Below are 104,948 nucleotides of genomic sequence, written 5' to 3' on the forward strand. Positions count from 1 at the left end.
AATTCTGCTGGGCTGAAAACTCAGGGTTTCTAAGACTTAGTCTCAGGTTGAGGGGCTTATTTGGCAAACATCAGTCTTTGCTCTTGAGGCTGTAAACTGATCGGATGAGGGCGGGCTAGGCACATCACTGGACAGGAATCTCCTTTACTCAGTGTCATTTGCAAACCTTCACAGCAACAAAGAGTCAGGTGTTTGATAAAACGAAGTTTAGGCATTTCCTGTCTCCCTTTCTCTATAGGAGAATCCCCGCTCCAGGTCTTCTCAGATTCTCAGCTGTGAGGGAGGGGGTTTCAGGGTGGATGTGGGGACATCCATTTCATTTAGTCTCAGCTTTTGTCTTATTTTCCCTAGTCTGCATAGTCACTAGATCGAGGACCTGACTGTTCAGAATGCGACCCTCAGACCACCAATTTCAGCCCACCTAGGACTTGCCAGGAACGCAAAATCTCAGACACCAGCAACAAAAGTTGTCCTTTGGGATTTTCCTCTTTTGTTTTGTCTTCCTTTTCTTTCCTAGCAGCTGTACACTTCCATGCACCGTTTCTGTTTTCTGTGCACAATCCTTTTCGTTTTTTAAACCACCCCACAGTTTTAGGAGCGCCTGCACTTAAATCTTGCCATTTAAGTTAGAAAAAAAATATAACAAGGTGACATCGACTTGGGTTCTTTGGGCATTTGCCAGGGGCTTTCGGCGGTTACAAAGTATTAAATCCACCAGGAAGAACGAAGTCGGGTCGTGCTCCGCCACTTTCTTCTAAACTCCGCATCAATCCTGCCCGCTTCCTCTCCGTCAGCCAAGCTCCTCCGGTTCAATCCCCATAGGCCACCAAGTCACCAGAAAGATACGGAGCAATGGATCCAGACATAGCTGAGGATCCCTGGGGCATCCAGTCAGTTTTTTAAGGCGCATGCGCTGGATGGCGAGCGCTCGCATGCGCACTGGGGAGGCGTCTGAGCGCGCGCGCGCCGGATGCGTGGGGCCGCTTGGAGGCGGCGCGCGCATGCGCACTGGGGCACACCTAGGCGCGCGCCGGGAGCGCGGGGTGGCTCGGAGGCGGCGCGCGCCGTGGACGTGTTCGGTGGTGCGGAGGCGGCGAGGCTCCGCGAAGGGAAGGAGCGCCGGGGTGGGCGCTGAGGCGGGGGCTGAACCCGGAAGTGGGTAGGCGCTGGCGCGAGCGCGCCCTGGAGTGGAGCCGAGCGGCTGGGAGCCAGTGGGGGAGCCCGGGGTTCCCGGTAAAATGGATCCGTGGGGCGTCTGCCTAGGGAAACCGGGTGGGAAGGGCAGTGGATATCTCGTCGGCAAGCGTCTTCTCCGCCTGGCCAGGGCCTGGGGAGGCTGTTTTGCCTCCTTTAGTCGTCGCTCGGGTTGACCCCACTCCTAGTCAGTGCCCTTTGGGGGCCGCTTTTGGCCCGGGTTTGGGGAGAGGGACGTGCGCCGCCTCCGCAGAGCTGCGCTTTGCCGGCGCTGTTGAGCAGGTTCGCGGGGAGACCCGGATTCTGCGGCCGCCACGGCCTTATTGTCACTGCCCCAGCGCGCCTAAGCTCTGACTGCAGACCCCGCAGTCTGCACGGTCCGCTGTCCTGCAGGCATCCCTCCCTCCGTCCCGGCCCAGTTATTTCCAGCTTGTTTGTGCATCAGGCCCGGAAGGTGCGCTCTGGCTTCCTTGAAAATTATTCTTTTGTTGGTGGTCTTTTCTAACCTAGCTGCCCTTGTTCTCCGCCCTGAAATCTTAGCCAACGATGAAGGTAAGCTGTGACTTTGGTAGAATTTAGTTATGATGTAGAAAAGATCAGTTGACAAGTAAGCGCCTTTGGTTATTTAACATTGCTTGGCTATCGAGTTATTTTCCGTGGTTCTTTTGCAGACCATGAAACCGTCGGGCACGCCCCTCCAGAAGCTGTTGTCCGAGACAATCTAGTTTCCTCTATGTATCCCTTACGACACTTAGGAAGTTTCTTGTTCTGAAATTGCTGTACTGCAATGAAGAAGAGGAGAAAGGTTACTTCAAATCTTGACGAGAAGATCCATCTAGGCTATCATAAAGAGTCTTCAGAGGGAAATGCCGCTGTGGAGTGTGACCAAGTGACCTACACTCGTTCTACGGAAAGACCTGAAGCTCTTCACTGTTATCAGCAGCTTCCTCCTTCTCCAGATCAGAGAAAGCTTTTGAGTTCTTTGCAATATAATAAAAATTTGCTGAAGTATTTGAATGATGATAGGCAGAAGCAACCATCCTTCTGCGACTTGCTTATCATAGTAGAAGGAAAAGAGTTTAGTGCACATAAAGTAGTCGTTGCTGTTGGCAGTAGTTATTTTCATGCGTGTTTGAGCAAAAATCCAAGCACGGATGTTGTCACTCTGGATCACGTAACACATTCAGTGTTTCAACATTTGCTGGAGTTTCTTTACACATCAGAGTTTTTCGTGTACAAATATGAAATACCTCTTGTTTTAGAGGCTGCAAAATTTTTAGACATTATAGATGCGGTAAAGCTGCTAAATAACGAGAATGTTGCCACTTTTCAGTCAGAGCTGACTGAAAAGTCAACGCCAGAAGAGACACTAAGCGAGTTAACTGGAAGACTATCAAATAATCATCAGTGCAAATTCTGTAGTAGACATTTTTGTTATAAAAAGTCCTTAGAGAATCATTTGGCTAAAACTCATAGGTCCCTTTTATTAGGGAAAAAACATGGGTTAAAAATGCTGGAGAGAAGTTTTTCTGCAAGAAGATCAAAAAGGAATAGGAAGTGTCCTGTCAAGTTCGATGACACCAGTGATGATGAACAAGAAAGTGGTGATGGATCAGACAATTTGAATCAAGAAAGTTTTGATAAGGAAAAGTCAGATAGAAATGATTCTGAGGATCCTGGAAGTGAGTATAATGCTGAGGAAGATGAGATAGAGGAGGAAATGTCAGATGAATACTCCGACACTGAAGAGCAGAGCGACAAAGACAATGATGCTGAAGAGGAACCTGAGGCTGGAGACTCTGTAGAAAACCTTCACGAAGGCTTAGCTCCAGTCATCATTCAGAACAGTAACAAAAAAATACTGCAGTGTCCCAAGTGTGATAAAACATTTGACCGGATAGGTAAGAAAAGAAAAGAAAGCTTGTTTTCTGTCTCCAGTCAATTTTCATGAATATTTTAAATGTGATAATTTAAAACTAAACTTGAAAGTTACTTTTAAAAAGAGTGCTTAAGTAGGGGGGATAACTTGATTGTTAATACATAGTTTATCCTATTATTTTAAATTTGTCATGATGCAGAAATTCGGTATTTATATTATCATTAATAAGATGTTCTTCATCATGTCCTAACACGTAATAGATTATGAGTCCTGTACTTGGTATAAAAGACTCCAGAATATCAGTAATTATATATAGCTTTGATTTATATGTCAGTATAATTTCAGAGATAAGCACGAACTTCTGAGTCATGAAAATTTAATTAGATTATATTAGATTCAATTTGATAATCTGTATTCTACATTCCTTTATGCATGGTAATATGTGAGTTTTAAATGCATTCACCTTTCCAGTACCCAGCACTTTTTGGAATTAGGATGTTTTAGATTAGACTAATGAATAATAAATGACCTTTTCTTTTTTTAGAAAAAAGTATGTGGGAAATGTGGTCTGTAATTTGACGTTTTATGTCAGTGAATATTTGGAGATATCTAATGTTTGCTAGTGAAATAATTTTGGGAAATGCCTTTTGTGAAGTATTCTAAATATACTTTTAAATTGCAGTAGTTAAGCTATTTAAATGTAAACTGAAGTTATGAAACTAAACTGTATTCTGCACATATAATGATAAAAAGAGATAAGTGCAATGTGATCTTGTAAAATTATTTATACAGTTTAACATATTCCCATATGTCTTGTACTTTTGTGTTACTTTTGTTGTTGGTATATGTGAAAATTAATTTTATAAGGATTGGTAATTAGTTGTCAAAATACCCCAAGATATGCACTACACTGTGGCATTTTAGTGGCTACTACTTTATGTTTTTTATAATACCTTTTTTTTTTCAATTGTGACTTTTACAAAAGTTCTTACAATATATCATAGTTGAATTCACCTTTATCATTCTCCTTTATTCCTCTCCCCGCATTCCTGGAATAGTTTCAACAGGACTCATTTTTCTATTTGTATACAAGAGTATATAATATTCCCCCATATTCACCCTCCTACACCCTCTTCTCACTGACACCAACCCCACAGACAAGACTAGCTTTGCCTTCATTTTCTCCGTTTTTGTTAAAAAAAAGACATTTTTGTTCTATACAAGGTATTTCATTGTGACATTTCCATGTATATATGTATTACAACCCGAACTGGTTCACCACCTCTATTTTTCTCCTTTCTACCTTAGTCCCCTTCTTATGGTGATTTCGACAGGTTTAAAAATTCCGTATTTATGCTTGTGTGGGAAGTACATCAACCATATTCACCTTCTTAGCTTTCTTCTTTTACCCTTCCCCCTGTAGCGTGACCTGTTTTTCATAATATTGCTTGTATTTGTATTGGGTCTATATTCCACATATGAGAGGAAACGTGTGGCCTTTGGCTTTCAGAACCTGGCTAACTTCACTTAAGATGTATTTCTCTAAATCAAAATACTTTTTTACAGCCCATATTATTAATATTTTTACTGTGAAGCTTTGTGCAAAGATGAGTAAAATACTTCTTGAGTAACTCAGCTTTTGCGTATAGCAAACTTGTTGAAGTCAGGCTAGATAAATGTTGTAGAGCTATCAATAAATATTGTGATTGTAATGTAGAGAGGAGAATTGCTTCCTTGTGTTGAGATACCCGAAGACATTTAATCTTTCCAGTATATCTTAGACTTTGTACTCTTAGCACATGCTTCCTGTATTCTGCTTTTATTGATCTAATTTAACTTGGAAACGAATGAGCAGCGGTCAGTTCACAATATGAATCTGGGTCCAAAAGATAGCTTTCAAGCTGTCCTGTTTAACACCAGGCCTGTGAGATACTTTATGAGAAAAGGATTCTGGGTTCTAGTCAGATTGGGAAAACTATAGTTTATAATACAAAAGATACAGTAACTTTACCAAATTCTCTAATCAAAAAAGCCTAGCAAACCATTTTTACTTAACCTAGCAAATCATTTTTTCACAAGACACTTTGGGAGTACTTCTTTTAATATCCCAGGAAACTAGAGTTTTATGCACGCAAATTGGGAAAGCACTGCTCAAGATTAAGTTGCTAGTGTACTGCAAGGAAGACTGCTAAATGCCTCTTACCAAGTTCAGTCCATATAGTTATTGGAATCATTAGGTCACATTGTAGGGTTATTTCTGACCTACCTTATACTCATTATACTGTTTTGCCTCTTGCTTACCCACCTTAGGACTTTTTACTTTTCACTAGATCTTTCTGTCTCCATTACATTAGCATATCTATCTGTCTGTCTATCATCTGCCTATCTCCTATTCATCTGTATCTTATATGAAACTGGTTAAAAAGCAGGAGCTATTGTAATGTTAGACTGCCCAGGTTTTTTGAACGCACATCTTGAGTGAGTTTCTTAAACTGCACTTTTGTTTCTTCATAAATAAAGGGAGATGATGCTAATATGATGCTAATAATACCTTACTGTGAAGGGTTATGATGAGGCTGAACTGGGATAGTTCTAAGGAATCACTTAAAATATTGCACAGAATTTAGGTGTTCAAAGAATGGTTATTGTTATTATTCTCTGTCCTAAAGAATCTTAGAGCTTAACCAGTACATGCAAGATACAATCCTATTACAATAAAAATAATCTTATCAGAATAAATACAGAGAACTAAGGGAATAAGGAGAGGTTTTACAGAGCAGGTAGTATTTGAGACTTTAAAGAATAGGGAAAAATGTGTAACTACCAGGGAGCATAGTGAAAATGACAGATGAGGACTGGCAAATAAGTGGCTTGTATACTGTGCAAAGGAGATTAGAATTTATCTGACCGAAACTCAAGAAAATGATAGTATACAGGAGTTACAGATCATTGTTGCTTCTGTGTGGAGAAGGGAACTGGAAAAAGCCGTGAGAAAGAAAGCCAGGGAGATGAGAAGGAAGCTTGAAGCAAAGCACAGTGTTGTGGGAACTAGAGAGAAGAGTGCATTGAATGAAAAGCAGAACGTTAGGCTGAGTGTATACTGGTGGTAGGTAGGATGAGTTCATATATAGAAGACTTCATGTCCTGCATCATCATCTCTAAAACAGTTCAATGGCTACCTTCCAGTTTTCCTTCTCATATCCCAACTCATTCTTTCATAGGATTTAAAAATGTCTGCTCAGAGTTTTAGTTGTTATTTTATCAGTCTCATTAAATTGGGACCCTGAAGGGTATGCATTTTACTCTTGGTTGGTATCCCTTGTGATATCCCAGATTGTTTTAAATAATACATTTCAGTAAGTACTCTTTTACTTGAACTGAGTTGAATGCTTGGTGTCTGGTTTTACATTGATTGGGTTTGGAAGAAGCCAGTTTTTCTTTCTTGTCAGCTCCTAATTTGACTGCCTTGGAGTGGGATTATGAGTTGGAGTAAACCCTGAGACCCCGGTGCTAGAACCACAATATGTAATCTGGTAATTTGATTCCATTCTTTTATCATGTCTGAAGTATTTAACAGTGGCTGGGAGTGAGGCGCCTGATCCTGTCATCTTTCTTGGGCTACCATCTGTCCTTTTGTCAGCCGATTCTCATGTAAATAAGAGTCCTTTGACCTTTCCCCTTATACCAAAAACTTACTAGGGAGATGACAGATGGATGAGAGTAAAAATTTCGACACTTTTGTTTTCTTTGGGTTGAAATCACAATCTTCTAGAGGTAACAAAATGCCTTGTTCCCACCTCTCTTTTTTAAGTGTGATTTACTAGTGCATCCTGACAGATTCCACTTGGTTTTTCGAGGAGTTATAATAATGGCATAGTTCTCTACTTTAAGGCTAAATATTTTAGGTTTATATTCTTTAGAGTCCACTATATGAATAGGTTGAAGGTATAGTTTAACATTTAGCAAAATCAGATACATGATGAACTAATTTAGTAATATTTCTCCTAGCAGAAACTTCAGATTTGGTCATGTGAAACTGACTTTAGTTTATGACTCCTGATTTGAAACACAGATCATGTTGAATTCAGTTCAGAAAAACACGGTGAATGACTGATAAATTTGAAATGAACATACTGATATTTATGTAATTATTAAGTCCTCTACCACTGAAGAAACAGATGTAGATGTTACTGTTCCTACTGAGGAGCACCCCTAGTTGAACAGACTTTTCCCAGGACCCTTCAAACTTTAAGTGTTTCAACTCCACCCCCCCCCCCCCTTCTGTCCATCCTCTGGAGTTCTGCCTGGCTCTTCTGAATCTAGCATTCCCTCCAGCTTGCCTCTCCACTATCCTCCTTCCAAAATTCAAGCGCATGAGAAAATAGGCCATAAATTTTGAATTAGTAACTTAAGAAAAGTTTTTAACTTCTGAGATTCTTAATGTCATACTGACTTATTTAAATTTATATATTTTCATTGGTCTTGTTTGCTGAATTTATTTTGTCCATTTTGGTTTAAATTTCTATTTTCTTTTTTGCTAACATCTTTTTAACTGCTGGTCTATAGCACAATCGAAGTTTAATATTCAAAGTGGTTTTGATATTTAATTTAACTGACATTCAGTGATTTTAATATTCAGCTACATGTAACTTAATTTGTATTTATAAACAACTTCTTGATGTTAAATACAAGAAAAATGCTACTAATTATTAAGATAACATCTTTACAGCAAGGGTATTTTCATAGAAGATTAAAAAAAATTGGTACAAAATTTTTCTTGTGCCTTAAGATTACTGTTCTTATACCTTAAGTTACTGTTTTTGTTTAGTTGGGAATGAAAATGAGATTTAAACATTTGGAGGTTAATAAATCTTTTAATCTATGCTAAACATACACAGTTAATCCTTAGTTCATAATGGTCGTATTCCCAAAGTCACTTTGATAGTTTAAAAATTAGTCTGTATTCTCTTGATTTGCTTTTTTTTCACCATGAGTTTATAACTTAAAAAGTGAGTTAAGAAAATGAAATGTGAAAACATTCATAATTGAGGAAAACTGTTTTAAGAATCCCATATAGTGACCTGTGGTCTGTCTTTTCCCAATATTAGGTGTGCTGTGTGGGCACAGTGGTGGTAATGGTGGTGGGTGTTGATGTGCATGTCGATGAATGAAGGGTGTGCTAGCAGTGGTGATGAGAGAAGCAGAGTCCTTTCAGTGTCTAGAAAGCTGAAACTCCAGTTCTCCCTGTAATAATGCATGTTCATAAATGTGTCCAGATTGTTGTTTGAGTTGTACCCACGGGTCCACACGAACTGGTAATCTGTATGAAGTTCATTTACTTCTCGCAACCCCATAAAGTGTTACTAGCTCAGGAACAGTGAGATTAAATTATTAGCTTAATTAAGATCACATAGCTAATTTAGGAGGTGCTCAAGCATTGACTATGTTCCCTGACTACATGTATATAAAAAATACACAGACCCTCACCTACATTGTCAATTTGTAATGGATTTTTATCATACTTTTGTTTTTCTTTGCCTTTGATTGACATCTTTCCCCCACCTTAAGGAAGATACCTTGATTTCCTTTCCTCAGTGTACTTAAGGTGTAGAAAATATAGTAATATTATTTGCTTATTAAATTCATTCATTTTCAAGTTCATCTAATTGGCGAATCTGTTTTACTTGTGAAGAAGACAAGTCCTCATTTGTCCTTAGTGGCCTTAGAATATTTTGAGTTTCTTGTAATTTTCATAATATATAAGGGATTTATTTTTTAAGTGTGTGAGCGAAATGTTAAACTTTCATATTAGATTTAGCCTGAAGAAAATTTTATTGATAAATGTGTTTTGCAGAACAAAGCAAAACTAAGCTTTTAATCGAAAATTATTCTTCATATTGACAGGTTTTTCTTATTTTTATTGCCTTTTGCTTAAAAGTGCTCTTTATAGAAATTTTTACCCTACTCCAGTAGATAGGCACATTGACAGTACATAGATTATATAATGTTGATAACAGATATCAACTGATAGCTAATGATGTGTGAGACATTGTTGTAAGTGCTATATGTGTATGAATTTCCTTATTCTTACAGCAGTTCTATAAAGTAACTATGTTCATCCAGTTTTTTAGGCAAGAAAGATTTGTGGCATAGAGGGGCTCCTTGTCCAGTGTAATAGCCTGCTGTGACCTGGTGGATGGATTCAGGGCCTGTGTTTACCCATGATGCTGATCTGCTTCTGGAATGTAGAAATTTATACTCTAAATAATGATGTAAAAGAATTTTATTTCAGAATAGGAATGTAGATACGAAATTAAACTAAAATTATCCTTTTATTTCAATTTTTTCACTGTTACCTTTTGCTTTTTAAAAAGTCTATTATAATTTCTTGATTATTTCTTTTGGGAAAGCCTAAAATACCTGTTCTGAATATATAGAGAATTTAGATATATGTTCAGATTATAATGAAAACCTCAGGCTATCTATGTCTCTGGATGTCCATCATACCTGTTTTATCTTTTTCCACTTGCTCTGATCCTGCTCATATTGGCTTGCCAGTCAAACAGGTTATTTTCTTATTTTCTAATTTCTTATAAGTTGGGGAGGTCTTATATGTGTAGGTTATATAGTAAAGTATAAATATACGTTTTGTTTAGTAATTTAGACTTGTGGTCTTCTTTTCAGATTACCTTTTGTGAGAAAGGAAATGAAAATACCATATATTATAAAATATGTATTCATATTATTTTACTTTATGGTATTTCTAAAAGCTCTATCATACTTTATGGTATTTCTAAAACCTCTGTCAATGCTGAAAATTCAATATATGATATACATAGTAAAAGTAAACTTTGAAAATAGTAAATGTGAAATGACTGATAAACATTTTGCTAATGATTAGTTTTAAACTAAAAAAAATACATTTTAAAGTTTTGAGTTGAGAGAATTTGCCAACAGTTTTTAGAAATGCTTCCAAAGCTCATGATCTCATTATTTTTATTTATTTATTTTTTTTGCAGTACTGGGATTTGAACTCATGGACTACACCTTGAGCCACTCCACCATCTGTTTTTTTTTGTGATGGGTTTTTTTGAGATCAGGTCTTGTGAACTATTTGCCTTCATTGGTTTCAAACCATGATCCTCCTGATCTCTCCCTTCTGAGTAGCTAGGATTATAGGCGTGAGCCACGGGCATCCGGCTGCATAATTTTTTTGTTGTTGTTGGTTCCGGGTTTGAACTCAGTGTCTTGCACTTAATAGAAAGTAAGACCTTATTTTGTAGATAGGGTCTTGTGTTTTTGCCCAGCAATCTCAGATGGTGATGCTCCTACTTTTACCTCCTGTGTAACTGGGATGATAGGCACACACTACCCTGCCATGCTTCTTGGTTGAGATTAGGTCTTGTTAACTTTTTGCTGAGTCTGGCCTCAAATCTAGACCTCCAGGTCTCCATTTCTTGAATGACTGAGATTACAAGTGTGCACCTCTGTGTTTGGCCCCAAACCTCACGATTTTTCAAATGTGTAGCATGAATAATTATTTTTAAATGACCTAAGTTGGGGGAAGGTATACATTTAGCTGCAAGCTCAAAGTGGTAAGTTTATGAGGTTATTATAAGTTAGAAATTTAGGTAAATGTTTTTCTAGTTCTCTGTGAATTTGATATGTACATTAAGTTTGCTAAATCATGAGATTTTATTCCACTGTCAAATTTCACTAACAATGTCATGAGTGTACAGAATTTAATTTTACTTTCTTTTTGTAGGGAAATATGAAAGTCACACCCGTGTGCACACAGGTGAGAAGCCCTTTGAGTGTGATATTTGTCACCAGCGTTATTCGACAAAGTCCAACCTAACTGTTCACAGAAAGAAGCACAGTAATGACAGCGAGTTTCATAAGAAGGAGCACAAGTGCCCTTACTGTAATAAACTGCACGCAAGCAAGAAGACATTAGCCAAGCATGTTAAGAGGCAAGTGCTGTCTTGCTTCCATAGTGAAATTTAATGTGCCTTCTAGTATGAATATGCAGTAATCTACAAATGTCTACAGAGTGCTTATTTATGATTCATTTGTTACCTTTTTTTTGGGGGGGGCAGTAGAGGTGGTTGAAATCAGGGCCTTGTGCTTGCTAGGCAGGCCCTGTACCACTTCAGCCACTCACTAGCCATTTTTGTGCTGGTTATTTTTGAGACAGAGTCTTGCCTTATGCAGGTCATGCAGAACCTCAGCCCTCCTGTTTGCTGACATTGAAACAATGTAGTCTATAAAAGCATGTGATGTGGCTTTTTAACTATCCTGTTTTCTGTATTGGGTTTTAGCAAGTGTGTTTTCAGAGATACATGGTTTTAGATGTCTAGGGAGTATTTTTCATACTCAACTTTATGTTTAATGTGTAGAAGTTTGTGAGAGAAAGAATACTTAATACAGTGTAGTCTGTTAACTAAACTTATAAAATTTTCTGAAACATGGACTAAAAGAAAAGTCAAGTGAATTATCTTACAGATTGCCTGTTACTGGCTAGGTTTCTGAATATATTTAAAATATGATTAGAATTAAACTATTTCTACATAAGCTTAGGTATATATATAAGTTTATTAAAATGTTGATGATACTTACATTCTTAGCACCTGTTCCATTCTCTTTACAAAAACAGTCTGATCCTTTTTTTTTTTTTTCTGAGGAAGAATCTCACTATGTAGCCCAGGCTGGTCTTGAACACAAGTCCTCCTGGCTGGACCTCCTCATTTGGGGTAATGCTGGGATTCTAAGTGTGTACCTGATTCTTATAATCACTGCTGACAGATTCAAATGCAATATTGACTTACTTAGTATAATATTTGTCTCTTCTCTGATAGATTTCATCCTGAAAATGCACAAGAATTGATTTCTATCAAGAAGACTAAGAGTGAAAGTTGGAAATGTGACGTAAGAGTTTTTAATTTGTATTAGAAAGAAAGTAATAAAACTTAGCTTGTCTCGCTTTTAGATTCTTTAAAGTTATTCTACAATTTTTTGTAAATTTAATCTGGTATGGTTAGTTTATAGATGATGGAAAGAGAAGTAGAAACCCTAGTTTTTATTTTTACTGAAATCAGTATTTCATGTATCTACAGTTGTGTGTATGGTCTTTGACATTACTGTTACAGAATATAAATTGTTAGAGTTTCCCCTCTATTTCAGTTAGTTGTTGGTACAAAATAAATCACTTCAACACTTAAGTGTTGTTGTTCTTAACTATTTTATTAGATCTCACCTTTTTTGTGTGTCAGGAATCCTAGTTTGAGGCAGGGCTTTGCTGGCTCATTCTTCTATTCCACATGGTGTTGGTTGAAGTCACTAGTTGTTTTTAGCTGGTGGATAGTTTGGTCTCATTTGGGGTCAGTGGCTGGCCACTTGTTGCCTGATGACTTAAGATCTCAGCAAGGATAGGCTGTTGACCAGGAGCCTCTATTCTTCTCCTTTTCATGAGGCTACTTGACCTTCCTTCTAATCTTGAAGCTGGGTCAAATAACTCAGAACAAGTAGGGCAAACGTAAGGGGAAGAGAATTCAACTTTATTGTTCAGTTGAGGAGTAGCAAAGAATTTGTGAGCATCCTTATTCTGTCACACCCCTAAAGTATTTTATTCAGTATTGAGATGAATATTGTTTGATATTTAGTATTTTTTAACATTTTTATCTTATTTAAGGATTAGTTATATATGTCAAAATTCCAACAGTTCTCTGATTTCAGCTTCTAGAAACTAATGTTAATTATTATTTGAATCTACAATAAGCTAATGTCTTCCCCTTACTAAATTTCATCATAAAATAATTATGTTGATAATTATATCTACTTTGTAAGATTATGGTGAAAACTAAGTAGAATAATCTGTGAATTGTGCCTGGTATATAAAATATATGTTGTTTAAATAGCCTCTCCCCCACTCTTCATAATTCTGACACATGTCACACTTCTTTAGAAGTTGGGTTTCTTCTTTCTGACCACTTCAAATGATAAATTTTGAATGGTTTTTCTGTGATTTCTTATTCATATTCCTAATCAAATATGCCAATAACAACAAAGGCCTTTTATTCCTGATACAGAATTGGTTTATGATATATATTTCATGGAGTAAGAAATTGCTACCTAGACTTAAGCTAGTAAGATTATTCTGTAAACTAATAGGCACATAAGGAGCTGAAATCAGCTATCTTTGATGCTAATTTTACAGTAATTCCTGAATGTAATTCTTCCAAGGTGTTTTGGTTTGGGTTTTTTTTTTTTTTTTTTTTTTTTAATTCTTCTCAAAATAGAGTTTGATAATAATTGGGTCACTTTTCTGATGGCCGAGTTTCTCTTTACTTGAATGTATGTGTTTTCTTTTCCTTTTTAAGTTTGTATTTTAATTCAGGTTCTCTTAAATTTTACATACATTTTCATTTAGATTTGTAAGAAATCTTTTACTCGAAGACCACACTTGGAGGAACATATGATTCTTCATTCTCAAGATAAGCCTTTTAAGTGCACCTATTGTGAAGAACATTTCAAATCACGGTTTGCACGGTTAAAGCATCAGGAAAAGTTCCATCTGGGTGAGTAGGTTACATTTTCTTAAGGCAGTAATAGCCTTTGCCTGTTATCACATCACACTGGAGGAGCAGGCCACTGCTGCACTGTGTTCATTCTTTTCAGAGTCATTATTTTTTAAAGTTCTTTTAGGTCAACAGCAAAACTGAAAGGATACCAACCTTTCCTGCTGTACCCCATGCCTTCACAACCCCACCACACAGTACATTTGTTAAAACTGAAGAACTTCCAAGCTTTGGTGATTAGGGATAAAATTGCTATAAATATCTGTGTGCAAGTTTTTTGTGAGCATGTTTTCAGCTCCTTTGGGTAATTATCCCAACCTAAAGGCTATGTTGGATGGTTGAATATACCTTGTTTGTAAGAAACTGCCGTATTGTCTTCCAAAGTGACAGTATCATTTTGCATTCCCACCAGCAGTGAATGAGCATTACTGTTATTTCACATCCTTGCCTACATTTAGTGTTGTGAGTGTTCTGAAGTTTGACCATTGTAACAGTTTATAGTGGTATCTCATTGTTTTTTTAATTTGGACTTCCCTGCTTACGAGTGATGTGGAACATCTTTTCATGTGTTTATTTGCTATCTGTGTATCTTCTTTTCTGTGGTGTCTGTTACATCTCCAGCTAGGTTTTTAGTTGAGCTTTTTTTGTTGGTGGTGATGAGTTTTGAGAGTTCTTTGTATATTTTGATAATAATACTTTTCAGATACTTCTTTTAAAACATTTCTTCCCAGTCTGTGGCCTTTCTTTTCATGATCTTGACAATGTATGTCACAGAAGAAAATTTTCATTTTAATCCAGCTTGTTACCTCTTTCTTTCATGGATTGTGCCTTTGATGTCATATCTAAAAGGTCATTGCCAAACTCAAAGTCATCTAGATTTTTGACATTATTTTGTAGGAATCTTAAAGTTTCACTTTTTTATATTTAGGGCTGTGGGCCATTTTGCATTCCTTTTTGCACAGGTGTAAGGTCTGTCTCTATATTTTATTTTGGAAGATGGTGGTCCAGTTGTCCTAGTACCATTTTTTGAAAAGAGTGTCTTTTCTCTGTTGTGCAACCTAGGTTCCTTTTCAGATTGGTTGACTGTTCACATGAGTCTGTTTGTTGTGCTCTTTGTTCTCGTTCGTTGATATACTTGTTGGTTCTTCTGCCAGTACCATACTGAATTGATTATTTTAGCTCTATAGTAAATTTTGATGTTGGGTAGTGTCAGTTTTCTAACTTTGTTCATTAACTTCAGAATTGTGTTGGCTATTCTGGATTTTGTGCCTCTCTGTATAAACAGTAGAATCAGTTTATTGTACTCCAAAATAATTTGCTGGATTTTAGTTAGAAGTGAGTTAAATCTGTAGATCAAGCTGGGAAAAACTGGAGTTTTGACAATATTGAGTCTTCCTATCTATGAACATGGAATATCCATTTATTCGTCCTTGATTTCTTTCATCAGAGTTTCGTAGTTTTCCTCTTATGTGTATGTATTCTGTTAAATTTTTATGTAAGTATTTTATTTGGGGGATCATTGAACCACTTGTGGTGAACCTTGAGTATTGAATTAGGCAAAGGAAGTCTTTCAGATTTTGAGGGGTACTATATGTGCTGTAGTTCATGGAGATCAGTAAATATGGCATTATTTGTTTTGGTGGCAGATCTGTCAGGGGGCATAAACAATTCCTGATTGATTGTTGGTTTGTCAGTACTTGAAATAAAACACTTGATTTTGTAAAAATCTCATTTTCTAAGGAATGAAATGAACTTCGTATATTAGGAAGAAAATACATTTGAAGCAAGGCTTGGTGGTGCACAACTGTATTCCCAGCACTTGAGAGACTGAGGCAAGTTTAAGGCCAGACTGGGCTACAAAACAACTTCAGTAGCAGTACAGGGCTGGGGATGTAGAGTGTTTGCCGAGCCTGCACAAGCCCTCAGTACCAAAAAACAACTTGAGTAGCAATAGATTTACAGTAAATAAAAACAAGCTGAGTATACAGCTTTACGGATGGCATTAAGAATAATACAGAGTTGTAGACTTATAGGACTTACTTGACTTTGAGTCACTGGGTCTTGAAGGATCTAAACTCCTCATATTATGGATGGACTTATGATAGCAAAAGCATTTTAGGGAAAGGCACATTATGAACTAGTAATGTGATATGACTGACAAAAGTCAATGTAGATTGATTTTATAAGTGTATATATTTCAGAATTAGAGAAGTAGTCATCTAATTGGTTTTGAATTGATCTGGAAAAGTGAAATCATTTCTGTGCACCACATTTAAGATGAATATTATCAGATATAGAGGTGGGTAATTTTGGTGATACTGGATTCTAAAATCATGTCATGAAAAACTTTTGAAGGACCCGAAATGCTTTGTATGGGGAAGGGAGAGTATGTCTGTCTTCAGATACTTTCAAGACTATTGTGCAGAGAGACATACTTAATCTTTGTGATTGTGATCTATAAGGCTAGTATGTGCTAGAAGGTAATTTATCTTTATATCTTCCCTTTCTGAATTACTTTTACTCAGTTGTTCTTTCATAGTATTGTATCTCATTAATTCTAAGAAGCTGTTACACAAAACCATCATTTATAGTTACTAAAACTGTAGTCAGAGATATGTTCCTATAGTGTGCTTCATTGATAAAAATTTTTTTAGACTTCAGTTCCAGGAAAAAAACCAGTTTTTATGGGAGATTTGGTAGGTTTCTTTTCATTTTTAATTGAAAATTGTAGTTAATATTTTTTGTAAAAGCATCCTAACAAAATGTGGAAATTTTGGTAACTAACATACTTGATTTTATCTCCTTTTCCTACTCCTGACTTTATTTTATTGTTTTTTGGCAGCCCTGGGATTTGAACTGGGGGCCTTGTACTTGCTAGGCAAGTGTTTTACCACTTGAGCCTCAACTTTTATAAATTCATCATTTAGTATATAAGTAAACATTGTAAGTACATTGGGTAGAAACTGTAAGATCCCAGTTTAATTCACTGTCAGTCTTTCTGTTGTTGAAGAGGACTTTTCCTGAAAGTGGTTGAACCAGAATATGTTTTATGACTCATCAAAAGATTGATTTTCTATCTTACTTCATATGAGTAGGGAAAGAGTTCCAGAAGGGTTAGGCAGTAAGGTTTAGCTAATTTTGCTGACTGAAGTTCACTGAGGAAAATACCTAAGAGAAATACATTAAACATATAAAGCAGTAATACTTATTAAACATCTGCTAACTATATGATCAATTGTGTCTTAGGATCTGAACATACGTTCCTGCCAAATTAAATTGCATGCAGTGTGTATTTAAGCAAGTAAATAAATTGTCACATTATGATCCCTTGCTCACACAAGTGTTTAACAAATGATTATTTAATTCATGTAATTTTTAATAGGAGTTGATATTTACTGGGAGAAAAATCTTTATTATGTGTGGTGTGTTGTAGAAGTGAAGTGCAATACTCCATGGCCAGACCTCTTTCCTCTGTCACAATTGGTCACCTACTGTGTGATCTGAGCAGCCTCACAGACTATTGGGGTCCTCATTTGTGAAACAGGCTTAGCATCTACTTCATAAATACTGTGAAGATTAAATGAGTAATGTATAATAAGTGCCAACTGTAGAGCCAGGCTTAATTTGTGTTCTCTTTCTCAGAGTATGTTATCATTTGTTTTTACAAGTATTATTTTCAAGACCCTTTAGAAGTATGTCTGTTGAAATAAAACAGTGACTTTGCATTTTCACTCATCATTATTCAAGGAAAAATAAATAGAATAAAAATAAGCCAAATAGACTATTGCTTTGAGTATTCTCTGTCTTTGTTTCTCTTTCTACGTCTTTCTCTGTGTGTGTATGTACAATATTGTATTTGCTTTATTTCTTAAATAGTGACAATAAAGAGTGTTTGATGATACATTAGGCTTTTGCTTCCCAAGTCTATGCTTCTGTCTTCTTGAGTCACTGTATACCTTAGAGAAATGGTTCACAAAATTTGGTGTGTATGAAGGTCACCTGGAGAGCTTGTTGCTCACCCCTAAGTTGTGAGATGACACTGGTGCAGATAAGCCAGATTGTATACTTTGAGAACTGCTGCATTAGATTACCCAAAGCCATACACATGCTACCTATGTTAGGATTCTCTGTTGAGTCAAAGGGAAAGAGAGTCAAGAATTGCAGTCCAAACAGATGCAGAGGAAGACTTTCTAATGTATCTTGGTTGTAAGATCTTGCAATTCTATTCTATCTAGAGAGTTAGCATGAAGATTTGCTTTAGTGTAAATGTCAAGCTTAGCTTCATAAATAAAAAGTTCAGAGAGGTATGGCTGCATACAAAACTGTGATTCGGTATAGGAAGAAACAAAACAGTTTTTTCTTTGTAGAACCCTGATAAGTAACTGAACATGAAGAGACTGTTTCCTCTCTCCACTCTGCTGGAGCCTTCAGGTAAGCATGCAGTTTAATACTTCATAAGAATTTCTATTACTAGGTGTTTAGTTCTTCATCTAGCAAACAGTCCTCATAATGTGCTCATCTTGACTCTTTCCTTTTAATTATACAAATACTGACTTTCTTTTCCCCAACTTTGTGGAGCAGTTTTTTTAGTGGGAGGGAGGTGAAGGATTTTTCATGGCACTTAACACAACATACGAATTAAGCATCAATAAATCTTGTTGAATGAATTAATAAATGAGCGAAAGATTTGGATCTCATGGAAAATGAAATAATTGGAGATTTTAAATGAGAAAATACTAAAAATACCTAATATGTTACAGATTTTGAGGTCATCCCTCATATCTAATGTATAAAACATGTTGAAATTTCCCCCAAATTGTTTTGATTACTTAGCAATTTTGCTTGTAAATAGCTTTCTGAATTCCAGTAAACAAATTGTATATTCTTTCTATTGTGCTGTTGTGATGAATTCATCTTTGGTTTCTTCTTTCAAATTCTGAGACATCGTCTTCCAAATACTCAGCTTTCCTAAGGTGTATCTGTAGTTCTTTTCACACATCCTTATTTTTCTTTAGCTTGACAGTCAGTAGAACTTATTCTCTGCAGTTGTTTATTTGGTGAAATCATGATGCAATTCAGAATCCATATAAGGCCAATATTACTATGAGAAGTTTGGGTTTAGTTTTGTAAGACTAAACAGAAATGTGCATCAATATTTTCAGTTTACCCAATGGTAATGTTTGCTAGATGAAGAACTAGACACCTACTAATAGAACTTCTTATGAAATATTAAACTTCATGCTTAGCTGAAGGCTCCAGCAGAGTGGAGAGAGAAAGGAAACAGTCAGTCACTTCATGTTCAGTTACTTATCAGGGTTCTACAAAGAAAAAACTTGTTTCTTCCTATACTGAATCACAGTTTTATATGCAGCCATACTTCTCTGAACTTACTGTAAGCAGCAATATAAACCACTCTTTTTATTTCTTAAAGTTTTTCATTGTCTCTTTTTCACCAAATTTAGTATGTAGTATTTTTTAGTTTGTTTCAGTCTAATATGAAACTAGGAATTGGCCATTTCAATTTATTAAAACTTCAGTTTATTCAGGATATATTATGACTTTAGATGCCAAGCCCTGTAGTGTCTCTAGGGACATTGTCACCTGCTTTCTAGTAATAAACAATCAAGATGAGAAGAGAAGACTATAAACAAATCATTGCAGAATATTACAGATTTTGCTTATTACACTGAGAGTGGTAGGCATAACTTTATAGTACACCTGTGACATTTCTGTAAACTTAGCTTAGTATTTGTCTTTAAACTTCAGGTGCAAGCTACTCTTTTTTTTTCCTTTTTCAGGTCCTTTTCCATGTGATATATGTGGTCGTCAGTTCAATGACACTGGAAATTTGAAACGCCATATAGAATGTACTCATGGTGGAAAGAGAAAATGGACTTGTTTTATTTGTGGGAAATCAGTAAGAGAAAGGTAAAGAATATTTGTATACCCAGAAAAATTTTAATTCTTTGAATGTAGAAGTAATTATATGAGTATGGCTTATAAGGGATAGAGTAACTTAAGACACAAAATACCTGAATTATGCTCTTTAGTAAAGAAAAAGAAGTTATATAAAATATCATAGAAACAATAAATTCAGGATTTATAGGTTTATATGATTGGTGTAACATATAATTTTACCCATTTTTGAAATCCCATTAACAATACATTGGAGGTTTTCTGTTTGGTTTTTAAAGACCATAAGCTACAAAGACAGAGAATAGAAAAGTGTCAAGACCACACAGATTTGAAAGCTATACAACATATGAGTCAGTGGTTTAGCAGATCTAAGAAAGACAAATCCCAGAGTGATCTTAGAGAAACACAAGACTCTAGTTCATATCAAGATACTGAAATTGACCTGTCAGTTCTTCCCTGAACTCTGGGGAAGGAGTGGTGAAGGAGTGGAGGAAAAAAAACAGTACAGTGTAGAAGTTAAATCTTTGGAATCCCTTCTACCACCCATCGTGTCATTGCTGTGGGCACATGTTCCTCCCAACAGAGGATTGGTGGACTAAGTTTGCTGTATTGTTAGGTGATCAGACACATGTAAAATGCTGAATGCCCTGAGCCCTGATCCCTGCCATTATTTTAACTTTAGATTAAAGCAGCAGATGAAAAAGGTTATTCCTGAAGCAGCCTCTGGGAAATATATTTCTAGTAAGTGGTGTACATCCATATCACTTATACATCACTCACAGTGAAACCCAGAGCCAATAAACCTACCCATATTCTTTGACCTTCCTGTCGACTTTTTTATAGCCCAACACACTTAATCATGAGCTGATAGTTAACATGGAAGATAGACTGCATGCTAACAAATGGGAAAAAGAGAACTTTAAGGAAGCGGGTGTGTGTAGTGGCACATGTTTGGAATCCCAGCTCTCCACCGGTGGAGGCAGGAGAATTGAACTTTGAGAGGCCAGACTGGGCTACATAGTGATATCTTGCCTCAAAAAACCACTAAGAAAAATCTTTAAAGAAACTTTATGACAGAAGAAAATAGAATTTTTTTAAAGAAGTGAATTACTAATTTTTTCCCATTTGAGGACACAGAATCCATTAAATTAGAGTAGGATGTGGAATGGAAAGGTAACTCTAGTAATTAAAGTCAGAGCTCCCAGAAATTCAGAGTATGATGGCCAAAGTATAGATCTCAATGCAGGAGTTGAAAGCAGAAAGTTGAGCAGGAAGATACAAAGTTATAAAGACCAGAGCATTACAGGACCAGACAAATCTAGCATCTGAATAATAGGACCTAGGTAAGAAAGAAGGGAGAGAATAGAGAGGGGGAGAATCTCCATTAAAATAATTCAAGAACAGAAGGACATGATTTGCCAGCTAGAAATGACCTATTGAATGCTTAGGTAAGTAGATGAAAATGAGCGAACACCAAGATAAATTTCTTTGATAACTTCAGGACACTAGGGACAAGAAACTTCTACCTGCTTGTAGAGAGGGTAAAAAAGTCTCAACAATACTAAAGGGAGGATGAAGGCAAAGACAAGGGCTATAGGAAGCAGGAGTTCTGACATAGGATGGGTGGGGTCATTCACAGGAAGATACCAAAATGTCAGGTGAACAACAGATAAGTAGTCCATGCTCCTAGTAGTGTGACCTTGACTGTCAAGATCCCTGGGTAGCATGTTTCGTCTCAGTTTGGAACAGACTCTACAGAAGGCCTGCCTTCTCTGTGCTCTTGAGGTTCTTCTGTGTGCTAGTGAGATTCTTCCTCTTAGGTTCTTCTGCTTCAATTAAAATGATGTTTCTCATTTCTTTTCACAGAAACCTTATTTTGGGGCTACTCATCAGAATTAGAGATAGGTCACTGTAAGTTAAGAAACAGAGTTTATAGAGCTGCCTACTCACTTTGACCATATTTCTGCCAGATTTACAGTACCTGTTTTACCTAGTTCTGTCACATGGTCCAGCTCTGGTGAACTCGGGTTTCCGGTATTTATTCATGGCTTCACCCACTGGCATGCTCTTGCTAATTTGAAGGGAAACTGCAAATGGTCTGGAGACCCTATTCCCATTATCTTCTGGGCTCTTTAGAATTTTATAGCAGCAATGTTGTTAGGTTTACACTTGTAGCTCAGCTTTTCCAAAGCATATACTACATTGTTTAGTGATATGTAAGTGTGGGTGTATAGAGAAACAAAAAGGTTATTTCTGAGGAAGAAGAAAGGTAAGACTAGGGAGAAGTAAGTAGAGCCATTTTAAGGTATGATAATATTCTAATTCTTAACCTGAACATACATTTAATACCATCTGAGTTCAAACCCCATTACTGCCAAAAAAAACGACTGAATGTAAAAAGTGCATAATAAATTTTGTATACTTTTAAAGCTGAGCATGGTAGTGTATACATGCAATCCCAGTACTCAGGAGGCTGAAGTAGGAGGATGGAGAGTTCAAGGCCAGCCTGTGCTGCTGACCTTCTCTTAAAGAAGTGCTCATAAGTATATAAAAATTTCATAACCTAAAAAAATTAGAAATCCCATTTTCTTAAAATAACTGATGGATTTGATAGAGAAATAAGAAAATCAGTGCACTATATTTTATTTATTTATGTTTTTTGCAGTACTGGGGTTTGAACTCGGGACCTCACACTTATGTAGCACTCTATCACTTGAGCCACTCTGCCAACCCCTGTTTTGTGTTGGGTAGTTTTAAGATGCCTGTTTTTTTTTTTTTTTTTGCCCAGGCTGACCTTGAACTGCCATCCTCTGGATCTCTGCCTCCTGAGTAGCTAGGATTATACTGACACCTAGCTAGTACACTATATTTTATATTAAATCATGTTTACAGATGAAAAATTATTCATTACTATGTGAATTATAAATTTATTTTCCCCTTGTAAATCTTCCTGTAAAAACAAAAAACAATCAAGTAAAAATAGCAACAGAAAAAGACAGCCCTTCTGTCTTCTTACTGTACTTATTCCATATTTAGGAGTCTAGCGATATTTTTAGAGGTGTTTTCCACAAAGCTTGGTAAGTATCAGACTGTCACTTGTCAGGAGTTGATGGGTCATGGAGGAGAGCATCATCTGCTGGCAGAACTCTGCCTTCATTTCCTACTCTGCCTTTTCAATTCCTACATGTCAGGAGGCATGGGTGTGGCTCCAGTGGTAGATGCCTGCCTTGCAAGCAGGAGACTGAGTTCAAGCCTCAGTACTGCTGTACTCACAAGATAATGGCATTGAAATGAAAACCAAATTCTAGTGACAACAAGTGCTTGCAAAGTTCTGTCTCATTTGCCTTTCACTTCTTTTTGCCCTTAAATAACTTTGTCCATCTTTTTCAGCACTTTGAATAGGTGGGAAAGCTTTACATATTAGAAATATAAAGATAACTAGTAACATACTTGCAGCAGTAATAGTTACAGAGTAGCCCACTCAGGGTCAGTGGGACTGGAAGATTTGGGAATAACAGTAATTTGTCTCCTTTATATAGATTCACTTTTCATCACCACCTGAAAGTTAGAAATACCTATAAGACTTTCATTGCCATAAGACATTTCTTAACCAGTATTGAGCACATATTTGGAAGGAAATACTGAAAAACTGGATTCCTTAAATATTATTAAACCCTTTTCACCAAAATCCACATCTGTTTCACCTAATGCAGTAATGCTTTATCTAAGTTTGTTTGTGCTACATAATTTGAGTTAGGTGTGGTGGTACCCACCTGTAATCCAGCAGTCAGGAGACTGAGGTAGAAAGATCTTGAGGCCAGAGTGGGCTACATAGTGAGTTCCAGACCAGCCTGAGCAACGTAGATGTGTGGGGAAAAAAGCCATATAATTAAATCTCTAAGCAGACCAATGGCAAAGGAGGCCAAAGTTTAAAAAAAAATTTTAAAGGAGAGAGACAAAATAAGCCTTTGTATACTGGTGAGAATAGTCCAATAAAGAGCATATATTTGGTGGGAGAAAGGGAAGAATTGATACAGCATCCGTTAGCGTGAATACCTTTCTAGTAAGTTTTTTGGAAATCCATGATTAGTATGTACATTGATATTAAGAGAACTTTAAATATATGTAATTTATTAACACAGAACTACTTTAAAAGAACATTTGAGAATCCACAGTGGAGAGAAGCCTCATCTCTGTAGTATTTGTGGTCAAAGTTTCCGTCATGGGAGCTCATACAGGTAAGTAATGCTGTTGTCCCTGTGTTCAGTGACACCTCCGTTTTAGTTCTGTTTTCTTTTAATTGATTAGTTGTGTGTGTGTGTGGTTCTGAGGACTGAACCCACAGTGTCTTGCATGGTAGGCCAGCACTATACCACTTGCACCATGCCCATTTTGTTTTTGTAGTCTTGCTGTTCTTGCCCTGGCTGCCTCCCAGTTGGGGGCCTAAGCCACCCTTCCCAGCTTGCTTTAGTTGTTCATTAAATTAAAACGTCTCAGCCCTTATGATTTGTAAAGTTGTATAGAAACTTGACCGAACAGATTTTTTTCCTTATAGTATGCAATATTATGTTCATTCTGTGCATAAAATATTATTAAATATTAACTCATAGACAAGTTTATTGAAGCTTTTAGTTAGGTATCATTACTTAAATATGTGTCCTTGAATGAAAATTTGTTAAAACTCTGGTGTTAAAAACTTGGTATATTTCTTCATTCTTTATTACAGAAGAATATCTTTAGTATAAAAATGTAGGAAGATTAAAAACTCTGGAATTCTCAATTTAAAAAGTCTTCTTGTATCAATTGTTACTTATTTAATTTTGTAGCTGCATCTCTTTCTACATTTGCAGTTTATGAAAAGTTGATTTTTTTTTCCTAAATAAATAGGTAATTATTTATTGTAAAATGTGTATATAATTTAAATTCTCATTAATGCCCTCTAGAGTTTTAATGTTAAGGCCTTAACATTTACACCTTCACTTATTTCCCTTTTGAGTTTAAACAGGGAGTGTTTTCTAAAGGGAATGTTTTTCCTTCAGATGTAGGCTAGTTGCATGGAAAGTTTACTGCTACTAATTTTTGTAGTATCAGGAGTTGTTTTGGCAAATTGAATAGGAAAGCTATAGGTTTCACTAGGATGCATTTTATATAGTTAGATAGAAAATTGTGGGAGTAAAAATGAAGTTAAATGAAATTTAATCTAAACTTTTGGTCATGTCTTTGTTTGGTTGTACTGGAGTTTGAACTCAGGGTCTCACGCTTGCTAGGCAAATGCTTTACCACTCAAGCCATGCCCCAAGCTCTTATTTTATGTCTTGAGTGACTATAAAATGAGCCCCATTTTGTTCAATCAGTATGAAGAAAAGTGGTAAAAATGTACTTTTCATGTGGTTGAGGGCTTTTAAAATGTAATAAATTCTCAACTATCAGTTTGTAAGTGGAATCAGTTGTCCAGAATAGGATTAATTCTGTTATTTGCTGCTGTTATTCTTTATCATTATCATATACTTAGTTACTGATTCCGTTTCCTGAAATACTTGTACTTAACAGTTCTGAGATCTGGCCACTCAGATAGATAATAGTCCTAGACATTTGGTAGAGTCATCAAAGTAGATTTAGGATCTAACAAATTAGGAAGGTATATTATCCAGAGGTAGTTTGACCATGTGCAATTGTTGAATGCTTGTTTTTGAAGAAATGGATAGGAATGCAGGATCACTTGGCAAAAGACTGAGAAGGACTCTTCAACTCACAGGAGTAGAGCAAATAACAGAAGTGATGAGTGTACAGCCCAGTTTGCATTATGTGTTCATTATCAAGCACTTCCTTCTGTGTCACCAGTTTTAATTTTTCTTTATAGACTTCACTTACGAGTGCACCATGATGACAAAAGATATGAGTGTGATGAATGTGGAAAAACATTTATTCGTCATGACCATCTTACAAAGCACAAAAAAATACATTCAGGTAAGCTGTATTTTGTACTTCTGTTTCCAAAATTATTTTTAAAAACATTCTTAATGTTTTCTGTTTTATCTGTTTTCTTCTACAAAATCGGAAAACAGGAGGGCAGAATAAGTCCTGCTCAGGGGGGAGGGCTGGCAACAGTTGGAGGGAGGATGTGGTGGGGAAAGTGGATTGGAGGATGAATACAGTGTAAAAAATGTGTACACATGTATGTAAATGCAAAAATGATACCTTTTGAAACCACTCCAGGAATCCAGGGAGGAGGGAGTAAAAGAGAATGTAGAGAGGGTGAATTCTTGTATGATATATTTAATACATTGTAAGAATCTGTATAAAGGCCAAAGTGTACCCCCACCCAGCACAACCATAAAGGAAAAAAAATAGAGCATATTACTTCATGTTTACATTGGCTATAGTCTTCATAAATTGGCATGTTGATCATCCCTTTGTAATGCTGGTTCTGAAGGCCTGTCTGTAAAACACATCTTAAAGGGAATTATTTTTATGACATGTTCAATGACAGTTTAATGATTGGATCACTGTTTGTGAATGTAAAGCCTATTTTAAAGTTTAATTTTGAGAAATTGTCAAAAATTTCAGTTTACATGTCATGCTGTTATTTGCAACAATTGTTAGCCTTTCCCTAAAAGGAGAATCCGTAGTTCTCATTTTGATTATATTTGAGAAGAAATTGGTGAGAGTTTGGTGTTTATAGACAAATGAATTTAATTGGGTTTTAAAGTTGGTGTTACAGTGAATTTTGAAACCTTGTCTTTCAAAAAGAATACCTTAATAATCCTGATCAATTTCAGACCTTTATACTGTATTTATAATTTTTGTATTTTGGGGATTTCTTTCATATTTTCCTCTCAGATGTTCAGAAGTGCTAAGAGAGCCACCTATATGAGCACAATAATGGGAAAGAGCCATCTCTATGAGCACAGTAGAACAGGTGATTATCATTATTATAAACATAATTTAAATATAAATTATGCAACAGGTAATAATCACTTTCTTAAATGATCCCACTGAGATCATTTAAGAGATGTTAAAAGTCTAATAACTTTTCATTGGATTTGTGCTTTTTCGTTTCTAAGAAGAGAATTCTAAATTCCCAATTCTAGAGGTCACATGAATTTGCACATTGGTATTGAGACAGTGATTTTGAAAGACCAAACCTTTGAAACTAAATGTAACATTAGAGAATTATCTGGTGTTTTCCATTGTATCTCTGTTTTGACTCAATGCACATGTAAGAAATCCCCACAGGTGAGAAATCTTTGAAAAGTACAGTACAAAGATCTGAAAATGTCCAGGTCCTTTTTATAAACAAGAAGAGAGCCTCATATCAAGTGTAATGTGTATACGTTTGAGGGGTTTCACATCCAGACATACATTCCTAAAGACATCCTTAGTTTTGAAGTAATTTCATTTACCTTGCCCTGCTATACTGAAAGGTAAGATTTGAAGTCTACAGCAGAAGACTGCTAGCTTTTCTCCAAGTGGGAAAAGAATGCTAATCTGTGAAATTAGGCATAGATTTTTTTTTTTTGAGGAAGATATTGATTACGGGATATAAAGGAAATAGGCCGGAATAAAGGGTTGCTTTCTTTTCCTAGTATATTTCCCATCATGTATCTCAGTGTTTTGTCATTTGTTTCTGGAGGGAACAAAACAAAACTGAAATGCATGTTTTAATTATGATATTTGGGTCTTCATTTTTAGGTGAAAAGGCTCATCAGTGTGAAGAATGTGGAAAATGTTTTGGGCGGAGGGATCATCTCACTGTCCATTACAAAAGTGTGCATCTTGGAGAGAAAGTATGGCAGAAGTAAGTGAAAAAGCAAAAGTTCTCATAATTACTATGTTGGCCGAGTCTTTGTTGGAGAAAAGTTAGAATTTTCTGTTCATTTTGTTCAATTGCGGATTGGTTAACCTGCACCCTTTCTCTAGTTTTATGTAGCCTGTCTACAATACTGAAAGAATTGAACTAAGTATATATTTTTTTCTACTTGTTTTCACTTAACTAAAGGCTGGGGTGGTGGCCATTGACTTTTGCTTAGTGCTACTCAGCTCGCCCCTAGGTTGGTCCTCACAATTAAATTTTGAATTTGAGATTACTTGAAAGTAATTCATAGGCAGTCCACTCACTATGCTACTTATTACTAAGTTTACTTTTGGACATTTAGTATAATAAAAATAAAGGGCTTGTATTTCATTACTTTTATTTAGATATGAAATTAACTGGGTTTCTTCAGTTCAAATGTATAATATTGAGTTGTTGATGAGAACGATGTGAACTTTTATTTTTTTTTCAGTACTGGGGTTTGAAGTGAGGGCTTTGTACTTGTTAGACAAGTGCCCTGCCTCTGGAGCCATGCCCACAAGCCTTTTTTGCTTTAGTTTGTTTTTTAGATAGGGTCTCATGGGATTACCAGGCCTGTACCACAACACCTGACCCCAATGTCAACTTTTTAATGAATGAGGGTTTTAAGATTTGCTACAGTTTATTCTTAATCAACATCAGTATCTACATAGAATTATATGTACAATTAAAGGTTATAACTTACTTTTGTTGTCATTTATTTAAATTCTGTGGTAAAACTCCCAAAGTTATTTATTTTTTAGATATAAAGCAACATTTCATCAATGTGATGTTTGTAAGAAAATTTTTAAAGGAAAATCAAGCCTGGAAATGCATTTTCGGACACATTCAGGTAAAACTTAATGAGTAGTTTACATATATTTTTGTGTAATTATTCAGGAGCAAAATATGTCCATGTATGTTAATTTTTGGTTAAGTTTTTTTCCCAGTAAGATTTTCAACTGTTCATCCAAGTACATACCATGAATTAGCAATATTATGGTCCTCTCTTCTCTAAAACAATAGAAGCCTCAATGTATTTTTTAAGTCTCATTTTTTAAAATTTGAGGAAATTTTCTTACAGAGAATTTACTTTCGCTTTCGTACTCCTTTTCTTTTGTTTTATGGTTCCTCCTTTATTTCATTTTCTTAGGTTTTGGTTATTGGTGTTTTTATTTCATTTTTCTGAAGGAGTCATAGGCCTCATTGTCTCGTTTTCCAAGTTACTATCATTTAGCTTTCCATTTTACAACACCATTCGTGATTTCTAGGTAGTTTTAGTAGAATACTTTGCTTAAGCTGCATTTTAAACACTGTCGTCTTCTAAATCTTCCTTTTTCCCTTTGAGAGCACAATTACATTTTGAAATACAGAATATTTGATTTTTTTTCTTATATATCATCTTAGTCTTGTCTTCACTATCTTTAATTAAGATTTCCTTTTTAAAGGAGCCCATTTATGCATTTATAACTGCTTTGCTCTGTATTCAATTTGTGTTTTTTTCAAACTGCTGTTCCAGAATAGAATGAATTGATTTCATAAATGGAAACTAACTGAATTTTGGCAATTTAAATACCAAAGAATTGATAGTGAAGATTTCTTACTGATAGAATGTTATTAAATTTCACTTTTCCAAGTGAAAATGTTATAATTTGGGGTACATACATAGGACTATAAAATGAAGAAACTAGTTAATGATATCTTCCACATCAGTAATAAGTTAAAATTCAATAGAATTATGACTTGAAGGAGACAGTGAACTTACAGAAAGTTAACCTGAGACCATTGATGATTTAAGAATTATAAAGGAGAAATGCTGTAGTGCTGGGTGAATGGCATTAAAAATTTTGAAAGCACTGATTTATATTAATTGATTTTGATGACAGTATGGAACCTGTCTTTGGCTATTTCATAGTTCATTGGAATTAGAGACAAGTTCCTCTGCCCTTTAAAAATTGTGGAAATGAGTTCTATTACAGAATAAAATGACGACTGTTGCTCTTACGGAATGACTGGGAGATATAATCTAAAGCATGGGTCAGCAAACTTTTATGAAAGGCCAGGTAACAAGCATTGTAGGCTCATGCAAGCCAGACTACGTCACTCAACTGTGTCTGCTATGGCTGCTTTCATGTCATAGCAGTGTGTAAACAAATTAATGTAGCTGTGTTTCAAGAAAACTATTGGCAAAACAGGCAGCAGGTTGTGTTTGGCCTACAGGCTACTGTTTGTCACCTCCTAAATAATCAGCAGGTACCCAGACAGGACATAGAGTTCCAAGAACTAATTACCACGTTCCCTCATTCATTGCTGAGATTTAGAGCTCCACAAACTCAGTTCTCTCTCTCTCTCTCTCTCTCTCTCTCTCTGTGTGTGTGTGTGTGTGTGTGTGTGTGTGTGTGTGTGAGAAATGTGTGTAGTTTGTATAGTTCATGGTAACCATGTGACCAAAATGTTAGTTTATTAGTTTAACTTATAGACAAAAAGAAATATTAATGTCTACTGGATAGGGTGCCCTTACCCAGGAAGTAAGAGTTAATAAATGTATTGATCAGAAGGAAAATTGCCAGCTATGGATGCAGAGTAAAATTAGGTAGTAATTTCATGGCAGTTTTATCCATATAAACATTTGTCCTCATTGCCATGAGCTCAAAGGGTATTGAACTATCTTTGCCTTCATAGCAGTATACCTCTCTGGTGACCAGAACAACCTTGTTTTCTGCAGTTAGGATACATTACATGTGCTGCCAATTTCTTGGTTTTATTTTGGAATCCCCTTAACTAGATTTTCTTTTCTGTTAAGTATGTCCTTTCTGCACATATATATAAGGTATCATACAGTAGATTAGTTTCCTTTTGGGTACATTAGTACACCTAATTGCTTTAAATGAGTAGATGTAATCAGTGCCTAGCCTATGGCTTGCAACTGGTCCATTATACTTAATAAATATTTGTTGAATGGATCAACTTACTAGTTTTCCTATGACTGTCCTCTAATCTCTTTGTTTTAAACTAAACGGTTAGAGAAATTATTTGGAAATTGTAAGATTTTGTGTAATCCTCAGAGTACTGAATATATGTATTCTTCAGTAGATGATTGACTGAAACACAGAATCAGCATAAAGCTCACAAAAATTTAGGACTTGGTTTTAGCTTGGTGAAAGGCTGTTCAAGATTAATTGTTTTCTATTCTTATCGAAATACTTACGCACATAAAGTACACAAATCTTAATGAACAGCTCAGTGAATTTTTATAATGAATATATCCATGTAGCCACCACTCAGTAAGATATAGAACATTACCAGAACTCAGCAGCTCCTCCCCAGTCAGTAACCTCCATGCAAAGACAATGACTATTTTGACTTAAAAAATTAGTTTTGTGTGTTTGAATGTTATATAATGAATCCTCATAGTATGTACTTTTTTTTGGTCTGGCTTCTTTCAGCCAATATTGTATCTGTGAGATTCTTCTATGGCAGTAGTTTGCTTTTATTATCTTATGAATATATGTACTTTGATGGACTCGGCTTGTATTTACTTGGCTCCATTATGAGTAAGGCTGCTGGGAGCATTTTTTTTGTTCTTGTCTTTCCATGCATATGCATTAATTTTTCCTTTATTGGTTGTCTTGACAATACTGAATGATCCAGTCCATGAATACTGTATATCCCTCCACTGATGTGTTTTAAAATTTTTTCCTCAATGATTTCTTTCAGTTTTGAGTATAAGTATCTTACACATACTTCTTTAGATTTATACCTAGGTGTTTCATGTTTTTGAATGAAATTTTGAACTTGTTTTTAAATTTTATATTTTATTTCTATGAACATTTCTGCAGAATATTCGTATACTGACTATTCAGTGACATTGCTAATTTTTATTAATTTTTAATCTTTTATCTCTAGGTTTTCCTTTTGGATTTTCTAAGTATACAAATATCATCTGTGAATAATGACAGTGTTCTCTTCCTGCTCTTTTTTTTTTTTTAAGTGGGGTACATACTGCCTTGTTTACATTTCTAGTAGTATACAGATAGAAACATTGATAGCAGACATCCTTGTCTTATTCTCAGTCTTAAAGGAAAATCTGTCAATAATTTGCAGCTTACCATGATATTTTCTAGTTTTTCTTGTAGGTGCCATTGATTAGATAAAGAAATTACCAACTTTTTCCTACTTTAGAGTGTTTGTCATGAACAGGTATTGAATTTTATTATATATTTTTTTGCATCCACTGAGATGATCATATTTTAAAATTTTTATTAATGTTGTAAATTACATTGAGTTTTGAATGATAAAACTCATATCTCTGGAATTAAAGCCAGATTGATTCTTGATGCGTTATCCTGTTCATCCTGTCATGTTATATTCAGAATGTAGTACATCTTGTTCATGGTCAGTTATCCTGATAATGCAAATTCAGTTTGCTTACATTTAGTGTTCTTTTTATTCATGAGGGCTGTATTCATGAGGCACTTTAAAAATAAGCTTAATTGTTTTCCTTAGAAAATTTATGACAAGCTTTTTTTTTAACCGCAACTAAACTAGTCTCAAAGAATGACTTGGGAAATAGTAGAGCTTTTAGAGTTACTTGGAAGAATTTGTGTTTTCATTAATGTTTGGAAGACTTCACCAGTAAATCCCTCTGTTGTGTTTGTTATTTTCTTTAGAGACAAATTTTAGTTAAAGATTCCTTTTTCTTTTTGTCTTCCTTATTGCAGTGCTGGGGATTGAAAACAGGGCCTTGTGTGTGCTAGACAAGCGCTCTTTCCTGTTCTACATCCCCAGCCTAACTAAAGAGTCTTGATAGTTACAGAGCTGTGAGATACTCAGTTTCTCTTTTTTTATTTTTAAGGGATTCTGTTTAAAATGTCAAATTGATTGGCAGAATTCATCTTTTTAGTGATTATGAGCTCTTCAGTGATAACCTTTATTGGTAATAACCTGCTGTTGGTAATGTATCTTTCCTTGCTAGAGATTTATTGTTTACATCATTTAAAAGCACCACTGAGTTGTGCAGATTTTTCTCTTCATTGATTTATTTCTCTTTGTTGATTTATTTTGAATTTAATTTCTTCTTTTGTCTTTCGAATTCCTTCTGTTTCCTTTGGGCTTAATTTCTGTCTTACATGGCATTTTTATGTGGATACCTAAGTTACTAAATTTTATCCTTTCATTTTTTTTTTTTTTTTTGCTGTATGCATTCTGAAGCTATGTTATCCTCTAGACACAGTTTTAGTCACATTTCATACCTCAAGTTTTATATTTAATATTTACCTTATAATTCAGTTAAAATATTTTCCAATATTTATTCTGTTTTTTTCTCTCATTCATAGTTTATTTTGGAACTGTATTAGTCAATTCTTAAATATTTATGGTTTTCTAAGTGCTTAATGTTACTGATGTCTGGTTTAATTCCACTCTTGTCATAGAACACAGTCAATTGTTAAACATTCTACATTCTTTTTACATGTTTTGTACTTAATCTAAAAATTAAAGTCTCTAACCTAACCATCACTGTATATTGTCTGTTTCTCCTTTGATTTTTAGATTTTTTGTTTTATATATTTTGATGTTATTTACTGGATATGTATAAATAACCAGTTTTTATAACTTTATTGAATACCTTTTTTTCTCTCCCTTTAATTTGTATTTAAGATGTGTTTCTTTGGGTATTGTTTTATCTATTTTAGTGATCTCTGCCTTTTAATTGGAATTTTTAGTTCATTTGCATTATATGTGATTTCTCATTTATCTAGGCTTGAATCTGTTGTCATGGTATTTGTGCCATCTGTTCCATAGTGCTTTCTCTTGTCTTCTTTTATAATCAAGTGTTTTTGTTATCCATTTTCCCTTTAGTTGTCTTTCCATAAGATTATAATAGAGTTCTCAAGACCTAGGCTCCTGCTTTACCTATACACTGCATCTGAGAGTGTGCTGAGGAGGGAAGAAAGTGTGTTTTTGTTATCCATTTTCCCTTTAGTTGTCTTTCCATAAGATTATAATAGAGTTCTCAAGACCTAGGCTCCTGCTTTACCTATACACTGCATCTGAGAGTGTGCTGAGGAGGGAAGAAAGTACCTCCACTGCCTCAATACTTCCCTTGTCTATAGAATCTTATCTCCTTGAGTTTTGGCTGACTTGGTTGTGCCTTGTTTTATTTTATTTATTTATTTTTTTGAGAAGGGTCTTGCTGTATTGCTCAAACTGACTTGGAATTGACTATGTAACCCAGGCTGACCTTGAACTCTTTCTTGCCTCACCCAAATGCTGGGATAACAGGGATGCTCCACCATACCCACCTGCTTTTTGGGTTATTTTAAAAATCTTTATTCCCCTTTTCCCCCCATTTCCACTAAGAGGCATGATACATAAACTACTCTATCATGTCTGAAATAAAATCCTTTAAGTTATATTTTTCAGTATTAAGTCTTAATATCAAAATATAGCTGATTCTATGGATGACTTTTTTTGTTTCTAAAAACTCAAGGGCTATGATTTTAGCTGAAAAGTACTTAAATCTCTTTTTTCTTGAGTGTTTTGTTTCCTTCTATTCTTAATAAACTCATTATGTAAGTCTTAGACAGACCTTTCTGTAGGTTGCTTTAGGTGTTTGATTTACAGTCTTGAGATGTACCAAACTTGGATTCATATAGATAATTTTACATAGGAAGACTCACTGTAGAAATAATTTTTTTCCTCTGTTTCTCCTTTGTTTTATTTTTTGTGTTTATTCTTACTGTTTTTGGTAGTACTGGGGGTTGAAATTAAGGCCTTGCTTGTGCTTGCTGCAGGAAGTCTTATCACTTGATTCACTCCTCTAGCCCTGTTTCTCCTTTTTCAAGTTCATAGTCTTAACTTTTTCTACTTGCGTATCTTTAAGCATTCTAAACTTGTTTTATGTATTTGCAATGTCAACATTTCATTTAATGGATTTTTGTCTTTTTACAAGTCTAAATTGATTTCTCTGTTGAAAATGAAATGTCTAAAATGAAAGTTTTCAAAGTAGTATACCCATTCTTATCCTTTTTTTCTGAAAGTATTTGTTGCACACTAAACTGACTGTTAAGTGAAAAAAGAAAAAGAAAGAAAAACCCGCTGCATTTTAAAATCTTTTTCATGAAGACACAGAGGGAACCATAATGGCTAATACTATGCCAAAGGAGAACATTGGAATGAATCATTTTCCCTTAAAAAATTAACTATGCTTTTTGTTTCTATCAGTCAAATTGTGGTACTGTTTTTCTTTTCAGCAGCAGTCATAAAATCTCCTTGCCTGAGAAGTGATGATGCTAGGATTTATAGAAAGAACTTTATAGTTCTTAAGAAATTTTACAATTGTTAAAAGCTTTTTTCATACACTCTGAACTTTTTCATATCATCTCTGATTCCAGGTATTTAGCTGCACAATCAGATTTTAGATGCAGTCTTTTCTGTATGAACTTAAAAATATTTTGATTTCCGAAGTGTTGCTCCTTTGTATATACAAATATTAAGTAGTATTTGTATTACTGCCTGCTTCCCTTCCACTTTAGTGACATCAGTAATGTTCTTGGTCCAGAAACAAGTAGAAATCAAATAGCACCACATCCCAGCATCCTAATCTACATACATTTTTCTGTTAATGGGATTTGAAGGTTCTTGTGAGCTACAAAGTATTAACAGATAATAATAGAGATTAGTGTTTCTACTAAAAATGTACTTATCTCTTTTCTAGAGAATTGATGATGATGTTTGAAATGGAAAGATGAAGATAATGGTATCAACAAGCCAATATAACAATGAACATGTATTCTTTTCATTTGGTTTTTTTTTTTTTTTCCATTTTTCTTTTATTATTCATATGTGCATACAAGGCTTGGTTTATTTCTCCCCCCTGCCCCCACCCCCTCCCTTACCACCCACTCCACCCCCTCCCGCTCCCCCCCTCAATACCCAGCAGAAACTATTTTGCCCTTATCTCTAATTTTGTTGTAGAGAGAGTATAAGCAATAATAGGAAGGAACAAGGGGTTTTGCTGGTTGAGATAAGGATAGCTATACAGGGCATTGACTCACATTGATTTCCTGTGCGTGGGTGTTACCTTCTAGGTTAATTCTTTTTAATCTAACCTTTTCTCTCGTTCCTGGTCCCCTTTTCCTATTGGCCTCAGTTGCTTTAAGGTATCTGCTTTAGTTTCTCTGCATTAAGGGCAACAAATGCTAGCTAGTTTTTTAGGTGTCTTACCTATCCTCACCCCTCCCTTGTGTGCTCTCGCTTCATGTCTTAATGCTTACTGCAGTACTAACATGTCTGGGTATATTTTCTATTGCCTTCTATAACAAATTACTACAAACTTTGCAGCTTAACACTGATTGATGACCGATCTCAAAGTTCTGTACGTCTGACATTAGGCAAAAATATTGGTGTCTGTAGGATTGTATTTCTTTCTGGGGTCTCAAAGGAGGAATCCATTAGCTGTTTATAGTATTGGCAAATTTCAGTTCCTGTCGTAGGACCAGGACCAAGGTTCTAGTTATTTTGTGAGTGGTCAGCTTTTCACAGATTTTAGTGGCCACAACATTCCTCGGGTCCTGGCTCTTCCTTCCGTTTTTAAAGCCAGCAGTTTGGGCTGTTATTAGCTGTGCTTTAGGACCCCTGCAGTTACATTGGGTCCACCTCTATAATCCAGTTAATCTCCCCATTGTAAGATCTTACCATTAAGCAACCTATAGTCCCTTTTACTGTGTAAGGCAACATATTCACAGTTTCCATGGATTAGAACAAGTGTGTCTTTGAGGGGTTATTGGTTAGCCTAAGATTTTTAAATGTTTTATAGAAAACAAAATTAAACTGTATAGTAAGAACCTGACTCAGAAGGAATTAGAGACTGATCTAGCTTTCTTACTCTTATCCCTGATGAACTTTTCTTATTTTGACCTTAGGCTAGAGATGAGTATTACTACTTCTCATTCTGACCAAAGAACCGGATTAAACAGAGTTGCTGTTTTGGTTGTTATCTTCCTTGGGTAGAAGGAAATCAAATGTTTCAGTTCTAACAAACCTTTGTGGGCTATAATGGGAATAAAGTAAGCAATAATATTAATAGCTAAGGTTTATCAAGCACTTGTCATGTGCCAGGTATAGTGCTAAAACACTATTACTTTACTCTCTTGTTTAGGGAGTATTGTTATTCTGTGTTAGGAAACTAGGCTTCGAAGTTGGTTAGCTTGCTCAGTGATTGGCTGGTGAGAGATGTATTCAGAATTTAACTTAGATCTATTTAATGTTGAATTCATTTTCATTATGAGTTTACAGTCTTCATTTTGTAATAGTATACAAGAATATTGTTCTTACCAAGATTTTGCTAGTGTGCATATGGAAAATTTGCTGCTTAAATCAAGTGGGCACATTTTACATTCAATTTCATTTTTGTTCATGCAGGTGAAAAACCGTACAAGTGTCAAATTTGCAATCAGTCTTTTAGAATTAAGAAAACTTTAACAAAACACCTGGTTATTCATTCTGATGCCCGACCTTTCAACTGTCAGCACTGTAATGCAACATTTAAGCGGAAAGACAAGTTGAAATACCACATCGACCATGTTCATGGGATAAAATCTCCTGATGATCCTCTCAGTACTTCTGAGGACAAACTTGTGCCCTTGCCAGTAGAGTATTCATCTGATGATAAAATCTTTCAAGCAGAAACAAAACAATATCTGGACCAGCCCAAAGTTTATCAATCAGAAGCCAAGACTATGTTACAGAATGTATCTGAAGTGTGTGTTCCCGTTACCTTGGTCCCGGTTCAGATGCCTGACACTCCCAGTGACTTGGTGCAGCACACAAGCACCCTTCCACCATCATCCCATGAGATCCTGTCACCACAGCCACAATCAACTGATTATCCACGTGCAGCTGAGTTAACATTTCTGGAAAAATACACTCTTACTCCTCAACCTGCAAATATAGTTCATCCAGTCCGACCTGAGCAAATGCTAGATCCCAGAGAACAGTCTTATCTTGGAACATTACTGGGCCTTGATAACACTACTGCTGTTCAAAATATTTCCACTAGCGAGCATCATTCATGAGTAAACATTCCACAGACTTTTCGATGGTCATGTGCTAATGGTAGCTAGAAGCTAGTGGCTTTTAAATTAGTAGGCTGCTACTTTTTTTTCATTTTCTCTAGTTTCTCAAGTCCTCAAAACAGCTTCAAATCAAGAAAACTGTCTCTGTTGACTGAACATGTGAATATTGAATACATTTTGGCATACTATTTGAAGTAAACGTTTTTTCATATTTTAAAGATTAGTGCTATTTTTAATGAGTCTCAAACTTTTCAGAATTATTAGTTATTGGCTTTATACGATTTTCTTTAATTATCAGTGCAAATTTTTATTTCTTACTTTCATCTCTCTTTTCTGTTCTCCCTGTCTTACAAGTAAGTTAAGGACCATCTAGCCTTTAAGAGGGAATGTAAGAGTATACTGATAATTACAACTATTTCTTTTTATAACTGTGCATTATTTTATCTAAATTTTAAAAAATTGTTATTAAGAATTTGAATGTATAAGAAAGACCTGGATGCTTCTGTGTTGTCTTGCCACCTATCCATAGTTTTAATTTATCATTATACTTTGGATTTTTGAGAAGTTCAAAGTGGAAAGCTAACTAATGTAAGATTAGCATGTTAAATGAAATGTGGGAATGAACTGATAATTGGATTTTGCCTGTACTTCAGTTATGATGAGGTACAAATATTTGCAAATGTAGGTCTAGGTATTAAATTATCAAGTTGAAATGTGTTAAAAGAAAAATAAGAGTTTTCACTAGGTATCTTCAAGTTTGCCTTTTGTATTTTGTCATTTATTTCAGAAACATTAATATATATCACAGCATATATCTTCATATCACTAGAAAGGAGCAGTTATGACTAATCAATGGCATTTAATTGAACACATTACTTTCAGCTTTGTTTACTTTAGCTAACTGAAACTGGGAAACAGAACCTAATACTTCATGTCTAATAGAAAAAGTGCCAGACACATTCTCAGATTTGTGCCTGATTTAACTTAGTGTCATTTAATTGAATGGAACTATAACTTCTGTACAGATTTACATACAATTCAGATCTTTATTTTTGCTTTCATATATGCCCAGTGTCTGTAATTATTCTTGATTCTTATTTTTGTATGAAACAAAAGTTGAGGACTTAGTGAAAGGAAAGAGCAGTCACAGGAAAACCTTACTGATTGAGGAAAAAGTCAAAATTATAAAATACCTTTAGAGATGTGCACTTTTCATTTTTTTCAAGTCAATTTACACTTAAACTAGGATAATGTTTTCCTAGTGGGGTTGCTTGAGTATTAGACTAGGCAGGGTTGATTTATTATTAAGGTGCCATTTGTATGTAAACTACTGGAAAATATAATTCTAAAAGTTTTCTGTTTCAGTTTTGTTTACACTCCTCATTGCTTTAAGCACTTTCTTGTGTGTAAACTGTAAAGTCTGGCCTAGCCCTTGTGAAAAAAAATCACAAATAAAATAAAGATCTTTTAGTGAATAAAATTTAACCAGTTAGTAATAGAGGAAACTATTGAAGCACTTAAGAAATGAAGGTACTTTCTAGGAACATTTGCCATATCTTGTATAACAGAACAAGATAAAATGTTGAAAATTGAGGCAGTTAACCAAAGTAGCTCTTAATAAATAATAAAACCAGCCTAAGTTTTGCCTCATTACTAAGGTTTGGGTGTAATTATTTGAGGACCAGCATATGTAATTGCTGTGTTGCTCCTTATATTTAAGCATCCTTATTTACTTTGTATCTGGGGTACTTACACGTTAGAGCTTGACTATATGAGGTACAGTGAGTCTACTAGTCTTTCGACCTGTCTGTTAAAAGTACATCTTTATGATTTTTATCATGAAGACTGATGAGATTTTGACTAAAAATTTTGGTATAATGAAAACAAATCATACCTAAAAGTACTCAGCTTTATATATAAGCTAATGTAAAAATTTGGACTTATAAAAAAGGCAAACTATGTATGTGTGTATGTTTGTATATTTGATGGCAGAAAAAGAATATTTCATTTTCACATTGAAAAGAAAACTTTGCTTTTTGAAGGTATTTAGGGTTCTTTTAATAATGATGTTCTAATGCTTTAAATATAATGGTTTAATTGTAGATAAGGGTTTACATAGAACTTACCTGGAATATAGCTCTTAAGTAAAGTGAATAATTGTATTTTGTTACTATTGTAGATAACTTGAATAGTGATTTGATGTTTTAATAAACATTTTCACATGTTATCTCATTTGAACCTTATGACCAGCTCTGAAGTAGAAAGGACATGATGTATTTCCATTTTAGAAAGCAAGAATCTGAGGGCAGGATTCAAGGACTCACTAGGCTCACGTGATCAATAAGTGGCAGGGCCACCTGTAAAGAAAGAAGAAGGTGGTGTTAGTGTGTGCTTACAATGCATGTGCCAGGCACTCCATTCTCTCACTTAATCCTAACTCAGTCTGGGAGGAAGGTAGTATACTTCTTAGAAAGAAATAGGTAAACAAGAAAAGCAGCCTGCTGCCTCTGAGTTCCAAACATATAAGAAAAATTTTAATTGGGAAAATTTCATGGATTTGGGCAAACTGAATGTATATAAGGAAGTTGGCACAAAAAGTATAAAGTGAGGTCCTTCTCTTTCAGTTGAACTTTCTGTAATCTAAAATTCATTTATTTTGTAACTAAGAATTTTGAATTTCATGACTTGTTTAGCCTCGATGAGAATTTTTTATTTTATGAGCATAATTTATTGTTTTAATTTTTAGGAGCTAGCAGTTAGCACTTAAACTGTAAATTGAATAATTTATCAAGTGCAGAAATTTATTAACCTAATCAGTTTTGACTTAAATGCACCAAAGATTTTTAGTAGGTATTAGATAGTTTAAAGAATTTAAATTCTTTACTGTTTTAATATTTGTCCAAAGAAGCACAGTTGGATTCTGAGGATAATGGATTTTTAAAAATTTCGTTAGTTTGAATGCTGGGATTAAGTATTAAATGCTTGTATTTTATGTATAAAAATAAGAGCAGAAGAAAATACTCTGGGAATGTTGTACTGACAAACCAATTACAAGTAAGAATACTCAGTTTTCCTCAGTTTAATTGAATGTTACGTGTTTTAGTGAACACTATTAAATGCTGAATAATAAGCTTTTTTTTACACTATGTTGTCAAAATTTTTCTTGTCTTAGCATTGTTTTTTAGGTCAAGTTGATGTTATCTTTATAAGAAACCCCACTGTCTTTTGCAGTCTAAAATATTATTTAAGGTTAGGGTTTGTCCCTTATGCCAGCAAGATCTCTGTAAAAAACAATTGTAAAGGTAGTAGACTTTGCATATTTAATTTAGACATTCATTGCTGGGAAGAGGGGAGTAGAAAGATAGGGTTTTTAATTGGTGCTTTAGTAAATGACTGCCTTTTAAGTGATGGTAGGTCATGTAATGAGTACTCCAGTAAATTTCTCTCAGCCTTGTACAGTGTGGGCATATCTTGACTGCAAAGTGTTAGGTAAGGGCTAATAAGTAATTAAGTATCACTGGTTGCTTTTTACTTTACAATTACAAACAAATTAAACAGGCATGTTTACAAGCTTGAATTTTCTTCTTACCACATCACACATTTATTATTGATGAAAAGACAGATTTTGAGCCTTTGCTCTTCGACAGTGCCCTTCTCACCATGTTTTCTGGATTGACTACTTTGTGCCTTTTCAAAGTGTTGTAGTTGCTTCAAGCTGATTCTGCTGCCTAGACTGTACTGTTAATAATTGATTGTGTTTTTGGTTATGGGGGTTATGTTTATGTTGCCTGCTGGTTGGGCAACAGCTTTTTTTTTAGTTTGCTTTATGTTTTTATAGGAAGATTGGCATTAAATACTTGTCAACATTTGTTTTTACTATTTATGTCTTCTTTTTTTTTAAGTCTCTGGTGGCCTTTATAGTTTCTGTGTAGCCACTTCTGGGCCTGTCTCTAGATGCTTATTAGAAGAATCTGACAAGTAAAATGAGCAGTCTGTCACTCTTCTCTCTCCCTTTCCTCATCCCTCCCCATAACCACTTTCCACAACCACACAGCTCTGTACTGCATGACTTCTTACTTGTAGACTGAGCAAGGGGTGATGGTTTGAGATGAGTTTGGGATCAGCCACATCCCAACCAATATATAACTATAGAACTTGAGTTGATGAACTCAGGAAAATTTAGGACTTTTATCAGAATCATATTTGGGTAGTCCTAAGATTTAGTGCCAAATTTAAAATGAGTAAAAATGTATTTTTTGATAAGGAACTAGTTCTAAAATTTTAAGTAGTATTATGGCAAATGTGACTTGCTGTTGAGTAATGGAAAATGTAGAGTAATTTTCTAAATGACTTCTCTGACCTAGACAATTCTATAGACCCTACCCCTTCTTTTGCACATTTCCTTTTGTTTTAACAGAAGGTCCTCCTTTCTTTCTTATAAAATTATTTTTACCTAAGATACTTTTCCCCTATAATATTAGCATGCTTTCTGCTCTTTCTTTTAGGAAGTAGTACTACTGATAAGATAGAAATAATAGGATTTGGTTGTGTGGAAGATGAGAGAAAGAAGCCTTCACTAGAGAGAGAGTACTTATATTTTGCTTATTTTTCACATTTCAACTTGCTGTATGTTGATCTTAGGCCTATAACTCTTAAAAAACCCCTAAACAATTCAAATTTAGTCTGTGCAGCCACTTATATAAAGAGATATTAGGAATTATATTAAGAGTGTAGAGGTTACACAAAGATGAAAATAACCTCTTTTTCAAGTTCTTAGGTAAAGAAAAGTAATTTCAACACTTGCATTACTGCTGGGGAGTCTAAAACATTTCTTGAATGAAGAGCATGTACACCTCTCAGTGTTATTGTGCCTCTTTGTTTGATATTCCTGCTTGCATAAAGTCAATGTATTGTGCTATAATTATAATGTTTTTTTTCCTTTCAACAATCAGATTCTTCTTATCTCTATAAATAAAACTATATTACACTTGATGAGTGTGGCTGCCAAAAAAGGATGCAAAGCTGGGTATTTAGCTGCTCCGTGTTGTGTGGTAATTGTTCTGATTAAGGAAATTTATGATGTACATTAAAATAGAAATGCTTTTGATCTTTTCTGTCTTAAATCATAATTATTGTTTTTAATTGAGGACATTTAAAAGCAGTTACAAGGGAAAATCTAAACTATGTAAATTGTCAACTGTGTGTAAAGTATCTTGTGGGTTTAATAGGTATTTTGTTTGTCTAATGTTTCTTAAGTATAAATGTCTTTATAGAAAAACTCAGTTCTTGTGGAGAATAGAAAGTGTCTTGTATATTGAATTATTTCTTTGTGTTATTTTGATATTTAAAATAAATAGGAAGTTCATTGGTCCTAATAAAGTGTATCTAAGTTTTATTGAATTTCATTTTTACTGCATAGAAACACAGTATTCTGCACACCTCTGTAAAAATTGAATACAAAAGCAATAACAAATGGAAAACCATGTATCTTAGAGATATTTTTAAAGCATATTGCTCATAAAACACATTGTTTAGAAATACATATTAAGTATGTAAGACATTAAACTATTGTGTCTAATATAAATTTAAATAATGACTACTTTGCATGAAGTAGTCATGCTATTTTGTTGAGAGGTTTCTAAAGTACAACAATATTCCACTAATGAAATACCTATTCAGAATGGGCACTCTTATCTCTAATTCCCCCCGACCCCGCTTCTCAGAACAGTAAATTCTGGTTGTGGGAGAAATGATTGCTCATTTAAGGCTTACACTATGATATGAGACTGTATCCCAGTCTTGCAAACTATCAATTCCCTCTCTGTTATTATGGCCTTCAACAGGCATTATCTATTCTATAAAAGCAGCCAATTCTGAGAGTGTTAGAAGACCAAGTTCTATGACCCTGAGCCCATTTCTGCAAAATTGAGTCCTCTGACACAGGTAATATTGTGTATGATACTTTAGTTATCTGTTGCTATCCAAACAGTGGCTTAAAACAGCAGTTGTTTATTATCTCAAAGTTGTGTGGGAGGATCTGCAGTGAGGGAGGGTCTCCAGTCTAGGAGTGGTTCATTGGGTAGTTTTGGTTGAAGTCAAATGTTAATCATGGTCACAGTCTCTTATTTCTGGGGATCTTTGATTAATTAGCTTTTACTACAAATCCTGGACGTTATCATTCAGTCCTTGCATATGTGATAAGTGCTGTACCATCTTGTCTGATGAGTGCTTATGGGCCTTAAGCACTTGTGGGTCCTATCATTCACTTGGAGATCAGAAAACCTATTTTCATTAAAACTTCCTCTATGGTCATTTCTGGCATATAAAGAACAGTCACCACATCTTTTCAAGAGTATCACAGTCCTCTCATTAATGCATTTTTTTGAAGTCTTCATAAAAGGGAAGATTCTAGCATGAGGGGAGATATGTATGTTTAAGGGTGTCTTGACTGAGTAGCTTGTACATACAGATGTTCTCCAACATTCCCATCTTCCTCAGCCTTTGGACTCATCATAAAATGCTAAGTATGTTCCAGCATTTTGACATGAGTAAACCATTCAATTTTAAATTGGTGGACCTAACACACTATGAAAACCAATGTAATAAATTGGTAAAATATCCATGGTAATAAATTTAGCCTGATTGTTTTACTTAAGATTTATCCCCTTGGTATAACACCATGTGGATCCACTTTTAGGCTGTCCTATAATTCTTGTGGTATACAATATGGTCTCTTTTCTCCCATAGTACATCTTTCACCTGGCCAGGTTTCATTTTTTGGAACCTGAGCTAATGAGAGATCATGGGGATGGAGAGAGGGTGGATGCTGAGGAGAATTTGCAGTGACTTGAGAGTCCCTGTTCCAGGTGCAGTTCTGAAAGACTAGGGAACCCCTCAGATTGGGACAGGTTAAAGGAGACCGTCTCTGTTGTCCAGAGAAGCTTATGGAAATAAGGAAGATGATAGTTCTCAGTCATGTCAGTTTTGTCTAAATGTCACTCTGTTATCTTTGTATAGCCGTATTAGATACCAGAGATAATCAACTTACAAAGAAACCAGGTGTATCTTGGTTCACAGTTTTAGAGGTTTCAGTTTGTGACCACACAGAATGGCCAGGAATGCATGGTAGAGCAAAACACTCAGCTCACGCAAGGGGGAACAAAAGAGGAAGGAGTCAGGGTCCCACTGTCCTCTTCAAGGCATGTCCCCAATCAACCGAAGACCTCTCACAGGCTCCACCTCTTAAATGTTCCATCACCTCCTCATAGTTCCTCACTGGGGACCAACCCTTTACCACATGGAACTGAGGAGGACATTCCAGATCCAAATCATACCCATTCCCAGCAGCCCAAGCCTTCATTAAATCTGTTACCTCAGTTTAAAAGAAAAGCAATGTTGAGCATTTGAATAGCACTACTATATTTACTAGCAAAGCCCTAACCTTCCTATTAGACATTTGGGTTTAATCTTTGACCACATGTTCCCTAAGACAGCAGAAAGTGAGGGACTTCTTTAGAGCTTCCTGGATCTAAAATAGCCTCAGTTGTTTGCTTCATAGATTTCCATTTTTTCTCCTGTATAAGTTGTCTAGGGTGGCTAGGCCAAACCAAGTAGCACTATAGTCATTTATAAAGTGTTGGCATATCACTTTATAAAGGTGTCACAACCACTCGATCATTGAATGAATTGCTTCCAAACACACCTCATCTTATGCTATTCCCAGAAATAATTTGAGAAGTTATGATGCCACATGTGCCTCACATCATCTTAATCTGCATCTCCCTAGCAACAATTAATGCCTATGTTCTTCAAATAAGATCAACTCAATTCTAGAATTCCATGTTAAGGGCCAGTTCCTTAAGGCCACTTTTGTATCAGTCAGAGTTACAAAATTAACGGTTGTCCTATTCCAACTTAGTATAATGAAATGAAATTTTAATAAAGGGACTATTTGTCAAGATGTAGTTGGTGTAAGAAAACCATAAGTGATAGTGCAATACCTTGGGACTAGTAACAACATGGTACTCTGACTGACAGGGTCCAAAGGGGTGAGGAGACAGTGCCATCTGAAGATGGCACCTCTACAGCTCTGTGTGATTCTTCATTCACACAGAAAGCCAACTAACATCCATGGGGGATGTTCTCCTGCAGTGGCCAACCTCTTCTAAGGCAAAAGAGAAGCAAGCCACTGAGTAAGAAAATCCAATGAGGTAGCCAAGACAGATTAGCATCCCACAGCAGAGAGCAGGTTGGAAAGCAGTGAAGAGTAGAAGTGGAGAGGCAAGTAAAAACCTATCCAGTACAGCTCATTTTAATTTTTAAAACAATGCTAGCTGAAAACAATGCTTCATGAAAATATCTGTAAGAGCAGATATAAACAAATATATAAACAAAATAAAATATAAACAAATATAAGAGCAAATGTAAATAAAATTGTGCTATTAACATATTAAGAATTGTAGCAATCATTTGAGTGTCTTAATTAGAGGGTTTATTTGTAATGTTAATATAAGTAACATTCATAGTAAGCTGTATCAATTATGTGTATGTGAAAATGATTGTAATTCATATTAATATTTTTACTAAAAATAAAACTACCTACTAGCATTCTATGTATCAGTTCTAAAAGATTTTTTAAAAGTTCTCCTTGAACAATTTTGTTTGTTTAAATATTAACAGGGTTGAACCTCAGGTCAAATTGGGTGTCATTGAATATAATTCTATATTTCATCTTCCTCATTTTGTTTTTTCACTCAAAGTTTTCTTTATACATATTTTGTGTAGCCATATGTACATATTTACATTATTCTTGTTATTAAATTCCTACTGCTTTTAATGGCAGTATGTTGCAGTGAGTAAGAGCGAGAACTAAGGCCAAACTGCCTGGGCACCTATCCTAAGTGGCTCTGTGCTCCATTTTCTTCACCTGTAAAATACAAACAATGATATTTTTATCCTATGAGATACCAAATTGGGCTCAGTGGTGAGATAACTATCTAAAGAACTTGTAGCTATTCCTGACATAAAGCAATATGTTTATAATCACTATCACCAGATATCTACAAAACCAATAAGTTATGCGTCGATGGCATTATCCATCAAAATAATCCGCTATGAATTATTGGAATCCCGGCTTTCATTTATCTGGTTTTGCTCTAGTATCCTCAGGTAAGAAAACAGCATGTAAATAAAGGTACTGAGTCCCTATGGCAGTGATTAAGTAGGCATCTTCACATGAGTTATCAATTTAATTTCTTTTTCCTCGTGCCTTTAACCTTAGGAAACTGCTAGTGTGCAGTTGATTGACATAATCTTGGGCGGGGTGTATCAGATAAGAGGAATGACTTAAAACATTTTCTTGCCTACTTAACGGTTTACTCTGTGGTGTCGGGCACCGTAGTGATTATTGTATTTATGTAATGCTCTCTTGTTTTCATCATAACCTGGTCACAAAATCTAAACGCAATTTCAATTCTAAGCCACCGGCTTCTGTGTCACCAAGACGCAGCAGCTATTTCACTTCCTTTGCTAGGAGCGCTTGGCGCCTGTGCAATCATTTAAACAAGGCGCTGCCGTCTCATTGGCCAGGAGTTCTCGCTCCCTGATTGGCTCCCTAATGGTGTGGGCGGACCCTAGAAGGCGCCCATTGGTGGAGGCAAGAAGTTTAAACGAAGGCAAAACAGCGCACTAGTTTTGCGCTGCGTTCGCGGGCGTTGCTCCATCCTCCTCCTCCAGGAGCGCCGGCCACTGGAGAGGAAAGGGCACGAGTTCGCCGCTCCGGTCTCCGCGGCCGCCCGAGAGGCGGGTCGGAGTCCGCGCTCGTGAGCCGCCTCCCGCGAGCCGGGGACCGAGGCGGGCGGGCGGCTCGCAGCTGCCATGGCGACCCGGCGAGCGGCGCGAAGCGGCTGGGAGGTGAGCCCGGCCGAGCCGCGGCGGCGGCGGCGGCGGGACTCTGCGGCCCGGGAGGACGCGACTTCCCCGCCGGTGCTGTCGCTCAGCCACTTCTGCAGGGCTCCGTTCGTCTGCTTCGGGGACGTCTGCCTGGGGGCCTCGCGCACGCTGCCGCTGCTGCTGCACAACCCCAGCGAGGAGGTGGCCGAGGTGCAGGTGCCCCGCGTCCGCGCCGCCCAGCTCGGCTTCAGCGTGGCGCCGCGCCGCGTCCTCCTGCAGGTGGGTCGGGGGCGGGCGCGACCCCGCAGGGCCCCGAAAGGGGAAGGGGCCCCGGAGAATGAGGTCACGCTCCAGCCGGTAACTGTGGGCGTGGCCTTGACACAGCTGGTGTTTTCCCGTGCGCACGTGTGTGCAGCGTATACGAATTGTGCATATGCTCTGTGCATGCTGTGGGCGCGTCCATAGTGTATGTTATAGGGCATTATGTCGTATCGTATTAGCTGTATATACTGCCGTATGTGTATGGCCAGGGCAGGCAGTGACGAGTGGTGACAGCTCATCGGTGCGCTTGCACTGAGTGTCTGCAGCATCTCAAGTAAGCGTTGGTGTTGAACACGCAAGCATCATTGCAGCAGGCGTTGCAAAATACTTTTCGCCTTCCAGATTAATAGATACTCTTTCATGTTCTATTTTTTTTTTAAGATTGTCAGGAGTACATTGATTAGAGCTTTTAAGAAATTGCCTCCCATCAGTCATCATCTTAACATGCATTTTAGTTTCTTGTGTATCTTTAGAGTCAGATGATGACATTTTCTGGTGAAATAATCGACTTCGTTTTGGCCGAAATGTCTACAGCAAAAAGCAAAAACAAAGGGTTGTTTTCAACATATATGTGTGGTAGGTGCTTATGCACGTTTGTGTGTTTTAATCCTTTTTTTTTTTTTGCCCTTGCTGTCAGTGTAGTTTTAATGGTGCATCACATTTTAATGTTGTGAAGGTTGTTTTAAGAACTTCCCTTGTAGCTGTCACAGCATCATATTGACCATGGTCATCACCAAAAGCTGGACAGTACAGCTCTCGTTTCAACTGCTGTGTTCTTTTCAGTAAGTAGAACCTTGTGAAATGTGAGAACCATTGGCTGAGGGAGGCCTGAGCTCTGCTTGGTAAAGCATTGCGAAGACACTGGGCCATGCATCACTACTGGTTCTGCACTCCAGAACCTGCCTGCCCCTGCCTTCTGTTTTATGAACAGACACATTTCTTTGCCAGTTACATAATGCTTTCATGTAATTCTATTTTGTTGTAACGTAGAAGCAAATTTCTTTGTTGTTTTTAGAATAAATTCTTCTTTATAGAGTAATAATTCACTTAAATACAAACAGCCACTGATGATGCTATATTCTTTCTTCTTTCAAACAAAAACTTACCTTTTTCCCCTGACAAATTTGTTTTGTCATGTCAGGGTTTCTCATTTGGCAGATTCTATGTGCCTTACTCTGGGATATAGATGTTAAAGTCTGAACCCTGAAATCAGACTTCCTGGGTTCTAATTCCTAGTTACATGACTTCAGCAAAGCTTTCTGGACTTGGGTGGCTTCATCTGTGAACATGAACAGTCATAGTACCTGCTTCCTTTGGGGGGAGCATGAGTCCTGTGATACCTGCACCTGTGCTGGGAGCATAATAATTGCTTAGCAAGGATCAATATTATGAGGTGGACTATAGAGGAGTTTGTGGCAAAGAGGGAAATTAGTTGATCATTTTCATGTCTCTTTTTGCAGAAAGTCTTCGTAATTCAAGGTTATTGTATTTGAAATAGAAGTACTGTCCATAATAAAGAAGTACATTTACAGTTTTTTTTAATGTGGTGCTGGGAATTGATCTCAGAGTCTTGCATGCGCCAGACACATACTTTAACATTGAACTGCATCCTCAGCCCCACAATAAAAAATTTAAAAACCATTGCTTTCATACAACTAGAATTTTATTATAATTTTATTTTGTTATGAACCCTGCTATTGCTAATGACCTTTTTCCTTACCACGAAATGAGCAACCCAACAAAAGAAAAATATATTTGACTTCTTAACTGCTATTAGGCTTTGGAGGGTTGATATCCTAAGTGTGATGTGGTGTGCTTTGATTATTATATAGTTACTATTATCATGATCATTTAAAATTTATCCTTTTCACTATAGCCTAAAGAAACAACTGCTATTTCTGTTAACTGGACACCCTTGAAAGAAGGCCGAGTACGAGAGATTGTGACATTTCTTGTAAATGATATTCTGAAACACCAAGCTATATTACTAGGAAATGCAGAAGAGCAAAAAAAGAAAAAGGTAATGCTTCGGTCATTTGTGATTTACTCTAAAAAGTGTTTAACAATATGTAAAAATTATTTTGATGACAGGCTTGAAATAATGTACATCATATTGCTTATTTCAAAGTATTATTCAACAGCTGTAACTTTATCAATATATCTTGTTTAATTTTATAGAAGAGTCTTTGGGATACCATTAATAAGAAGAAAGTTCCAGCCTCTTCATGTCATAATAAAAGGACTTCAAAAATTCAAAATATCAATAAAACATTTAGTGTTTCCCAAAAAGTCGATAGAGTTCGGAGCCCGTTGCAAGCTTGTGAAAATTTGGCTATGAGTGAAGGCTGTTCTCCAACAAAAAGCAATTCTTTAACTCTTGAAGAAAATAAGATACCCATATCACCTATTAGTCCCACTTTTAAAGAATGTCAGAGTGAAACTTGCTTGCCACTTTTTCTGCGTCGGTCTACTGCCTACTCATCTCTTCATGCATCTGAAAATGGGGAACAATTGCAAGTAGAAGATTCCATTTCAAAGGGTTTTAATTTTAATGAGAATGTCATCACCGAAACTTCCTTTAATTCCATAAGTGTTAGTGGCCAAAGTGAAGAGAATAAACTTGTTCTTACCCCAAACTGTTCTTCAACTTTGAATGTAATACAAAGCCAAGGAAATTTTCTAAGTCCAGATTCTTTTGTAAATAACAACCACACAGCTGATAATAATAACAAACCAGGCTTGGTGACATGTCTCTCACCAGATGCATTTAGGACAGATAATTTAAAGCCTTTGTGTTTGGAATCAAAAACTGTTCCTGAAATTTCTCGAACAATTTTAAGTCCAGATTCTTTCATAAATGATAATTATGGACTAAAGCAGGATCTAGAATCAGAGTCAGTCAATCCTATTTTATCCCCAAGTCAATTTGTAAACGATAACATGACACATATGTGTATATCTCAGCAGACATGTGAAGTATCACAATTATCAAATTCAAGTTCTCGACTCCCACAGTTTCCTAAAGATTGGGGGGGAAATGAAGTTTTGCCATGTATTCCTGAATGTCAGAGTTCAAAAACTTCCAAAGTTATTTTTGAAGAATTTAAATGTATAGAAATGAAGTCAGATTACTATGGTTTTACAAAACAAGCCCATCCTAGTTTTTCTTCAGTTCAAGAGGTTTCTCTTTGCAACCACAAGAACCAACCTAAGAGACGTCCAATACTTTCTGCTACTGTTACTAAAAGGAAGCCCACTTGTGCCAGAGAAAACCAAACTGAGGACAATAAACCGAAAGCAAAAAGATGTCTTGACAGTGTAGTAGGTGATTGTGAAAAAGTAAGAGATAATCAGAAAGAGGCTTTTTCTTCATATCTTCCAGTTATAGAGCCAGTATTAAGTAAATCTAAGAGTTATAAAAATGAAATAAGTCCTTCAAGGACACCTTTTGTTGCTCGTAAAAGAAAGAGTGATGGGAACATGGAAGTTGCAAAGGTGAAGGTTGCTGCTGCAGAGCACACAGAAGAGTGTGAAATTAAAAGACTCCAGTTTTCTCCCTCTGAATCTAAGACAACTTTCACAAAAACCAAAAAGATGATAACACCCATCTCAAAACGTATTAGCAACAGGGAGAAATTAAGCCTGAAGAAGAAAACTGGTGAGTCTTATTTATAAAAGTCTCTAGTGGAAGTATACTTCTAAAGGGATTATTTTCTGTTTTGGTTTAATAAACCTGTTTGTTTTCTTAGTAAATTCACTGTTGATAAGCTTACATTAACTAGTACTTTTATCAGTTTGTTCAGTCAAAGGCAAATATAGTGTAGGGCTAACTTCTGAAATAGTTATGCCCTGCCTATGTTTAAACTTCTGATATTTTGTTTCTGAATTTTCTGCATTATTTTTGATTTTTAAAAAAATATTGTATTCAAATGACTTGGGCTTCCTGCTGTTTTCAAACTTTATTTCTTTCTTGAAAACAAAACAACTCGAAGGTCCTTTTTCAGTCTGCCTCATCCATATCTCTCCTTTCAGAAGTTTGAGTCTGGCTTATAATACTATTTCTAAAACTACTAGTATTGTGATTTCAAAGTCATGACAGAAGATTCTTCTAATAACCTGGCCTTTTTAAACCATGGCACGCTAAAAGCATCACAGTCTCCAGTTACCATGTTTGTGATTTCAGCATTTCTCTGTAGAACTGATCTCCAACCTTTTTTTATACCATTTCAACAACTGCACTTCCTTAATGCACCATTGTTTCCACAGCCCTCTCCTTTCTTTGCTCAGCTTGAATTCTGTAATTCATCATTATCACTTCTTTAACCTTCTTTCCCTTCACCGTCTTTGTGCAGCAAATTCCAATCCCATTCTGTTCTGTGCCCAAATCTTGTCTATTAGTTTTAATGACTGTTAATACCAGTTGAGCCCTTGAATCTTTTTGCCTGGCTTACTTTCTGTAGGTTATCCCATCCCTTCCTTTCTCCCAAAATTTCTATCCTCCTTTCTCATAACTGATGATGTAGCTTACATTTACTGATCACTTTCTCTGCCAGACCCAGTTGTAAGGGCTTTTCTGTTAACCGTCTTTAATATTTACCACATTCATATGAAGTAAATGTTATCCTTACCTATAGTACAGTTTTACAAATGAGGAAGTTCTTGCATTGAAAAGTTGAGTAGTTTGCACAGGTTCAGAGTTAGTGATGGAGCTGTAATCAAGCCCAGGCAGTATGTCAAGAGTCTTCTAAGTTGAAGATGTGATTCCTGTTTCACTGAGGAAATAGAAGTACAGGTATCCTCTACTTATGATGGGGTTTCGACCTGAGAAATGTATGGTCATTTACCTTGAAAAGTTTCAGGTGAGTAGCCAAATCGAAGTGGGTTCGACAAATAGGAGAGGAATTGGAAACAGCAAATGATGTTTTACTTCAAAAACTTTCTAATTGAAGTATAATCTATATGCAGAAAAGTATGCAAATAGTACATAACGGTGAAGCATCACAAAGAGAATGTCATTTCTTTTGAGTTTTGCTTAAAAGAAAACCCAAGAGTGGAATAAATAATTAATGACTTCCACACTGTAAATACAGTGAGTATTTATTAGTCCTCATCTTGAACTGTTAGCATCCCAGAACTCTGAACCTCTACCATCCTTTCCCCTGGTTCTCTTCCCTCTCAGTTTTCTTTGTGAAAAACTTGTTGCCTCTAACCCATAACCTACATGAACTTTTTTCATGTTCTCCCTAAGGCTCTATATGATCTTGTCCTGTGTCATAGCTTTCAATCCCTTCTCTATATGTGGACCTCCTACAGATACTTCCTCAGGATGAACCTCTACTGTGTAGGCCCACATATCCAACAGCTAACACTCCTATTTGCTTCTAATGATCTCCTTTATTTAAGTCATGCAAAGATAAACTTCCCATCTCTACTCAAAACACATAATCCTGTTTTCATCTCCCATCCCAAATACTTTTGTTTCTCACTATTCAGACCAGAAACCTTGGAATTATCTTTAATTGTGTTTCTCTTCCATCCTTTATAAGTTCAAACACAGGTCTAATTCCAAACTCAGTCCACCAACAAATCTTTAATTTCTTCCAAATATATTCAAAATCTGATCACTTCTTACCACTATCAGTTGACACCATTGGGGCCAGTCTTTGTCACTACAGGTGTGCACCCAGATCTTGTTTTCACCCTTGCCTATTGTTTGTTTTCTACACTACTACTTTAAAGGTATTGAAGCCTTGGACTCTGCAGTTTCATGGCACCTAATGGGTGCCTATTGCATAGGAAACCAAACTTCCTACACAGGATTACAAAGTCCGGTAAGATCCATATCCCCATCCATCCATCTTCCAACCTCACTTTCACTTTTCTCTCTCCCTTGCCCACTCTGCTTCTTTCCCTTGGCTTCCTTCTGATCCTTGAACTTTAAACATTCTCTGTCCTCAGGGTATTTGCAGCTTCTTGTGTTTATTCTGTCCAGACTGACTTCCTTCTCCAATTTCTTTATCTTATCAGGTTCAAAAGCAGTAACTTGTCTGTGGTCACAAAAGCTACTAAATATTCTGAGCCACAGTTTAAATTTATGTTTACCTAGATACAAAGCAAATGTTCTTTATACCATATCTTGCTACATTGTGAGGATTTCAGTGGGAGAAAAGCTAAATGAAAGGTTTTTATTTGAAGCAATGACCAGAGGTTGCAATGATGAAAGACACAATGGGATCACCAGTGAGTCTCAAGTTCTGATGCCCTAGTGCAAATGGCACTGGCTGTATCTGGCATGTGATGGTCTTAATCCTGCTCAGGAAAGTTCAGTGGCTCCCCGCTGTTAATCACATAATTTACAAACATGTTAGTCTGTCATTCAAAGATAATTGTTATTTGATCCATTTATCCAGCCAGCTTTCTAGTTATCCTTAAACATATGCCCACCATCGTCTTCTTGTAGTTCTGTTTGTCTTCTTATTAACATTCATGGCTGTTCTCATTAATTGAGACCTTTCAGTTACTTCAAGTACTATAATCAATTTCTGTTAATTATGTTCCCTAATGAATTTCCTTGTAGTTAGTTACATTCACTTAGCAAATATAAATATAGCTTATATGACATAACTAAAACTCTGTTTTATTTCTTTACTGTTTGGGATAGCTAGTTCTGATTAGATCAGTTCTGTGATCATGAGGAACATAGCTGTTTTGATCACCTACATGATGTAAAATAAATGATGAAGAGAATGAAAGAATTAGCAAATAAGTGAACAAATAACCACTGCAGTTTTGACGCTCTCACTTACTGTTTATTTAAGGCAGCCACTTAGTTGGTGGCTATGCCTTTTACCACTGTAACCTTTGTTAGATTTAGAGAAGTTTATACACATTGGGTATCTGATTTATGAACCTATGTGAGAGGCAGGTAATTCACTCAGTGTTGCTCTAGCTTCTTTCTCTTCTGACAAATCTAGAAGAACTGAGGGCAGTTTTCTGTGTGCATTCGTTGAATGCTTCTAAGGTGCCTATTATGTGTTATGCATTGTGCTAGGCTCTGTGGATGTAACGGGAAACAATATAATTTCTTAGCTTCAAGATGCTTTCAGTTCTGTACTCAAGCTGTGCCCTGGGAATTATAGAGGCACAGAAGTGGGGGCTTTGTCCGAATAACAGTGAGGCATGAGAAGGTGCCCAGGAAGACTTCCTAAAGAATAAAGTGGTTACAGGCAAAGGAACCAGCTTCTTCAAGGTTTCAGAATGAGAATCCCTAGAAATTTGTGTCTTAAATGTTCAAATAGAAACATTATGACCTAATAGATAACACTGTTACAATTCGGTCATGTTCCTTAGTTTTACAGTAGTTATAGATTTGATATTCCTCTAAACAAGGATAAACAGCCTCTTTCCAATGGTTCCTAGAATTGATATTTTGTACTTTTCCTTTATAACCTCCTACCATTGTATCAAATCACCTGAGCTGTATATCTGGGTGTGGGTCTGTTCTCACTCTGATCACTTTCCTCCCTAGTTGGTATTGAGGGTTATTGCTTTCATGGTCGACATAACTCTCCTCTAATTTGTCTCATGATAGCTAGCCTGACTCACTACTAACTGCCTTGTAGTTTTCTGTCTAGTCTTGATCCCAGTCATTCCATTTACTATTTTCTAAAATATAAACAAAGGTGTTTCTTCCTGGATTAAAACCCCTCACTGGCATAGTAGGTGTTTCAAAGTAATGAATCAGGTTCTGGAATAGTACAGTGTAGGTTCAAGTCCTTGCTATTTTCTAACTTGCTACCTTGACAAGTGATTTATTGCTCTAAGCTCCAGTATCCTAATTATATAAATTGTGGGTTATTATAATACTCTTCTCATAGATTTGTTGTGATAATTGTGTGAATGAAAGACTTTGATATTTGATAGTATATGGCAGAATGTATTCAATCATTAGCTGCCAGTATTATTAATCTTCTTGACCTCTTACCTGCCTCTTCCATCTTCTTATTTGTCATTTCTCATGAATACTCTTTGCTTCATCCTAATTGCAGTTTTCTCAGCAGGCCATATTCCTTATACCTTCTTTCTACCTTCTGAGTCATCCTAAGTATATTTCTATACTGTATGGTCCCATGGGCTGGGACCTGTCTTTCAATTCTGCATTCTTGCTACATCTTACACAGAGCCTGGAATACATGCACTCTGTAAGTTGTGGTTAAAGCTGGATTGTAGCTTCCACAGACAAAAAGTCATTGTGGTTTATGGTCTATAATTTCTAGGTGTTGGTTTTATTGGCCACTGAGTTCAGTGTACTGAACTCAGGTACTAGTATCAGTACCTGGAGTTACTAGTATTTGCTAAGTGAATATGATTCTGAAGAACCCAAAGTTAACTTAAACATTAAGCTACTTTGGAAATTTATTTCTTAATCCTATTAGGTTTTCTAATTTATTTTAGATTCATCAGTATTTAAAACTCCCATTTCTAAAACAAGCAAAAGAAGAAAACGCATTGTTGCTGTGGCACAATCTAATTTGACCTTCATCAAACCATTAAAAACAGGCAAGTGATTACTGTATTTAAACTAACTTCAAAGGTGACATTGAATGAAGCACTAATGGCATTTCAAGTGGGAATGAATTGACTTTTTTATTGGATAAAGTCCTTAAAGGATTTTTAAAGCATGTATTAATTGCAATTATGATACTATTAGACTTACTGGGGTTAGGATTTTTGAATAAGCCAGGAGATAGTGCTTTATTTTTCCCCTTTTTGTCTTGATTGTATTTTATACTCAAAATGTTACCAACCCTTTTGAGTGAAAAGGAAATAGTATTCAGAGTTTTAAAGATGATTTTGCTAATAGGGAAATTTTCTTGTGCAATAATTGACTTGTATTCTTAGACATTCCTAGGCACCCAATGCCATTTGCCGCCAAAAACATGTTTTATGATGAGCGCTGGAAGGAAAAGCAGGAACAGGGCTTCACTTGGTGGCTAAATTTCATATTAACTCCTGATGACTTCACTGTAAAAACAAATGTTCCTGAAGGTACACATAAATTTAAGTTTGTATTTAATAATACTCTCGTTTGAACAGAGCAAAACTTTGACATGATTTGTCCTTTAATTATATGTGCTGGTTATGTTGTACTGATGGTGTGTTCACTAATTTATTTGTTCAGTGGAACTGGGGTTTAGAATGGTTCACTTGGTCTAAAGATTATATAGGTGGTAATTTTTATTTACATAGGTTTATGTACATAGGTTTTCTGTACTGAAAGTACTGGAATTTGCTTTTTCTTTTTACTTTTCTTTCTTTCCTGTCAGCCAATGCAGTCAGTCCTTTGTGGCTTCACTACTTGGTGTGTATTGACTCCACTGCCAAATACTTTAGGTAAAGAAGTGTGTAGAAAAGTGGTTGGATTATTTGGAGCCTGAGAACAAATTCATGGGAGGAAGCTCTACAATATTCTGTGTTTACTGTGGAAGAGAAGACTTGGGTGTGAGACAGGGTGGAAACCTGGTGGCTTTCAAACATTTGAAGCGTTTTGTGCAGTTCTTATAAAGAAGTCACAGGGATCCATTTTGGCTCAATAAAAGATCTTTATGAAAATTTAGGTTGCCAACCCATGGAGTAGGCCATTTATAAAGCAGGGATTTCCTCTTTGTCGAAGTGTTCCAGCCAACACCGGTATGCACTGCTCAGAGAACTTGCATTGGATTTCTGTTTTAAAGGAAGGTTTAGATTAGATGATGTAGAGGATCACTTTTCTTTTTCTTCCAAAAAGGAAGTTTAATTTTTACTCCTCATATAAAGATTCAGATTATACTTCAAAATTCAATTGCTTTTAAAAAATCATATTCCTTAGAAGCTTAACTTTTTATAAATTCATAAAGAGGATGGAAACAGAAAGCAGTTAGAAGGCCACTTCTTTAGTATGAGTGAGCAATGCTAACAATTGACATTGGGTGATGGTGGAGGTGGTGAGCAGTGGTTACTTTGGACTGCATGGGTTGTAGAGGTAGACTGGCCAAATCTGCCTGTTTGGTGAATGATTACACCTGTATTTTAAGATAAGAAACTCAGAATGGAGTAAACTTGGAGAGAGTGGGGAAAAGATTCCGTTTGATCATCTTACTTTGCATTTTATTGCTGGATTAAATAATGTGTAGAGATACTGTTTAATCAGAATCATTCGTCCTTTTGTTTCTATCAGTAAATGCTGCTACTCTACTTCTGGGAGTGGAGAATCCACATAAAATAAGTGTCCTCAGAGCTCCTACGAAGGATGAAGTGTCTCTCAGAGCTTACACTGTGCGGTGCAGGTTGAACAGGTTACGTCGCACAGCGTGCCGCTTGTTCACTTCTGAAAAAATGGTTAAAGCTATTAAAAAGCTTGAAATTGAAATCGAAGTTGGACGGCTAATTGTTCGAAAAGATAGACACCTCTGGAAAGATGTTGGTAAGGAGTTTATAGAAATCTTGAGATTAATTCTTTAAAAACACTAGAAATTCGGTATTTCTCTGTTTGCCCCTTAACGTGATTGCCAAATAAAAGTTGTGTATATTTAAAATGTACAGTACGATGTTGGTATATGTGTATGTTGTGAATGACCACGTTGAGTAACTAACACCCATCGCCTTTCCTAGGGGGTCGAGGACAGCTAAGATCTACACTTAGCACACTTCAAGTGTGTAGTGCAGTATCAATAACTGTGCTAATTGCACAGTGTACTAGATCTCCAAAGCTTATCTGTCTTGTGTAGCTGAAGCCTTTGATCAGCATCTCCCTAGCCACTGGCAGCCACCATTCTTTCTGCTTGTGTGAGTTCAGTGTTTTTAGATTCCATGTACAAGCAAGACTGGCAGTAGTTCTCTTTCTTTACTGGCTTATTTCACTTAACATAATGTCCTCCAGGTTCATCCATGGTTTTGCAAAGGATAAGATTTTCCTTTAAAGGGATGAAGAGTATTCAATTGTGTATATGCATACAGCACATTTTCTTTATACATTCATCTGTCAATGGACACTTAGATAGACAGATATCTTACCCATTGCAAATAATGCTGCAATTAACTTGAAAATGTAGTTAATCTCTTCCAGATACTGATCCCAGTTCCCATGAGATTTGTATTTCAAAGCCAGATGTACTTGTTTTAGCTTTGCTTCCTAAAGTCTCCCATATATAAATATGACCACATATATAGTTAAATATTTTTCATTTGAATTAACTTACTTTGTGTAAGTGATTTTTATTTTTTGCAGTGATATTTTTGCCATGGAGTTTTATTTATTGTCTTCATTTGATTTTGATGCAAACCTAACTTTCTTTGACCTACATTTCAGGTGAACGCCAGAAAGTCCTAAATTGGTTGTTGTCTTACAATCCTTTATGGCTTCGAATTGGCCTAGAGGTAAGCATCCATTTCAGTTTTTTATTTTATTCTTTTAATTATACACCTTAAATAAAATAGACTTTAATAAAATATGGATTAACTTATGAAAGTTTAAAAATCTCTGGTCCGGCTGCTCAAGCCTTTTAATCCTAGCTATTCAGTAGGGCTGAGATCACTGTTTGAAGCCAGCCTGGGCAAACAGTGTGAACGTGTCTCAACCAAAAAAAAAAGCTGGGTGCAGTGACACATACCTATCATCCTCACTAAAAAGTGTAAGTAGGAGGATCTAGGAGGGTTGCTGTCCAGGCCAGCCCAGGCATAAGAGCGAGACCCTATTAGAAAAATACCTAAAATAAAGAGGGGTGGGGACATGGTTCAAGTGGTAGAGTGACTCCCTAGCAAGTGAGTTCAAACCCCAGTACTGACAAAATAGTTACCAAGTTATATGGTTAGCTTGGTTCATCTTTCTGTAAAAAAGTGAGGTCAATTAATAAACATTCAATAGGTGAATAGATCATGCAATTAGATGTTACTGCCATACTGTTACAGCATAATTTACTTGTATAGTCTTTTCAATAGATATAATTTGGTGCTGGGTATGATGAATGACTATTGTAAGCTCATTTTTGAACATTTACAAATTAAAAGACTAGTTAGGCTATTCTAAATACATTTTCTAATCCTAGATTCTTTAAAATTCCGTGAAGCATGTGTTATTATTTCACTTTACCAATAAAATAAAAGCTGATGTCAGGTGACTTGCCAAATGCCAATAATTGGCCTGGCCTCAAACTTCCATAGTCTGATGCCAAAGTACTTCTCATAAAATGTCATCAGAGTTTTAGTTACTTTATAGTGGTTGGCTCAGTAACATCTAGAATGTTAAAGCCAACAGAATTTGAAAGCTACTGCTGATAGCTGGCTGTTAAATATACACTTTTAGAGTAAAGTATTCTCTGTAGTTTCTTACTTTATCAGTGTGAGATCTCATTATTATTTCTGTTTATTCCAGGTTTCAGGGTAGAAGAGCCTTCAGGGTCAAAAGAGATTGTTTTTTCAATAATTGAGCTTTTCTATATGAATAATTGGAGGCTCAGAGAGAACATATAATAAGCTTACTGTGATAGCATCATTACTAAAAGTTATTTTTTCAGTACTATTTCCCTTTCACTTCCATTGCTCAGTAAAGTACATGTCAAGTGTTTCTGCCTCACATGTCAAGTAATTCTGGAGCCTTGATTGAAGTAGAGACCCCCAAAACTGGGCCATAGATTTTTTTGTGTGTGTATGGCAAGGGAAACAAGATTATTAGGTAGAAACTTAATTCATTTTTAATCTCCCTTTTTATTCTTTAACCATCTTATTTATTTAAAAATTTTATTTTTATGCTTTTATGCATAAAATTTGTACATATGAGAAATACCATGTTATGTTTTGATACTTGTATACTTTGTATAATGTTTAAATCGGCTTAAATATATTTATATGCTCAACCATTTGTCATGTCTCTGGTAGAAAGTTTCAGATCCTTTCTTGTAGCTTTCTGACTGGAAGTGCGTTGTTGTTATCTATAATAATTATGGTCATCCTGCTGTGCAGGGGCACACGAGAGTGCCTTGCTCCTGTGAGACTGTTCTTTAAGACTTTTGTTCACATGTGGTTTGTTTCCACCATATCCCATTGGTCAAAGCACATCTGCATCGTCTAGGCAAGCACACTCTAGGCAGGAGTGTATCGGCCTCTCGCAAGAGACACAGTAAGTCCACGAAAGGTAGTGAAAGTAACGAATCCTTTTACGGGGAATGGAGGTCAGTGACTGTGAGCAATAAAACATTCTCTTTGCCACCAGAACTTTGTATTTTTTAAACATGGATGACCTTTGAAGATTTTAACAAAGCTTCAAAAGCCAAGAGTAAATAAAAGTAAATTTCTCTGTTTTGGCAAGTAGTAATAATTCTCCATGTGTTCAGCTCTCTTTTATCAGCGTAGGCTTACAAAGTATGATTGGACATATTTTTAGGCTTTTCTCTTCGCCTTCAAAATCAATAATAAGCATGTTGATACGCTAATTTTATATTTGTAATTGATTATAAACACCTGGATGTCCCAGATTATTACCTTAGATTCTTAGAGCTGATTTTCCACCTGTTAACTTTTATGAAATTTGAATAATTAGGTTTCTGTTTTACTTTTATGACATATTTACTGAAACAGTCATAGTTAAATTTGAACAACATGCCTATACTCAAAAGTTCTTTAACTTACAGGAAAAAATTGAAATGTAGATATTTGATATATTATAAGAACCTTTGTAAATGCCACAGTGTACCTCAGCACAACAATTTAAAAAAAATAGAATTTGCTTGTCAGATGATTAATAATTTTTCCTGAAGTTTGTCATTTTTCATTGTAAAGTATATTATGTATGCTAAAAAAGGCCCAAAAGAAATATGTACAGTTTAAAGAGGTTTTGTAGTAGATAACCACGTCACTTCTGTACTGTTTAGGGCATGGAACACTGCCTGAGCCTCAAGATCATCGTCTGCTCTTCCCCAGTCTATCTCTTCCTTCCTGGCTTTGGCTCTAATTTTTGTCTTTTCAGACAGTCTATGGAGAACTCATTTCTTTGGAAGACAACAGTGATGTCACGGGGTTGGCTATGTTTATTCTGAATCGCTTGCTTTGGAATCCTGATATAGCTGCTGAATATAGACATCCTACTGTTCCTCATCTCTACAGAGATGGTGAGTTTTTCTACACCCTATGCATAAATGGTTTCTTGGCAGTCTTGTTGCAATTTACTTTTGTAAAGAAACTAGTCTCTGTTACCACTACCTTCCTGCACCCTCTTCATTCCTCATCATTACTCTATCACTATTTGTAATTATTCTTATTCTTTGTTGTCTCCACATACTCTGTCATAGGTTGTAAGTCCTATGGGGATTGTTTTTTTTTGTAACCTGCTTCTGTATGTCTAGCACCTAGGATGGTGTTTGCACATAGTTGGTGTTCATTAAATATTTGTTGAATGAGGCCAGTTGAATCTCTTCCTGTCACTGTGCCTGTTTTCTTTCCTGTGAAATGCAGATTTTAAGTGAAACCATCCTGTAGAGTTATTTAATTGGATTCATGCATGTAAAGTACTAAGGGTACTTAAGTGTTTTATTTATGGTAGCTACTATTTCTTTACTAGCATATAATTTATCACCATCATTATGACTGTATTCTAAGGTGAAACTTGCCCTCTGTAGATGAATTGCCGTGTTTTTGTACTTTATTTAAGGTCATGAAGAAGCTTTGTCCAAGTTCACATTAAAAAAGTTATTGCTGCTGGTCTGCTTCCTTGATCATGCTAAAATGTCCAGACTTATTGATCACGATCCTTGTCTCTTCTGTAAAGATGCTGAATTCAAGGTACAGTTTTTGTTTCATGTTTTATATATCGTATTTCCATGTAAGAGTTTTGCTTGACTATATGGCATACTCTGTTTAGAAATATAGTTAGTTTTCCAAAGAACAGTATTGTGGAGCAGAATAGGAATGAATGTCTGTCTGGTGACTCTCTTAGTTACCATGGCTAAAGATTTTTGCTGGTTGTCATTTTACCAGTGCATCATCCTTACTTTTAATTTTGACTTGATAATGAATATAACTGCTGGGGAAATTTCTTTCCTAATTTTGATGTCATATATTATCAAGTTAATTCTAGTTCTTAACAGTGTATTGCTAATTATGAGCAATTTTTAGAAAAATCATAAGTTAGAAATATGTGGAAAAATCATAAGTTAGAAATACATTACCATATATTTGAAACTGTAAAGCTTTTATGTTACATTAGTTTTGTTTTTTCTCTGTACAGAATGATTTGAAGGATTTGTTTTCATTCTAGACACAATTCTATTGAAACATAATATCTGCAATCTGTTTCTTTATAGGCTAGTAAAGAAATTCTTTTGGCTTTTTCACGAGATTTCCTAAGTGGTGAAGGTGACCTTTCTCGTCACCTTAGCTTATTGGGATTTCCTGTGAGCCATGTTCAGACGCCATTTGATGAATTTGATTTTGCTGTTACAAATCTTGCTGTAGACTTGCAGTGTGGTGTGCGTCTTGTGTAAGTACAAGAAATAGAGTCATTTTACATTAAGTAAAATTACATTAAAGAGTAGAGTAAAATTTTGTGGAAAATTTTTTTTTCTGCACATATACATTTTTCATTTCTCTTTCATGTAATAGAAAATTTGAGATTTTAAAAAAAGCTTTCTCTTTCAGAAAAATGATAAATCAGTGTTTTTCCCAGAAACCTGTCTCTTATCACCTTATTTTCTTCCAACATGTGATTAGGATATATTGATAGGAACTGCTGATGTCTCAGCATAAGAGTATGGAAGAGCATGAAACTAATGAAAATATCAAACACTTGACTAATATTTTTGTCAACAGTGTTTTCATGAGATGCTTAACAACTGAGACTTTTTATTAGTTTTTATCTTGCTTTATGTGTGGGTAAAATAAGATGAAAAGGGAGAATGACTTGCCCAAGTTTTAAGCAGTAGAATTGGAACATAAACTCATGTGTTTGACTTCAACCTATAGAATTTTTTCCCAATAGCCAACTGGAATCCTCAAAATTGGTTTTGGTTGGAATAATGGCTTGCCTCTTTTTGCTTTGGAAGGAGTGGCCTTTGTCATGTACTACAGTTGTCCTCTTTAGAGTTTCTGAATTGGAGAAATTTGTCTTATTTCTAGGGAAGTCTCCAATGCGTACTTCCTCTTTAGTGAAGCACTTTTGGGTTCAGTGGAAGAGATTTCTTTAAAAATATGCTTGAGTATTTAAGATGTTAAGCCAGTTGAACTTTGAAATTCAGGAAACAGAATTGATGGCCTTCATAAATTATCACTGCTACAGTAAATCTACCTGAATTCTGTACCTGATGTAGTACCTTCCTATTAGGTTTTTGTTTATGATATAACTAGTACATTGCAGGTAGTCTTAATGGTATAATTCAAATTGGCTAAAAACTTAACCAATCTAGGGAAGAAGTTACTTAAATATACTCACTACCTTCTTTGCTAGAAACCTTATATCCATATCTTAGGAAGACCATTCAAAGGACCTATGAATGTCTAAAGAAACTGAATGGAGTAGAAAGCTAGTACATAAATGCCTTCAGGTATTTAACGGACCATCGGATGTAAAAGGTGATTAAATTGCCAAGCAAAATAACTACAAATGAACAAGGAAAGTTTCAGCTTGCCAACCTTCAGATCTGTCCTTAAAAAGAAGCCAGTTGATAGTGTTGGAAGATTCAAGCAGAGGTCAGAGGACGACTTGGCCAGGATGGAGGAATTCTTTGGTATTTTTAGGAAAGAGATCCCTAGATTTTTATGAATCTTCTGATTTTCAAAAATGACATATATGTCCCTTGTTCCATCCATGTTAAGTTTCCATGAACAATCTTTTCTTTCCTGATAGATGTTCTCATAGCTAGTAGTTTTTTGAAAATTACTATAGCTTTCTCTCCTGTGAACAGTTTCTCACAGTCTAGATCATTTGCTGAAAACGTTTCACATAATATTCTTATAACTGGTTAATTTGTTTATTCCATAACTTCAAAGCAATTCATCTCTTTTTTTGGCCAATTTGAATTTGTGTTTTTAGACTTTTTCCATTTCCATGATAGCAAGGATTGTTTAATGTTTGGTGCTATTTTTCTATGAGGAACAACTTTTTTTTTTCCTGCTTTTACAGGAGTTTCTGAAGACTGACCAATATTGGGTTTAGGTGGCCAGAAGTTGGTTAGGAACTTTCAGTAGTTAAGAGACTCAGTCTTGCATACTAAATTTCTCCTTTGTTCAGTATGAGCAAAATGACTTTTTCATGGAGCCTTGAGATCATTTCAGAATAGGAATGATTAGTCCACTAATGCCTTGGGTAATGGGTTGGTCTACTGTTGTAGGAATGTTCCTTACATTGATTGAGTGCTTGATGTAGGAGGATGGTAATCATTTGGGGCTTGCTTCTTCTGCAGAAGTGATTATTATGAAATGATAAAACACCAGTTACCTAGATCGCATTAGGAATTTGAAGTTAAACTTTTTTAGGTAGGGACTTAATCCTTTTTATATGAATGACCTTGGAAACTAATAAAACAGAATTTTTGTTGGTTTCTTAGTTCTGTCATTACTAGCTATATAACCACAGGCAGTTTAATTAACTTCTCTGAACTTTGGTTTTTCCACCTGCAAAGAAATGAGTTACTAATACCTCATTGTGGGATTTACCATGATGACTAAAACAGGAACGAAAAGTGCTTACTTGATGTGCAGAATATAGTGCACCTAATTGTGCCCCTCTTTTTCTTCCTCTTAACCCCTCCCCTGTGATTCCTCTCTTTTCCTTCCTTTCGTTCTCTGTGGAACTCTTATTATTTTGTTCATGTGTGTATTTGTGTGTCTCATTTTTTTTCTTTCTTATAATGAATCCATAATGATCTCATCTTCTAAACTTAAAGTGAAAAATAACTTATTAACTATGGAGCAACCCAGTAGTCTTTTAGAGACCTTTTGACCTTAATGTGTTTCTGTGATTTGTGGGGGTAATTTATTAAATGAAGACTTTTTTAATGTATGTTTTTATAAGGCAGTTTCATTTGAAAATTTCTTTGCTGCTAGACGAACTATGGAACTTCTCACGCAGAACTGGAATCTTTCAAAGAAACTCAGGATTCCTGCAATAAGTCGTCTTCAAAAGATGCACAATGTTGATATTGTTCTTCAAGTTCTTAAATCACGAGGAATTCAATTAAGTGATGAGCATGGTAAAGGCATAAATGTAAAACTTCTTCTCCTCACTGATTACTGACGTGTACATATGTTATGCTAATGGACTGTGTTTTCATTTGTAGGAAACCCTATTCTATCTAAGGACATTGTGGATAGGCACAGAGAAAAAACTCTTGGGTTGCTTTGGAAAATAGCCTTTGCTTTTCAGGTATTATATATTTGACACACTACACTTTGTATCAATTTCGAATACTGATTCATAAAATTGTTTTGAATCAGCTAAAGACTAGCAATAATAACTATCACTTAATGGGATTTACTCTGTCCTGGAAACTGTTTAGGCATTCCAGTTTAATACTCATTTTACATATCTATAAGCTAGGTTTTAAATCTGCCCCCCAGGTAAGAAAACTGAACCTAAAATTTACATCATTGAGAAGAAGTAGAGCTGAGGCTAGAGCCCAGCCTTATGTGGCCCCAAATCCCATGCTCTTAACCACTAAACAGTCTACCAGTTCAGTATAGATTCTGCCTGCATTAAAAGGAAAATGTGGAGGTGTTGGCTACTTTTTTCCCCCATAGGTAAAAAATTTCTTATTAGGTTTTTTTTTTTTTTTTTTTCCTAATCTTCAGTTTCTTTAAGTAGAAGATATTTACTTGGATTTCTGCTCATTAAAAGTAACAGAAATTTATCCTTTCTATATGTTTCAGGTAGATATTTCCCTTAATTTAGAAGAACTAAGGGAAGAAATTCACTTTCTAAAACACACACTGAGCATAAGAAAAACAATGTCTGCACTGTCATGCCATTTTGATGCTGTCACTAATAAGAAAAAAGACAAAAGGAATACTGGTCCCCTGGAACAATACAGTGACAGTGTGAAGTTATTGTTGGATTGGGTAAATGCTGTGTGTGCCTTCTATAATAAAAAGGTAGGTTTCTTTGTTTTTGTTTTTACCTAACATCTTTAAATAAATTTTGCTTAAAATCTAACTTAGAGGATGAAATATTTTCTTACATTTCTTAAATTATTTATGTACATAAGCAAAGTTTTCCTCAAATGCCTGGCTATTTTATAATATATCATAGTTTTTATAATCTATCACCAATTATAAAATGTATGATAATTATATGTTATTTATCACAAAGAAAACAAATACCTTAGTATACAATAGATCTGGGACATAAAAGATCTTTATTACTATAAAAGTAAATGTAAATGAACCCACCGTATGGAAAGGGACAACAGATAGGAATTGAGTCTTTTCATAATAATTTGTTAGGTTGATTACATATCAGTCTGATACATACTTTTAAATGTAAATGCATGAAACAAAAATTTCCCCGACATGCCTGGATAAACTGTCCTTAAGGAATAGAAAACAGGAACCACTATACAGAATATATGTAACTAAATATGGTGAACTATATTACTCTTCAAAATATTACTAGTAGAAAAATTGTAAAATACATAGATAATCTGTTTTTGGCTAAGTGCTAAAAACCCAATGACACATTTGATCACCATCATTCATGAATTCCATGACTATCCAAAACTTATTTCTAATGCCAAAATCATTACTGGTGCCTTTTTAGGACAGTTGTTCACATGTGCAAATACCAAGATACTGTTCCCAGCTGGGATGGAACAAGACTCTCTTGACTTCTTATTTCTTTTCTTGCTCTAGACATGAATGTCTTTCTCATGGTCTATCTGGTGCCATCGGTTATTTTTGTTTTTGTTTTTTGCATTTTGTGCTTTCTGTCAATAATTTCCTTATTCAAAATGGTCCTTATGAGCAGTGCTGAAACACTGCTTAGGATTCCTTAGAGTCAAACAAAGTGGGTAGCTTAAAATAGAAATTTGTTCTCTTGAAGTGCTAGAGGCTACAAGTGTGAAAGCATGGTGCTGGTCAGTCGACAGTCTCACTGATGGCTCTAGGAAAACTGTTCCACTTGTTCCTCTTAAGTTCTGCGGGTTGCCAGCAATCCTTAGTGTTCCTTAGCTTGTGGGTGCAAGTCTTTGGCTGTACCATCATACTGTGTTTCTGATTGTGTGTCTGTTCTCTTATAAGGACACCTTTCATACTGTGTTCAGAACCCACTCTGTGAATTCAGGTTAATTATATCTCTAATGACACTTCTCGAATGAGGCTACTTTGAGATTGTGGGAAGGACATAAAGTTTCCAACTTAGGACAATATTATAATTAAATTCTATTTTTCACATGGTTAGTATTGAATAATTAATAATTTGGCTATAAGTATAGTATCATACTAGGTGCTATTAGCAATTAATATGATAGTTTTAGCTCTTAAAAGGGAAATAATCTGCAAAAACATTATATTGATATTGATACAGATATCTAAATATAGATAATCATTTTTCTGATGTCTCCAATCAGGTGGAGAATTTTACGGTGTCTTTCTCAGATGGCCAGGTGTTATGTTACCTGATCCACCACTACCACCCTTGCTATGTGCCTTTTGGTGCTATCTGTCAGCGTACTACCCACACTGTGGAATGCACACAGACTGGTGCAGTAGTATTAAATTCTTCATCTGAATCTGATGACAGCACTCTGGATACGTCTCTTAAAGCATTGGATCATGGTCAGTCCCTTTTTGGTGATTAGCTTTTCTAAATTCTTTGGCATGTCTGAATTTTGGCTACAACAGTCTTAATTTCTCTTTTTCACTTGCATAGCAGAAAATATTTCAGAACTACACAAAGAGCTTCTAGAAAATGAAAAGAAAAATTTTCATTTGGTTAGGTCTGCAGTTAGAGACCTTGGTGGAATACCTGCTATGATTCATCATTCAGATATGTCAAATACAATTCCAGATGAAAAGGTAGGTAGAAGAGTTTCTTAATTAATAACTGTTAATAATAAGTTCCAAAGGGTGATAGTCGTATACTCTCTGTTGATCTTCTGTTTTCATATTTTATATTTTCTCTTAGGTGGTTATTACCTATTTGTCATTTCTTTGTGCAAGGCTTTTGGATCTCCGTAAAGAAATAAGAGCTGCTCGACTTATACAGACAACATGGAGAAAATATAAACTAAGAAAAGATCTACAATGCTACAAGGTAATTCTGGAAAATGAAAAACAGTGTAGTGTGAGTTGTATTTCCTAAGATGTCGACTGATTCTTGATAAGAAAGGTAAATTTAACAGTTGTGTACATGTGTTTGGAGATGCCCTATGGTCTTGATTTGATGTGTGTTCTAGCCTCTGTCTGCGCTTTCACTTAGTTCATTATAGAAGAGGGATAACGTAACCTTCTTTGTAAATCTGCAAAGAAACTAGGCCTGGCTGCTTGACTCTCCCTTTCCCTTGTCCTATCAGAATCTGCCCTGTCTCCAGCAGCAGGAATTTCCCATTGATTTTTCATGTTGAGCTCTGGAGTGCCTATCCTCATTTGTGCTGCAAAATCAGGACATCAAGCGTCTGATTTTGTAGTAATTTATCAAGCATGTTCTATTTGTTTGTGAAACATTTTTTGAGTTTTAAAAAGCTTTTACTTTAACGTTTTAAAGTGTATTTTGGTGTCCATTGTTTTAATTTTTAAAATGTTTAGGATTTGGGCATGAGGATAGGTATGTAACTTATTGTCTCAATTTTTGAGCCAAATAATAGAAAAATTGCATTAAAATAAGGTTTTTTTCCTCATTCTGAGAAAAAAATGCCATTTTTAATAATCTCTGAAATGGACTCTGTGATCCAGGTGAAAAAGTTATTTTACTCCTTTTATCTCTCTACCACCTTTACTAACTCATATTTAATTATTTGGAAAAAAAATCAAACAAAGCAAGCAGCCATTGTCTAATGCAATTTTATCCTAGACATTTCAGAAATAAATTCCACCTACTATTCCTCTTCAATTTTAAATTATAGTGGATTTATGATCAAATTCTCAGTAATTGTCTAAAATAGCTAAATTTTGCCAACTCTGAAATGTAACGTGGGTTTTCTTATGCCGTATCTGACTTGGAAATAACACTAATTGAAATGATTTGTTCTTGCCCCACTCGAAGTCCTTAGAACAACTTTTGGGAAACAGGCAGAGTCTGTTTTCTTTCAGAAAATAAAAGATAGTGGAAGTTTCCATGCCTGTACTCTGTACTCATGTTCTTCTCTAAGACCATGTCATTGTCATTCTGCTGTGTGTGCTCCGTGCCTGTGTTACCCCTCATCTTCTCACAATCCACCCACCCACAAACCCCTGGCAGGATAACTGTACTATTTGAAACTTACATCAGAATTGGTTTTGGAAGGTTTTATTTTCTCCTAGTCAGTCCTTAAGTTAATACATTCATTGTTTCTATAATGCATTAAATGGAAGGTTTCAAATTATAAAAAAGGTATTTATCATTTCCTGCTTTATTTCCACTGAAGATACCCTGTATTAATCAGATATTAACCATAGAGGTTTCCTGGCTTTTTGTTGGTATCATTCCTTTCTTCGATTCCTTTATTTCATGCAGATAATGGAAATTTCCCTGTTTTAGGAATGACAAAATTAAAAGAAATTTCTGTACCTATGATTGGACTTCATTGATCCAATCTGGCCGCTGCTTCTCTCCTTTCTCCTGGTGACTCCTCCCCCTCTTATATAATTAATTATGCCAGTATCCAATTAGATCTTTTTCTATTGGGAATGTTAAGCAGCTGGCTCCCCATATATCCTAGCAGACATGTAACAAGCTAGGAAGCTTATAAACATTGTATTGAGATTGACACTGTTCAGGTCTTATGCCACTGTCATAATTTATCTATCAGGTGGAAATGGACTAGCTCAAGCTTCCTGGTGACAAAGAAACATTGGCAAAAAGCCAGTTATCCAAGGTTCCTCTGACACATTACATCTCTCAGTTCTTCCTGTCAACAAATGAAGTAAATCAAAGTATTTGACCCCATATATGAGACAAAATAGAAGAAATAAGATGGTGACTGGCTGGTGGAACAACAGAGGATGAAAAATGATAAGTGGTCTTACTCAGAGAAGGATCAGTGACTGTGGGCTTGGAAGCTTTCACCACTAACTCATGCAAGTTTTCAAACAGTTGCTAATTTTTGTAATGTAGTTGCCTCCTTAATTTATTTATTCTCTAGCTTTAGTTTCTCTACTGTTGAATAAATTTGGATTTTAGTTTGTTTGAAGTAAGGCCTAAAGATTGAGCCTTGGTCTGTTTTGTCCAACCAAGAATTGACCTGGTCCTTTTAACTTTTGACTCAAATGATACATACTACTTCTCTAAAACTTCTTTAAAAAAAAAATTAGCTAATAGGGGTATGTTTATCTTGAATCTCTCCAAACCTAAAGGCCGTAGGTTTTACAGGGTCTTTGACAATGATGTTAGATGGTTTAATCAGTTTTGCTATACATATAAGACTAAAATCATTTAGTCTTTTCTTCACATAGGAATCTTGCAATGTATGGTGCTTCCCATTCCTTAGTATTTGTTTCAGTCTCCTAGTTTCCTCTGTGTGTGTGTGTGTGTGTGTGTGTAAACAATTTGGTGTCTTCATAGTTGTTTTTTGTGCAGCCTCCATGCACAGGTACCATCTGCTGACTATCATTAATTGATAATGGGAATCTACATCTTATTTCTATGTAGAGTCCACTCTTGCATGTTGTACTGATACCAAGCAATATAAAAGGCTGTTCCTTTCCACTAGAGGAAATAACTTGTATTCTTGTTTCCAGTTTAGGTAAGGTGAAGTGGTAAATCCAGCCATGGAGAGCATAACAAAGTGATTAAAAGCACAGACTATAAAGCCAGGCAGCCTGGTTCAAACTATGCTATGTTGCTTGTAGACAAAGTGCAGAATCTGTACACTTGTTCTTATGAGGTTCATTGTATTATTTATGAAGCACTGGACACACACAATGTGTTAGTATTCATAGGAGTTCAGTTTTAGAAGTCACACAAATGGAGGTATGGAGGGTGTGGCCTCTGGTGTTCCCAAGGCAGGCGGCTCCTCCTCAGCCATCGATGCTGTCCAGCGTGTCTTGTACCCCTTCTCACAGTGCAAACGCAGCTCTTCTCTTGAGCCTCTGCTTTAGTCCAACAACACATCTGCGCTGAAGGAAGAGATACCTTGCTTTTCCTCTCTTCTGTATTGCTTGATTCAAACTATACAAAAACAAAATTACTTTTACTACAAAGCATTTTTTAAATATATTACACCATTTTCCTAAAGGTCAGGCATGAATTCACTGAACCCAAATTTGAGACACATACCCTGGTACACTTCAGATTATTTTGAGCTTGTTTACTGAGGATTTGTGATAGATTAAACATGACTGTGATCTTTACCTTGGACTGCTTGCTTAGGAAACTTTGTTTCATCATGTATTTGCCCTTCCATTGGCTCTGTTGGTATGCCTAAGGGAGGGGTTGTTCTAGTTCCAGGATCAGTTTGATTAATGTTTAAATCTTTAGCTTATGAAAAATCATTTTAAGGTCTTCAGTAATGAAGTATTTTTTATTTGTGTGTGTATTTTCTTTTTTAAGGAGAGAGACAAAGCTGCAAGAATTATTCAGTCAGCTGTAATCAAATTTCTAAACAAACAGCGATTTAAAAAAGAGGTTAATGCAGCACTGGTCATTCAGAAATATTGGCGAAGATTCTTAGCACAGAGAAAATTATTAATGTTAAAAAGGGAAAAACTGGAAGTAATTCAAAATAAATCAGCATCAGTTATTCAGGTATAGTATCCTGGACTAATATTTGAACTCAAACATTTTTGATGATATTCCTTAAGGAAAAAGGAAACTTGATAAAGATTTTGGTGATTATATTTTGGGGTTCTTTATTTAATACAGTTGTTCATTGATACCTGAGCAAGATTGATCCCAGGACCCTTTGCAGATACCAGAGTCTGGGCATTCTCATGTCACTTAAACAAAGTAGTGTATTTGCATGGGATTTAGTACATCCTCCTGTGTGTTTCAGATTATCTCCAGATTATGTACAATTCCTAATACAATGTTAATACTGTGTATGTAGTTGTTACTCTGTTTGTCTGGGGAATGACGACAAGGAAAAAAGTGTATATATTCAGTATGGGCACATTTTGTTTTCTTGAATATTGTCGATCTGTCAGGTTGAGTTTGAGGATGTGGAACTTGAGGATATGTAGAGTATTTAACACCTCCTCATTATCTGAAAAACTCTTTACTGAGTTCAGCATACATAAGTCTGAAACAGAATTGAAATACCTACTTTGCTTTGAAGCAGAAGACATTCTAACTACCATTGTTTCTGCCTTCTTTGTGTTACATCACCCATTTCCAGTCTCTCATTCCATGTTGCACGCTGGCATGACACACCGTTCTAACTTGCATAGCAGTGTCGCTAAGCAAGCTCTTCTGCTTCCCTTTCCTAAGTCCTGAAAACTTCTCTTTTCAGACAAATGTACACATTTTCTTCTGTATCTTACTTGGTTGGCATTTCAAGGAAATAGTGCTTGTATAATGAGTCAATAGAATGCCTACATCATTTTTTTCTTTTTAGTAAAAATTATGCAATATGTCTGTTACATATTATGCTTTGTAGCAATATTTCTAGATGCACATAATACATGCTTTACATCTTTATAAATTAGTTTTTGATATTGTATTTTAATAATATTAGAGAAATGCCATTGGCGCTTTGTTACATAAATTTATCTGCTCTATAAATGTGAAAGTTTTTGATTTTGGGTACTATAAATGATAGATGAATTCTGATTTAATTGTCTATTTCTCAGCCTTTTTTTAAAATATGAAGTATTATATCTAGAAAATTACATGCAACAAAAATGGAGAGCCCAGTGGTTTTTGATAGAATGAGTGCCTATGTATCTACACTTGGGCAAGAAGTAAAATGTTGCCAGCTTCTGAGGAGTCATTTCCCAATCAATTAACTCTCCTGTCCCAGTCCTAGGTAACAGTTAGCTAATTTATACCAACCATACCTCTTTCCTATGTATCATCTTTTAAATATTGTACTTTATTTATTTATTTATTTTTGGGGGTGCTGCTGGGGTTTGAACTCAAGGTGTTTGCGTTTGATAGGCAGACCCTCGACTGCTTGAGCCATTCCCTAACTCTTTTCCCTTTAGTTGTTTTCAAATAGGGTCTCACATTTATGTCTGGGGCTGCCTACATGGTGATCCCTCCTATGTAAGCTTTCACTGAGCTGGGATGACAGGCTCATGCCAAGACACCCAACTTTTTATTAGTTGAGATGTGGTCTCAAGAACTTTTTGCCTCGACTGGCCTTGAAATGTGATCCTCCTGATCTCCGCCTGAAGTAGCTAGGATTACCGGTGTGAGCCAGTTCACCTGGCTTAAACATAATTTTAAAATTTTATGTAGACTCAAATTCTTTTACTTGACATTATTACATTTATGAGATTAATCTGTATTGTTGAGTATAGTATAGCTGTGGTTTAGTTTTCATTGTGGAATACCGAAGTTTACCTGCTCTATTATAGATGGATTTCTGACTGTCCAGTTTTGAGCTATTATGATTAGGAGTATTTCAAATGTGTCTTTTGGTATGAAATCTATTCATTCTGCTCAGTAAAGCATAACTGCTTGTTTTTAGGGAATATGTATTTCAGTGTTAATAAATACTGCCAATGCATTTTCCAAAGTTCTGTGGTTGTACGAATTAGAAACCCAGCAGGCATTTGCTGCAGTTGTATAACTTCACATTTATGTAAATATTTGGAAATTTATTTTTTATTTTCAGCTATTCTCAGAGCTACATAATAGTAGTCGGAGTAGTTTTCACTTGAATTTTCTTGATCATTAATGTTGTCAAACACCTTTTTATTTTGGAAATCTTTTGTATGGCATCATCTCAGATGACTTTAAGTTTTCATTTCATTCTTTGCTTTCTTGTGGATTTAGGACAGATCTTTTTGTAGTGTAGCTCTTAGACCTTTGTTGGACATGTATATTGTAACTGTCATCTCCCTGGCTATGAGTGACTGTTTTATATCTTCCTAGAGGAGGGTTCTTTACTTTCTCTTATGGTTGGTATTTTTTATGTGCCATTTAAGGAATATCTTACAGATATTCTCCAATATTCTACATGTTTAAATATTCCACATTTAGATCTTGTGTGAAGTTAATTTTTGCATGTGATTGATTCAAGGGATCATTTGACCATTCTTGTTTTATGCATGCATACTCAGTTATTTCAGTATGATTTACTGAAATTGTCAGTTTTCCTGTTGTCATATTAACTTAAGTATACATCTATTCTTTTTATAGTGTGTGTGTGTGTGTGTGTGTGGTGACATTCTTAAATATCTTTTTCCATTTTTTGTATGCTTTTCCTTCCATTCGTTCTTTTGTGTATGTTTGAGCCTTGCTTTCATTTAACTATAACTTTATGTGAATTCTGGACACCTAGGTGATAAGTCCACCTTCTCTGTCAATATTTTGTAAATAATTTCCTTGATCAATAGCTTATTTCTTCTTTTTTTTCTTTTTAGTTGCTTAACAGGGTTTTTGCAGAGCAGTAGTATTTCATTTTCATGAAATCCAACTGTCATTTTTCCTTATTTATGGATTGTTATTTAATGTCATACCCAAGTACTCTAGACATTCCACAGTTTTCTTCTTTTTTTTCTTTATTTTATTTTATCGTTTTTCCATTTACTTACATGTGTCTAAATTGTTTGCTGCCTTTCCCTCCTTCCCCCCCTACTTACGGGCAGAATCTGTTCTGCCGTCTTCTTCTCTGATTTTGTTTAAGAGAAAACATAAGAGATAATAAGAAAGACATAGTATTTTGTTACTTTGAGGTAAAGATAGTGTTGCTTCCATGCACTTGTGTTTTAAAACCCATATTGGTTCATCTCTGCCAGACTTCTTCATTATTTCCTGGTCTCCTTGCAATAGTGGCCTCAGTCAGTTTATGATTACTATATTCACTCCTCTACAGTGAACACATAACCACATTAAAGATTTAGGTTTCTTTCCATTTCCTATTCCTCCAGTACACATCTCCCCCTAGTGTGTGAGCCATGTCCAATAATATTGCTGCATTTGTTTTAGGTTGAAAGTCCTCATATGAGGGAGAACATGCACTTTTTGGCCTTCTGAGCCTGGCTAATTTAGCTTAAGATGATGTTCTTCACTTCCATCCATTTACTTGTGAATGACAAAATTTCATTCTTTGTGACTGGGTAAAATTCCATTGTGTATAAAACCACATTTTCTTAATCCATTTATTGGTAGTGGGGCATCTTGGCTGTTTCTATAGATTGGCTATTCTAAATTTAAACCTGTGGTCTATTTTGTGTTAATTTTGACTAAGGCATGGGGATTAGATCAAAGTATACTTTCTTTTTAATGTTTAGATGTCCAATTCCACCACCATTTGTTGAAAAGAATATTCTTTCTCCATTGAAATGTCTTTTAGCTTAGTTAAAAACCATTTAGCCATATTTGGGTGGCCAGTATATACATGCTGATAATTTCACAGTGCTTTGGTTAATGTAGCTTTAGAAGTAAACCTTGAAAGTGGTTCTTCCAACTTTACCCTTTTCCAGGTGGATTGGGCTATTCTTGTTCCTTTGTCTTTCCACATAAATTTTATATTCAGCTGTTGTATATCTTTAAAAAATCCTGCCATATTTTTGTTGTAATTGCATTCCATTTTAGCGATTTGGAGGATAACTGGCAGCTTTTATGAGTTACTTTCTGGTCTATGAAGTTGTGGCATGCCATGCATTTAGAGCTTTCATTTTTTTTTTTTCATTCCTTTTTTATACTTTCTAAGTATCTCATTGATTTTGGAGCTGTTATAGTTGGTATTGGTTTTAATTTGGGTTTCTATTTGTTAATTGTTTTTTATAGACATTTTTGTGTGTTAACTCTGTGACTTACAGTGTTGCTAATAAAATTACTTGGTTCTATGAAAGTTTTGTTTTAGATTCCTTGGGATTTTCTACAGTCATTCCTGTTTTACTTCTTTTCCAATTTATATTTCCCCCTTATTTCATTGGCTAAGAATTCCAACATGATGTCAGATAGGTGTGAGGAAGTTCATACTTTACATATTCTCAGTGCAGTATTCACATTAAATATGACATGAGCTTTAGTTTGTTTTTTTCTGTTAATATAATCATTCCAGCTTTTCCTTGACTATCACTTACAAGGTATTTTTTTTCTCCCTTTTACATATCTGTAATATATGAAGTGATTTTTTAAATAGACAGTCTACAGTTTCTTATTTGAAAAAAATCTGGGTTTTTTTGGATTTTTTATTTATTTGTTTGTTTTCGTATGTGGTCGTAGCTAGGCATGACTTACCCAGGGCCTCACACATGCTAAGGAAGCACTGTCATTGAGCTAAACCTCCCATCAACCCTGAATTTTAATTGATGTTTTAGGGTCTTTGTATTCTAAGTATTCGTTGGTGAATCCTAGGTCTAATTTAGTATTTGTGTCTGAATGTGCCCACTCCTTCATTTTTCTGTTTCCCATTTCCTATTATTTTATTTACTTAAACACATTTTGGTATTCCATTTTAGTTCATTTTCTTTTTAACTACATTGCTTTATATAGTTTTTGGTGGTTGCTGTAGGGATTATAGTATACATAGCCTTTTACACTTAGCAGTAATTTTTATACTTACATTCAGTGTAGAAAACTATCATTGTATTGGTTCCTTTATATCCTGCACCTTACCACTGTGTTTATCTTGTGGTTGTCCCACTTGTTACAGTTATAGACATTAAAAACCATGGTGAGAATTTCCTGATATGTTGATGTAGCTCCTAATCATTTATTGCTTTGCTTTTATTTCCAGTGTTGCAAGTTCTCTTAGTTTTCCTCCCTTTCGTCAAGAATATTATTTCGCACATTCATTTTTTTTTTATTTTTAATTTTTTGGCGGTGCTGGGGTTTGGACTTAGGATTTCATCCTTGCTAGGCGGGTGTTGTATGGCTTGAGCCACACCTCCTGCTCTTACATTCATTCTGGACAGATATTTTCACTGGTACACAGTTCTTTAAAAATGTTTCATCATCCGTGTCTCTGGTTTTACTGTTTTCTGATGAAGTGTTTTCATTGGAATCAGTATTGCTCTACAGGTAATGTTCTGCTTTCCTCTATTGGTAATGTTGGCTACTTTTTAAGCACTTGGATTTGTCACTAGTTTTTGATTTGTATTGTATTGAATCAAGTGGAAAGTACTGACATCTTAACCATACTGAGTCTTCCTGTACATGAACAGGAAGTGTTATACAGTGTTATCTGTGAGCTTTTGCTCATGTACATCTTACACATATTATGCTAAATGTCTACCAATTTCATTTTTTGCTGCTAATGTAAATGATGTTAATGTAAAAGCTGCTTATTTTTAATAGACATCACAGTGCTGATAAAATCTCTATTGGAATATGCAACGTTGTTAGAAGAAGAGGTGAGCTTGTCTTTCTGTTGTAAAAAATAATTAACATTTGGCAGAAGACTAGTCATAGTACGGTAGAAAACAAACTGCCCACACTGAGTTTTCAATCTCATTTCTAGGTTATTACAAACAAATATCTAGGGTCAGGGGCAGAAAGGACAAAGATTGATATCTACAATTCTGAGTCCTATTTCCTCTGTACTTTTTACCTTATTTCTTTTATGGCAACTTAATAATACTTACAATGAGTTTGTAGTTCTCAGAGTCATTTTGCACAAATGATCTGGGCTATACCTAGAGACATGTAGTAATTTCTTACACATCTCCTATGGTCCAAGGAATGGTGAGGTATTCACATCATGTCCTGACAGGCTGAAGAGTAGGAGCAAAACCCATGTGATAGAAGGCGTAAAAGGCATGGGAAAAGGTCAGCAGCAATGCATGTGCTCTGCATATCTCTCCTTACCCTTGGATAGGTGTGCTTGGGCCAGCACAACTGCATTCACAACAGACGGTGCTGTATGTGAGTGAGGAGCCCAGTCCTTACTGTTTCACTTATATGTAAGAAAAAAAATAAGATTCAGTAGGGAGCAACACCTGCCTTCAAATCAGAGCAGTGCTTGTAGTGTTCTGGACAAGGTTACTACAAGAATATTCAGAGTTTTATTACCAGTAGCAAGAGTGGGGTTGGGGAGTGTCATTTAGATACCAGGAACTGAAATCAACTGGAGATCTTGAGCCTGCTTATTGTTAGGCTAATTAAGGGTTTTTCAAATTATTTCTCTTATTCATATGTGCATACAATGTTTGGGTCATTTCTCCCTCCTTCCCCCCCCCCCCCCCGCCTCCTCCCTTTCCCTCCGCCCCTTCCTTCTCCCCCCCACCCCCTCCCTACCAGGCAGAAACTATTCTGATCTTATCTCTAATTTTGTTGAAGAGAGAGTATAAGCAATAATAGGAAGGACCAAGGGTTTTTGCTAGTAATTTTATTCTTAATGAAAATAAAAACTCTGAAAATTATCTTGATCGTATATTTCTCAAACTCCTATACAATCATCCCTTGGTAGCCATAGGGAATTTGTTCTTGGACCCCAGCACATACCGAAACAAGCACATGCTTAAAAACATAAATTTACCATATGAAATATCATAATAAATTCATCCTCCTGTATACCTAATCCTCTCAAGATTACTTCTGATACAATGTAATGCATTGTGTAAATGGTTCTGTGTAAATAGTCGTTATGCTTTATTGTTCAGGAAAAATGACAAGAAAAAATCTATACGAGTTCTGTACAGACACATTTTCTTTTTTAGGGGAGCACTTTCCACCTAAGGTTGTTTGGACTGTTAAATGAGGAGCCTATGCATAGAGGGCCAACTATATTCATATTACCAAATCTGTAATGTGAAAATACAGGATGCCATTTACCAATCAGTGTAAGATAGTGTAGCACCCATGAAATAAAGGGAACATACAAGATCTAGATAGTCATAGGAAATTAGAGTCAAGAAATAGCCAAAAAGATTTCAGTAGTTTTCTTATATGTTGCTTTTTTTAATGACTATGATACAAATGTAGTGTAAATATAATGAGGACCAAGGTGGATTTCTGAGTTGGCTAGAGATGATCAATGTAAAAACAAACCTCAAACCACAGAGATGTATCTAGCAAAAAATATATTGATTTTAAAGTTTAATGTGTTCATTTTTAAGCAAAATGTAAGAAAATTAGTATTTTCAAAAGGGTTAAGTTTAAAAAACTATATCTATTTTACTTTGTATCCTATCTTACCTTTCTTAGGGGTACTGGAGAAGATATTCCAGCAGAAAAAGGTTTCTGAGACTGAAATATTATGCAATCATCCTACAATCCAGGATAAGAATGATAATTGCTGTTGCATCTTATAAACGGTATCTTTGGGCCACAGTTACAGTTCAGCAGCATTGGCGTGCTTGCTTAAGAAGAAAACAAGACCAGCAAAGATATAAAATGCTGAAATCATCATCCCTTATAATCCAGGCTACATTCAGAAGATGGAAGCGGCATAAAATGCAATTACAAACAAAAGCTGCAATAATCTTGCAGAGAGCTTTTAGAAAATGGCATATCAGGAAACGAACAAAAGAAAAGTCAGCTGTTGTTATACAGTCATGGTACAGAATGAACAAGGAATTACGAAAGTACGTTTATATCAGGTCTTGTGTTGTTATCATTCAAAGAAGATTTCGGTGGTTTCAAGCCCAAAAGTTATATAAAAGGAAAAAAGAATCTGTACTGACCATCCAGAAATACTTCAGAGCATACCTGAAGGGAAAGACTGAACGCACCAGCTATTTGCAGAAACGAGCTGCAGCCATTTGCATACAGGCTGCTTTCAGGAAAATGAAAGCTAATAATTTACACCGACGAACTAGAGCTGCCTGTGTTTTGCAGTCATATTGGAGAATGAGACAGGACAAACTGCAATTTTTAAACCTAAGGAAGATTGTTGTCAAATTGCAGGCACATGTAAGAAAACATCAGCAGTTGCAGAAATATAAGAAGATGAAGAAAGCAGCCCTTGTAATTCAGACTCATTTCCGAGCTTACATTTCAGCCAGGAAAGCTCAAGCATCTTATCAGAAAACAAGATCTGCTGTCATTGTCCTACAGTCTGCATATAGAGGGATGCAAGCCAGGAAAACGTGTGTTCACATCCTCAAATCTATTATAAAGATCCAATCATATTACCGTACTTACATTTCCAAAAAGAAATTTCTGACCTTGAAAAATGCTACAATAAAGTTGCAGTCAATTGTCAAGATGAAACAAACACGTAAAGAATACTTAGGTCTAAGAGCAGCTGCACTGTATATCCAGAGGTGGTATCGTTCCCAAAAGATGTCTGCACAAAGGAGAGAGGAATACATACATATGTGTGAATCTTGTATCAAACTGCAAGCTCTAGTTAGAGGGTACCTGGTCCGAAAGCAGATGAGAGTGCAAAGGAAAGCTGCTGTTTCACTGCAGTCTTACTTCAGAATGAAAAAGATGAGGCAGCAGTACCTGAAAACTTACAAAGCAATCCTTGACATTCAGAATTACTATCGTGCATACAAAGCACAAGTCAATCAGAGGAAGAATTTCTTGCGAGTCAAAAGAGCAGCTACTTGTTTCCAAGCAGCTTACAGAGGTTATAAAGTACGCCAGCTAATCAAGCATCAGTCTGTTGCAGCTCTTAAAATTCAAACTGCTTTTAGAGGCTACAGAAATAGGGTGAAATATCTATCTATGCTTCAGTCTGCTGTCAAGATTCAGAGATGGTACAGGGCACACAAGACTGTTTGTGATGTAAGAACACAGTTTTTAAAGACCAGGATTGCTGTGATTTCTCTCCAGTCCGCCTATCGTGGCTGGAAAGTCCGGAAGCAGCTCAGGAGGGAACATGAAGCTGCAATGAAGATTCAGTCTGCTTTTAGAGTGGCCAAGGCCCGAAAACAGTTCAGGTTGTTAAAAACAGCAGCATTAGTCATCCAGCGGCATCTAAGAGCCTGGGGTGCAGGAAAGAAGCAACAAATGGCATACCTTGAGCTCCGCCATGCAGCTTTGGTGATTCAGTGTACATGGAGAGGAAGAACGCTGAGGAGACAGATTGAAAGGCAGCACAAAAGTGCTGTCATCATTCAGTCATACTATAGAATGCATCTTCAACGAAGGAAGTGGAAAACCATGAAAAAAGCCGCTTTTCTGATTCAAATGTATTATAGGGCTTACCATATTGGAAAAGAACAACACTGTTTATATTTGAAAACAAAAGCAGCCATAGTTTTGCAGTCAGCTTACCGTGGTATGAAAGTAAGAAAAAGAATAAAGACTTACAACAGAGCTGTAGTCACTATACAGTCTAAATACAGAGCCTACAAAACCCAACAGAAATACACAACCTATAGAAGGTCAGCCATTGTAATTCAGAGATGGTATCGAAATACTAAAATTGCAAACCGTCAGCATAAGGAATATCTCAATTTAAAGAAAACAGCGATTAAAATCCAAGCTGTTTATAGAGGTATTAGGGTAAGAAGGCATATACGACATAAGCACAAGTCAGCTACTCTTATTAAAGCCACGTTTAAAATGTATCAGTTGAGAGTAAGATACCATGCAATGAGAAGAGCAGCTGTTGTAATTCAAGCAAGATACAGAGCATATCATCAAGGCAAAATTCATCGTGAAAAGTACCTGACAGCTTTAAAGGCTATTAATACTCTTCAGGCAAGTTTTAGAGGAGCAAGAGTTAGACAGGCTCTAAGAAAGAGACAGATTGCAGCCACTCTCATTCAGTCATACTTCAGAAGACACAGACAGCAAACATATTTTAACAAGTTAAAGAAGGCAACCAAAGCAGTACAGCAGAGATACCGAGCAGTGAAGGAAAGAAACATACAATTTCAGAGGTACAACAGGTTGAGGCATTCTGCAGTAAGCATTCAGGCTGCTTTTAGGGGGATGAAAGCTAGGAGACATTTAAAAACTATGCATTTAGCTGCCACTCTTATTCAGAGGAGATTTAGAACTCTAACGATGAGAAGAAAATTCCTCTCTTTTAAAAACACTGTTATTTGGATTCAGAGAAGATATCGTGTACATCTTGCAAAACGTCACTTACAACAATTTTTTCAGTTACATAAGGCAGTTATTAAGATCCAGTCATCATTCCGAGGATGGAGGGTGAGGAAAAAGATGCAAGAGATGCACAGGGCTGCTACTTTGATCCAGGCTATTTTCAGAATGCACAGAGCACGTGTGAGATACCAGGCTTTGAAACAGACCTGTCTTGTGATCCAAAAGCGATACCAAGCAAACAGAGCTGCGAAACTGCAGAGACTGCATTTCATCAGACAAAGATGTTCTGCTGTGATCCTCCAGGCTGCCTTTAGGGCTATGAAAACTAGAAGGCATTTGAAGAAAATGCATTCCTCTGCAACCCTTATTCAGAGCAGATTTAGATCTTTAGTGATGAGGAGGAGGTTCATTTCTCTCAAAAAATCTGCCATTTTTGTTCAGAGGAAGTATCGAGCCGCCGTATATGCAAAGCATAAATTGCACCAATTCTTGCAGTTGCGAAAGGCAGCCATTACAATCCAGTCCTCTTACCGGCGACTGATGGTAAAGAGGAAGTTACGAGAAATGCACAGGGCTGCTGTTCTCATTCAGGCGACTTTTAGAATGCACAGAACGTACATTACGTTTCACATTTGGAAGCGTGCCTCAATTCTAATTCAGCAGCATTATCGAGCATACAGAGCTGCAAAATTGCAAAGAGAGCATTTCACCGGACAGTGGCTTTCCGCTGTGGTCATTCAAGCTTCTTATAAAGGAATGAAAGCCAGACAGGCGCTAAGGGAGAAACACAGAGCTGCTGCTGTAATACAAAGCACATATAGAATGTATAGGCAGTATTATTTCTTCCAGAAGCTTCTGTGGGCTACAAAAGTCATACAAGAGAAATACAGAGCAAATAAAAAAAGACAGAAAGCGCTTCAACTCAGTGCATGTAAGAAAGAGCTAACTTGTGCTCAGGCAAGTTTTCAGGATGTAACCATAAGGAAACAAATTGAGGAACAACAGGAGGCTGCAGTTATTATTCAAAAGCATTTTAAAGCCTTTAAGACAAGAAGGCATTATCTCCACCTGAGAGCAGCAGTGATTTCTGTTCAGAGAAGGTACAGAGTGTTGATTGCCACACGTACTCAAACATTCACTTCAATAGAGTCTTCTGACAGAGGCTTTAAGGTAAGAAGATCTGTCCAGTATATGCACCTGGCCGCCACATCATTTCATTCATTCATTCTGCCCAGAGGTCACATGTCAGAGTAAAAGAGAAAAAAAATTTAGCAGTTCAGAAATCTATATGAGCTGTGTTCAAACTGCCTTTAGAGGCTTGAAATTTAGAAACTGAGAAACATCTAAAGAAAAGAGGTAATCATTGTTAACTAATCTGCATTGACTGCTAGAGAATTATAACTATTAAAACTCAAAGTGGGGACTATGATAAAAAGTGGCATAATACTTTGTTTGTCTACAGGAAGCAGGTGGCACCATTCACTGACAGGGAACAGAGGCAAGAGCAGGTTTTGAGTTGAGAGTACATGAAGTCTGAAGTAGGATGTCTAGTAAGCGAGGAGTTTGGCCCTGTTTGTCTGAAAGTGTAGTGAGGGTTGTAGAGTTGGTTTTGTATGTTAGCACACGTTAATTGCAGTTGTGGAAGTAGTGGCATCACCTAGGAATTTTGAATGAGAGGAAGAAGGCCTGGGACATGAGTCTGAAGAACATAAATAAATCAAGGACATCAAGAAGAGAAGCTAACACGTGTTATTAACAGGAAAGGAAGAAAACTAAGAGCGTCCATCAGAACTAGATATCCAGCTGAAATGACAGAAAGGCCAACGTAACAATCTTATGAAAAATCAGCTCTTTCTTTCTCTTGGAATTAAATTATTAAACTATATTTCACACAAGTAGTCTGTAGCCAAACCAGTAGTATCAAACATTAGTGTATATTGGAGTCATCTGGAATCTTTAAAAATGCTAATACTTGGCTCCCACCTTAGCCATCCTGATTTAGTTGGTGTGGGGAACAACTCAGCATTAGAGCTTTCAGTGCTCCACAGGTGGTTCTGATGAGCCACAAGGCTTGGGAGTACACTGTGCACTACTGAATGATGTTTAAATAAAAGCCATATATGATACACTCCTCATTCTGAATTGAGGACATCTCAATAGTAATTTGGACTAATAATAGAGCTCTTAATAACTGTTTCATAAGATATTTATAAATATTAACTAATATAACCCTGCCACTTACTAATCTGTGTGATATCACCAAGTTATTTCATTTCTCTGTGCCTTGATTTCCTCACCAGTAAATTCGAGATAATATTACCTGCTTCTCTTATTGTAAAGATCAATAGTTGTTGGTGCTCAGTTAAGTAAGCTGTGGCTGTCACCTAAACTTTCAGTCAGCCTCAAGGTTGGCAACACTGGAAAATATGACAAACTCTTGTCAGGGTTCTACTGTAGGCTAAGCACAAGACCCAGAATGTGTATGGAGTGGGAACTGGTCCCCTTTCTCCCCAGGAAGTAGAATAGGTCCATGTGTTCATTTCTTTCTGTTCTTCCAAATGGATTGAGGTGATGCAGACAATGCATACACATCTGGTTTTTCCACACATTTTACAGATCTTCCTTACCACTTTAATTTCTTGGTTAAGATTAGGTTAGACTGCTGGAAGCCAGCTACAGAGGGTATGTGTGTGCGGTAAAGCACATAGTAGGTGTTCATTGTAGCATGCACCATTGTTGTAAGAGCTCACCATTTGTCAGAGTATAATAGTCAGTATATGACTGTCTTTAATACTGATTTTTCCAGTTTATAAAAAAATAGACAATCATTACATGCTTGTTATATTTGTGTTTTTAATAGGCTGTATGGAAAAGCTACAAAACTAAGAAATATTTATGTGAAGTAAAAGCTGCCTGCACGATTCAAGCCTGGTATAGGTGTTGGAGAGCACGTAAAGAATATCTAGCTGTGTTAAAGGCTGTTAAAGTTATTCAACGTTGCTTCTATGCCAAACTGGAGAGGACATGGTAATGTATGGTAACTCTGTGGTAGAGAGAGAGATTATATATATATATACCATCCCTTGGGCTTTCTTATGTTTTTGAAATACAACATAACCTTGATAGTATAATTTAGTAAAAAAAGATTATACTTGATTAACTCAAGTTTATAGGGATGAAGGTAAAGACAGAGAGTGGAAAGTGAGTAAAATGATTGAGTTAAGTCTTGATTTCCTAATGCACTAACAAGTGCCTTGGTTCATTTTTCTTTGTTGACTTTGTTTCTAGCAAAGTTTGCTTTTGTACTCTTTTTACATGTGTCACTTTCCACACTCTTCTCTGGTAGCGCTAAGGATGGAGCCCAGGCTTTGCACTTGCTAGTCAAGTGCTCTGCCACTGAGTTATATCCCCAGCCCTTGGCTTTTTTGAGAGACAGTTGTGCTTTGTAGCCCAGGCTGGCCTTGAACTTATGATCCTCTTGTTTCTCCTGAGAGGTTTGTAGGAAGGTACCTCCACTCCCAGTGTTCTCCATATACTTTATTCTTTGCAGTGAAGATTCTAATTACCAACTTTCCTAAGTGAATTCTGTTTCCCTGTTCATAGTTCATTTCTGTTACGTATTTAGAAATCATTGCACATGCTTTTCTTAATTTCCTAGTGTAAGATTTTTTCTTTATATCCCAGAATCGATGAGAAATCCTTTTTGGAGGCTTAATGTATAGACACACTTAGTACTGTCAGCTAATATTAAGGACCACTATCTTATTTTCCTGTACCAAAATGGTGAGTTTTTTCTCTATGATATTGTACCTTATTTTCTAAGAAATATAAGTGGTAAGACAGCTGCTCTTTTTGCTCTACCTGTAATACTCGGAACACATCAAAGAGCCTGTCTTTTTTTCAGATAAATGTCCCTTTCTCATTTGATGCTACTCATATCTCCCAAGCTCTGTTCTTAACCACTGCTTGTCTTCTCAGGGACCCAAACTTCATTCTTTACCATTATTTCAACCATAGCCTCCTTTATCTAGGCTTTTGTCTGGATCCAAATAATCACATCTTCCTTTGATCTTGTTGAAAATCATTTGCCATACTAGATTTGTAGAACTTATTTCTTACTCAATGGAATAATATCAATTAAATTTTTTATTGTGTCTGTGTGTGTATAAAATTCTGACTGCTAGAACTTAAGTATGAATTGTACTTTTTTACTTTTATAATGTCATTGCCTTCTATTTTCTTTCTCCTATTTAAAGGGGGGCAAGAAATATTTATTGAACATATTAAAGTAATTTAAAATTGCTTTTCAATAACTACCTTTTAGGTTTTTGAAGCTGAGAACATCAGCAATTATCATTCAGAGACAATGGAGAGCTATACTTTCTGCAAGAATAGCTCGAGAGCATGTCTTCATGATACAAGTAAGTGTGAATAAAAATCACTTACATAAACCCACTTTTTGAAACAGAAAGCAAAAAGATTGTGTTTTTACAACCTAACCACATTTGTTTTACACACATCTATTGCAGTCATTTAACAATTATATTCACCTATTAAAAAACACTAGAATTTTTGTGTATATAACTGAATTAATAAAATATTCTCAAAGCCCAGTTTCAAGTGAGTTCAGTGAAGGTAAGCAACCTATTAGGAGAAAGTCATAGTAAGTTGTAACTTGTTTCATATAAGTCAGATGCTTAATAACATGCTCTTTAAACCATGTTTGCTGATCTGTTTAAAATATTTGACATCAAATTTTACAGTTGCTGTAATATCTATGATCTTTTATTAAATAAACTAAAATTGAGGTTTTTTTATAAATGTCATTGTTCACCATTGCTGCATAACCATGACGATTATTATTAGTCTTACTCCTGACTCTTAGTTTGTGCCACACATTGAGTAACAACCTTATGAAGTAGTACTGTCATCCTCATTTAAGGACAGGTAAAATGACCTCCCAAGATCCTTCTGCTAATAGATGGAAGTTTATAAAACAAACTCAGTTTAAGTGAATTAAAATCATTTTAACTCATAATCTTTCTGTGGGTTTAAAAATCAGGGTGTGAGGATGTGGGTATTCTCCGTGGTTCTTAAGTTATTTAAAATGACCACTCTCCTTTTATATTGTAGCTCTCATCTTTATTAAGTGTTAGATCTTTTCTTCCACACACTGTACAGAATCAAGAGGATGAGAGGGAAAGAGTACCAGATGCCTGTTGATCCTGGCTTGTACCTTCATTTTTGGCTATCAACCTGTGAAGGCTTACAAATATTGCCATATCCTGTATCTATGAAATGAAACACTCTCAAACTACAAATGTAAAGAATATAATAATTATACCTACTCATTTTACATTGAGAAATTCAAGAACCTCTATTTGGCTGAAAAATTTATTTTTATCTATTAATGTTACTTGCAAAATTTTCCTTACCGAGACATCAAGCTGCCTGTTTGATCCAACCACATTATAAAGAAAGGCAGCTCTTTCTTCAGCAGAAATATGCTGCTTTGATCATACAAAGATATATACGAGCCAGGAAGGCTAGCAAGTGTGATAGGACAAAATATGGTGAATTTTAAAAGTCGACAGTTACTCTACAGACACTTGTGTGTGGCTGGTTAGTAAGGAAAATAGTAATATTTTTGAGTAGACTATCTGTCATATGAAATGAAAGTATTTGATATTAAATCGTATTAAGAAATTTCGGGTTTGGGAGGATACTTTCAGAACTAATACAGTTGTTAACTTGAATTCATTCAGCTGTTGTAGAGCCACATAACAATATTTTTGTCATAGATTTTTGTTCTTTGGCACTAGTATTTCACACAGATGGTCAGTAGCAAAGATGCAAAGTACGACTTCTCTTATGTAGTAACTCTTAGCAAAATAAGGGAAAGGAGACAAAGAAAGGCTCCACACATGAAGAACATTCATGTACACGAGCAGCTTTATGGTACCCTCAGACAACTCCTGGAGGGGTTGCAGCTACCATTCCTGTGACATCATCCACATCTTTAGCAAGAGGGAATTCTCTCAAGGAGGTTCATGACATTTGGGCTTCTACCATTGTAAAGTTCTGGCACAGACAAAATAATCAGATTTGAAGTTAAAAGAGGAGAAGTCTTTTGTTGAAAGTGTGCACTACAAGAGTCTTGTACAGTACTTGGGGTACACTATCTAATACTGGGGAAATTAACTCATGGTTTTGTGTAATTTAATACCATCTCTAACAGTTCTGCTTGGAATACTCTAACCTCTTGAGTTTAGTATGTATGCCTCTTTCATTATAAGTACTTTCTAGCAGTCTTAACTAGCTGTTACTTGGTAATCCAGGTAAGCAAATGCTATTTTTCTTTAGTATACAGTGCCCAAAGTATAATTTTGCTCCCATACTCTGAGTTATGAGCTAACACTACTAGAAACACCATTATTATTGTATAATAAATTATTGTAATTACTTTGAGTTGAAGTGGAAGTAATTGTAGTTGTTAACTACATGAATTACATATTCATTTTTGTTTATTTAATTTGATGTTATTGTTAATACAAAAATAAACAATGATGATTATCCTGGGAACCAGATACACGATTACTAATACAGTACTCTTTTTTTCTCTCTCTATCCCTGCTTAGGTTTTAGAACAGAAAGACAGAACTCGACTGCTCCGCTTCACAGCAGCTGCATATCATCACCTGTCTGCTCTTAGGATTCAAAGAACGTACAGACTTCACATGGTGCTGAACCGTGCCAAGAAGCATGTTAACTGGGTCATCTGTATTCAGGTTAGCTTTTCCTCTGCAGGAAAACTATAAGATCAAATTTTTCTGTTAAAATCTTTAATAAATAGTAATTTTCAAACACTTCTCTATAAAGTCATGTAGTGTTTAGACTGTCAGCATATATGATTTGAGAGTTAAAAATTGGTTGATATTTTACAGCACAGAAATAAAGTTGTCAGTTATTCCATGCTGTAATTCTGCTCATTCACACTCCTGTGCATAGAGACTGGGGGCATAGTTTCTCTTATCTTTGCCAAAGGTGGCCTCAAAAGATGTTCTGAGTTCTGCCACTGTAAGGAGTGGGAGCAGTGTCTCATTTTTGTTTTGGATTTACTTGATTATTAGCAATTCTATTTTTTTTTCATATTTTTTTAGTGATTTAAATTCTACCTGTGTATTGTGTACTTAAGTTTTTTTGTGTTCTTTGCCAGTTTGTCTATTGGATGTCTTTTGTTTAAAATATAATTTGTAGTTGTTGTGTATCTTACAGAAAAATTCTATTTGTATACATTAGCATATGTTTACTATAAAATACTTGGTGAAGTCTGGTGGCACATGTGTTTGTAATCCTAGCCACTTGGGAGGCATAGATAGGAGGACTGTGGTCTGAAGCCTGCCCCAGGCCCAAAGCAAAACCCTACCTGAAAAAAAAAACTAATGCAAAAAAGGGCTTGGTGTATGACTTAAGCACTAGAGTACCTGTCTTAGCATTCCCAAAGCCGAGTTCAAGCCCCAGTACTGTCAAAATAATAATAATAAATTAAGTATTGGGAGAAAATTGCAAAATGATGTACAGTGTGATAGAACTTATATAAGTTATAAAATAATGACAGTGTTGTGCTGAGTGAAATGCACACCTACGCATACCGGTGCACACATACTTCTCACATCAACTGGAAGGCTTTAAACCAAATGGAGCAGAAAAATGTTGTCAGTGGGCAGGATTAAAAGTTATTTCAATATTCTCTTTCATTTTTGTATGCAAGTGTACATATGTTCATTTATTTTTAAAACCTGAAGTAAAAGTTTTTAAAATGCCTTATATGTTTTAAACAGAGATGGTTTCGAGCAAGATTACAACAAAAAAGGTTTATTGAGAAATATCGTAGCATCATTAAAATTGAGCACGAGGTTCAAGAATGTCTGAACCAGCAAAACAAGGCTGCATCAGTAATACAGAAAGCAGTACGCCAGTTTCTCCTTTGCAAGAGACAGGAAAAACTTACTAGTAGAATCACTAAAATTCAGGTAAGTGAAAATTATGTAGTTTTATTATAGTATTAGAACTGAGCTGATGTTTTAGTCCAGACGTATTCAATTGTATCACATAAATGTACTGAAAATATTTACATTGTGGAAATAGTTGTAGATGTAAGTTCAAAACATTACTGACTAATTCTAAAATTACTCTTATTTCCTAAGGCATTATGGAGAGGCTATGCTTGGAGGAAGAAAAATGACTGTAAAAAAATTAAAGTCATCCGACTAAGTCTTCAAGCTGTGAATAGGGAGATTCAAGAAGAAAACAAGCTGTACAAAAGAACTGCACTGGCCCTTCATTACCTCTTTACCTCAAAGCACCTTTCTGCCATTCTGGAGGCTTTGAAGCACCTGGGTCGGTTTGCTGTAGCAGTAACTTATTTACAATTAAGAATACATTTTTACTTGGAACCTTTAAAGAATGTTGAAAGTAAAGTATTATCTAACACTTCATTCTGTTGTGAATTTACGTGTTTTTTTTTTTTTTTTTTCTTTTTCCCCTTTCAGAGGTAGTTACTAGATTGTCTCCTGTTTGTTGTGAGAACATGGCTGAGAGTGGAGCAATTTCTAAAATATTTGTTTTAATCCGAAGTTGTAATCGTAGTGTTCCTTGTATGGAAGTCATCAGATATGCTGTTCAAGTCTTGCTTCATGTAGCTAAGGTAGTATTCTAGTTTAATAACAAAATATTCACTGATGAAGAAATGTGACCCTACTCATCACTACAGGCTAAGCTGTATTATTCTATTAACATAACTATTTACAAGTGCTAATTTTTTATGATTTTATTTGTTCTGTCTTTATTTTTTTGGCAGCACTGGAGTTGAACTGAGAGCCTCATTCTTGCAACACGGGGCATTCTTACCACTTGAGCCACTCCTCCAGCCCTTATGTTACTAGCAATTACTGACATGTATTAAGTACTTACTACTTGCTAGTATTTTCAGGTCTTACTTAATTTAATCCTTATAATAATCCTCTAAAGTAGTTCCTATTCTATTTTATAGAAAAGGAACAATAATACTTGCAGAAGTTGCATGCAATTAAAGGTTTTAAGAGTTCCCCTCCCCACCCTGAAGCCACAACTTAGAACACTTTACTTGATGTCTTTATATTGAGAAATGGTCGTTAGGAACACAAACTCTGCACATCATCTGGATTTGAATCCAAGATCTGCAGGTTATTGTAGGCTGATTTGATTTATTTTTGTTGTGAACTGTAGTAGTAGGTGGTAAAGAAAACAGATTCAGATGCAAATATGCATGCAAGGTAGATCCAGCAATAGTAGCAAAAGTCATTTCACAAAGTCCTTTCCACCTGTTGCAGAGGCTCAAAACCTTGGCTCTAAACTTTCTGTTTGCACTGCTTATTATAACTTCACATTTTATTCTGTTCTTTTCAAGTATGAGAAAACGACTTCTGCTGTTTATAGTGTAGAGAATTGTATAGACACACTGTTGGAGCTTTTGCAGATGTACCGAGAAAAGCCTGGGGATAAAGTTGCAGACAAGAGTGGGAGCATTTTCACAAAAACTTGTTGCTTGTTGGCTATTTTATTAAAGACAACAAATCAAGCCTCTGTAAGTATTAATCAGTTACCTTTCTTGGAGGTTATTATGTCTATGCATCTTGTACTTTTCCTTTAGTAGTTAGACTAAAAGAGGGTTTATATATGCAAAATAAAATTTCAGGATATGCAAATGCATATATGTATATCTTTATATATGTATATAAATATGGTATGTGTATGAGTTGTTTCATTTTGATACTCAAGAAACTAAGCTGGGTGTTCTGGTGACTTTCGCCTGTAATCCTAGTGACTTGAGAAGCTGAGATCAGGAGGAAGGTGGTTCTATAACACCCCAGGCAAATAGTTCATAAGACCCCATCTCCAAAATAGAGCAAAACTGGCTGGAGGTATGGCTTAAGCTGTAGAGCACCTGCTTTGCAAAGCCCAAAGACTGGAGTTCAAACCCCAGTCATGTCAAAAAAGAAACTGAAGTCCCAGGCTAGGTGTGTGGCTCAGTTGTAGAGCACTAGCCTAACATGGGCAAAGCCCTGGACTTACTTGATCCTCAGCACTGTAAAATACAAAAACATCAAAAAGGCCAAATATGTATAATTCTCTATCTTCCTGTTTTAAGCAAAAATGTATTTCAAGATTTTCTATGGTGAGTCCTGAGTTACTCTCTCTAGTTAGGATAATGAATGTAGGGGAGCTTTAGCCTGTGACTAGACTCTGGCCTTTTTCCTGTCATAAATGAATATGGTGTGAAGTAGGGAGTTCATTAGGAAAGGAGGAAGGGTAGATATGCAGAGGCTCAAGCAAGAGATTGTACCTCATCTAGGGTTGTGTTGAGGAGAGGTTAAGTGGATGACTGGAAACTTTGAAGAGGTAAGATTCACAAGCCTTAGTCACTGGATATAAGTATATCAGCTATAACATTGCTTGCTCTAATTCAGCGTGGAGTTTAGTTACAGCATTTGAATATCTGTCTTCTTTGTAATTGAAGTGCACATTGATTCAGAATTTTTTCTTGCTCTTGCTCTTGATTGTTGAAAACTCAGAAGCTTACTACATCATGTTGATGATGATTGATTTTGCCATTGTAGGAGAGAGAGAGAAATTTAATTCTTACTGATTTATAATAAATGTACATTTTCATTATTAGGATGTACGAAGTAGATCCAAAGTTGTTGACTGTATTTATAGTCTCTACAAACTCACAGCTCGTAAACATAAAATGAATATTGAAAGAATAGTCTGGAAACAAAAAAAGACTTCTTCTGTAGGGATTCCCTTTCTTCCAGAAACACCTATAAGAACCAGGATAGTTTCCAGGTAAGCAGTTAAGGGTACTCAATAATTTTGTGTCAACATTGGTTTGCTTGATAAATAATTATTAATACTTAGCAAGTGTTCTTTTTTGTTTTGTTGCTCTGTGCATGCTACCACCTGAGCCACACCCCCAGCCCTGTTTACTTTATGTCATTTTTCTCACATTTTTGTCCTATCTTTCTTGTCACATACCTGGGATAACAGGCCACACTCAACTTACTTTGGTTGAGATGGGATCTTTAGGCTGGTCTTAAATAGAGATCCTCTTGAACTCTGCCTCCTCAGTACCTGGGGTCATGTGTGAGACATCATGATCAGACAAGATAATGTTCTTAACAATGGAAAAATAGCATATAAACTAGAGTGGAATGTTCAGTAAACCTAAAGGAGGCAATCTCAGTAGCTAATGAAGTAACTACTGTAGTTTTGGGAGTTTGGTAGTTACTCAACAATCACATTGGTTTATTTTTCCTTCTAGAGAAGTTCTTTGTGAGACCTTGCATTAGTATTGTGGGCTTCCATAACAAATTACCGAAAACTTGGTGACTTTAAGCACAGAAATTTATTTCCTCACAGTTCTGGAGGCCAGAAGTTCAAAATCAAGTGTTGATTGTCAGGGCCACACTCCCTTCAGAGGCTTCAGGTTACAGTCCTTCCTTGATTCTCTCAACTTCTGTTTTCTCTTAAGTGGCCTTGTCTCATGCTTCTGTAACTCCTTTCTCTGCCTGCATTTCATATGGCCTTCTCCTTTCCCCTCCTTTGTGTCTCTTATAAGGAAGGATACTTGTCATTAAATTGAAGGCCAGCATGAGTAATTCAGGATGATGTTATCTCAAAATTCTTTATAACTGCAAAAAACATTTTTTACAAATAAGGTAGCATCCATAGGTTCTGGTTAAATCTTTTGGATCCATCATTTACCCTAGTGCAGACCTATAGAGATAATTGTGGTTTAATAAGTTTAAGACATGTTACAAAAAGAGTTTCTGCTTTCTTGGTTAACCAGACAGTCCCTTCTATCCCTGTGAGAGAGTAGAAATTGTATAAAGCACTTCCAGGAACTGAAGCTATGGTTGTACAATATGGAGCTCAAGAGAACAGCAACGAATAAACAAAATAGTGAACAAAGAAATAAAGATTGTGATAACTGCTAAGATAGAGAGTAACATGGAGGTCCTGCAGATGGGGGCTGACTGGGAAATCACCTCTGATGGGAAATAATTAAACGGAGTCCTAAAGGAAGTGAGGTGAAGTAAAGTAAGAGTTGAGCAAAGAACAGAGGGAGGAGGAGTGTTGAATCCTGGTCTTTGTTTTGGATATGCCTGGAACACTTATGACATAAGAAGAAATTACAAATAAGCCATCAGAATACCTGGTCTGTGGTTGAGCAGAACAAAGATGATGAATCAGAGTATCATTGGTTGTGGGACATAGGTAGCATTTAAGACCAGGAGATGAGTATGATTGTGGATTAGAATTTCACTATGTTCAGTTATTGAGAACTATTCTAGGAGCTGAAGCTGTGGTTATTGTACAATATTGGAGCTACATATTGTCCACTTAGCAATGGTGAGATATTTGGGTTTTTAACAGGAAAACATAAGAGGATGGAAATGTATATACTAGGAATTTATGTGAGAAGATGCATAAGCTCCCTCTGAATGATAGCACTGTCTTAAGTGTGAGGTTATCAGTTCAACAACTGAGAAGCAGTTTAGAGGATGTGGAGAGACATTCAACAAGAGGAAAGCAATAAAATGGTGATCCTGGGGAGAAAAGGTACACATGAGGTGATTTTAAATGCTTGCTTTTGGTCTACAGCTGACAAAATAAAACGTCAGCCTGGTTGTGTAGTTCTCTTAGCAGTGTTCCTCTGTACAGGAATAAGCAAAGCCGATATTTTTATTCAATTTGGAGCTCAAATAGAATTTTCCAGATGAGTTTGATAAGAGAAAGAAATAGAGTTAATAGAATTTTCTGAGGGTATTACATTGATGTACTAAGTTAGTGAAGGAGAGAAGTGAGAACAGTGTTCTGATGGACAGTGGGTACCTGTTGAGGTTAAATGAATTTGTAGCTCAGTGTCATGGAAGAGTTGGTTCAGTGCCTGTGTTAGGGCAGAATGACATAGGTGAATGGGAAGTGGTAGTTGGAGAGTAGAAGTCTCAGATTGAGATTTCAATGGTGATACACTTTCTGTTGGAGACAGTCTAGTATATGATCATGTGAGAAAGAATTTGTTGCAGAAGAACAGAAAGAGAAAGGGGAAAAGAATGACTTGGCTTTTTGGCCACATGGATGTTGACAATACTGAATGGTGAGAGAAGCTGAGAAAATGCAAAGCAGTAGGTTCACAAAAAAATAAGACACCAGGAGTTTGGCAGATCATGAAAAAGTCGTGCTAGAAGTATAAACTTCAAAGAAGGCTGCATCAGTTTTTAGAAAACCATCTAAAAACTGGTAACAGGCAATGGTATCATGTTGTCCCATGTCTTTTAAGAGTATTGTGAGGGAAATGATGTTTTCAAGAATAGTCACATTTTAGTTAATACAAAATGTGAAGATAGTTCTTTTTAAGAGAAGAACTTTATTAATGTCAGATTTTTATTTTTAAAACAGACTTGAACCGGCTTGGGTTTTGAGAAGAGATAATATGGATGAAATCAGGAATTCCCTGCAAGCAATTCAAATGTTGATGGATACACTTGGCATTCCTTATTAATAAGTGTAAACATTTTCAGTGTGGACAGTCTAAACAAATATTACAGCTGATCATGAATATATGAAGTATTTTTTGCTTTCAGTGTACAGCTTTTAAAATCTGCCTTTGTATTTAAAATAAAAATGTATATAAGTAACTAAACAGTTTTTTAAATTTTTCATTATTTTTTATTTAATAGCATTATGCATGTTACAAACCAGTGTGTCATAAGATTACAATACTGTTAATTCATATCTATTATCTCAAAGTATTAGTTTGAAGGTAATTCTATTCCTAATGGGAAAACAGTATGTTATTACCCCTGTTTTAACCCCTGTTTTATACATAAATTGGGGTACTTTAAAAAAAAATGTTGAAAATTGAAGTTTCTGTCTACCCTCTTATTGACAAAAATATAAAAGAATCCCACAAGTGCCTATATACAGCATCTTCATTTATATGGTGAAAGCATCCAGCTGGTTAAATGAACTTCTCAATGGAGATTTGCAGGAATACCGCCTGCCACGTATATACCACAAAGTCTTCACGTCGAGCTGACTGGAGTTATAATTTGAGGTGGAAGACCATAGTACTGCTTAGAATGGAAACATGTCTGTCTTGAAAACAATTCAATTTTCAGAGTTATGTTTTCTATAGCTAAAGCTATCACCACCGTTACCACTATCTTGTGTGGTTCTGGGACCACAGACTAACTCTGGTAGCCATTTGATACCCGATGGGTTTCCGAAGTTCCTGTATGGATACCACAAAATTTTTTAACTGTTTGAAATGAACAAGTAATAGCTAGAAATAAAAAGACTATTCATATATAAATTGGATAGGACATCTTAAGAATTAAACCTAATTAATCTGAAATATTTTACTTATAATTTGGTTAGGATAAATAATATATTGATGTGTTACATTTTTTTATTTTGCCAATAAAGTATATTAGGTGCTTTTACTACTAAGTGTTTTCTAAATGCTATATTTTTTGCTGGCTTTCCCATTGCTTTGTTTTTATTCTTCATTTAACAGAATGTTAGTATAAATAAATCTGTTTACTTTGCCAAATTACACTGCTAAGATTTAATTGGCTAGATAAAAATACTACTGATAATAATTCTAAGATGGACATAACCAACTAGTAGTTGCATAAGAAATATTTACATGAAGTTATACATGCAAGAAAATGATGTCCAGATGTTAAAATAGTTATTTTCTTGTTAATCTCAGACTAAAAAGTTTTAATGGACTTCGAACTCACACCTTTCCTCCCTTGGCCAAGCTGTACTAATTATACTAAAACTAGGCATTAACATCAGTCTTACCAGGGACTCCCTTTTCCTATTCCCAGGAAGGTAAAGAATTACAGGGCTTTTCTGATGCTGCTCATATGGGACTGCATAGACAGCCCTAATATTATTTACATAGAATGAAATTGTGTTTCATTCTGAAATTCCCTTGAGGTTGTACATGGTCAAACTTAATGATAAGTGTATTGTGTTTCCTGCTCTTATATCAATCACCCTTATTCTTATACAGAAGTACAGTTTCCTCTTCACCTAGATAAGGTGGCACTTCAGTGAAGCCCAGGACTGAGGAAAGCTGCTTTGAGAAAACAGGCACACACCCTTGTAGCAGGCCCACCACCTGCGGACCTGTCTGCAGACCTAGAAATAGCTCCATGACCTGGCTCCAGCTCCACTTGACCAAGGTCCCAGAGGCAGTCATATGGTAGTCCCACATACCTAGGTGGCCAAGAGCAGAAAGTAATAACTGGTCTTTGAAAAGTGGAAGAGACAATAACTCCTTCAAATGCATAGACACCAGAGCAAAGCTATGAAGATCCCAAATATTCAGGCATAGATTCCACTAGCTAAGCCTAAAGAAATGGGTATCCATGTACTGCATGACAAAATAATTGCCTCAAAGAAAGCGATTTACAAAATGAAAGGTTCGGTAAGTAAACCCAAACCATTTAACAAAATTCTGAAACTGAAGAAAAAATGATTGAACTGAATTATTCAATAGCACTTTTAAGAGTAGACTGGAGTCCAATGGAAGAAAGACTCAGGGACCTGAAAGCCATTTGATATTAGCAGTCAGAAGATCACTAACAACTAAAGGAATGGAGGAGAGGAAGTGGAGGGAAGGAAAGGCAAGGCTGTGGAACTTATGGATCACCATCAAGTGAACTGATGTGTGTATTACAGGAATTTTAGAAGGAGAACTGAGAGGGACAAAAGATTATTTTAGGAAATGATGACTGAAAACTTCCTAAACACATTGAACCCAAAGATTTTGTCTGCAATAAATTAAGCTGTGTAAAATCAAGACAAATAGTTTTGAGAGCAAAGAGAAAGTGACATCACATAAAAGGGAGTTACCCCTAAAGTTATCAGATGATTTCTCAGTAGAAAACTTGTAGTACAGAAGACAATGGTGTGATATATTGAAGTACTGGAAGAAAAAGTGTATATATTTGCCAGACAAATTATCTTTTAAACATGAAGAAATTAAGACTTTTCAAAGAAAACAAAAAACCAAAATGAGGTTCATCACCACAAGATCTGACTTGTAAGAAACTCTAAAGTGGGCCGTGCACCAATAGCTGACACCTGTAATTCTAATTACTTGAGAGGCTGAAATAGAGAGGATCACAGTTTGAGGTCAGACTGAGCAAGTAGTTAATGAGCCCCCAATTCCAAAGTAACCAGAAAAAAATGAACTGCAGGTATGGCTCAAGTAAAGTACCTACTTTGCAAGGCAAAGTGCTGACTTCAAACCCCTGTCCCAATCCCCGTTCCCCCCAAAAATACTGAAGTGAAGTCTTCAAGTTGAAACAAAAAGATACTAAACATGAGAGTATAAATTTCACTGCTAAAGTAATTATAAACTCAGAATATTGTCATGTTTTAATGGTGGTGTAAATTGTTTTAATACTAGTAAAAAATCAAAAGCTTGTAAGAATTGCTGTAATGACAAATACTTGTTAATGGCAAAACATAATAGAAAAAAATAAAATCTGACACTAGTTACATAACATGTGGATGTGGAATAATTTTCTACATTTTTCTTTGTTCCTAGTTCCTGACATAGGGCCCTAAAACCCTTGTAATATCTTGACTGGTGGGGTGCTAGGAACATTTTTTCTATTAAAATTTGGTCTTTGACTATAGAGTATGGTGCAAATCTCCTAAATCCTAGACATTTCCTGGAGGATAGCATCCTTTGCTCTAATGAGGTGAGCTCCTAGATAGTTCCTGAATAAGGGGTAGGTACCAGAAAACTTGGGGCTTTTAGGCCCACCCCTCGTCCTCTAGAGAGGAGAGTACTAAAGATTGAGTTAATAATTTATCATGCCTCTGTGATAAGCGCTTCATGAAAACCCCTAAAGTATAAGGTTCGGGGAGCTTCTAGGTTGTTGAACACATTCATGTGCCAGAAGACTGCTGATGCAATTCAATTCCACAAGGACAGAAGATCTTGTGCTCAGGACCCTTTTAGATGTTTCTCTATGTATATATTTATCTAGATGTTTATCTGTATCCTCCATGTCCTTTATAATAAGCTGATAAACATAAGTTGCCAGTTTCCTCGAGTTCTGTGAACATTTCTAGCAAACTATTAAACCTGGGGAGGGAGGTATAGAACCCCTAGTTTGTAGCCAAGTTAGACAGAAGTATGGATAACATGGGGACCCACACTTGTGATTAGCATCTGAAGTGGGTGGGTATCTTTTGGGACTGAGCCCTTAACCTGTAGTGTTTTATTTCATAGGGAAGACAGTATTTTGCTTTTGAGGGAGGAAGGGTGGCGCAGGAAGGATTTAAAGTATAAAGTACCTTTATGTGTTTGAAGTTATTAGTTTAAAAAACTGCTATTATCATAAAATGTTTGCAAAATGCACCATAGTAACCATATACAACAACATCAATATAGTAGATACACAGAAAATAAGGAATAAAAGGGAGATCCAAAATTGTGGCTAGGGTGGGGAATCAGTAATCCTAACTCCATGACCTCAGAAATGTCCTTGAGATGTTGGAGCTACACTTTGGTACTTGTGATTGCTCTTAGTCAAAATAATAACCGTCATAACATTAGGTGCAGATAAAATCAAAGACTGACCCTTAAATTAGCCTTTAATCCTACCTAATAGTTCCGAAAATTCCACACAGCACAGCCAGCAAGGCGTGTCTGGCCTCCGGCCCTGGGGAAAAAGAGCCCTGCCCATTTCTCTCTCTCTCTCTCTCTCTCTCTCTCTCTCTCTCTCTCTCTCTCTCTCTCTCTCTCTCTCTCTCTTTTCCTTCTTCCAACAAGCAGAAGACAGAGCATCAATCAGAATCAAACTCTGCAGCATCCTGGACCCCTAGTCCATGGAAAGCTTCCCTATGCTGCACTGAACTGAAAAAAAGCAGGACATTTTTCCCTGCCAGCTGGCTCCAAAGCTGCTTGCATGAAACTACAGAACAGACAGGTGAGCATCACACACCATGTGCAACACTCCTATGCACCCCCCTGGGTAAATAATCTAGCTCAGCCCCCGGGGCAGATGGACTCCCCCCACAAGCAAAACTGAAAAACAGTAAACTGTAATCTAACACCAACAGCAGAGGTAGGGGTGGAACGCTGAGCCTGCCCTGGAGAATGGTGGTAAGGCAAGGAGCCAAACTGTTAGTGTGGAACTCAGCAATCTAACACAGGTAAAACAGCAAAGGCTGAGAGTGAGAGCAGGGCAACAAGCCAACCTCCCAGAGGAACTGCTCACACCCAGCAGAGATGGGGAGAGACATAAAGGCTGAGAACAGGAGTGGGGTGACAAGCCAATCTCCCAAAGGAGCCACTAGCACTCAGCAGAGATCTGGAAAAACACAAAGGCTTAGAGCAGGGATAGGATGACAGGCCAACCTCCCAAAGCAGGGAAGGTGATGGATCCTAGAGCAGATCTCTGGACAAAGGGCAGCATTCAAAACTGAATTGTCCCACCTTGCTGGGGGAGGAGCTGACCAAACAAAGCCCCAGTTGAAGGGCAACACAGCTGCTGCCTAGTGAAAACAACAGCTCTGACTACCCTCCACTAGCTGGAAGTCTTACCTCACCTCACAATTCCAACTAATCTTGTGGACAAAAGGAACAAAATACTACGCATAAGCCAGTCACCTGGTGAGACCACACCAGAGCTTCCGTTTGTATGCCAATACCAGGATTGGACACCTAAGGAAAAACATAAGAACTTTTACAAAATGACTGAAATTTCTGTGGTTCCTGAACCTGGCGTTTTTTATTATGTTTTCTTTCTGTCTTTTTTTAATTTTAATTTTTATTATTCCTGCATTATTAACTTAACCATAGCCATTCTCTTATCCCTATTCTTACCTTCTTCACTTTCCTTCCTTCTCCTGTGCTATGATCCATTGTTTTCCTTCCAGTTACTCTTTCTGCCCCTTCTCAGCCATTCTTTCCCTGTCTTCACCTCCCCCTCTTATTGTCCCACAACCTGTCACCACACTACCCCTCCTTCCTACACACTCACCACCCACTGACTAGACTGCTGTGCAAACTGTACACAACCCTGGCTCCCTGCAATCTCTGACACGAGCACCCTCCACTACAACAACAGAAATACACCCAAACACAAACAAGGACCACAAAACCCAGCAGCACCCATACCTCTTAACTCACATACCCACCCCTTTTCCCACCCCCCACTTTAGTGCCACCTTTACCAATTCCCCAAAATCTATAACTAGCCTAATAGCCACTACCCCCCCAACTCCCACAGCGTATAGATATTATCAAGGGATTTTCTATATACTATGCAAACAACTTGTCTGGCTTTGAAACTGTCAATTTGTTATTGCTATATTACACCTCCAGGCCAGGCACAGAAAGAACACATCAACCTAGCTAACAACCAACTCAGTCATAACACAAAAATTAAATCAGGGGAAAAAATCAGGCAATCGAAACCACCAACTAGCTCATCAAAAACAGTTGCACAGCACCAAGTGGAGCAATGGGAAGAAAAAGGGATGGAAACCACTCTCCTCAAAAAAATAATTCAATACAGGATTTAGTGGGAAATGAAGTAAGTGGATACACATTTCCTGACCTAAACAAAACAATGATAAATGTCATTAAGGAGCCAAGTAACATCCACATACAATCCCTCAAAAAGAAATTCATGGAGAAGATACTAGACATGGTTAACCAGAATGTACAAGATGCATTCAAGAAATTTCAAGACACCAAAAATAACATGAGAAGACACAGAAACAAACAAAGGAACTCAGAAAGGACTTCAACAAACACCAGAGTGAAATAAAGGACACAATAAAAAGGGAGATATATGAATTAAAGATAACAAAACATAAAAGGAGTGGAATAAAGATATGGAAAACCTCAGAAAAAACAATCAAACAGAAATCCTGGAAATAAAAAGTCACTTTGGTCAAATAAAAACACAATGGAAGGCCACTCCAGCAGACTAGAACAAGTGGAAGACAGGATCTCAAAGCTCAAGGATAAAATAGAAATTAAAGAAACAAAAAAACAGAAGAAATCTTATTCAAACAACTGAAGAGCTGTGAAAAGAATATGCAAGAACTCAGTGACTCCATCAAAAGACCAAACCTAAGAATCATGGGCATTGAAAAAGGAGAAGAAGTGCACGCTAAAGGGAATACATATATTCAGTAAAATAATAACAGAAAATTTCCCAAATAGGGAGAATACAGAAGATGGAAAAATCTCCCATGCTCATGGATTGGTAGACTCAACATAGTAAAAATGGCTGTACTAACAAAAGCAATCTACATGTTCAATCCAATTCCCATTAAAATCCCAATGACATTCATAGCAGACTTTGAAAATTCTACCCTAAAGTTCATTTGGAAACACAAAAGACCACAAATAGCCAAGGCAATACTCAGCAAAAGGAGCAATGCTGGAGGTATCACAATACCAGATTGCAAATTATACTACAGAGCCATAGCAATAAAAACAGCATGGTACTGGCACAAAAAGAGACATGAAGACCAGTGGAACAGAATAGATGACCCAGATATGAATCCACATGGCTATGCCCACCTTATTTTTCACAAAGGTGCCAAAAACATATGATGGAGAAAAGACAGTCTCTTCAACAATGTTGCTGGGAAAAGTAGTTATCTGCCTGCAGAAAACTGAAACTAGGTCCATGCCTGTCACCCTGTACTAGTATCAACTCAAAGTGGATTAAGGACCTTAATATCAGACCTAAAACTCTGAAGTTAGTACAGGAAAGAGCAGCGTATACTCTGTAAGCAATAGGTATAGGCATAGAATTCCTCAGGAGAACCCCAGCAGCCCAGCAGCTAAGAGAAAGTATTGACAAATGGGACTACATGAAATTGAAAAGCTTCTGCACAACAAAAGAAATGGTATTTAAACTGAAGAGACCACCCACAGAGTAGGAGAAAATATTTGCTAGCTATACATTAGACAAAAGACTGATAACTAGAATATACAGAGAGCTGAAAAAAATTAAACTCCCCCAAAATTAATGAAACAATAAAGAAGTGGGCAACTGAACTAAACAGAAATTGTTCAAAGGAAGAAGTCCAAATGGCCAAAAAACACATGAAAAAAATACTTATCATCCCTGGCCAAAAAGGAAATGCAAATTAAAACCACACTAAGATTCCACCTCACTCCTGTTAGAATAGCCAGCATCAAGAACACCACCAACAACAGGTGTTGGCAAGGATTCGGGGAAAAAGGAACCCTCTTACACTGCTGGTGGGAATGTAAACTAGTACAACCACTCTGGAAAAAAATTTGGAGGCTACTTAAAAAGCTAACCATTGATCTACCATTTGATCCAGCAATACCACTCTTGGGGATATACCCAAAAGACTGTGACACAGGTTACTACAGAGGCACCTGCACACCCATGTTTTTTGCAGCACTATTCACAATAGCCAAGTTATGGAAACAGCCAAGATGCCCCACTACTGATGAATGGATTAAGAAAATGTGGTACTTATACACAATGGAATTTTATGCAGCCACAAAGAGTGAAATTTTGTCATTTGCAAATAAATGGATGGAACTGGAGAACATCATCTTAAGTGAAGTTAGTCAGGCTTAGAAAGCCAAAAATCATATGTTCTCCCTCATATGTGGATTATAGATCTAAAACAAATGCAGTAATATTTTTGGACATGGGTCACACACTAAGGGGAGAACATGCATGGAAGGAATAGGGAAAGGGAAGGGAACCTAAAACTTGAATGTGGTTGATGTGCTCACTGTAGAGGATAGAATATAGTAATCTTAAACTGGCAGAGGCCACAATGGGAAGGGGACAAGGAAGTATTGAAGAGGTCTGGCAGAGATGAACCAACGTGGGTTTCAATACACAAATACATGGAAGCAACACTAGGAATCTCTCTGTATAGCTATCTTTATCTCAAA

General features: G+C 36.1%; 2 protein-coding genes across 8 annotated transcripts; both read left to right on the forward strand.

Annotated features, from left to right (window-relative positions):
* The first annotated feature begins 1,024 nt into the window (after positions 1-1,024).
* Zbtb41 (zinc finger and BTB domain containing 41) lies at positions 1,025-39,700 on the forward strand. Of its 5 annotated transcripts, none has more exons than XM_020174108.2 (11): positions 1,025-1,159; positions 1,866-3,095; positions 10,839-11,046; positions 11,932-12,001; positions 13,503-13,650; positions 19,449-19,578; positions 23,709-23,804; positions 25,427-25,533; positions 27,259-27,364; positions 28,162-28,250; positions 36,821-39,700. In XM_020174108.2, exons 2-11 carry the CDS (start codon positions 1,982-1,984, stop codon positions 37,471-37,473), a joined length of 2,721 nt encoding a protein of 906 aa, XP_020029697.1. In that variant the 5' UTR covers positions 1,025-1,159; positions 1,866-1,981; the 3' UTR covers positions 37,474-39,700. The 5 variants fall into 5 exon arrangements, with proteins under 5 accessions (XP_020029697.1, XP_073904824.1, XP_020029695.1 ...); XM_074048723.1 differs by having other exon boundaries at positions 1,052-1,124; XM_020174106.2 differs by having other exon boundaries at positions 1,053-1,233.
* A 10,189-nt stretch (positions 39,701-49,889) lies between these two features.
* On the forward strand, positions 49,890-97,312 carry Aspm (assembly factor for spindle microtubules). Of its 3 annotated transcripts, none has more exons than XM_074048724.1 (25): positions 49,890-51,343; positions 56,140-56,244; positions 56,587-56,733; positions 57,902-58,147; positions 59,033-59,100; positions 61,685-61,826; positions 62,366-62,496; positions 63,018-63,193; positions 65,755-65,900; positions 65,988-66,073; positions 66,577-66,798; positions 68,271-68,478; positions 68,573-68,718; positions 68,828-68,956; positions 72,389-72,583; positions 80,099-84,070; positions 85,761-85,927; positions 87,225-87,321; positions 89,539-89,688; positions 90,742-90,933; positions 91,108-91,300; positions 91,453-91,607; positions 92,349-92,525; positions 93,618-93,787; positions 96,404-97,312. In XM_074048724.1, exons 1-25 carry the CDS (start codon positions 50,020-50,022, stop codon positions 96,504-96,506), a joined length of 8,847 nt encoding a protein of 2,948 aa, XP_073904825.1. In that variant the 5' UTR covers positions 49,890-50,019; the 3' UTR covers positions 96,507-97,312. The 3 variants fall into 3 exon arrangements, with proteins under 3 accessions (XP_073904825.1, XP_073904826.1, XP_073904827.1); XM_074048725.1 differs by having other exon boundaries at positions 68,576-68,718; XM_074048726.1 differs by lacking the exon at positions 72,389-72,583.
* The last annotated feature ends 7,636 nt before the right edge of the window (positions 97,313-104,948 follow it).

This window comes from Castor canadensis, chromosome 11, assembly GCF_047511655.1.
Source record: "Castor canadensis chromosome 11, mCasCan1.hap1v2, whole genome shotgun sequence".
NCBI lineage: Eukaryota > Metazoa > Chordata > Mammalia > Rodentia > Castoridae > Castor > Castor canadensis.

Excerpts from the sequence above, each read along its gene's own strand:
- Aspm (XM_074048724.1), top strand. The coding sequence starts at position 50,020 with ATGAGTGAAGGCTGTTCTCCAACAAAAAGCAATTCTTTAACTCTTGAA. Across the intron at positions 72,584-80,098 it reads AATCAGCATCAGTTATTCAG|GGGTACTGGAGAAGATATTC; the intron begins GTATAGTATCCT and ends TACCTTTCTTAG. Across the intron at positions 93,788-96,403 it reads AGAACCAGGATAGTTTCCAG|ACTTGAACCGGCTTGGGTTT; the intron begins GTAAGCAGTTAA and ends TTTTTAAAACAG.
- Zbtb41 (XM_020174108.2), top strand. The coding sequence starts at position 1,982 with ATGAAGAAGAGGAGAAAGGTTACTTCAAATCTTGACGAGAAGATCCAT. Across the intron at positions 11,047-11,931 it reads TTAGCCAAGCATGTTAAGAG|ATTTCATCCTGAAAATGCAC; the intron begins GCAAGTGCTGTC and ends CTTCTCTGATAG. Across the intron at positions 27,365-28,161 it reads GGAGAGAAAGTATGGCAGAA|ATATAAAGCAACATTTCATC; the intron begins GTAAGTGAAAAA and ends TTTATTTTTTAG.